Source organism: Cyprinodon tularosa, unplaced genomic scaffold (genome assembly GCF_016077235.1).
Source record: "Cyprinodon tularosa strain WSP-4 unplaced genomic scaffold, ASM1607723v1 ctg175, whole genome shotgun sequence".
NCBI lineage: Eukaryota > Metazoa > Chordata > Actinopteri > Cyprinodontiformes > Cyprinodontidae > Cyprinodon > Cyprinodon tularosa.
In genome coordinates this window covers 922,778-1,058,280 of record NW_024038574.1, presented here as the reverse complement: position 1 = coordinate 1,058,280, position 135,503 = coordinate 922,778, and the positions used below count along the sequence as shown (strand labels likewise).

The window sequence follows — 135,503 nt, the reverse complement described above, 5'->3', positions numbered from 1 at the left end:
AAAAATTTCAGGTTCTGTAAAGATTTCCCTAAAGGCCATTTGGGTACACTTTTTTTATCTGTCAAAAGAGGAAAGAGCACGTCACAACAACCATTTCTATAAGATGCTAAAAGGTCAGCTTGGACTTTAATGTAACAATGAAATCAGAATTGCAACACTGATTGCTTTGCCATATTGTGTGATTGTGTTTATAGTTTTGGGAGCCATATAGGTTCTGCAGTTAACAGGTTTTAAAGCTGGATGTCAGTCAGTCTGTCAGTCACTGAGCAATTTCCTGTAGGTGAAAACTTCTGGAAAACTACTTTCCTCTGTAAGATGAAAAAGGGAAACAAGTGGTTTCCAGTGGAGATATAAGCTGATGTTTGAAAATAAGGAATCTGTTTTAGATTAAATAACAATAAGCGCTATATAAAAATATGTTAATTAAATCTAGTTGGCCGCACATGTTGGTCTTGATTAATGATTTCCACTTTATTCCCGGAAACCGACATTATTTATTCATTATAAATCCTCCTGACATTGTTTCCAGTTCATTTTACTTTCTATAAAATGTTAAGAGCCGCTGGGATGTGCAGATGTGCAGAACATTTTGCTTGTTCTCTGACAGTTTTGTTCCGTCTCTATGCCTCAAATCGCACATAATGTTGTTTTTAGGACATTGAATATGTAAATTCTCCTTTTTGCTGCTGCACCAATTTTGAAATCTATGGATATTTTCTTTGTTTGTAAAAAGAAGGTTCTGATTCTTACAGTAGATTCACATTTTTTTAATCAACTTTGACTATAAAATACTTTTTTTCCCCAAAAATACTGCATAAACTAAAAAAATTGACTGATCTCAACAGTAAAACTTACAAAGGAAATTCAGAGAGAGGCCTCTCAAAAGAAGTCGAAAGTAATAGAGCTCTTTCTCTCTCTCTGCCCTGTACAGTAAATTCTTCACAGAGGCATGCAAAGATAAATCCAGATAACAGAGTAAAATTTCAAACCTTTGGTATCGATTCATTACATAGTTCTCCTACATGAGAGGCAGAATTTAATTGTTGATAAACAATCTTTCACTTGCTGATTTTTTAAAATTATATTTTTCCTTTAAAAACTAGAAAAATAGATGTGGGCAGTAACTGTTTTCATTCACTCAGTTACATTTAGCTGAGCGACATTTTTTTCGTGTTTATGCCTCAGATCGCACATAATGTCGTTTTTAGGACATTGAATAAGTAAATTCTCCTTTTTCCTTGCTGTACCAATTTTGTAATCTATGGATATTTTCTGGGTTTGTAAAAAAAAGAATGTTCAGATTCCTAGATTCCCATTTTTAATTAACCTTTTCCCCCCAAATTCCTCATAAACAAAAAAAATTGACTCATCCCAACAGTAACACTTATAAAGGAAAATCAGAGAGAGGCCTCTCAAAAGAATTCTGCCCTAAACTGTACAGTAAATTCTTCACAGAGGCATCCAAAGAAAAATCCAGACTAAAGAGTAAAATGTTAATCCTTTGTAATCGATTTATTACTTACTTCTTTTACAAGATAAGCAAATTTAATTGCTAATAAACAATCTTTCACTTGCTGATTATTTTTATTATTTTCCTTTAAAAACAGAAAATACATTATATAAGTATAGATGTTAGCAGTAACTGGTTTCATTCACTAAGTTACATTTAGTTGAGTGCCTTTTATTAAAAAAAAAAAAACTCTTACTTAAGTGATATTCTTGTTTGAATATCACCACTCTTACTTGGGTACATTTTCTGGTCACTCCACCCAGCAGAAGAAACAGAGATAAGGTGAAATATGGTTAGCAGTAGATAAGTTTTTTAACTTTCCTAACCTACACAGGTACTCTGCATGAAAGGATATTTTAATAAATTAGGCATAAAAAACAGAAAAAAAAGACTTTTATTCACTGCAAATTTGTAATTATGAACTCATGTAATAGAATTTTTTTATTTCATTATATAAGTTGTAATACCATAGTTTGCTAATAACTGCCGGTAAGATTCATTATTTCCAAACGTTAAATCAGATGTTATGATCCAGCAAGTACCCAGTACTTCAGGAATTTCTTAGATGACTCCTTTTTTACTTCTACTTGAGTAAACAAATGTTAAAGTAGTGCTACTCTTACTTAGGTAAGAAATGTTGGGTACCATACCCACCTATGATAAGAAGCCAAAAAGATAAGTAGCGCTGAGATACTTTTCTATCTCTGATTTATTTTTTATCCTATGAACAGATTTACTATTGCCTTACTGTGTGGGACGTGGCATCTATAAAAAGATTTTACACAAAGAATAAAAAGTTTAAGGGTTCAAACCAAATTTAGCATCCTAAATTCTTGATGGCCACAGAAAGCACAGTTACCAGCAATAACACATCACCTCTGTTGGAATTCCTTACATAATGTAGATCCTTAATATTAGATAATCCCATTTTTTTAAAGATACTGTATAGGAATCATCATGTACATCATGTTTTTTTAGCCTTCGTGTTATCTGTTAAAAGTCCTGCTCTCTCTCATCTGTAACGGCGTCAGTGACCTTCGTATATCAGCAGTGACACTCTTAAGTGAAATAATTTAAATAATTTGACATTTTATTTTCAGAAAATTATACAAAAAAACAATTTACTTTTTTTTGCAGATGATAAAGATGATAAAAGCAGCATTACTTTTATTGTTAGAACTAGTTTAATACCAGTTTTTAATTATTATGGAGCAAAGGTATGTGTTTTAGCAAATAATCCCGGAATCTCACATTTCAGCAAAGATAAATATCATAACTTGTTTAATATTGTTGTAGTTTTTGGATAAACATTATTAATATTATGTAGAACTATAATGGACTGTAGTCACTTTTTGAGTAACTGCGTAAGACCATCTAACCGGCTCTTCTGTCTTTATGTCACATAATCTCCCCCAAAGACACTCTGACCTTTTATTTTTGTTCTGAGCCTTCCTTTTCTTGTCATGAACATAAAAAAAAAACAGTTTGCTTCTTGTGACTCTGTCATGTTTAAATTATACGCTGAGAGAAGCAGAGCTACACTGCATGGCTGAAAGTGAAGCTAACTGTATACATAAACACTAGAAGCAGACATGTGTAGCAACACGTTTTAGGAGAGCACATCCCAATGATAGCAACCTATTCTCATTATGAGTGTGTATGAAATCGTACGAAAAGTTATGCACCGTAATTTCGTACGTTTTGGACGTTTTTTTCATCGTATGCGCATGCGCATCCGATGCGCCATTTACGAATCTAGAATATAAATTACAATTAGCCCTAACCCTGACCCTAACCCTAACCCTAAGATATAAAACAGCAAGCAACGTAGTTGGAGACATAAATAAGTGATGATTGCACTGTTTTTCCCAGTTTTACGTCCGTCCGCGGATCTGCTTTTTTTTTCTGTCTGCCAGCGCATGCGCACTGATCTGGTTTTTTGAAGAACGTATGAAATCGTACGAAAAGTTATGCACACTATTTCGTACGTTTTGGACGTTTTTCCTCAAAAAACCAGATCAGTGCGCATGCGCTGGCAGACAGAAAAAAAAAGCAGATCCGCGGACGGACGTAAAACTGGGAAAAACAGTGCAATCATCACTTATTCATGTCTCTAACTACATTGCTTGCTGTTTTATATCTTAGGGTTAGGGTCAGGGTCAGGGTTAATTGTAATTTATATTCTAGATTCGTAAATGGCGCGTCAGATGCGCATGCGCATACGACGAAAAAAACGTCCAAAACGTACGAAATTACGGTGCATAACTTTTCGTACGATTTCATACGCACTCATAATGACAATATTTTGATGATAGGCATGTGGGACAACTAATAGATAACATGATCCATCCTGCAGAGATGGGAAGTAACGAAGTACAAATACTTCGTTACTGTACTCAAGTAGATTTTTCTTATATTTTTACTTTACTTTACTACTTATTTTTATGGCGACTTTTTACTTCTACTCCTTACATTTTTACACAAATATCTGTACTTTCTACTCCTTACATTTTAAAAAATTGGCTCGTTACTTTAGTTTTGAATCATTTCAATGGAGTTACCGTTATTATTTTTCACGTCATCAATACCAAATTCAATCTAATTGGATGGGAATCTACGTTGCATTTGATGCACCACTACAAGATGAATCGGCAGATTCGGCGGTATTCATTGGCGGCAAATCATTGCAGCTTGGTGGCGGTGGCGTTAGCATAGTAGCATGGACGACGAGATGATTGAAAATGAACACAACAGAGATCTAGTCCTATTGGCAGACATCCATTTAAAATGTAGGCAACGGCATGAAAAAAGTGGTTTCTACTTTTACTTTTATACTTTAAGTAAATTTACAAGCCTGTACTTTGTTACTTTTACTTGAGTAAAGAAGTTTAATCAGTACTTCCACTTTTACCAGAGTATTTTTTAATACAAGTATCTGTACTTTTACTCAAGTACTGAAAGTGAGTACTTTTGCCATCTCTGTCCATCCTGAAGGCTGAGATTGTCCACTATATTTTTAATTTAGACGGCATATAAATATCTTTATTAACAAGGGCTTGAGAAAAAAACTTTCTGTCGGTGTGATTAGTGTAGACTGACCTTGAACTGGTTTTGGTGCCTGTAAGTTTTCGGCCATTCCCTAATAGCACATTGATCCCTGCCTGGTCGTCACAATGAAAATGCGCTGATAGGCCACTGGAGTAGATCGGCCAAACATTTTACACAAGTAAGAGTGCTACCCTATCATATTTCCACTTGGTTAATAGTAGAAAATACTCATCCAACAAGTCAGACAAGAGTAAAAAAGTGTTTTGCAAATTGGCTACCCAAGTACTGTGTTGGACCACAGAATCTGATTTTGTTTCTATACTTGATGTAGTCAGAGAAATGTTATGGGCAGGTATTTAAAATAGAATAGAATAGAATAGAATAGAATAGAATAGAATAGAATAGAATAGAATAGAAAAGTAAAGAAAATCCCTTCATTCACCCACAATGGAGAAAATTCATGTTTACAGCAGCTAAAAGATTATAGAAAACAATTGTCATACAAATGTGGACCTTAGAAAAATGTATAAGAATAACATAATAGTGAAGAGTTAAAAGAGAAACAATAAAATACTCAACTAACTACACTAAAATGAAGAAAAAAACCCGCACAAATATATGATATGATAATGAATAAGAAATTGATGCAGAAGAAACACTTCTGCAAATAAGATTTTCAACTTAAAACTTATTAACTCAAAATAATTAATGCAGATATGTTAGAATAGGGTAAATAACCATTTGTTATATTTTCACCTGATCTTAGAATAGCTCCATTTACTCCCAGAGGGCGAAGTAGACAGAAATGTTACCCAAGTATGAATAGTGATACTTGACAAAATTCGGCTCATTTAAAAGTAAGAAGTATATCAAAGTAAAACTACTTAAAGTACATTTTTTTTTATAAAATATTAGATTCTACCCACCTCTGGCTTCCACTGGTTTAATAATGTTTGCTGTTTTTTTCGGCTATTTTTAGGCAAAATATGTGATAAAACAGTTTTCTTCTTCCTGCAGTCAGGAAAAAACTTCACACAAACTTTTTTTGCTTTAGGGTCTACCAGGTGTGGACGGATTACCAGGAAAGCCTGGATTTCCTGGGAAAGATGTGAGTTTACATATATATTTAACATCCTGTTTTTAAAACAGAACTAATTTCAATTTCCTTACAATTTTATTTTATTTTTTTCCAACAGGGTTTGAGAGGACTGGCTGGAACACCCGGGCCAAATGGAATCAAAGGCAACAAGGTCTGCCCACCTTCCTATTCATCATGTGTGCAAGACATCTCGTTTAAATACATTTTAAATGTATAGAGGATATAATGGAGTGATTATTTTTTCCATTAGTCTTTTTAGCAAAGATAAAAAAAAAAAAAAAAAAATGCAACCAAGAAATTACACTTTGAAAAATGCCTTATTCAAAAATGTTTTCCAGTAATTTTGCTCTGTTTCCTTTTTTTTTTTTTCTTAAATTTTCCTTTTTTTTATTTCTCCAACATTTTTTGCATTTTAATTCTTGAACTTTTTTCATAATTTCTTTTGTTTTTATTCAGGTAATTACTTTACCACTTTGCAGATCACAATCTCTTTATTTCTGGGGCGGCTTTTCTCTGGAGTGTGGGGCAAAGAGACAGTTCTATTGGTCTCTATGGACATTACCAACATCATTCTTATTGGTCAATAAACACGTCATGAGCGACTGTTTATAATGGGCTCATGAAGAATAGAATGTGATCTGTTTCTTTGGAAAGAACGTAAAAAGACTTCTTATGTATCCAAGAAAGATACATTTAAAAAATAAAAAATATAAAATATAAAAAACTGTATAAAAGATTAAAAATACAGTTTAAAAAAACTTACATTTGAAAGAAAATCTAATAAAAAACCAAATGAAGTCTGAGAAAACAGCAAAAACTTTCTTTTGATTAAGAGATCAAAGTCTGCTTTCTAGATTGCATTTTTTTTTTATTTCTATTTAGTAAATGGAGAAACCTTTCAGCGCTTGCAGAGCATCAGTCTTCTTTCACCAGACATTCCTCTGTCTCCTCAGTGCACCACCAAAGTAATTTGTCTAAGGAAATAAATTGTGGAGCTCATTTGTCTGTCTGTAATTACTGACTTTGATGTATCCTTGTTATTGACACATGCTTGAAATACCAAATCCATGCTGTATGTACACGAAAGTCAAGGTTCACATAGAAACACATTCCAGGATAATTAAACTAGCAGTTTTACTTTGTTTCAGCCTGTGATGACAAAACACTTTAGCAGGAGTCATTTTATGATTTAAGGCAGGAGCCATGTTTTTAACACATTGTGTCATGGCCGTCTTTCTGAGGGTCTAGTTATTCTGATGATGTTTGTTTTTTCTGTTAACTCTGCTTCAGGGGGATCGAGGCCCTCCTGGATTACCTGGGGATATGGTAAGTGCCAGTAAAAACCCCACATTTTAACCCAAACCCCAGTATTTCAACCCTAGAACTTGCATTGAGGCATTTATTTCAGCATGTCCTATGTATTTATATATATTTTGTTTTTATTAATATAATACAACAATAAAAAACATAAAGTGGGGTCAGAAGTATTAAAAATTTTGTTAAAGTGATCCAATTCAATTAATTTCTGTTTATTTATAGCGCTATTTCTCAACACATAATCTCAGGCTACTTTACTGAGACGATTCAACCAGATCAGAAAGTTAGATTGATTCAAAGTTTTCTAAGGAAAACCAGTTGATTGCATCAACTCATTGACGCGAAGGCAATCCTTCACACAAAGCATGTTTGTAGTCACAGTGGAGAGGAAAAACTCCCTTTTAACATGAAGAATCCTTCAGCAGAACTAGGCTCAGTGTGAGCGGCCATCCTCCAAGGCCGACTCGGGTTCAAGGAGACAGAAGCAGAGATACAGAAAATGTAGAGGCAGAAAAGGCAACTGTCAACCAGCTCCACAGGCGGCCCTGTCCAGGAAACACACAGCCAGGCAGACGAGCACTGAGCCAGCTCCCATGTCAGAGGATGAAGAGAGCACATCCAGCCAGTCACAGTCAGAGAAACAGGACCACACCGAAAAAACAGACTGATCTCCAACATCTATAAACAAAGGTGTTTATAGCTGATATTTCTCTCCAGGATGGCGTCACAGCCAAACAGAAACTCTACCGAGCGTCTAAGCTCCTCACCCTTCCTCTAAGGCAGTGTCCATCCACCATGCAGAGAACTTCAACTCCTGCAGTTTAGGCAGAATCCTAAGGGGCACAGGCCTCGTTTAACCATGGCCTTGTACTTGCAGGACCTGATTCTCACCTCTTGACCAAGAGGTGAGTAGTCCAACAAAGCCCTGTTTTTGGAACAAAACTAAGAAAAACAAGGCTTTGCTGGGCTACTGTATAAAACCTCGAACTCAACGCTACTCCTGACATTTTGAATTTAAAAAGCTTCCTGGATGGGAAGCGAAACATCTTCAAACTTGGAAACAAAGTCCAGTGGATTGTTTTTCATATTTTTGGGAATGACTATGACCTGGATGACTGAGAACCTTCACCAGAATATCAGAGACACTGTTAAAAAATATTTCATCTGATCAATGAACTCCTCCTACTTAGATGCTTCTGAGAAGGACTCTCCTGCCAATAATATATACTACTGGGTTACAGTAATCTATAAAGTTAATTAATCCCTATTGGATTAATTAACTAAACTTTAACAGAATCAGAACTAAATTTTAATGAGTTGGTTATCAGGATCTTTGTCATAATAAAGTTTAAAATACCAGAGTAACCACTGATTAAAGTTACATCTCATTGATCTGCTATTTTCCTTTTTATATCAGGTCCAACTGGAAGGCCTGAGAGGTGAAAGGGTGAGTAACATGTTTGGCTGGAAGCATATTTCAACCATTCAGTACCATGGAGAGATACAGTTCATGATTATTGTGTGTTGTTTTTTTTTCACTCACATCTACTTCAATATCTATTCTTAATAATTCTTATTCTTAATTAATATTAATAGTTACATATAATATTTTCATGGGAAAATAAACAAAGGCAGTTCGTTTTAGTCAAGTTTTTGTTTATGGGAAAATAAACAAAGACATTAGAAACCGTAAGTTGTGCTATCATTTCTAGAGTGAAGTACAGTAATTCAGTAAAACCAAATGCTAATCCTGGCAGCATCCATTGATGTAGGGTGTCCTCAAAACCTGACATTTTTTAAGGTCTACCTATAATTTTCTACCACCTGTTAAAGACAATCAACTTTGTTTTGTCCTCACAGTTCTAAGTACAACGCATACTCATACATGGCCTTTTACTTGTTTCAGGGAGAACCTGGACCTCGTGGGCCACCAGGGGCAGATGGTCCCCCTGGACCTCCAGTAAGACTAAATGACTTCTGATTTTAAGGATAAAAATTAGACAATTTTGCTAAAATCTCAATTGGACTGTGGATGTTGTGACTAACTCAGTGTTTCCTAGGGTCCTATGGGGGCAAAAGGTCTGCCTGGTGAGCGTGGAGAACGAGTAAGACTTTCACATTGATTTTGAATGTGGTTGATCTGGTAATAGGTAGTGCTATACGTACGGGACATTTGCAACGGCATAAGAAAATAAATTCTGGTTGTTGTGGTCAGTGGTTTTTTTTATAACTGATACAAACAACACCAAATAAATAATATGGTTTCATTTTTATTCAGTTCATGATTTGCTCTCTTGCATCAATATATATATATATATATATATATATATATATATATATATATATATATATATATATATATATATATATATATATATATATATATATATATATATATATATATATATATATATATATATATGCATTTATATGTGTGTGTTTATATGACTTGTTGTTTATGAAATTTATTTCCTTAAGGGAAATATTTACGGGAATAAAAAAGACAAGTTTCACTCAGTATACTTATAATATCATTCAAAATATTCAAGTTTCATTGATTATATTTCAAGTCATGTCAATATAGATAATAATTTCCTAACGGACATAACAGTACTTGGAACTGTAAACATACTGGGCAGAACCCTTAAGCTCCCAGGACCCAAGCATTGAGGAAAAAGAAAGACCACCTGCGGTCGGTGAGGAGGGGTTAAATAAGAAGAAGTGGATGTTACATTTAGTTTTTTATTTATGAAAAAAATATACATATTTTCAACAATTTTGGAAACTTAGACATTGCCCTTTGTTTTGTTTAGTTTTTTTCATTTTTAGGAAAAACAACATAGGTGAGTGGAACAACTCCGCTTTTAAATAATTACATATGGACCTTTTACCTTTTATGTATTCATCTTTTAGCCAGTTGCTAAGGCAAACTCACTGGTTAACATTTTTCTGAACGCAAAGCGAACTGTTTCTGCTGAACAATATGGCCAGCAACTGAGAGGACTCGTTTGCATGGAACCGTGGGATGCAGGTGAGGGTGGTCTGACGCATGCCAAACGTAACACCTGAGGTTGAAGCTCCGACAAATGAATGATTTTTAAGACTCGAGGTGCTTCAGTGAAACCAAAAGTTCTTCTTGCAGTGTGAGCAACCCACATCTTTATTTACTGCTCCATCTTTGTTTTTTTTAATACTCGATCAGTCTGTCCAGGGGGCCAACGGGTTCTTCTCACCCCTTCATCTCTTTCTAACAGACAATTGAATTATGGGTAAAACAGCACGGTGCTAATTCCAGAAATTAATCATCTTGCGTTAACGCTTTCATTTTGACAGCCCTAATACATATATATATATATATTGTTTATTTCTAAATTAGCCTTTATTACACTTTTATTTATTTTAATTTTTTCAGTTTTATGTTATTTAAATTACTAGTGTGAATGTCTAATTCTCTTTAATGAGGTGCAATAATTTAATTGCAATAAAAGGTGAACCCTTACCCTTACTGCTCTTTTTTTAGATGAAACCATACTCCATGTTTTTATGTTACTTCTTGTGAAACTATTACATATAAGCCCCTCACACACACACACACACACACACTCTGTTCTTCTGGAAGTGTTTAACTCCTCATTAACAGGGGTCTGGAGTTATAATTTGCAGCTGTTCAGTTTGGCAGTTGCGTGAAGCCAAAGCTCTTGTGGCACAAACTGACCTACTTTGATCCCATTAAATCATCACTTCCCCAGAGCTTCTCGAGAATTTAAACTAAGACTTAATTAGGAAAAAAAGCAAACCATTGAGCATATTCCACTTTTTTATATGTGTGAAAACAGTAATATAGTGCTTTTTTATGTTTTTATTATGGGAGGCTGTGCAGGGAATAAAAAAACATTTGATCTTGTGCACTCGTAGCTGGATGCTTTAAAGTTCATCATTTGAGTTCAATTTTAACATTCTTTCTTTGTCCCAAGAGAAAATAAATGTTTGTTTATTTTATTTGGTGTTGCAGAATTGTATTAGATGTAGACAGGAACTTTCTCTTATAACAGTCTGTCTTCCAAAGGATCTAGAAAAGCCTTTGAATTAAGATGCTTTGTTGTTTAAAATCTAATGAGGAGGATGCTCACTATTTTCCATAATTTTCTTTTTATGAAGAATTCTTAATCATAACTTATTTTCAGAGGTTCTAGAGGAGACCCTAGAACAGAGCCATCCTTTATCAGCTTGTTAATCTTTCCTAAAGTCATAGGGAAATCATATTTAAATTTCAAATAATTTTGGCTTAAACATGTATATAAAAGTACTCTTTATCAGACTATATTGTCCCAAAAGTTAGAAAATTTCTATTAAAAAAAAAAATCCTGTCTTAAAATCTGTGTTTTTTTTTTTCATTATCTTATGCAGGCCAGTTAGTTATACATCAGCTTGAAAACCTAAATTCGGCCAATCATATATCAACAGTCATCTGTCAATCAAATTCTTTGATTCCAAAATTTGATTGGAATTTTTGCTGATTTCAAAGATTATCTTTCGGGACTGCTAAATTATGTTATTTTGTTCATTGACTTTGATTTGTTCTCCCTGAGCATGTGTGGGTTCTCTCTGGGTAGTCTGGCTTCCTCCCACAGTCCAAAAACATGAATGTTAGGTTAATTGGTTTCTCTAAATTCTCCTTAGGTGTGAGTGTGTGTGTGAATGGTTGTTTGTCTCTGTGTTGCCCTGCGATGGACTGCTGACCTGTCCAGGGCAGAGATGTCAAAAGTACTCACTTTCCGTACTTGAGTAAAAGTACAGATACTTGTGTTAAAAAATACTCTGGTAAAAGTGGAAGTACTGATTACACTTCTTTACTCAAGTAAAAGTAACAAAGTACAGGCTAGTAAATTTACTTAAAGTATAAAAGTAAAAGTAGAAACCACTTTTTTCATGCCGTTGCCTACATTTTAAATGGATGTCTGCCAATAGGACTAGATCTCCGTCGTGTTCATTTTCAATCATCTCGTCGTCCATGCTACTATGCTAACGCCACCGCCACCAAGCTGCAATGATTTGCCGCCAATGAATACCGCCGAATCTGTCGATTCATCTTGTAGTGGTGCGTCAAATACAACGTAGATTCCCATCCAATTAGATTGAATTTGGTATTGATGACGTGAAAAATAATAACGGTAACTCCATTGAAATGATTCAAAACTAAAGTAACGAGCCAATTTTTTAAAATGTAAGGAGTAGAAGTAAAGAGTCGCCATAAAAATAAGTAGTAAAGTAAAGTAAAAATATCAGAAAAATCTACTTGAGTACAGTAACGAAGTATTTGTACTTCGTTACTTCCCATCTCTGGTCCAGGGTGTACCCCGTCTCTCGGTAGTAGACAGCTGGAGATAGGCATCAGCACCCCTCACGACCCCACTTGGGATAGGCATGATAGAAAATGGATAGATGAATAATAATGTGGGAAAAAGTACTGAAAAAAATGTAATACTTTGCAGGAAAGCCTTTGTTGGCAATGATAGCTGCAAGATGCCTCCTGTATGGATAAATTAGTCACATGCATTGTTCAGTTATGATTTTAGCCCATTCTTCCACAGTCTTCAGTACTTGAGGGTTGAGGGTTATAGATTTTCTATTGAATTCAGGTCAGGTGATTGGCTGGGCCATTCTAGCAGTTTTATTTTCTTTCTCTGAAACCAATTGCTAGTTTCCTTGACTCTGTGTTTGGGGTCATTGTTTTGCTGAAGTGTCAACCCATGTTTCATCACCATCATCCTGGTAGATGGTAGCAGATCATAAACATCAATATTTGTACTAAAATATTATTTTTGTCATGATTTGTGGACATTAAGATCTAAAGAGAAGCGCCATCTCCTGGTCAGACCTTGTAATTCAGTGAAACGGTGGAGTCAAAGGGGAGTGGGCTGCCATTTGGCTGGGGTTTGAATGGGAAAGGCCATTTTGAATGGCTGCAACTGTATGGTGTTTTTGGGGTGATGGCACATTGATTCACATGTTCAATACTTTTTCCCTGTGACATTCCAAATTATGACACCTACCTTAATTTTTGGACATCTATGGTCTGATTTCTTTGAGTGTGTGGATTGGACTGATTGTTTCCACCATCTGGTGAAAATGTCTCAAAAGCACCTTCTCCTGTATCAGCCCAATACTACAGTCTGATGTAATGCCACATCGCCAGACAGGACACTGTTAAAAAAATATAAAGAATAGAATAGAAGAAGAATAGGAATGCAATGACTATTCAAAGTTTTTTTTACTGAGATCCACACATCTACACCATCTCCAGCACCAATACTGTTTTCTACAGCCTTGCGGTCATTGAAGGCTAAGTTTTTTATGGTAATGGAAGAAGGCAGGAGGTCTATCCATAACAATGGATAGACCTCCTCTGTATGATACTCTTTATGCTTAACACCTGGGATTTTCTTTGTGTACACTCCTCAATAATTCCCCATCTTCCTTACCGAAAGCTTTTTGTTCTAGTTTATCATTTTCTTTAGATCACTGGTGATCCAGGTTTTATTATTTGGGAACCATTTCACTGCTCTGGTAGAGAGGGTGTTATCTACCCATACCCATTGCACTGATGTCCTCTCCATGTTGATGGCACAGTGCATCCTGGTCTAAAGTTTAACAACAACCTTTCAGGGCTTCTTCAGCTTCCTGTGACCATCTTTGTACAGTTCACAAAATAAAAGCCCATTGCAGTAATTGTGCAACAAACTGTTTATAGTTTGCAAAGTGCCATGACGAAGTGCACTGTGCATTCTTCACAATGCCGGTTTTGACACATTAAGTGATCATCCAGGAATCTCTGGCAAACGCTTGTTTTTAGTGGGGCTAGTCCCTGAGAGACACATTTTTTTGTTTCTTCAAGAGCACAGCTCATGAAGCAAAAAAAAGAGAAGAGAAATCAGTCGGGATGTAGGAATGAATTTGAATATTTACAGAATGTTTAATGTAAGTTGCAATCACTTTTTGAGTGTTTCTACAACTTACTCATTGATATTTAATTTGTTTAAGGAGTGCAACAGGTTATTACAATATTTCAGGTGTAGCATGTTTTCTACAAATAAACCTTTTCGACTTTAGTAGAGCTTCAATGTTTACCAAGAGATTAGCCCTCAGAAATATTATGGAACATTTTGAGTAATTAAGCTTTCATTAAGAAGGTATTTTTTTCCATTTGGCTTTTAATGATAGATTATGTAATGTTGAGGTGTTTCACAGGGAGAAAAAGCACCCAAACACAGATCTCCCGCTGAAATGGATAGACTTTTAGGTGTTATTGCTTCATAGCTACATGTAAAACCTCTAGATTTTCTACACAAACTGTTTCATGAGAGTAAACCCCTCACTCTAGCTTACTTCAGGGGCAGTTTTCTAAATTCCCCAAAGAGAAACAGATGCATATTGTGAGGTCAGAGACTGGGCTTATCAAATGTTATGATACATGCAATGTTGTTCTTTTTTTTTTTTTTTTATAATTTATTGATAAAAATGTGTGTTTCTCAGGGAAGGAAAGGTGACAATGGACTGCCGGGAGTAGATGGCCTTCCTGGACCTCAGGTAGAAACAAAACCTTTATTTTAGTGCACACATTTCCTTCATTCTTATAACACCTGTAAAATATACAGCAAATAACAGCAAGACAATCATACTGGGATGTCATCTAAAACCCCCATCTAGCAATTTAGATTTCATCTCTTGTGTTGCTCTTCTTTTTTATGGTTATGCTAATAGATATGAAAGGAAAAACAACAAATTCATTGCTTAAACCATGAAGTTAAGGGGACTTGTTATAGGACGTGTACACTTGAATAAAAGCAGAATTAAAAAAAAAATCTAAACTTCCTTGCAAGTAATTTAAGCAGCGCCCTCTAGTGGATTATCATAGTTCATATCCAACACACAATTTTAGCTCCTGTTCCCACACATTAATGCAGTAACTTACAAAAGATAGTAAACCATGCTGCAGTACAAGGAGTGTTTGTATTGTAAGATGATAAGATGGGGTCCGTTTCATTATTACCTCCATCTCCATGGCTTTGAAACTCAACCTTCTTTTATGGTCGCTCTCTTACTGCCTTTGGACAAAGCAATCTGTTTTTTTTAATCAGCATAAACTTTATTAATGCAACAATCTTTACAGATCATTCTCAGCACGCCTGCTTATTGCATGTACCAAAAATGCATTGTTGTAAGACAATGGAAAGTGGTCAGAATCAAAACGAATTATAGTCACTTTGGTTAACAGTAACATGTTATGAATAAACCTTGAGAAAGAATCGGGCTTGTTTTGGGAAGAAGCAATATCTGGTCTACAAACTCCCTCACACAGGGGCATTATGTGGCCTTGCAGCTGAAAGAGACTGAGTTTAAACCTTTATAGTGAGTAAATAGGATAAATTAATATATGAAATAAGAAATCTAAATATTCCGACAACAATAGTTCAAAAAATGAATAACCAATATATTGTTAATAAATAAGATAATTACTTGTCCCATTAAAATAATGAAAATGCTTTAAAATGATCAGTTAAACAATTAACAATTAAACAATTGTTTAATTAATTAATTAATTAAACAATTAATTCATGGATTAATAGAATTATTTCACTTTATAAGATAGATTCATATAGTGTGAAGTAATTTTATGTATTTTTAGGGAATCTCGAGTCTGTTGCACTGTTAATTTTGGGGTCTCAGGCTTAAAAGTTTTGGAACCTCTGAGCTACAGTAGGACATACAGTACTTTTAGTTTCCCAAGTCCATATGTGGATGATTTGTTTTTAAAGTTGGAAGTAAGACAGTTTACAGTTTTTATCTTTTACTGTTGTAAACACAAAATAAACACAAATTATATACAGGATGAAACATCAATTGAAACACTGTTTATTTTAAAGGGTTCAGCAGGTCAGCCAGGCTCACCGGGGCCACCAGGACCACTCGGTCCCCCTGTAAGTTATAAATTAAAATCAAGACTTAATATTCTTTTTTTATGGGTTTGTTAAAGATGCTTATCTAAACTGTGTATGTATAAGCCTTATTTAGATAATCTCGAGTGCGCTGACATATCTTTATTACTGTTTTTTTAAGGGTCTCCCTGGTGAACGAGGGTCTCAGGGTAAACCAGGAGACACAGGGAAACCTGTGAGTTTAATTTCTAATCCCGAAAAATTATCTTCTTATACTGTGGCTCTCAAAGTGGTATTTGCAATCTGTCCTCGATGACTGTAACTATTTATTGATACAACCTTTTTTAGGGTCTTCCTGGTAAAGATGGTCTGGATGGTCTTCCTGGCGCTGATGGGAATATGGTAAGAATACGCCTCAACAAACCTTTTTTTAACAGCAACAAACAAGATTATAAAATCTGAAAAATTTCTTCCCAAAGGAAATATTTGTAGTAACTCACATGTATTTTTTTTTAACAAGTTGTAGATGTTACTAACTATAGGAACAGTCTGTCTTGCAAATCTGGAAAAGCCATTGACTAAAGAAGAGGCTCCCTTCTTACATGGCCTCTTCAGCTTACTGTTAACGTCTACTTACAGTTATCTTTACAGCAGGTTGCCTCTTAATAAGGGACCTATACTCTATACTTTTCCAGCATTTTTAAATCTGTCTACTTATTCACACACACACACACACACGTTGTGTCACAATATCCTTGTGGGGACCTTCCATTGACTTCCATTCATTTCCCACTAATTTATATGGCCTAACCGTGACCCTTGCCCTAACCCTAACCATTACCGACACATACCTAACCCTAAACCTAACCTAAACTCAATTCACACCTTAGTCCTAAACCTAACCCCCACCCCAAGAAGAGAAACTTTCCTTATGGGGACCAGTTGTTGGTCCCCACAAGTACCTATGAGTCCCCAAAATGTAGCATATTCCTAGGAAATTGTCCCCACCAGGTATTAAAGACATGGCCACACATTACACACACACACACACACACACATATATATATATATATATATATATAGAGAGAGAGAGAGAGAGAGAGAGAGAGAGAGAGAAGGATATGACTTTTTTTTAGTTTTCATTTACATTTTTATTTATGTAATTCTGTTTTCTTGGTAATTGTTTCTTTTCCATTTTGTGTCATTGCAGTTTTTCTAGTTTTTTTTTTTTTGTAAAGCTTTCTTTTACAGTACATCGATAACCATGTAATAATATGGTAGTAACATAGCAAGTCACACTAAATTTCTTGGTAACAGGAAAGACTTTACTTAGTAATTACCCCAACATTAAGGTATATATGCAGGTAATTACCTGCATGTAATAATTACAATTGCATGTTACTATGTAACAATGGAGACTTTTGGTGGGTAATTACCATCAGTTTACCAGATAACAGTTTCTATTATTGGCCACCACCTACCAACGGCTCACAAAGTAAATAATTACTTGTGATCAGGTAAATAAAGCATTATAAAATTGAACTCAAGTTATGTACTGTATAAATAAGTGTTCAATTGAGAAGATTGGCTTGCTGTCTTCTAGATTTGGTTTTCTGTTATTTGCCAAGAAATAAACTGCATTTTACTAGATAATACATTAATTTATTGCTGTTGCTGAAATGACTGAGTTTTACCTGTAATAACGGTTTGATATCTAAGAAGTCTGACTTTACCTTGTCTGCCTTAAATTTGAAGCACAGAACTTACCAGAATTTCCATAAAGTGTTACTTGTTACATTGTAATATAGTGTAACCTGCTTGTTACCATGTTATTACATGGTTACTGATCTGCTGTAAATGAAAGGGTTACTGTATTTTTCAGCAGTGTTGTGTTTTTTGTGTTCTTGAGCCAGTTTCCTTTCCCCCATCCACTAGTTGCTTCTATCCACACTTCCTTGTCAGCTCATTAGCCTAATCTTTGTTCAGTCTCCCATCTATATTCTCCCTGTGCTGTTCCTCAGTGCGGGTTTCTCTTCATTGCTTTGCTCTGTGTGTGTTTCTCTCTGGTGTCTCCTGGTTTTGGTTTCTATTTTATTTATTTCTGGATTTGTGCTCCTGCTGCCATTTGCAGCTAACTCTTCATCATCTCTGCCTCCTACTCTCTGCATTTGGATCCTCAACTAATTTCAACCAAACCTGACAATGATACTGCAGCAAATGCAGTGTTTAAAAAAAAAAACACTGCATTCCTGGTACATTCTGTCTGAGTCTTTGCAAGGGCTTGGAGTTCTTCTAATTCTTTTCCTGGAGATCTCACATTGATCCTGTTGATTGTTAGAAGAGATTTGTAATTCCCTCTCAAGTCAAAAAATCAGGAAACCAAGTCGTTCTTTAGATACTGGCTTTAATCACACAAGAAGTATGATAGTGTGCCGTGAGAACTGTTAAAACATACAGAAAGAAAAGCAAACAAACTAATTATTTCCCCGAAAGGACATCAAAGGAAAAAAGCGACCATACATACATACATACATATATGACTCAACAGATATTCTTCGCGTTAAATCTTAACGGTCAAACAAAGTAAACAGTAAATTAAACTGAAATGTACCTCATTGGCCGCTTTCCCTTGAGAGAAAATTAGAATTTTCAGTCCTTTATCCAATGTCCTTATCACTGGTGACTTAGGCAGAGGAATCAGCGCGGTGTCTGCCTGATTGTTTGTTCCAGAACCACGTTACAGATCCACAGGTACCGACCCTTAAAGGTAACACTCCATCGACCCACAGCTGCGTCCCCTTAACCCCTTAATTAGGACTCGTTCCCCCACATCAAAACAAACAATATTCAAGAAACACATGAAATTATACTTTAATATTTAACCTTTATTACTAAAAATGTATTTATGAGCTCTATATTTTTTACTTAAATATTTATTCATCTCTTATTTATTTATTTTTTTATTCTGACTTCGATGGCAGCTACAAAATTTCTTGCATTTCCTCCTTCTCTCGCTTCTCGTCTTCCCTCCTCTGCATCCATGGCACCTCATTTTCAACTTCCCTGGGACTTTGGGAAGTAGTCGAAATATTTTGTTAGCTTTTTAGATATTAACAATCTCCTCCTGGCTGGAAATATACAACTTGACATCCTTGCTATGGATACATATCATTACAAACATAAAAGATATTGGCAGAAATTCTCTCAGTTGAACAGCATCCAACACCAGAATTGGGAAAAAGAAACTTTTAGCTACAAACAAAAGTACTGAAATTCTTTAAAAAAAGAATAGCAGAATCAAGCTGGTAGACCTACTCTAACATGCAGCCACCTTAAGCACCACAATGCTAAACTTGACACTCAAACAAGCACTGAGGATGCTTTAAATATTTTGTAAAAATCTGTTAAAAGATTAATAAGTTTAAAAACGAGCTCAAATGACAGAATTCTTATAAGACAAACTGCTAATAAAGCTTTTGGGGGGGCATGATGAGATGTGGGAACCAAAGCAGAAACACAATGATGTGTGAGATTGCCGTTGCTGCGTGAAGATTTCATGCAAAACATTAAAAAACTGAAGTGAAACCACTTGAGTTGTCTGGAATATTACCACAAACGGTGAACCATGACACAGTGGAGGTTAATCCCAGGATTGGCTGGCTCTCAATAATAACTTCAAGAATGTATATCTCTTCATCCAGGTCACAAAGGAACCCAGAACCACATTTAAAGCCCTCATGTTTCCCTCTGTGTTCCCAATTCATCAATAAGAACAAGCAGGTGTTAAATTTTAATATAACCTGTTAATGACCCTTAACACAAATACTGAGGACTGATGCCACAAGTGTTAGAAATGTTGAGGAAATGTGGGTTTTGTTATATCTGGCATGTTGGTGGTAGTGCGTTGCTCTCAACTTTGAATTCTGCTCTTTATGTCATCAGCAGAGTTGGGGAATCATTATGCAGAACAAATACATGACATGGAGATGACTTGATGGATCCCCCATCTCTGGTTGTTAGGCCTTTAATCTCAACTAAATTTGTAATGATCTCAGAATATTGGACCCAGAATTCAAGGCGAGACAGGCAGTGGGAAAGTTCAAAGCGTTTATTAAACAAAACTGGTGCGCGGGGCTGCTCGTCTGCTGCAGGGCTGATCTCTGCAGAAATGGGAGAATACAGGTCAGTGACTGGATATGGAGCTTAACACGACTGGGAGCAAAGTCACCGACCTGATTCAAAGTTCAGTCCGCTCGCGGAGGTTTGTCCGCTGTTGCGGCGGGCGACGCCCCCGGAGTTCCTAGAGAGCGAGCAGCCGACGCCGAGCAGCAACAGAGTCCAGAAGGGAAATCCAAGGCCGAAGTCAGAAGACAGTTCCAGGTTCAGAAGCCGGTAGAATCCAGGACCAGATGCGACAAACAGAGCAGACAGGGGCAAGGCAAAAACTCGAGATCCTCAGGGCAGAAAACTGGTCAAAATCAGGAAAACAGGCAGACTACAGAATGGGAACGTATCACAAAAACACACAAATAACCTGCCGCTGATGGGAGGCAAACACACAACCTAAATAGTAGAGGAAGCAGGTGAAAATGATCGGCGATAATCAGCCGCAGAACCAATTAGACAGGGGAGCAAGGAGCTAAGGAAAAAACCAAACCATCAGCGCCAAGATCATGACAAAATTTGATCTTGTTGCAGGGCAATGATCCAAGGATACCAAAAAGGCCATATTTTGATGGATCAAAGAAAAGAAAAGGGCAGAATCTGGTCAAATTTCAGACTAAAATCCCTTTGAGAGGCTTTACCAGGACCATAATCAGATAGTTTACACCTTCTACTGTGGGTCGATTGAAAACTATTTAGCAAAATGGTGATCCAAAAGTCCTCCAGAGCCACTTCCAAGTCTACTGTTAGTTGGTAATCCCTTGTTGGCAGTTTGCCTCACCAAGGGTTGCAAAACTAGCTGTTAAGGATAAGGAAGATATTGGAATCTTTTTTAGATCATTTAGGTGAAATCATGATTTCAAAACTATATTCACTTCAATTCAGTTTATTTTTTTTTGTAGCACGAATTCACAAGTCATCTCAAGGAACAGAGACAATTTATCAGGTCATCCTATTATGTTGGTTCAGTGTTCTATCTAAGAAAAAAGAGCTGATTGCATCCAGTCATTGACTTTGCAGAGTTCTTTCCTCCTGAATGAACATGTAGAGATGGTAGATATTAGCTCGCATTGGGTCATTGACTCTACAGCAATCCCTTACCATGAGCATCCATCCAATTTCGAGAACAAACTTCCAGGAGTTTAAGCAGCTTTTCCAGTGGCTTACTTGGAGTTCAAGGAGTACGAAAATAGAAACACTCCTTAAATACTTTCTATGTTGAGAAAGGTAACTATAAACTTTCTCCACAGTTGGCTCTGTCTGGGAAAGAAACAGTTAAGTTTTAGTAGGTTACAGTGAAAGTTGATCCAAGATCTATGTCTAGGAGAGCAACAGGACTAAGCACTGAAGAATGGGCAAAACATGCATAATGGAAGGTGTTGATGGCAGAGGCCTAGCTAATATTGCTCTTCATGATGGTGTCACAGCCAAACACGGATCTATCAGTTGAGACTGCTATGATTAGTAAAAGCAGAGACAACATACAGTTAGATGTGGAACTAAAAAGCACTGCAGAATGCAAGAATAGAGATAGGTTGAAGCAGAATAATGAAAAGTGGTCCCTATGTCTTCCAGCAGCCCAAGCCGATAGCAGCATAGAAAAAGCTCATGATGACCTGAGCGACTCCTACAAATACAACATTAGTTTTATGATACAACACATCTAAATGTGACAGATACATGAAAAAAGAAGACACCCTAAACCAAAAAAGTGGTGCATTTCCAATCCCAAAGTCCCTTTGACATATTTTCCATCACCAAAATGTTCTTTTTGTTTAATTCGGTTGACGATCTCTTAATGATCTTGTATCCTTAAAGGGACCCAGAGGAGAAAGGGGAGCAGATGGTTTTCCTGGCAAGCCTGGACCTAAGGTACTGCTTCTTAATCCAACCCTGTAACACCCATAAACCTGGGAGATGGCTTCAATCTCTAACATTTCAATGGCTATATGTCTTATCGTTAGGGTGACGAAGGGCCTCCTGGACCACGAGGCCCTCCTGGGGAGAGAGTAAGTTCAGACCTGCATCTCCTCTTTCGGACTTATCATTCTTATAGTTAAAAGGGGAAGTAGTCCATGATGTTGTGTGAATTTCTTAAAGGGAGAAGCTGGCTCCCCTGGTCAACCAGGCGCAGATGGAGCTCGAGGAGAGAGAGGAATTCCGGTAGGAAGCAACATCAAAATAACGATTCAAATCTAAATGATTGTTTCATACACAAATACAGACCTTTTTTTCTGTACTTGGATAGATTCTCTTTTACACTGGGTGAAATATTACTTGTTATGATGCAAAAGAATAGTTATGAGGCTCCCATCAGTTAATCTGGTCACTAAAACATCAATAATAGCTTATAAGCTTAGCTTGGTAGTTTTTTTTACTTTGGACCAAAGACGTAATGAATGACAACATGCAGAAGAAAAAACAAGCCATATATAAAATCCCTTCAAGGATTTTAAACTGTTCCAATTATCTCTGACAATTGGGAAACAATCAAGTTTTTCCTCATTTATCCACATAATTTAGATCAATCTATGCGTTTGTCATCTCTGAACGTGGTTTCCCGATGACTGCTTCAGAAAAACATCCCCACTACATAATGCCATCGCAGTATGTATCATTATGGGGAGGATGTTTTTGTGGTGCAGGTTTATTTCCTGCCACACAGCCTCTCATCAGGCCAAAAAGGTAAAATTTTGGTCCAATCTGATGAAATCATCTTGTTATGAAGTTTCCGCTGTCCTACAAGGCTTGTGGCAAACTATAAATGGGACTTCTCATTGTTTTCTTCTTCGATAGCAGCTCTCTTTATGTGCTTTAATAAAAATCATTTGTGGAATTGAATACTATTAGTTATCTTGTAGACAGGTTCTCCCACCTGAGCTGTGAGTCTTTGTAGACTTTGTAGTCTCTGTCCTTCAAAGTTACCATCACTGCAAAAAATGTAAATCTAAATAAGTGCATTTGTTCATGAATAGAGAAGGTAAAAGATACATTTTGCCAATGGAACAAGACGATTTACATTTGAAATAAGAAAAAACAATTGCATTATCTTATTTCAAGTGCATATTATCTAATTATCTTATTTTAAATGCAAAAATACTAATTCCATTGGCAAACTATCTTATTTACCTGCTCAAATTAAGGGTAAATACACTTGATTTAATAAATTTTTACTTAATTTCAGATCGTTTTTGCAGTGTGGGGATTCTTAGGTGCCTGTCTGCACTGGAAAAACGATCTAGCAATAAAATGTTTTACATTAAGTGCATTTACCCTTAATAAGATGATGTGCCAATGGAATTAGTATTTTTACTCTTAAAATAAGATATTTAGATAAAATGCACTTGAAATAAGACAATGCAATTGTGTTTTCTTATTTTGAATGTAAATCGTCTTGTTCCATTGGCAAAATTTATCTTTTACCTTCTCTATTCAAGAACAAATGCACTAATTAAAAACAAAAAGACTTATCTAGACTTCGACTTTTTTTTCCCAGTGTGATGCTATTTTTGCTACATTGGAAAAACAATTGAGAAATCTGTAAAAATGTCTTAAATTAAGTGTATTTACCCTGAATTTGAGAAGGTTAATATACGGAAGAGGGTTAGGGCCACTGAAAAAAAAAAAAAGTTAACTGATTTTTAAATTTTCTTTCAGTTTAACAGTTTTCAACTCAGACTTTTTTTATTGTCAGATTTCAGTCAGAATTCTGAGAAAAAAGTCAGAATTCTGACTTTTTTCCATGTTAAAGTAAAATAAAAATTAAAAAATCAGTTAACTTTTTTTTTTTCAGTGGCCCTAATCCTCTTCCGTATTAATAAGATGATCTGCTAATGGATTGAGTATTTTTACTCTTAAAATAAGATAATTTGATAAAATGCACTTGAAATAAGACAATGCAATTGTGTTTTCTTATTTTAAATGTAAATCGTCTTGTTCCATTGGCAAAATGTGTCTTTTACCTTCTCTATTCAAGAACAAATGCACTAATAAAAAAAAAAGACTTATCTAGACTTCGACTTTTCCAGTGTGATGCTATTCTTGCTACGTTGGAAAAACAATCTAGAAATAAGTAAATTGTATTTACCCTTAATTTGAGAAGGTTAATAAGATGATCTGCCAATGGAATGAGTATTTTTACTCTTAAAATAAGATAATTCGATAAAATGCACTTGAAATAAGACAATGCAATTGTGTTTAGGTATTTTAAGTGTAAATTGTCTTGTTCCATTGGCAAAATGTATCTTTTACCTCCTAAATTCAAGAACAAATGCACTTATTTTAAAGAAAAATGACTGATCTAGATTTTGATTTTTTTTCCAGTGCAAGCCTATTGATAAATAAAGGGTTTGTAAACTGCAGCCCACCTGGCTCTTTGTAACCTCTACAATGGTCTTTATTATTGGCCTAAAATGATACACAGAGGCAGCTAATGTATTGGTCCTAAAGCTTTGCTGTGTATTTTAAATAATATTTGAATCTTTGCAACAAAGTGACAAAAATATGTTTTTTAGATCTACTTTTCTTGTCATTCGCTTGAAAATCATGTTTTTTTTAATAAATTGTTTGTTTGTATCACATAATATCCTACGAAAAAACACCCATGGTACATCTTTATGAAGTTTTCTGTGTTTTCTTAGTTTTTAAAAGCTGAATATACAAATGAATTGTTGGTTGTTGGACATGTCAGCAGATTTCCTACATCAGGTATATACATGCATAACAAAAAACAATAAGCTTTGTTTTATTGAAAGGTTATAAAATATTTGCGGCTCTAAATGCCTTTAACTCAGCCAGACTCAGGTCAAAATGACTGTCTGGATTTGAAAGATTGCAGAGCCCTGGTGTAGGTGGGCAACCATGCCTTCGTCTAACCGATAAACTGCTGTAACCGGTCAAACTATAAAAACAGCTCAGGAAATGAGTAGAAAACCTGTTTATGGCTTCTTCTTTTTTACATACAGGGAGAAAAAGGAACAGAGGGACGATTTGGGCCAAAAGGTGAAAAGGGTGACAAGGTAAATGTTGATAAACTGTTCAAAATGGCTGTGGTGGTTGCCCAGCATTGTTGGCCAAACTGAGGACATTTAAATGCAGAATCTGTGAACATGGCGTCTCTTGCCTCAGGGTGAAGTTGGACCGAGAGGACTCCCTGGGGTTTCAGGAGATGTGAGTTGAGTACCAGCTGTTTTCCATGTACACTACACCATTTACAGCCCTGTAGCAGACTGCAGTTTAATTGACCATATACTGTTGATGTGTTGTGTTGGCAGGCTGCGAACGTAATCCCTGAGCCTGGAGAACCAGTGAGTAGACCCTTTTTTTTATCAGAAAATACTTCTCTGCCTTAACTTTATGCTGCAATTTTAAGCTAGTACTATTTTTAGGTCAAAATTAAATGTTTTTCTGAATGTTTTATTGGTAATAAGGCAGTGCTTTCTAAATTATCTGCTTACCTCAGCATCTTGTCTTTATTCCTGAGCTCTTTGTCTTTTCCTGCACTTACAGGGGAAGCCAGGAGAGAAAGGAGAAAAGGGAGAACAAGGAAATCCAGGAGAGATGGTGATGCTTTTCTTAAAAGCTTTTTCAAAAAACAAAAAACAAAAACAACTAAATGCACATCTGGTAATGTGCTCAGATGACCACTAGATGTCAGCAGAGATTTTCTAAAGCAGCTATGAGACTGTCCTATAGGACCATAAAGCTATTTAGGACATCATGTTCAGTCCAGTTACTGCACTTAAATGAGAATAAAAGTCCATTTACCACTTTCATATTATCAATGTTTTTGTAATAGAGTCCTTCAAATTAATTCAGTCAAGGAAATGGATAATGCTTAGCAGATCATCTTTATTACAGCCCATGTTTCTCTTACAGGCTTCCAGGTCCTTTTAGGACTCATTCTAAAATGTTGCTATTTTTTTAAGCCTTTAATACTCTTGAGCCTCATGTACATTCAGAACCCAACTAAGACCTTAAGGTCATTTAAACAAGTCTTTTTGAAGTAACTAGACCAGAGTGAGGTACAAACACAAGGAGGATGAAAAGGTCTTCTGAGTCTGGGTCCAGGTTCTGGAACAAATTACCTCCTGACATTCAGATCACTATGCTGTTTAGACCAGATTTAAAGCATACAGGTTCAGACTGGCTTTGAACATTCAGTAGCACGGTGTAGTATTTGTTATTTTGTTATTGTTTTTTTTATATATATATATATAATGGTGATTTTCTGTACAGCACTTTGGTCAGTTTGTGTAATGTAAAGGCTATATAAATTAAAGTGGGTTAATTTATTGTTAATGCAAAGTGGATAAAGGCATACAAAGTATAAAAATATATCTATGGATTACTTATGTTTCAATTGTTTTGTAAATAATATGTTATACTTACCATAACCCATTTATTAACATAAAAAAATACCTTTTAAACAACTTGGCTCAATTTCGTTGATGTCATTTATTCATCTTTTTGAAAAGCTAAGTTGCTTGCAACACCCAGACACCATCACTACCTGACCCTGACAATTCAACCTGTTAACTGGCTACACTGAAATCACCAAGACACCTGATTGGCATAAACCCTATCAGCTGCTGTTCTTTAACCTTTGGGAGGGCCTACCTGCCACATACAGTTGAACGGTTCTAATGGTGGACAGTGGCATTATTTTGACAGTAGGAGGCTGCACAAAATTATTTCAATTAAACCTTTCTATCCACATTGTGAGCTAAATTATCCTAAAAAGCAACTCATCATGTCTTTAAATTAAATTCAAGAACAGATTAGTAAAAGGTCGTCAGCATTTTTTAGTCTCCAAAGGCTAAAAAAAGCACTAAATTTAAAATAATGGAAACTGGTAAATATAGTGCGGTAGAAAATAAATGAATGCTCCAAAATATGCACATCAATACATCAACAACAATCATTAGTTGCATCCAAAGCTTGATAGCAGTTTTGCCATCCAGGTCAAGAGGTGTTGAAGATTTTGCATTAATAAAAATGTTTCTGTGGCTTTGGGAATCCAGAACCGCTTTCTATAAGCATATTCTGGTCACCATTAGTGGCACAGGAAGCCATCTGGTGTGGGACTGATTACTTTTAGTTGTATGGCTTTATTGGTTTTGTTCTTTTTCTCTCTATAAATAAAATCATTATCCTAAAACTGCCATATAAATCAAGGTTATCTTTATGTAACATTAAAGTTTATATTGACTTTTAAATGTGACTGAGAAGAAAAAATAGAACCGAATTCTTTTCCAATGTTAATTTGAAGCCTTACGAGTTTTTGTGACCTGCTGAAATAATTTTTTAAAGGATGTTTTTGCTCAACAATAGGGCCAAAGAGGCGTACCTGGTGAACAAGGTTTCCAAGGGCCAGTAGGAGCACCTGTAAGAACACTATTACATTTCTTTATACAACTCCATCTTTTTATGTGACATTTTTCTAATCAGCTGCCTTTTTAGGGCCCAAAGGGAGATGCGGGACCCACAGGGGAGACTGGTCGTGTAGGAGACCCTGTAAGTTCCTTTGGCTGGTGAAAAGTAACCATTCTACAGCAAGAAATGAAGTACGCTGTCATTAAGCTTTGAAAGTCTTGTATGTTTTTCCTAGGGTCAACCTGGTCCAGCAGGACCTCAGGGGCTTCGTGGACCACCAGGAAATGCGGTAAAATACGTTTTAACATTAGCTGCAAATCTAATATCATCTTAATACACTTGATTAGTTCAGTTTAAATACCAACAGTTTAAATTTATTTATAGGGCATTCCAGGCATAATCGGACCTCCTGGTCCAGCAGGACAAAGAGGAGATAAGGTGAGTCTATTTGTTTTAAAAGAGATGGCTAAAAAAAGTGATCCCCTCCCTACCACTGGGTGGTGCACTCGCCCGTTCTGGTTCTATGTTTACTAGCCAAATCCATGGGTCTGTTGGATTTCAGTGGCTGTGTAAGTGACCTCAGACAGTGCTGCAGACAGGAGGCCTCTGATTGGTCAAATCAACGTCTGCTCTACACTATGCATATTTCCTGTTTGGTACCTTACCGACTTTTTTTGTTTGTATGACCGCCATTATGGAAAACGACTCGTGAAGGTGGACCAGCTAGAAGAGCGAGGTGCGCGAGAATGCTTGGACCCTTTTCTCCACCTGGATCCCCGCTCTTCTTCCCCCTCATGTCCCTCAGTTGTTGCACAAACTTGCCCCCACTTCCTCACCGCCTCGGCCGTATCTAGACCCACAGCTAGTTTGTGATTGTCCCTCTTCCGTTATGGCGTGGAATAACATAGTGCAGACCAGGCTTCAAAATTGGGCATAAATCAAAAGTATTTACGTCAAAGCTGCGACAAGCACATTGCGACACATTGCTACAGGATAATAACCTGCCCTTTAGGCTTCCAACTGTCGTATGCTCTGTTACTTGCGACAGTGACAGTTGGTACACAAAGCATGCAAAGAATGAATACCAAACTACTAACATCTGTTTTGGGTTTTAATAAAATTTTCTAGGAGCTTGAGCAGCAGTACAGTCGTCATGAATGACTGAACCTGTGCCTAAATGTCAGCCAAAGCCATTTACGCAGGGACAAATAAAAACCTTTCAATAAACTAAACCTTAGCCGCCATATATCTGAGTCAATAACCATTTACAACAACTATTTTCATTAATTTCAGACAGAACTATTCACATATTTGTATTATATTAAACTGCACTTCCAATATTCACCACTGTGTGGCACCATTGACCTTTTTCCTCTAAACACGGAGCAGCTGGCTTGCTTGGACTCGCAATGAATCATGGGATTCCCAAGGTTATACAGGATTCACTTGACCCGTCCTTCAAAACGGGCAAAAACCAGGTGTTTTGTATTGTATTGGCCTGTAGAAAAATGCACATACCAAATGGCTCACAAGAAGTGAGCATCCCCGCAGCATTGGCACGTTGCTCCACAGGTGCATGGGGAGAACCCCGACCCCGTCGGACAGCACTTCGGACAGCACTTCTGAAAAACGAGATTGGGAGATCCCAGCTCTCGCTGCAACCGTACGCTGGAATGACCCAGATGCAAAAAAGTGCAATGTTGCAAGGAGTTTGGTGATATCTGGTATTGCGTGGGTCCTCCTTGTGGCTGGCTCCAAATCCATTCGGATTTCCCCCAACAGCTCCAAAATGGCAATGCTGGATAAACTGTGTTTTGATGATCGTTTCCTCGTTCATTCCACAAATATTCACACGGAGTGAAAAAATGCGTTCTCTGCGTCTCCTTGCTTCATTTCCATGTCTCCTTCTTGCGACAATAACCGCTGCCATGTGTGCGCAATTACGCATACAGACCATTTGCACCTTCTTTTGAAACGTGTTAAATATAGAGTCAGATACTGTTAGCAAAATTGCTTTCAGGTTTAATAAATCACTTTGCGAGTGCTAAATTAATATATTTACATGTTCTCCTCCCACAAGACGCACTTTAGCGTGTAAACGCCCCATATTGCATATTCATTGCAGAAAAAGTACTAAATGGATAAGAGGCGCTATTTAGCACGTTTTAAAGACCAAATCCTTTTAGCACGCTGTTGATAGATCAGTTTGTACATTTTTTAGCGTGCGCAGTGAAATAGCTCACGTTTTTATACACACAAACCTTTGATAGATCCGGCCCAAACTATGAAAATTTTAAAAACAAGCCTATATATATGCATTTTCTCAAAATTTCCTTTTGGACCCTCCTAGCATCTAATCTTTATGAGCGCCATCACAAATGTGTCAGCCTGCTTGATGCTGGACATGTGCAAGCCAGCTTTATTCAATAAACATTCTGCATTTTAATAATAAAGTCCGTGACAAATGTAAGACTTGTATTTTGATTATATTTGTCCAATCAAACATCAGTGTCCTTTGAAACAATTGTTGCAATTTTTCCATAGATAGCACATGGTAGGCTGCTGCAGGAGCAGAAACAAACAATCCAGCACAGCTCCATGCTCTATTTGTGATTGTTTTTATTCTTTCTGATCTCACAGGTCTGCTGTGATTGGCTCAGTGTCTTAGTGATTTAGAAATGATAAACTTAACACTTTATTTTCAATATGTTTGTCATTAAAATGTATACATTTTTCTATTACACCCCTGATGTTCTGTGGATGTGTTATTTTTAGGAAAATATTTATGACAAAGAAGTCTTAACTGTGACCTTTAAAGTTATACTTTTGTTGGGTTGGATGTGTTTTTAGCAACCCATAATGCAGTGGGCTTTCTCAGAGCAGTCGGTGTCCTTGCTTGTCTTCTCTCTTCCAGTCTCTGAATTTGTTTAAATACAGATGCAGCAGTAAGGGATTTTCAGGATATCCAGAGTTTAGTCACTCTTTTTGTTTTTAAATGCCGTAATTTTGCCTCCAGCTTCTAGTGTGACATTTAAACCTGTACATCATAAACAACTATCTGGTGCGGTATATGTCATCTATGAATGTTTTAATTCTGATTTAAAGGAATTAGTTGTAAAAAGTGCAAACAATGCAGTTAAAGACAGCAGTGATGGTTCTTATTTTTATCCCATTTTTTATTTTAGGGTGAACCAGGTAAACCAGGACAATCTGGCCCCCAAGGTCCACCTGGAGAGCCTGGTTTGATTGGACCTCCTGGACCGCCTGGGAAGGGCAGAGATGGCCAAAACGTAAGGTTCTTTTCTTCTTTTTTTTTTTTTATTAATTCTTTTATTTATTTTTAAGAAACCATATTTCAGTGTAGTTTCAAAACCTTTGTGAAAAGTCTTTCCATGAATCATTCTTTGACTTTGCCTGGAGTTTCTGAGGTGGATGTCTAGGCTATTAGCACTGTGTAATTTGCATAACATAAAACTTTTTTAAAAAGGTGTTTTCTCCATCAATTTCTCTGGCATCACACAGTAAAACATTTAAATCACTGAAACCGTGACAGAAAATTTGATAGGTTTTGAAACTAACTAAATCTGTTTGCAGCCTTAGGTTTTCCATAATCTTTAGCAAAATGTAATTTCAAAACATTAAGTTAATTAAGTCCTTTTTTTGGGTTCTATGCAGAGGTTGGAATATTGCCAGTTCCTGTACAAGCTACTGTATGAGCTGTCAGATGGACTTAAATTTACTTTATAATTCTGCTGCCTTTACACTAATGATATTTTAGGTCGACATCCTCTGCAGCTCATGACTGACATTTTTATGGATCCTCCTCATCCTCATTTTTGACTCAGTTCCAGATCTCAGAGGATGTTTGCTGTATTTGAGCTGCCTCAGTTTTGCAGAGTCATCTAGCTTTTTTTTTTTATATAGTGTTTTGATGCAGACGCAAATATGGAGTAGGTAGAAGCATGCTAGTCTAGATTATGCACAAAGTAACATTTCATGAAATAAGTTGGGCTGCTCAGTGGCGCAGTGGGTAGCACTGCCGCCTTGCAGCAAGAAGGCTCCGGGTTTGATTCCTAGCCTGGGGTCTTTCTGCATGTAGTTCTCCCTGAGCATGCGTGGGTTCTCTCCGGGTACTCTAGCTTCCTCCCACAGTCCAAAAACATGACTGTTAGGTTAATTGGCTTCTCTAAATTGTCCTTAGGTGTGAGAGTGTGAATGGTTGTTTGTCTCTGCTAGAATTTGGCAGGAAAGGTTTAGAATTTCCCGCCAAATTCCGAATTTTAACCTGCCAGGTTCAAATTCTGGCAGGAAATGTTTAGAATTTAGCAAATTTGCAAGTTAAGATATTAAGTTCGCTCTTTTTTTAAAGTTAAAAGGATTATTTCCAAATGACTAACTACTTAAGGCAGCCATGACAGGGATCTAAGCTATGACTAAGTAAATTAGGGCTGTAACAACGAATCGATAAAATTCGATTTTTAAAAGCTTTGGCAACGAATTTTATCATCGATTAGTTGTGTCGCGCGATTAATGCGTCATCCGCGGCCGCCGTCATCACATCCACTTGACTGAAACGGGGGAAGAAAAAAAAATACGGCGAAGCGAGCCAGCACCGCAGGTGCAGTGTTGCCAACTCAGCGCCTTTTCAGACCCCTCCAGCGACTATTTTTCAAAAAAGCGACTAGCGACAAATCTGGCGACTTTTTACGGTGTCACTGGCGGCTTTTGGAGACTCTTACGTGAAAGCATGTATCGTTCCTACTCTGTCGTGGGGCGCCTCCCCCATCCCAACCCCGTTCTCCCGCAGGAGTCCCTCTCAGCGCTGCAGTCAGAGCCGCAGGATGTTTACCCTCAGCGTCCAGGCTGCAAATGAAGCGCGCATGCACCGGGATTGACGGCGCAAATTGATCACAATAATTAAAATAGCCTGCGCTTTGTAAAGCGAGAAAAGTCGTAACATGCAACTTTTGTAAAAACAAATGAACATGGCACGGAAGCACCATGTTTGTTTGGTTTTAAAGTGGGAAAACGTAACGTTAGTTTCTCAGGTAGCTCATCTGATGCTTTCCTCACCGTGTTACTAGGTTACAGACAGTGATAAGGTTGGCTACTTATTTTACTTTTAATTTCATTTGAATTAGCTTAAGCAGCGTTTATATTTACTTAATAAATAAATTAACTTGCAAATTATGAGGGCAAGGCTTTTAAAGTTTAAATCTTCTGGCAAAGATAAAGTAAAGAAGATCCTGCAATTTATGGAAGTAAAGCAGAATAAAATCCAGCAAGATCAGTAATATGTCAATTAATTATATGCCACATTCCTATATAAATATCTGTCTTTGGAGGATGTGTTTTTTAGCACCCCTAGTTCTCTCATTTTTATTCCAAATACAATTTATAATTTGAATCACAGGGCTATTTTTATCTCTATGGTTCAGTATTTTCTCAAGTAGCAACTTTAACTGCTATACTTTCCTGTCTTAAAAGGCAGAAATCTTCTAGTCTAAAAAAAACTAATTTGTTGAAATGGGGGGGCCTATTGTTTGAGCCCCTTAGGGGCTTTAAAAAACAAAAATGTCTTTTTTTGCACTTTATGAAACAAAGTACCCTATATTTTGTGGATGTACAGCTACATTTCTCATGTAAGTTTGCGTAGTTTTAACACAAACATTTATTTTTCATATAGCACCAGTACAGTTAATGAGCAACCTGTACTTGTGTGCTTGTTTGTTCTGTCTAAAATGTTTATTTTGGAATAAAGAGGTTAATATAAAAAATATATTTTGTCCGATTCATCGATTAATCGAAAAAATAATCGGCCGATTCATCGATTGTTAAAATAATCGTTAGTTGCAGCCCTAAAGTAAATTAAATACCTGAACATCAATCATTTGTCAATTAAGCCAAAATGTCAATGGGCAATATTCCCTGCTGGTTTTCTGAACCGTTCATATTCCACGTCTTTTCTCCCAGTAAGCAACAGTGAGCTTGTTGAGCCACACAGTAACACAAACATCTGTCTGTGAAGAAAAATAGCCTGCCTTGCAGATTTTGTTAAACACCTAAACATGTTTGTTCATCATCTTTCCCCAGCAGACATGTGTCTGCCCTGCTGACAATGCAGGCGCAAACAGGAAAGACATTGTTTAGACATATCACATTAAAGCAGCACACGAGCACAGCAAATGCTTCTACCAGCAGTTCTGGTGTTTTACAGTAACCAGGTGCCACCAGGAGGAATGCAGGGCAAAAATTAATTAATGATTTAAAAGAGTTTCACTTTGTGTTCAAATAGTTTGATTGTTTTTCTTTGTGACCTTGCAGGGAGAGCCAGGACCACCAGGGATTCAAGGAATACCCGGAACAAAGGTATATGGATTTAATAGCTTACTCTTAGTTATTATTTTCTACTCTTGTCAGTTTGATTTAGTTTATTTATGAAGTTCTAAATTCCAATAATTTGTCATTCCAAAACACTTTGGAGTCAATTGATATAGATTTCAGGAATTTAAATATCAGGCTCTTGGGAAAAAGCCATCAGGTCTTAGGTGTCAAAAAACTTCTCAGGTCTCAGAAAAATTATTCAACAAATCATGAGGGATTTTGTTTTTTGAGACCTGAGCACTTCTTTCATGAGACCTGAGAACGGGTTAATCCCCGAGACCTCATAATTCTCACTCTAAGACCTGACAGCTTTCTACTCACCCCCATGCTGAACAACACTCTGGAGTACTTTTTTGATATCTCAAATGCATCTGGAGATCTGGGAGGCTTCTTGCTGTCTGCTGACATTCAAATAATGGAGGTCTATGGCGCCCGAGGCAGAAAGGTCCATAAAAGTCCACAAAAAACGTGTCAATATTCCTCCATACTGCTCGTCCAATGTATTCCAAGTGTCCTGAGGGGGTAGCATCCAGAATTTACTCGAAACGAAGTCATTTAGAATGTTTTTAGAGCATAAACAGTAGTGTATAGGATTTCCTGAAAGCGCGTGCCCGCACGTTCACGACGCTTCGGAAGCCGGCACACCAACCAGATGAAAGTGCGCATTCAGCGTCTGCTCTGCCGATAATGCAAGTGTAGAAGAAGAAATGTGCTGTTTACCTGTGCAAAGAAAGAAACAACGAAAGAAAAATGTCTGAGGACTTCAGTGTTGAGGAAGAGCATGAGTTCTTTGCTGAGCTGAATGCGCACTTTCATCTGGTTTGGTCTGCCGCGGTTTCCGTAGACTCGTGAACGCGCGGGCACGCGCTTTCAGGAAATCCTATACACTACTGTTTATGCTCTAAAAACATTCTAAATGACTTTGTTTCGAGTAAATTATGGACGCTACCCACTCAGGACACTTGGAATACATTGGACGAGCAGTATGGAGGAATATTGACACGTTTTTTTGTGGACTTTTATGGACCTTTCTGCCTCGGGCGCCATGGACCTCCATTATTTGAATGTCAGCAGACAGCAAGAAGCCTCCCAGATCTCCAGATGCATTTGAGATATCAAAAAAGTACTCCAGAGTGTTGTTCAGCATGGGGGTGAGTAGAAAATGAAGGCTAATCATGTTTTGGGTGTACTATTCCTTTAACAACTTTCTGCCTGACACCTGGGAACTGGTCTAAATCTGTTTTAAGCCCCTGCCCCACCTTGGCGATTTAGACAATGTATGCCTGACGTACAAAAAATTTGGCAAAAAAGCTGGCATACCTTGGATAAGTTATGGGTATATTTTGTATAAGTTATGAGCACGCTGAAACACACTGGCAGACATTGACATACGGCAAATACGTAAGCTGATGTATGCCAGCGTATGCTCATATGTGGGCCATAAGTTCCAGGTAAGTTATCTGATTGTTGACATACGTTAAATGTAAGTTACTAATAAGTTGTGGCGTCTAGGTTGTCCAAAACCTATGAGCAACTTATGCGTAACTTATCTCCAATGCACATCGACACATCTGACGCATTCCAGACGACCGCTGAACATGTTTCTAACTTCCAGCTACTGTTTAAAAGCATATTAGCAGTGTTTTTGGTATAAATGGGGTTCACAGGAGGGAACTGTCTCTCCTCCAGACTTCATGCCCATCATAGGGTGAGCCAGAAGGTGAGTGTGATGGACACTCCCTGGTTGACGCCCACGACCAACAAACTTCTAAGCACACATGACGCTGAGTCTGCTGCAGCTGCCAAAACTTTCTTTTTTTTCTTTTTATTTATTTTTTTATTTTTTGCCAGATGTATAAACATCAGCTAGGCTAATACCACGACCAAAGGAATCCTTTTATGCAGGCCAAACTCCTCTGGGCGATTTGCTGCTCCGCGATGCAACTGAGGGGAGCAGCTTTAACTGATGCTTCGTAACGCCCATGAAATGATGCTTGTACATCATTTCATGGGCGTTAGGCTGCCAGGCGTTATACATAAGTTTGGCTGCCTTTGGACATAAGTTCTGGACTCGTTATGAATACTCTATGTATACGCCCAAAATTGAAATTAATACATAGAAAGTTCAGCGTCAGAAGATTGTAGGAATTTGGGCATATGCTGGCTAAATCAGCCAGGTGTGACAAGGGCCCGTAGCCCTGGCGCTAGATGTCATATTGATTCCCAAGTAAATTAGGCCATGTAAACATCTAACTTGCATGTCTCTTGATAGAGACAGTCTGGCAAATATCTCAGTGCATTTCTTAAAAAACTTTAAATTAATGTCTAAACAGCAATAATATGCTAGCCTCGTGAGACCATCCTGATCTCGCGAGCTATCAAGGTTTCACTCGCAGATCAGTCTGGGGACTCTCCGTTGAAGAAAATTTGGAGCCGTTCACCAAACGAACGTCCAATCAGCGTTGGCTTTGAGGCGGGTTGAGGTGTGACGCAAAGAGAAGCGCGACAGTTCAGTCTAAAGAACATGGCGGCTTCAGCCGATGAAACTAGCGTTAGCGTGGCTATCGAGCAAGTTTTATCGGAATTACAGAGTATTTCTTCACTGAAAGAAGAGCAAAACACTGCTCTGGAGGCTTTTCTCAGAGGAAAATATGTTTTTGCTCTTCTCCCGACTGGTTTCGGCAAGAGTTCCATCTATCAATTGGCTCCTCTTCGTCGTCGCTCTGTTACGTCATATGCTTCGTTGATCTGATTGGTTTAATTGGCCCGTCTATCACCAACATAGGCCAATCAGCTAACCAGTATTTTCGCCCCTTCCCAAAATTTTTTCTACGGAAGGTTTCCAGATGGATATGCGGAGCAAATCCATCTGGCGGAGTCAGGTTAATAATATGTGGGAGTACAATGCTTTTTGACCTCTGTGTTGATTCTGACAGTGAGGACTTGATGGTTTTGTCATGAGTAACAGGTCGAATGTACAATGTTTAGCTTTAATCATCGCTAACCAAACATCACTTTTTTCCCCCCAGGGCTCACCAGGGCCACGTGGACAGCCAGGGTTACCCGGGGACAGGGGCCCCCAAGGGGAGGGAAAAGAGGGACCTCCAGTGAGAACCGACATTTGAGCCAAACTAATCCAGTTTCACTTCATTGGACTGCAGATATCTAAATGTTACTGTTTGTTTCTTCAGGGGCCTCCAGGAAAAAATGGGGAGCCAGGACCTGCGGTATTCATATACACAATGGTTTAGATAATATGTCTGGTTTTTTGTCCTCTTTCTTCAGTTTGTGTGTATCTGAATTTCAGGGACTGAGAGGTCTTCCGGGGGTTGCAGGTCCCCAAGGCCCAGCAGGCCACAACGTAAGTTTAATTCCAAATAGTGACTCAGAAAGTTTACTTTCATTCCAAAAATGTCACCTTTCATTTGAAAATAATATGTCCAATTTTTACAACGTTATTCTATTAAATTCGGTGGATGGTTTGTGTTTAACACACAAATAAAATTCAGACTGTGTTGGTTCTGCTCCAAACTTAGGGTTTACCAGGAAGGCCAGGAGAAAAAGGATCACAAGGAGAGCCTGTAAGTATGCATGTTTATCCCCTTTTTTCTGCATGAACCCAATAGTTCTTTGTTAGTTAAAAGTATCTTTTAGATTTGTCCTTGCAAAGGGTATATATTCCTATGATCAGGGTAAGAAAAGCAAATTTAATTTTCCCATATCTTAACTTAATTTTTTTCTTGCAAAAGAGGGTTACTTCTGGATTAGAACTCTTTAAAGTGGATTAACAACTAAATGGCTTCCAAAAAGCACAGGATTTAGTTAGAAATAGTATACTTAACTTACTTTGTTAGGTTCCCATTTTCTATGAACTGGACCCAAATGCTAAAACACTTTCAGAGTTCAAAGAAGGTCTGTCGCTCTCAAACATTATTTACAGAGCTTTTTAAAGTTAGCACATTTCCTTTGCCAAGAAAATGCTTCCACCTCTCAGGTATGGTGTGTCACTTTGCTGATTAGACAGCATGATTATTGCAGAGGTGTGCTGTAGGCTAGAAACAAAACCTAGAGTTAGACATGCAGTTGGACTTGATTAAAGGGGTGGCCAAGTGATGGTAAGATGGAGCCTCTCAAATTCCTGAGGATCTCCATCCAATTGCTCGACGCTAAAGTCTTGGCATCAGGACGGTTCATTTGCCCTATGCTGCAACCAAGTAGACAAAAGATAAAGCTGACCAGGAGATGCTGCTTCTCTTTAGATCTTATTGGCCACAAACTATGACAGAAACAATATTTTAGTACAAAGAGTGATGTTTCAAAAAGGAATTGTAGGGGACCAGTTAAGGACCAGCCAAGGGGAAATTTTAAATGGCGACTACTGTAAAAAGGAAGACAAGCATGGAGTTTCTGAGACAGTTTCTGCTAAATTTCTTGAGTTAACCTGTGTGAGCGGCTGTCAGGAGGAAAAATATGTTTGGCACGAGATCATGGTCTTGTTTTGTTACCCAATGGCTGCTTTTAGACTGCTTTCAAACACAACCCAAATCCAACTTGTTGCCCATTTGTGACTCGTATCAGAATTGTCCATCAGAAAGCCCCAGTTCCGATATGTTTCACTTGTAATTGTGTTGCTTTCATATATAGCATAAAATCAGACATGTATCTGATAGTTTTAAAAGGGTCTGAGGTCTGAAAGCTCTCTTAGGTTATCATCCAGACTCTCCCTCATGCAGACTCCTCTCTAGCCCAGCAGTCACTGCTCCACTAAAACACATTGTAAATATTTCGGCACTCTCTTTCTTATCCAAGCCTTATTATTGTTTGTTTATAATATTTTCAGCTCCTATTGTTCAACAACTTAAAATAACTGTAAGATTCAAATATTCACCATACTTGTATCTCTGCTTCTGTCTCCTTGAACCCCAGTCAGCCTCAGCAGATGGCCGCTCACACTGAGCCTGGTTCTGCTGGAGGTTTCTTCCTGTTAAAAGGGAGTTTTTTCTCTCCACTGTCGCTACAAGCATGCTTAGTGTGAGGGATTGCCTTTGAGTCAATGATTCGACGCAATCAACTGGTTTACCTTAGATAGAAAACTTTGAATCAATCTGACTGTATGATCTGGTGAACTATAAAGTGCCTTGAGATGACATGTTATGTAAATTAGCGCTAAAGAAATAAACTGAATTGAAGTGAATTTAATTAAAGGTTGGATGACCGACACCTATATTCCTGAGATCTGCTCTTATTACTTGTTTAAGCTGATGAAGATTCTCAGTCATCCAGGTCATAGTCATTCCGTAAAAGTTTAAAAAACAATCCACTGGACTTGGTTTCCAAGATATGAAGACGTTTCTCCACCTCTCCATGTTAGGATCCTCAGGCTTGCCCTCCAGAGGGCGCCGAGGATCCTCTTCTTCTCTGTGTTTTTCCCTTAGGGTTGAGTTACTGTGGGGATCTGGAGACTACCCTCTGCCTCCAGCAGAGTGCGCCGTGGGTCTTCTGGAGCTGGAACCTTCCTGCACACCTGTTGCTAATCCTGTCATCAGAAGACCTCTCCTATATAAGCTGACTTCAGACCTTGATTCCAGGCCGCAGTGTTCTGTCATGATGGGGTTTCTAGAGTAAAGCCCAAGATGCAGAACACACACAGAGGCACTGGTAAAAGTCCAAAGGGTTTATTTAAAGACAAAGCACATGGATAATACTGGAACAATACAGGCAGGGGGCTGGTTCCCTGGGGTCTGTGCAGGGAAAGGGAGATGGCTGGTAGCTGAGTTCATGTGAGGCTAAGCATTAGCTTCAGGCTTAGCCTGGCAGTCCTGGATTTGAGCTTCCAGCTCACAGCAGAGAACATCAGGGGAAACACGAAGGATTTCTCAGGCTGAGCTTCCAGCTCTAGCAGGGAACAACAGGGGAAAATCCACGTGGGAACCTCTAGGGAAACTCCACATAGAAGCCGTCAGGTTTCAACCACGTAGGAATCTTCAGGTTGGCTCACCAGGGCAGTTTAGCAGGTTAGCTCTCCTTGAGCTTCAGGCTAGAGACAGGTTGCCAGAGAGACAGCCCTTCCAGAGTTTCACGAAGAGACAGGAGGTTAAGCTCATCCAGAGCTTTCACGAAGAAACAGGATTCCTGTGAGGCAGAAACAAGGAAGAGTTAGAAACTGATCTCACACTAGAGATAACAAAGATTCTTCTGTCAAAGAGGCTCAGGAAGCTAACCAACTAAGATCAACACTGCGGCGTGGAATCCAGGTCTGAAGTCAGCTTATATAGGAGAGGTCTTCTGATGAGAGGATTAGCAACAGGTGTGCAGGAAGGTTCCAGCTCCAGAAGACCCACGGCGCACTCTGCTGGAGACAGAGGGTAGTCTCCAGATCCCCACAGTAACTCAACCCTAAGGGAAAAACACAGAGCAGAAGAGGATCCTCGGCGCCCTCTGGAGGGCAAGCCTGAGGTTCTTAACACTCCAGGAAGCTTTCTCAATTTAAATGTCTGGATCCGCAGTGAGTTTGAGTCTTTAAATAGACAAGGCCTTGTATTGTTTGGAAACATGCAAATGGTGACCAAAGAGAGGGTCTTACTGCGGATCCAGACATTTTAATTGAGAAAGCTTCCTGTAGACGTAGCGAAACGTCTTCAAATCTTGGAAACCAAGTCCAGTGGATTGTTTTTTAAACTTTTACAGAATTACTTGTTTAACAAAGTCCAACAAATAAAGTACAAGTTCCTCAGTAGCTCACCAGAAGGAGCTTAAGCTGAACTAGATAAGTGTTTTTTTTTTCTTTCCTTCTTTCTGGGTTCCTGATCATGTGGTTCAATGCAAATACCTTTTTTCTGTAATACAGTGGTGTCTGTTCCCAGTCCCCCCCACAGATATACAACACTGAGTAGATCAGTATATAGAGGATGCCTGGTGATCTTCTTTATTTAAATTGGAGGCAACATGCTTATTTGACATCAGACATTCGACATCCTGTTAACATGTGGAATATAACAGGTCTATAAGATATTGCTTTAATGATTACAGGTTTTAAAATTCTTAATGTTTCTGCAACAGTAAAACAAAAATGCTGAGATCTGTGAAGACTTTCATTGTGATGCTGTGTGGCAGACCCATGCAATAATCATGTTGACCGATCAGCATCTTGATAGGCTCCTCCTGTGTGGCAGGTGGATTATCTCAGCCGAAACACTAACAAAGAAAAAATGACCTGTTTGCACAGATCATCTCATGGGAAATGAGAGGAGGTATTGCCTTCATACGTTTGCTCAGGGCTTTATAGGGATATAAAAAGAAAACAGTTAGGTCAGAGGTCACAGATTAGCGGACCGGGGACCGGATCCGGACCCACCTGCTGGCTAATCCAGACCCAACCTGATTTAAAACATTTATAAATTAGTTGTCTGATGACAGTGTCTAACTTCATCTGCGCCGCTTCTCCTGTTAATACGGTAAACTCATGGATGTCACTCCATGAAGTGATGTCAGTAACTGTTTCCCTTCTGTCCCAGGTTGTTTCTGTTGTTGTTTTCCATGTTTTTTAATCATCCCTGCCCTTAATCAATAACATTCTTACTTAAAAACTAAATTTTTATATATGTATAAGTCTTCTTTAATACATTTGCTTGATCATCTCAAACATTGAAAGGTGACAAAACAAAATTAAAAGTAAAAGCCTTTTGTATTTGAACACATTTTGACAACACTGAAGCTGTCGGTTTGATTTTACCTGCTTCTCTGTCGTAATTTCTCCTCACTTGGTTGGTGCTAAACACAGGTATCAAAAGTATTCAAATGTATTACTCCAGTAGAAGCAGAAATCCTACTGTTTCAAAACACTTTTCTAGATGTTAGAGTATTAATTTAAGCTTTTTACTCCAATAAAAGTGTAAAAGAACCATTTTTAAAACTACTTTAGGTAATGCAGGTAAAATGTCAAGGAAAGATGCTTTAAACTTTACTGCACTACTTTAATAAAGGAACATTTTACCACAATTCTGGATGATAACTTCCTTAGAATTAGTTTTCTTAGTTTTATAATTAAAGGCAACAGTAAGACGGAGTATAAGGGCCAGGCTAGAGATTTTTTTATATTTTATTTGAGAATAAAGTCATAATATTACAAGAATAAAGTTGTAATATTACAAGAATGAAGTCATCATACAACAACCAGTTTCGGAAAGAAAGCTTTACGCTCCGACCAGCAGATGACGGCGGACCAGCTCCACCAATCAGCAACCTCAGTCCACTTTGACATTTTACCCAATTTGATGCTGGTGCTAAATTATTTCTTTACTTGTTAAAGCAGAGCCAAAGTATAACTTCACATAATGCTCAACATTTATCTTTTTAGGGAAGTAAGTGCTTCTTGTAGGAGTTGTCATAAAGTACAACTTTATGTTATAATTTCATTATTTTTAGGACTTTATTCTTTTAATATTACGACTTTATTCTCGTAATTTTATTACTTTATTATAAAAACTCTAGCCTTGTCTTAATACTCCTTCGTAAAACAGTCATCTTGAAAAACATTTATTTTGGTATGTGGTGCCTTACTGAGACTGGATGAAACTAATTACTTTAATGGTTTTTATTTTTATTAAATACCATCAGGCCATAACGAAAATGAGCTTCAATGAAACAAAACTAACAGTTCTATTTTTAGAATGTAAAGAGAAGAAAGTAGAGATAATTGCAACAATAAAACAATAAATAAGGAATAGAAGAAAACGTTTGGTTCAAAAATAATTACTCCAGTAAAATATAGATTTATAAATTTCTAAGTAGGGTAACGAAGTATTTGTACTTTGTTACTCCTCTGGTCTTGAACCAGCTGACTGACTGTTATCAATAAATCTACAATTTTTCTCCTTTTATAAGAAATATTTAATGATCTTCCAGAGAATAAAGTTTAAATATTCCCACTTAACTCAGCCTCTAATCTTGTTTAAGTGATGCTTTTCTTCTGCTTTCTTCCAGGGAAAAGCAGCAGACCTTTCTGACCTGAACCTGAAGGTAGGAAGACTTTCCGCCACAGTAGAGAGAGAAGAATTCAAACAGCTGAGCACTTCATAACGAAGCTATTTGCACCATGTTTAGGATATTTGCTCAGACTGCCCTGCAGGTCCTCCTGGACCACCTGGACTGCCAGGACTCCCTGGAGATAAAGGACACCAAGGACCTGCTGGGAAAAATGGCCAAGACGGATATCCAGTAAGACAAATCTATTATCATAGTCTCCCAGTTCTAAAGACCTCTGCAGTTTTTTAGTCAATTATAGCAGCTTTTGACCAGTGATAGTACCTTTGCACGTCTTTAAGAGAGTGTTATAAAGTGCGTCTTCACTAAATTCGGCCTTTGTGACAAATGAGGTCGGAGCTCCGGCATCATCAGTCACACAAGCAGTGATGGATGGTGAGGTTCTGTTTGCATCATTAGCTGCGCCTCTCATGGGGGCAATAGAAAACTATTAGGACCCAAGTGGTGCTCTGCTCTGTCTGTCTCGGCAGAGACTGATGGTTTGCTTTGCCATTACAGGGACCGCCTGGACCATCCGGACCTCAAGGGCCTCCTGGAGCTGATGGAACAAAGGTATGTTTAAACGGGGACTTTAGTTGCAGGGCTCCAGTGGGAGCATCTAATCAGTTTGTCCTGTTTATTTTAAATGTATGGAGGAAATTTTGTGACATTGTTGTTTCAAGCAAAGAACATGTTCTGTTGAAGTATGCATTTCAGAAATGAAAGAATAAAAAACTTCCAAATAAGAAAAAAAAAGATTATGAGGTGAACTTTGCTGTTTTCTCAGATTTAATTTTTAAATTTTTCTTATATTCTCTTTTTCATCATATTTTTTCAAATTTCATATTTCAAAATTTGTCTTTCTCAAACTGCGTTTTCCAGATCACTTTCTCTTCTCTTCTGAGGGCGGGCTTTTGCTTTGGAGTGAGGAATGAAAGACGCGTTGCTATTGGTCTGAGTGAACATTAGCAACAGCCTTTCTATTGGTCGAGAGCCAGCTTTTATATCGAGCTTGAAGTGAAGAAAAAGTGATCGATGAAATGCTTCTACCCAATGCTGCTCAGTGTGGCGCGCCTGCAGCCCGGACACCTTATGGCATCAGTTACAATTCCCAAAAATATCTGTAAAAGAGATATAAAAAAAATAATAATAAAATGTTAAACAATAGTATCCGTAAATAAGGTAAAAACAAAGTTTAATAACTTAACATCAAATCTGAGAAAACAGCAAAGTTACTTTCAAAAGTATTTATTAAGATGTTTATTAAAGCATCATTTCTGGATTGCATTTCTTTCAAATTTTCCTTTACGAAAAGTTCTTTGCAACAATAATAGGAACAAAGTTCACCCCATAGAAAGGCTGAATTTAGAAACATATAATTGGATGACATGCTATAAAGATACAGATCAAAGCTTAACTTAGAAACCGATTCTTTTTCAGAGATTTCAACTTTAAGAAGGATCCATTGTGTATTTTTCTGTTTCTCTACAGGGTGTAAAAGGGGATCAAGGACCTCCTGGAGGTCCTGGAGATAAAGGAGACAAGGTAAATTTGTCACTAATTTTCTTTTTCTTATGTTCAGAAGTAAACAATTTAATATTCGTCTAACCCCTCTGCTTTTATACCATAACCCAAAGTACAGTTTATTGGGCTTTTAAGGGGTTAAACAATCACAAGTGGCATATATTTGTAAAGTGGAAGAAATGTGTTCTTTTGCTTTTAAAAAGTTTGGAGCCTTTGTGTTTACTACTGTATGCTCAGTTCACACTACAGCTAAATACACTTTTACAGCAAGTAAAGGTAAATGTGTTTTTTAATATGGCTAATCCTGTGGGGTTTCTCTTATTGATAACCTGCTGTGAAAGAAACACAATTATGTTGAGCTAACTGCACTTTTAGATGGATTTATGGATGCTTGTTATCTGAGCAGAGAGTAAAAACCAGTTTGTGTATCAAGCCCACACGTATTGGAAACACAAGATATGATTAGTGAATGATATCAATTAGCAACAGTAGAGAGCAGATTGGCTGTTAAAACTGCAGATAGTTCTAATAAGAAGGACAAGAAACTTTCCAAAGCTTTACTGAGTCTAAACTTTCCAAAAGTCTAAATGAAGCAATGCATTTTCCCATCAGAGAGAATATGAATAAATATTGATAGTTTCTATCACTTTCGCACAGCTAGAGATCGGATGGAGAGAATCTTGCCACAGAGCTCATGAACATTTTGATTATGATCTTTGGATGAACCTTTTTTACACATTGATTTGTACTTATCTGGTTCTGTTGAGAGTTTCTGTTCAGTTGGAAGCAAATTGGGTAATGCCTAGTTCTAGTTACTTGAGTACTTGAGTAATTTTGACAAAAATATAATTTAGAAGTAGTTTTATTGCACAACACTTAAATTTTTTTCTTGATGAATATCTTAATAAAATATCCCTACTGTTACTTTAGTAAACGCTGGGTTAGCATTGACGATGTTATCAGTGGGACGGAAATCAGGAAAGTAAACAATGTAGAGCTAAATGGAAGGGAGCCAGGGCAGTCAGTGGTCAGCCATGTTTATCGAATGTAAGCAAAGTTGATTTGGCTTTTTATGTCATCGTTGTGACGTACGTTCGTTGCGTTCTATCAGAGCCGAGCCATTTGAAGGCCATTTTCACCCGCGCCGAGTCGTTTAAGCTGTGACTGAGCTGTTCCCACTGCGACTTAAAGCCGGTTTTTCTTTGGTTTAAACAGTTTTTTTTGCCAGTGGGAAAGGGGTATGAATAACAAACAAGTGTGTTTTAAATAAAGTGCGTGGGGCTCGACAAAGGGTCTTAGTGGCCCAAGATCCTTTGCAATCTTTTGGCCGCTTAATGGTTGGTTAAATCATGCCGGCTGTATATAAAACAAAATATTGGCTCATATTGTTTTCTTACTCCCTTGAAGAATTTTAAATGATCCAATATATATATATATATATATATATATATATATATATATATATATATATATATATATATATATATATATATATATATATATATATATATATATATATATATATATATATATATATATATATATACTGTATACTGCTGTACAAATATTCCAGGTTAAGTAAGATTTGATGAATAATTCAAAATGAAAATGCACAGACATACATATCTTTGCAATTAATTCATATATCACCAATATACAGTAATAAATTCCTTTTCACCATTTATTCATAACCTTTGTTGGTGTTACGATAATGAACATTACCAGGGATTTGTGTGATTATTTTGTTAGCTATAATCAGGCTGATGGAGCAGCTACAGAATTCTCTTTTAAAAAGATATGAGAAAGATTAGCAGATATTTTAACTCTTCATTAACAGAAACTAAAACAATGGTTGTAGTAGTTTCACCCATGATTGCACATTTTTGTAAATCCCTTCATACAGCGTTGATAATAAAAGAATCCTGTATAATAATGAAAATCCCAAAATTTGCTTTGGATTTTAGGAAAGGAAAGGAAAGAAAAAAAGGAAAGGAAAATCCAAAACTTTTCTGTTTAGGATTTTAATCGGATTTTCCGTTCTCTGATCGGGTTTTAATCGCAAAGCAAGCTGTGCTCTGGAGAATTTGTAAGAGAATTAATGTGTACCAGCCATACAGTGAGCGAGCGAGTATGAGATTTAAGTTTCGCTCAGTTTGGTAACTGTTGATCGCACAGAATATCAGGTGCTGTGGAAAAGTTTTGAAAAATTTTGTCACGGCACTGGAACCTGTGCTAATAACTGCTGCTGTCATCTTAGGGCCACCCTGGACCCCCTGGTCATCCGGGTCCTGCAGGATTAATGGGTTCTCCTGTAAGTGTTTTTTATAGTATACCAAATTTGTTTGCTTCTACATTTGGTGTCGATATTTCTGTTGAGCTTTATTGACTCTAAATCTTTGTTCTTAAGGGTAACGATGGGCAACCCGGCCAGGTTGGCCCCCCAGGACCCCCTGGAGAAAAGGTCAGCCTGCACTTGTTGTGCCTTCCCCCTATGAAACAGTTATTTCCCATTTGCCATTTTGTACAGACCTTTTGCCTCTAGAAAGTAGGTCAGCCACCATGAGCTGTAATAGCAGCCATTAATCATTTCCTGTTTTTTCTCTGGTGGCCCTGTTTATGTTCTCCAGGGCAAAGAGGGTCTCAAAGGAATCCAAGGACCACCGGGTCTTCCTGGCATGATAGTAAAGACAACCTTTTTTGATGGTGTTTTATTGAGAAAAAAGGCATGATGCTTTGCTGAGGATACTAAATCAGCATTTTTGTAAATGTTCAGGGTCTAACTGGAAAAACAGGAAAAGATGGCAGACCAGGTGAACCAGGAGAACCTGTAAGTAGGCAACACTAATCCATTAACATTTGGTGTAGCACCACCTATAAAACTCAGTCTGTATTATGCACAGAGACATCTAGCTGTTCTGTAGCTATTTCTATCATTTATTTCTTTACAGGGGAAGCAAGGTGAACCTGGACCTCCAGGAAACCCAGGACTCCGGGGACTCCCTGTAAGTGAGCAACGCTAATTGGATTTGATCATTCCCACGGTACAAAAAGACAAACACTCTGCTTCCCTTTATCACAGGGCTTCAAGGGCCACAGAGGAGAGCCAGGACTTCCAGGGTCAAAGGTAAAAGTTATTTTTTTAGATGCTGGTATTAACATTTTTATCCAATTCTAGATGGAAGATTACAAGAGGGGAAGTTAACTGTTGCAACCGTTTAATGAGTCATGCATATTATGATATTTTAACGAATTATTAAACCGACTATTTGGCAGGTTTGTCTCTAATACAGTAGCAGCCATTCAAAATGGCCCTTCCCAGTCAAACGCCAGCCAAATGGTAGCAGATTCCTCTGCAACTCCAAGCAAATTCCCCTGCAACTTCCAGCCTCTGTGGTGACCCCTTCCTTGTCCTGGGCGTGCATATTTTTCACTCTACTCCACCCTTTCACATGAACTACAGGATCTGACCAGGAGATGGCGCTTCACTTTAGATATTAATGTCCACAAATCATGTCAAAGATAATATTTTAGTACAAAGATAAGAAATTGAAGGGGACCAGCCAAGGACCCATAAAGGAAAGTGGGGATATTTTGGATGGTTACTACTGTAATGAATCTATTTTAAAGTTTCTCTCACCTTTAAAGGCTAAACATGTCCATAGAGGGAAGACATTAGATAAAAAACAAAAAAACTAAAGAAAAATGCAAAAGCAGCTCATGTTTTATCCACAGCTTCATCTTTACTATTTCAGCATCTTTCTGTCTGTTGTTCCATGAGCTCGATGCTTCTGTTTTGATCCTGACCCATTTTGGATCAACATTTGTGGTATTTGTCGTTTGGGAACAGCCAATTTTGTCTAAGTTTTGAATATAACATGGAGTCGTTGGTTAAAAGTGAGGATGAAGAATTTGAAATTAGCCTTTGTAGCTTCATTATAGCTTATGTGTCAATGGCTGATTGATTAAATGTGTAAAACCCTGTAATCCAGGGCTTGATAAAACACTGCAGAATTAAAGGCCTTTTGTCAATATAAACTGGAGCGTTTGGGGTTTATAATGGTGTTACTTATCCTTTGCAATATATTTTCATCTGGATGAGATGGATCAGAAGAGATGGTCTATAGGTTTTTTATTTATCTCTGGGTTAAGGCCAGTTTATACTCAGAAACCAGGTCGTCTGTGTGTGTGTCGCAATTAACGCAGATATGCCCCGCCCCTTCTGCAGACACTATGCTGCAGCTCTCCAAAGCTGTAGGTTTAGTTTAGTTTAGTTTATTTAGGATCCCCATTAGCTGTAGCAAGCTACAGCTATTCTTCCTGGGGTCCAACAACAAAACATGAAATAAAAAAATTACAAATGAAATAAAATTATGTGGACATTAAAACAACATCTCCCATAATCTATACATATACATATATACATACACACATATACACATACATATATACATATACATATATACCCATATACATAAACAGAAACAATCCAAACTAATCAAAACAAACTACAAAGCACAGCAAGTGAAGAAGACAGTCCTAATCGTGTTTTACCTCTATATTTAATAAATGTTCTTTCAATGATTTGTTAAATTTCCTTAAATCAGTTATCAGTTTAATATAATTCGGCAGTAAATTCCATGCTTTCATACCTCTATACATAACAGTTCTTTTTAAGGCATTTGACTTTACTTTAGGCAAACTAAAGTTTTCTTCAGTTGCATGCCTAATCATGTATTCGTGATTTTCTGAACTAAAAGTAAGGTTTGTAAATAACGACGGCAGACAGGAGGCCTCTGATTGGTCAGATCTACATTAGCTCTACACTATGCATATTTCCTGTTTGGTACCTTAACACCTTGTTTTGTTTATATGACCGCCATTGTGGAAAACGACTCATGAAGTTGGACCAACTAGAAGAGCGAGGTGCGATGGAACGCCGGGACACTTTTTCCACCTGGATCCCCGCTCTTTTTCGCCCTCATGTCCCTCCATTGTCGCACAAACTTGCCCCAACTTCCTCACCAGCTCTGCCATATCTAGACCCACAGCTAGTTTGCGATTGTCCCTCTTGCTTTGTGGCGTGGAATAACATAGAGCAGACCACGCTTCAAAATTGGGAATAAATCAAAATTATCTGCCACAAGTTCACTGCGACACACTGCTGCAGGAGTATAACCAGCCTTTTAGGCTTCAAGGTGTTTAAAAAATGGTGAAAAAAAAACTTAGACTACAGTGCATATTAGATTAGTTGAAACTAAATTGCTTATAGTAGTTAAGATCTGACTTGGTGCAAATATGGGTTGTGTTCAGTCAATTCAAGTGCGCCTATTAAGTACCTTCAGTCTACTATTCCCTATTCTAAAGGGCCAACATGCACATTTTGGCTGGATTTGTGAGACTAAAACCAATGATGTGAGTTAGAGAAGATCAATAATAGCAAGTGGTGGGACTCAATCAAAGTGTTTAATTTGGTTAATTACAGTGTCTGTAATGAATTAATCTACAGTTGTGTTTTAATTTTTATATGAAAATAAAGGTGATACTTTCAGTCGTTTACAGATAGGAACACAGATTTAATCTGCGGAAAGTTATTTTGGACCTACCTAAAAAGAAGAGTTTAATGTGTTACCGCTGTTTTTATTAGTTTAAGTATGTTATAATTCTCATTTGATCTAAAAACGATAATTTTCATTTAAAATACACCAAAAAGTAAGAAATATTCCTGAATTATTGGTGCATATTGACATATTATTCCAAAGAACAGTTTTGTTTGATCTTTTAATTTAACATCAATGAATTTTATACTTTTGTAAATCCATATATTTTTCTTTAGTAGTGTTGCACTGATACCAGTATCGGGCAGTGCCCTGGTACTGCTCTAAAATGGTATCGCTATTGCCGAGTACCAACAAACAGGGCACTGACCATTTTGAGAGCCAAAAGTTTATTCAACTATTGTCACCCATTCCAGGAAGGCAATAAAAAGTTCCACTGGATTCACTTTGTATAAGTCTTTTTCCTGCTTCAAAAAGGTAGACAGCAGCTTGACAAACCATGATGGCGATTATTATACATCCTAGTAGAATGCAGTTCTTCATATATATATACACACATCAATTTCAAACAGATGGTATCGGTATCGGCCAATACTGCACAGCCAGGTATTGGGTATCGGTATCGGGGCCAAAACATGGCATCGGCACAACACTACTCTTTAGTTTAACTTTCTTTATTGGCCATAGAGATATAACATAATTTAAGACTTCTATAGAAATGTCTTTGTAGTTAATGCAAATAAAATCCACATATGTTTTATAATTAGCTCGTTTTGATTTAGCTTTGCATAAATTAAAACTGTTATTTTTGTAACAGCAGCTTTGCTTATGGTGCTGCATGATGCCAATAATAAAATGATCACATCACATGCAGTCATGCATCACCTTGATATTTTTTAAACAAATAATTTCAGGCCTGGAATAAAAATTTCTAATTGAAACAACTAAAAATGTTATTAAAACTAACTGAAATGGAAGTTTTACTTTTAATCACTGAAGAGCTGGAAGTACAGTAGTTTTTTTTATTATTATTATTCTCCAATTATTATTATTATTGTAAATGTTAATCCTTTTCCCTGTTTTCTGAAGTAACACTGCGATGTCAGACTGGACTCGTCCCACATCCATTTCTTTTTATTCTCCCAACACACGCCTCCTTTAGCAGAACCAACACACCTGCTGCTTTGCCTCTAATGCAGCTCAGCTCACAGCAGCACAAACGGAGCCACAGAGATGTGAACAATGGCATGGCTCATTACAGACAGCTTCTGAGGGTGCCGCAGCGCGGCCGCCAGCCTGTGGGCTCTGCAGCAGCTGTCGCCAGTCTGCAGTGCAGCCATCTTATTAGAGAAATGTAAATCGTTGCTATAGACCCTGAGCCTCAGCTCACACTGCTTATAGTTGCTGACATTAACTGTCACCCAGGTGATATCTCTGCACACTGTTATCCTGAAGGCGGAGTTTAAAAGTCATATTTGGGAGAGTTTTCTTGGCAGTTTCCAGTTAAACTGCAGTTTATTTTTAAAGTCACTGTCCCACATGGTTAGAAACTGTTTTGTATGTATTTATCCACTCTGTGTATTTTTTAATTTGCATCACAGGGAGAGGATGGGAAGCCTGGGTCAGCAGGACGTGACGGCAAACCTGGAAAGGAGGTATGTAAAACCTATTAGAGTAGTTTGTATTTTTAACTTTATTCGGATACAATAGGGATCATTTTTACTGTATGCTAGTGATACGAAACTAACATTTTTATGAAACTAAATCAAGTGCAACCAAGTACTTTTAAACGTGGTTATGGCACAGAATTTGGAATCCTGGAAGACTGCTACTCTGGCTTTCTCGGCAGGACCCTTAAAGTCGTAGGGAAATCATATTTAAATGTCAAATCATTCTGGCTTAAACATGTACATAAAAGTACTCTTTATGAGACTATATTGTCCCAAAATTTAGAAAAATTCTATTTTAAAAAATCTTAAAATCTGTGGATTTTTTTCCTTTATCTTATTAAGTTATACATCAGCCTGAACACCTAAATTCGGCCAATCATATATCAACGGTCATCTGTGAATCAAATTTTTTCGGTCGTAGCATCTTTATGTCCAACAGTTGAAATAAGAAATCAGAATCGTTTCCTTTCCCATTGAGTTCCGTCCCAGTGTTCACGGGGATGGACGTCTGTGTCTTCAGCAGGTGTAGAGCTAACAGAACTGGCAGCGTTGTGAGGCAAGGGCTCAAACATGTACGGCTGTAAGCCTTCTACACCAAACCAAGCTTCTGCCGCCCTGGCGTCCTCTTCCACAACATCTCCATCCCCGCTTTCCTCCTTTAAATAAAACATGTATGATGGAGGAGACTCATCCACGACCTCCGACACTAAACTCTCCTCCTCTTGCATGTTTCCTCTGTCCATAGCGTTCCTTGACAGTGTCGTTTCTAAGTCACCAATTTAGTGCTACTTGGTCCCAATGGAATTTCCCATTGGGAACCTACTAGCATTAAGTGGCTAACTGGTTAGCAAGATGCTTCTAACAAACCGACCACAACCAAAGGTGCTTGTGAACCTTCCGCCACAACAATCCCAGGTCATTGATAAGCGACCAATCACATTCACTTTATTCACTCGTGTAAAGTCGGGCACCATTCGGTAGAATGTGGAAATGCAACGGTTGGAACAGCCGCTTCTCTACGACTTTAACCCCACACTGCTCCCCAGGCGCCACACAATGGCAGCCCACTTTTCCCAAAGGGGGATGGGTTAAATGAAGAGGTAAATATCTCCAATGTGAGATCAAAAAAGTTCAGTTGTTATTAAACAACATGAGATATTTCTAGAGAAGAGGGAAGAAATACGAGAAATGTTCGGCGTAGGGTACAGTTATAACAAAAAAAACACAGGACAGGTCTGCCCATCATCCAACAATCTGAAGAGCAACTCACAGTAAATCTAGTAAGACATACAGTAACAGTTTACCTGAAACAGCAACCGGGACATGGAGATCAATGAGCAGAGAATCAGTCTCTGATCATTGATTTATTGCAGCACCACTTTTAGCCGTGTAGGCCAGACCTCTGGAGTACACAGCAGAAAACAGCAAACGCTTCCCAGCTCTTCCTGTCTCACAATTCATTATTACAGACAAACACAGACAAGTATAGAATACACACAACATTCAGCATCACATCAAGTACCTATGGAATATTTAGTCACTTTTTGTACTTTAACACAAACAAGCTCCAGATGGGACATTCCTACCACCTTGTTATCTACTTAAAGAGAAGACAAGATTTCCTGTATTATGCATTTGGTGACTCAGAGGCTCAAGTCCTCCAACTTTGATAAACTGTTCAGGTTTCCTCAAGAATCCTTAAGCAGCTAAATCCAAGCAGCACATTCTGCTGCTGTTTAATGCTGCAGGCAGCGTTTCTACCATTCATCAAGTGACAAACTGATGCAGCCACATTTAAAGACTGCAGTGGCCACATTTAACTCTAACAGGCTGCACAGCATCTCTTCTAAAAGCCTTATTTTTTTATTTATTTTTAAAATCATTGTCAGGCTTTTGGCTTGAGACATCTGATTCTTTTCGTCTTGTATATATGGAGAGAATTTTGTTCTGTTATTGTTGCAAAAATAAAATAAATTCAGAAAGGAAACTTTGAAAATGTTGGTGAAGATTCTCAGTCGTCCAGGTCATAGTCATTCTAAAAAAAGGTTTTTTTTTAAAGTTCAAAAACAAACCACTGGACTTTGTTTTCCAAGTTTCTTTTCCAGTAAGCAGACATTTTGAACTGAAAAAGCTTCCTGGATGGATATTTATGCATAATACAAATAGTAAAACGTTTTTTGGAATGAAAGTGCTTTTTTCCAAATGTTATATTTTCATAAAAGTGTTTTACAAGTTTTGTTTGATTTTTTTATTTTATTTAACATTTGATTTTTGTTCATTTTAAATTCTCTTCATATTTTCAGTTTTTTCAAATTTCTGGTTGTCGGATTTTTAGGAATTGCCTTCTTTTGAAGCTGCATTTTACAGATCACTCTCTCTTTTCTTTCTTGCTTTCCTCTGGAGTGAGGAGCAAAGATGCATTTCTATTGGTCTGCATTGATGTTAGAAACAAGCACAAGTGTTTTTGGATTGGGTTTGAGGTGAACAGAATGTGATCAGTGAACCTCCTCTCCCTAAAAAACAAATATCGAAAAAAGGAAAAATTAAATATATAAATCTGAGAAACCAGCAAACTCACTCTCTAAGCCATTTTTTGGTTAAAATGTTTTTCATCTTTTTTTTGTCATATAAAACATTTTATTCGCTTGCAACAATAATGGAACAAATTTCACTCCGTACAATTAAAAACTGTTGGGGTTTCACAGGGTCCCAAAGGACCTCCTGGCCCAGAAGGACTTCTAGGACCAAGAGGGGAGCCGGTAAGTTTGTGAAAGAGAAGCTAAGCTGTAGATCACGGACATAACAGTTGACATTGGTCATTTCAGCTCTTCTGCTCCATCAGTCTGATTAATATTCTTATTCCAGGGCAAGCCAGGAGATCCAGGACCATCTGGAAAATCTGGACTTCCTGGAACACCAGTAAGCTTCTGCCTTTCAACTGCTCTGAAACTTTAAAGAAAGATATTCAAACCTTTTGAATCTGTGGTCTGGTTTTGCTCTTTAGCTTCATACAAATTTTAGAAGGCAATAATCCAGTGAAAAGGTCAGCAGCCTCCAAAAGGTCCCCAGCAACAAGTCAAAGTGCAGAGGTTGTTGTTGTTGTGTGAGAGGAGAATTAGCTCTGCAAGATTTTACTATTTTAGCAAAATAAAAGGCAAATTTTTCTGGATTTAACATTTGAAGCTGTCCTTATTATCCCATGTTAGTGATTTAGAAAAACAATGTTAGCATCCTAAATGTAGAAAGCTGTCTTAATGCTTATTATGTTTATCTAAGTGATGGGACCGGATGATCATTTTAAATCTAATTAACATCAAGTGAATAATCACTTAAAAAAATATATATATATATATTAAAAAATCAAAATAAGCAACCATTTCAATTAAAAACACTTTTTGCTCCTACAAGGGCGTAGGTTTGATTTTGACTTTGGTAGGGACACTATTGGTCCTAAGTCTAACTAATATTACCTAATGCACCTAATGCAGAAATTTGCATGCTTTTTTATGCTTGACATGAGCATCAGGGTGTATTTCGTTTAAAGAGAAAAGCAGCATTTCTTGCTACATTTATACAAATTTTATAAGCACTACACACACTAGATGCTGTTTATCAATGTTTGAAGCATCACCGGCTCTGATGAATGAGAAATTAGGACTTTTTTCCACTTTGAAAAGGTTTGCATTTAAAACTACCAGTGACTAAGAAAGTAGGTAAATATGTGCCAACTTAACCAAATATAGTCTAAATATGCCCGTTATATGTGGGTGGATTTATCCTGTATTTTCTTTTGAAGATATATAATTGTGCAAAGTTAAACAGGTGAAACTATTCAGCTATTTATAGCTGAACTGCCTCAAAGGGTCGTCATAAAAGAAAACAGTAATTGCAATGAAGTATTGTTAAAAGGGAAACCCTCACATTTTCTTTTTCAGTTTACTGTGGCTAAGAATCACCAATCAGCAGCTTTCACCCGTTTTAGTGTAGATAGAATTATTTAATTTTTTTAACTTGGACTAGCTTTGTAGCCTAATATTAATTGAAGAAACTAGCGTTAATAAAATTCTTATTTCGTGCTCCAAGCATGCATACACGCATACGGACCAGAAAACAGCCAATCAGGAAGAGAGAAGGCAGAACTTGAGGCAGAACAACCATTGAGAGGGAAGCTAGGCTGTACAGTTACTGACTTTAAGGGACAGGAAAGACCGGGCAGCAAGATGGAGCGGCAGCAGCAGCTACGGAGCTGTGGAGCTGCGAGAGAAAAATAATCCACCACCCTGAACTGTAATATAAACATGTTATTCAAATCAAATTATTGGTAGGGACAAATAGGTCGGTCCAAAATTTTGGTAGGGATATGTCCCTACACTGGAAAAACGATCTAGAAATAGGCAAAAAATGTCTTAAATTAAGTGTATTTTTCCTAAATTTGAGAAGGTAAATGAAATAGTTTGCCAATGGAATGTTTTTTTTTCTCTTAAAATAAGATCATTAGATAATATGCACTTGAAATAAGACAATGCAATAGTGTTTTCTTATTTCAAATGTAAATTGTCTTGTTCCAATGGCAAAATGTATCTTTGACCTCCTCAATCTAAGAACAAACGCACTTATTTTAAGAATTTTTTCCAGTCTATGCAAACCTACGCCCATGTGCTCCTAAATGATTAATAAATAAACATATGAGCACCGCAACACAAATACTTATTGTTTTTAATCTATTATTTATTTTATTTCTCTCATTAGATTAGATAAAAGTTATGATCATGTAGACCCTATTATTTTATAAAACTGTTTTGAACAACTACTTCTTTGGAAGTGTGAAAAGTATATGGCAAATTAATTATAACACAATTATTGTGTCAATTTCCACTGAATAGATTTAAAAATGTTTTAGATTAATTTGCACTTTTGGCAGAATCCTGACTTCATGGTGAAATAAAGATATTTTAAAACCCATCTTTAAATTGAAATGACATTCAAGCCTGCAGTTGGTTTAGGTCATGATTTAATTGGGATTTTATGTCAATGTTTGAATTTTGATTTTGTGCAACAGAAGGAAAAAGAGTTGGACAAAGGACCATCCACTTAATTCTGCTCTCTTAAAGGAATAGTACACCCAAAACATGATTAGCCTTCATTTTCTACTAACCCCCATGCTGAACAACACTCTGGAGTACTTTTTTGATATCTCAAATGCATCTGGAGATCTGGGAGGCTTCTTGCTGTCTGCTGACATTCAAATAATGGAGGTCTATGGCGCCCGAGGCAGAAAGGTCCATAAAAGTCCACAAAAAAACGTGTCAATATTCCTCCATACTGCTCGTCCAATGTATTCCAAGTGTCCTGAGTGGGTAGCGTCCAGAATTTACTCGAAACGAAGTCATTTAAAACGTTTTAGAGCCTAAACAGTAGTGTATAGGATTTCCTGAAAGCGCGCGCCGGCGCGTTCACAACGCTACGGAAGCCGGCAGACCAAACCAGATGAAAGTGCGCATTCAGCGTCTGCTCTGCCTATAATGCAAGCGTAGAAGAAGAAATGTGCTGTTTACCTGTGCAAAGAAAGAAACAACGAAAGAAAAATGTCTGAGGACTTCAGTGTTGAGGAAGAGCATGAGTTCTTTGCCGAGCTGAATGCGCTGGTTTGGTCTGCCGGCTTCCGTAGCGTCGGGAGCGCGCATGTGCATGCTTTCAGGAAATCCTATACACTACTGTTTATGCTCTAAAAACATTCTAAATGACTTCGTTTCGAGTAAATTCTGGATGCTACCCTCTCAGGACACTTGGAATACATTGGACGAGCAGTATGGAGGAATATTGACACGTTTTTTGTGGACTTTTATGGACCTTTCTGTCTCGGGCGCCATAGACCTCCATTATTTGAATGTCAGCAGACAGCAAGAAGCCTCCCAGATCTCCAGATGCATTTGAGATATCAAAAAAGTACTCCAGAGTGTTGTTCAGCATGGGGGTGAGTAGAAAATGAAGGCTAATCATGTTTTGGGTGTACTATTCCTTTAACAGAATTAAATTGTGGCTATAAGTGGAGAGCGAACCAGTTATCAGAGCAGAGAGAAAAAGATCATATCAGTCAGCAGAGGGAGGAAACAATCCCCAGCTCCCTAAAGGAAGGAGGAGGGGCATGATTCATGATTTAGAAAGGTTAATAAATGATAAGGAGATAGACTGCTGTGTCCGGAAATAATGAATTTTGATATTTTGGAGGCTGGCCTTGTCCAGTCGAAGGATTTTCCCCCGAGGTTTGTATCCAGATAGCTTAATGTAGCTGAATGGTAAACTTGTTGAGTCCACAGTTATGGAGGGGCTTTTCAGATGCAGTTACAGGTACTTATGTGGTGAAGAGCCGTGTTTCCATTGTCCAACAGGGCCTTAGAGGAGACAAAGGAGAACCAGGAAACCCTGGAATACCAGGCTTCAGTGGGCCCAAGGGACCTGCGGTGAGGACTTGGTTCATAATATTACTTTACATTGGTCAAAAACAAACTGACCCAGCTGTAATTAATCAAACCTTTTATTTTACAGGGTCCACCTGGTCCAACGGGCCCTGAAGGGAAACAGGTTAACATTTAAAACTACCTCTAACAAGCTATTTAGAAGAAAAATAAAAAGCACACAGAATACCTAATGTGCACTATTACCTTTCTGTTGTGTTTTACAGGGAATACCCGGTCGAGTTGGAGATCGTGGCCTAAGAGGAGATAAGGTAAGAAGCACCTCAGGTGGAAAGAAAAATAAGGACCCAGCTGTAATCTACACAACCATGGGAATCAGGAAAAAATGGCAAACTATTAGGAGTTTTTAACCTGACACACTTCTGAAATCAGTTGCAGATCTGTGTGAGAACAACCCATTTTTAGAGTGGACAAAGACATTTTTTCCAATGCATGGTGATGAATCAGTCCAAGATGTTGACTCTTTGTCAACTTGAAAATTCTGACTCAGCCGTGGCCCAATTTTAGAACAATGCACTGTGAAAAACAGTGAAAAAGGCAGAAAAAGTCAACTCCTCAACAGTATCAAACAGATCAGTTACTGATGAACAGCAGGAAGGTTTTAACCTGGCAAGACAATGATTTGTACTAGATGTTGTGTGTTATGTATTCCTGCCTAAACATTTATAGGGTTCTTAATGAAATAAATAAGACTTAATAACCTTTAAATTTAATTCATTTCAGTTTATTTATATAGCACCAATTTAGATTTCAACTGAAGGCAATTTACAGATACAATACAGTGAAGTTGGTTAGGAAAACCAGTTGATTCCTTCCATTCATTGATTTGCAAGACATGATCCTCTTAGATGAGCTTGCGGCAACAACCTTCATTAAAATTTTTTCGTTGACCCTTCAGCAATCCCTCACACCCGAGCATTCATGTAGCGACAGCGAAAATGAAAAATCCCTCTTAATAGAAATAAACCTCCAGCAGAACCAGACTTAGGCCCCGTCCACACGAAGCCGAACCCTGGCCTAAATTCACAAATTTTTCACCAAACCAGCCTCTCATCCATACCAAGCCGGCGTTTCGGGGGTCTGTAAACGATCTTTTTTTTATTCAGCCTTCAGAGTGGGAAGATTTTGAAACGCCGTTTTCGCGTTTCCATCTTTAAGCTCTAACCGCATTTTTTTTTTTACACGCATGCGTCATAGCGTCGCCTCTAAACACGCATGCGCAACACAGTATAACAACAACAATGGCGCCGTACTGTGTTGAATGGTTGCTGCTCATGCTACTCACCCTGCTGTCGGGCTTACAACAGAATCTTCTTCTTCTGGAATATCTCCAGGAAGAACAGAGCAATATCGACGACATAGTTCAGCACCTGAATTTGACTGAACCACGAAAATGGACCCGCAGGGCAACCATGTATAAATATTAGTGCACATGCCCAACATTTCGTCGCCTATTTTTGCTCTGGCACCACAGCGCCACTTACAGGCCTGGCATACATTTTGCAGCGTTTTCATGCATTCGTGTGGACGATGACATTTATTTTACGTCTCCGTCTTTACGACAAATGTTCTGGAAAATATTAGCGTTTCGTGTTCGTTTTGACTTTGTGTGGACGGGGCCTTAGTCTGAGCGACCTTCTGCTGAGGCTGACTAGGGTTCAAGGAGACAGAAGCAGACATACATAAAGAGGCAGAGATACAAAGGGCTGCAACTGTTCTTAGCTCCAGAGGGGGACCCGTCCAGGAAAGACACAGCCACACAGATGAGCTCTGAACCAATTCTGCTAGTCACAGTAAAAGAAACAGGACCACACCGGACAAAAAAGACCAAGTTCCATCATCTATAAACAGAGATGTCGATGGCAGCGGCATAGCTGATATTTCTCTCCAGGATTGCCGAACAGCAACAGACCAGATGAAGCTACTATGATTAATAAAAAAGAACATAAACTCATGGGTGGAATTTGAAAAAATACTGCAGAATGGGAGAATAAAGATAGAATGAAGCATAATGAGGAAAGATAGCATATAGCAGCACAAATACAGAATATAGCTTAGGAAAACATTACTATTTAGGATGAGGTATGAGAAAGGTAGGGCCGCGGTAGTGCCAAGGAGAAACATCTGTTCCTGCCTCTCTACTCACCTACAGTAGCGACTAAGCAAATACTGTATCACTCTGTTTTTAACTTTAAGCTTTATCAAAAAGGAACGTTTTAAACCTAGCCTTAAAAGTACTGTAGACAGGGTGTCTGCGTCATGGACTAATACTGGTAGCTGGTTCAACAGGAGAGGAGCCTGATAACTAAAAGATCCACCATCAGCCAATCAAAGCATTCGTTCCAAATATTTTATCCATAAAAAAAAAACTGCCCAAGAGGAGTATATGCAGCATCCCTGGGCACAAGTTTAAAAAAATAAAAAGGTAAGATTTTGTTACATTTAAAATAAGATGTAATAAACTCCTGACTTATACCCTTAGAAACGGTTGGCCATATGTAAACGTCCTGTTCTTATATAGCGCTTTTGCAAGTAAAGGACTTGACCAAAGCGCTCTACTCTTCTTCCAGTTATTCACTCACACACTGATGGTTGCAAGCTACATTGTAGCCACAGCTGCCCTGCTGCTCACTGGTAGAAGCCAGGCTGCAGTACATCTGCGCCACCAGTCCCTCCAACCAACATCAGTAGGCAATGCAGAGAAAGTGTCTTGCCCAAGGACACTGAAAGCCTTGAAAGGTCAACACTTGGGTTGCAGGGCAGAGTCCTTATTCCGAACCTACTGTCGTTATACCTCATTCTAAAAAGCCACAAATTCAAAACAATTCAGGTTAAAGGTTTAGGATCTAGCTAACCCTGAAATAGAACTAATGAAATAATTCTTTATGCCTTGCGTAAAATATTTTCATTTTGTTGGTTCTCATATTGATAATCTAGACTACTTCAACGCTCCCCTATTCTATCACATATTTCATTTCTCTCTCTGCTGTGATATTTGTTGATTTAAGACACTGTTAGGTTTTAATATTTATACATTATGTGCATTGTTATTCTGTTAGCCAGATTAGACAGAGTAGAAGGCCTTCCTTCACATTGTGGATGTCACTGTGTGTAAGGAGGTCATCTAATCAGGACAGCCTTCGTGTCTTAAAGAATACACAGGATATGGGCACATCTTGGAGCCGGTCTGATAGAGGAGAGCTATCTGTAACCCTGAGGCATAGAAGCAAGCTGCATATGGGTCAGGGCATTGATGGCGTGTCAGTTTCTGATACGGACAGCTAAGCTTCCACCTGATGCAACACATAGACTCATAAGGTATGAGAAGCAGGAGATGACCTTGTTCGGGACTCAATATTTGCAGGACGCTCGCGGACGTGATTTTTGAGCCCACAGCTGTGCAAGCTCAAAGCATTTTTCTCTTTCCTGTAAGGACCTGATCTGGAATAAACTCTGTTACTTTTTACTCCTGTTTTATAGTCCTTTTTATATGTTTTACCCAGTTTGAGTTAAGAGTAGTAAATAACTTGCTCCCAGGAAAAGGGAGGAAGCCCCCCGAGGCGCAACGCCTTTTTTAGGGGACATAACTTCCTCATTTTAACAACACTTAAAAAAAATTAAACTGTTTACTAATAATAACTGTTATTATATAACTCAGGGAGACCCGGGCACAAAGGGAGAAAAAGGACAGAGTGGAGATCCTGGCATGCCTGGAAATCCTGGTCCCCCAGGCAGAAAGGGTCATACAGGGATGATGGGTATGTCGGGACCACCAGGTGAAATCGGAGCCCCAGGGCCTCAGGGACCTTCAGGAAATCCTGGGCTCCCAGGACCCAGGGTGAGTCGTGTCTGTGCAAAGGCAATAAAAGCGGAAAGCATAAACAGCATCGATTGCTGAGTCACTGATTAACATTTGTGTCTCTTTAGGGGGAGTCAGTGTCACTGGAGCAGATGAGAAGGCTTGTCCAGGAGGAGCTGGCCAAGCAATTAGATGGTGAGGAAACAGTTATTTTGTCTTTATGTCTATGAAAAACCTTTATTTTTCTTCTTGGAAAATGTAGCATAACTGTGTTTGAGGTTTTTAAGAACTGCTAACTTTTTTTTCTTCCTCTTCAGCCAAAATAGCTTACCTCATGGCTCAGATCCAGCCTGCCCATGTAAAGAGTACAGCGGGTCGTCCTGGACCACCAGGCCCTCCAGGTAAAGAAGGCAGCCCCGGGCGACAAGGCCCACCCGGAGAACCGGGTATGCCTGGACAAAATGGAGGCGAAGGCCCGAGGGGACCCATGGGCCCTAAGGGTAAGACCAATACTTTAGGTTTTCCCTACAGACATACTCTGGTTTTGGAATAAGAAAAAATGGCTGTTCTAATCTGCTAATGGATTCAAATTCCTTATTATAACGATACATATTTAAAACGCCTATGGTAGTTTCTCAAATAAGAAATAATAGTTTTAAATTTTTATCTAAAGTTTTCACTTTCTTAATTTATTTGAGGTGTTACATTAAGCAGGGCCTCATCAAGGATATTTAGAGATTTAAACAGACAACCAGATAGTTATCTGAAGAGCTTATTGTGTTTATTCTCAGCATCAATTTCTTAAATGGTGAAACAATACAAATTAAGCACATTACACACAATCTCCTCTCTATACAGGACCTAAAATCTACCTTCAATGCAAAACCAAGACTTTCACTGAGTTTTTTGAAGACATCTGAACAGCTATCCAGAAGGCTCATACAGTTCATCGGCCCCCATGGGAGCAATCTATAGTTTGAGTGATGATGTCTTGTAGTTGGAGTTTTTAAGTTTCCGGAGGTCCATCCTACCAGATACATTCAAATCAAACTCCCAGGCAGATACAAATCAAAGACCCACCCGTCGTCCAGTTGTTGGAGTCTTTTGTTGTGTATGGGTTATGTGTTTGGACATTTACCCAATGATGAGTGTGTTTGTGTGATTTTACTTAAACAGGTAAACACATAACCCATACTCAAAAAAAAATTTCAACGGGTTGGACTTAATTTGTATCTGACTTGTAAGGAAAATAAACTTCCTGCTGCTTCAATTCCGGATTGCTTTAGAGCAGAGGTCACAGATTAGAATCCTGACCCACCTGCTGGCTAAATCGGACCCAACCTGAATTAAAACATTTATAAATGACTGCATGTTGTTCTTCGGCAGTGTGTAATTTCACTTGCGCCGCTTTTCCTGTTAATATGGTAAAGCCTTTCAGAGCATCCGGCACCAGGCTACACATGATGCAAATTATCCAATGAGCTGCTGTCAGTCTGGGTTGCTGCTGCTGCTACTTTTAGACTCAGCAGGCAAACCTGTGGCAAGCCGGGCGATGGGAAAGAAGGAGAAGATGATGAGAAAAAGAGAGCAGAGAAAGTGTGGACTGCTGGAAGAACTGTGGTGAACTGGTGAAAGAAAAGTGAAATGGTGCTCAAAGATGACCCTGCACATTTAGAGGATGTTTGACTCAACCTGCTGCTGTGAAGCAGGATTCTCCACCATGAAAATAATCATAAATAAGTATGGATCCATGCTTAAAATGAGCACCTTGATATTTTTTTGAGAATGGCTTTGTCTCCATTCAAACCCAGGTTTAAAGCCTTGCAGGGCAGCATAAAGCCCACGGTTCTCATTAAGCCATATAAAGTCAGTTCAGATGCTTTATAAAATATGTGAATCAGGAAATTGTCTATATACCATATAGGGCGACAGTGGCGTTGGATGTGGGAGTTTGCCCTGAAATCGAAGGGTTAACGGTTCAAGCCCCGACTCCGACTTGTCGTTGTGTCCTTGGGCAAGACACTTCACCTGCATTGTCTACTGATGGTGGTCAGAGGGCCCGGTGGCGCCAGTGTACGGCAGCCCCGCTTCTGTCAGTGAGCCCCAGGGCAGCTGTGGCTACAACGTAGCTCGCCACCATCAGTGTGTGCGTGAATGCGTGAATGAATGTAGTGTCAAATCTCCTGATTTGAATACAGGCGCTATATAAGTACATGCCATTTACCATTTTACCAATCTGAACAGTTTGTTCTCTACTTCAAAACAGACTTTAGATTTTAAAATGGAAACATTTTCTATTTTTTAAATATATTTTTTATTTAAAAACGTAATGTATAACATGGATGCATAAAAACCTCATTTTATTTCAGTGTGAAATTCTGTTTTAAGCAACAGATTATAATTAAAAATTTCTCCGAACCTTTTCTTGTTGTTGATTTTCTTTATTTGGACCCTGCTGATTTTTATTGGTGACCTCTGCTTTAGAGTGAGCTAACAGAATTGACAAAGACTCCTGGAAAAAGTGTGTGAAAGTCCTATTGTCTCCAACTTGAGCCTGTTTCTCTGGATTACTACGACCCTGATGACTGAGAATTTACACATTGTCTATAAAACAGCAATCATTTGATGACATCCTACTAGTTTGTTCAGAAACTTTGTGCCAATGGGTGTGTTATTTTCCTCTTTAAGGTGATAAAGGAGCAAGGGGAGAGAAAGGAGAACCTGGTGTCGGTGAGAGAGGAGAGCAGGGACCAGTTGGTCCAATGGGTAAGTTCTAAATTCCTGTTCACCGTAATTATCAAGAATTCTGCTATAGTTTAGTGCATGATTCCTTTTTTTCCCGCCTCAGGTCCAGCTGGTATGCCCGGATATGGCAAAGACGGAAGCCCGGGACAGGTTGGAGCCCAGGGAGAGCCAGGAAACCCCGGGCCGCATGGTCAACCTGGACCTCCAGGTCCTCCTGGGCAGTGCGACCCCAGCCAATGTGCTTACTATGCCAGTCTGGCTCAAAGACCCCACACTAAAAACATAAAGGGGTAATAGGAAACAGGAGACTCACAGAGCTGGAAGTTTGGCTGTATTTATGAACTTTGTTGAGTCATATGAAATCAAGAACATTTTTTTTTCTTTTAAATCAACCTTGCTACAGGGGTTCTGACGCAACAGGTGCTGCCGGTCAGGTTTTTCATTTACTGCTATCAAGCTTGGGTTTGGGTTGTCATAGGGGACGGAGCAACGTGGAGCACTTCCGATCAGGGGCATAGAGGGCAGCTAAAGTTGTTTTTTTACTTGCATACTGTCTGTAACAAATATAGGATCATAAATGTAATGTTTCCGCTTATTTCAAGGTTTATCTTCCTGCTTCCCTTCAGTTATCCATCACATCCCACACTACACCACGTCACTCACCGTTTGCTAAATAAATCTCTTGCCATGGGTCTTCCACCCATCAGATGGTGGTTACTCAGACATGGATGTTCTTTCTTTTTCTGTCGCTGAGGGTGGAAGCAGACATTTGAAGCAAACAACAGAAGCTATTGCGTGTGGGAGGAGGTTCCAAACAGCTTCTTATCTCCATGCCAGAGTTTTTCAGTCACCTCGTTGCATATAGTCTAAAAAAAAAAAACTCCCAAGCAGCCGTTTTGCACAGCCTTTACAAGAAAAAAAACGTTCAAAAGACAAAAACAGACGCAGGAAGGAAATGTTTTGTTTATTTTTGCTTATAATGTCCCCAAAGTATCCGTTGACCTGTATTGAAAGAAAATTTATGGAGGGGCTTTCTTAAAAAAAAAAAAATAATAATTGACTTGCTTTACTGTCTTTGTCTTTACTGTATTGCTTGCCGTCTATGTGTTTGGTGAAACGTAATGGTTGTTTAAGCTTGTTGCTTTGGTAATTAAAAATGGCGGACCTCCATCTCTTTTTAAAGTCTTGGTAAAACTAATCATTTCCTTCCAGCTTTGCTCAAGTATTTTCTTTTTCACCATATGCCCTTTATTGAATGGAGAACCATTTAAAAATTGCTAACTAATCTTTGCAAAAAGACTCATTATGCATCAAAACTTTGAAAATATGGATCTTCTGTTAGAGATTTAAAACTACAGGATCAGAGACTTAAGAATGTAAAGTTGCGACTGTGAAACACCTGGTAAGACAAAACATGGCCGTGTTGCATTCAGACTGGCGTTACATCCTTTCTTGTCGATGGCAGCAAAAACACTATTGTACATTTCTGTTTCCCACTCAACTAAATAATGATTCATGAACAGAATTATTGAATAAAACCTGAGAAAATTTTTAATTTACCCCATTATTATTGGGTTTTGTATCAAATTTTAGCCACTGGAAAGTAGCCACAGGTAGCATTTCTAATAACGACATTAGAAATGCTACCTGGGTGGCATGGCAACTCAGACATCAAACCAAGCCTCAGATGTTGGTGGTAGAAGGTAGACTGAAGAACATATTTTTAGCTAGACTGTTTGTGTTGCTTATTGGGAATTCAAAGCCAGCTGAACAGCAGTGCTCTACAGTATTATATAAACAACTGAAGAAAAATTAGATTCCTCTAGCATCTTAGCTAAACACCTTTACACCAAATGAGCAATTAGCATGATGAGAAAAACTCCTGATACTTTTATCCTGCTTCTGCTTAAAGAAGACTGGATCTGCTCTGGTTTTTCAACTAAGCTTGAAATTATTAGCTTTAGTGAACTGAAGGAAACTATTCATACACATGAAGGAATGAGCTACATTTGATCTGTAGACTAGAGGTGTTAAGTAAGAAAGTACAAATACTTTTTTACTTTACTTAAATAGAAATTTTGGCTATCTATAGTTTACTGGATAGATAACGTTTTACTTCTACTACTTACATTTTAAAAATGGACTCGTTTAATAAAATAATTTCTTTAATTCAGACATGTTATTTCTTTGTGGTTGGACCCGGTGCTGCCCCAACTTGTTGTTCAACACAAACTCAAATCAATCGTTTTAAAAGAAGATGCAAAGATGCATTTGACACTGTTACCATTTGTTATAAAACTAACTAAAAAATTAAGTATAAGGAAGTTATCATCCTGAATTGTAGAAAAATGTTCCTTTAAATAGACTAGTGCAGTAAAGCATCTGCATTACTTTTACTTTTATACTTTAAATATTTTTTTAAAAATGTACTTTTGAACTTTTACTTGAGTAAAAAGCTCAAGTTGATACTCTAGCTTCTGTTTCTAAACAGTAGGATTTATACTTCTACTTGACTAATAAACATAAATACTTTTGACACCTCTGCTGTAGAGATTAGCCTTCTTTAGATTAAAGCAATGTCGTATTTCACATTGACAATAAAGATTTTAATCAATTGTTATCAGACCTAAATCTCAATCCTTTTTTAAAGTGTTCCTTATTGTGTAATTTCCTGGGTTCTCTTTAAAATCTGTAAAATTGTCTTTTTACATTTAATTAATAGCTGAAAGAAGCTATTTTAAGAGCTTGAAAGGTGGCTTAGTATTTTACTGAATATGGTTTATTTTTCAATGTAGGCGAATCAGAAGCCAGAACCCCAACTGCAAAATAAAGTCCAACAAAAATGGATGCAACGCCAGTGGCTCCAATCATTTGTTAGTGAAGATTCTCAGTCATCCAGGTCATAGTCCTTCCAAAAAAAGAAAGTTAAAAACAATGCACTGTACTTTGTTTCTAAGTTTGAAGACGTTTCGCTTCCAATCCAGGAAGCTTTTTCAATTTAGAATGTCAGGAATAGCGTTGAGTTCGAGGTTTTATACAGTAGTCTATCAAAACAGCTCTCATCGCAACCCCAGCTGTACAGGAGAGCAGAAGACCTCGCCTATTCAGCCAGACAACCATTCCCTTTAACGACCCCCATTTCAGAGACATAGACAGGTTTTGGGTATTACAGGATAACAAAAGAAGCCAAATTCAAAAGGGTTGGACCCCTCGGGTCTGTTTCAGTTTGCATGTTTTAAAAACAAAAACAAGGCTTTGTTTGGCTACTGAATAAAACCTCAAACTCAACGCTATTCCTGACATTTTGAATTGAAAAAGCTTCTTGGATAAAAAGCGAAATGTCTTCAAACTTTGAAACAAACTCCAGTGGATTGTTTTTACTCTCTTTATTTGGAGCTCCAATCATTTATCCACATTGAGTTTTGTTTTGGTACCCCAAATCAGACTGGATAGGTTTCTGCAGCATGTTAGGAGTTCAGCTTGCTTACATTGTTGGCATAAAACGGTGTGCTTTAGTAGCTGGTCTAGCTTGGTTAAACAATCTAGGGAACCAAACTCCATGATTTCCTTTTACATTTTAAATGTTAACTTCATTTTACATTAAACAAAGAAAAGGATGGATTTTTTTTATCTTTTCTTTAATAAATCAGATTTTTCTACCTATAAAGGAGTTAATGGAAAGCAGATTACAATAATAGCTGCTTTAAAGTTCTGTTATAGTCTGCTATAAAGAGGATTTAAATGCAAGATTACTCCAATACTCCAGTACATTTAGTGCTGATTAACATCTTATTTCTGTTAGTTCTAAGCAGCTGCTTCTCTACATACTGTTGAACAATCAGTGTTAAAACTTTGTGGTTCTCTAGATGCTCATTATGGCATCAAGATGGGATAAAGATCTGCAACTCTCAAAGCAAAACATAAGTTATACTAGTAAATTATTCACAATTTGAAATATTTTATATGTATTTGTGTTTTATTCCATTACAGTTTCCTATTTCTTTGTCAGTTTTGCCTTAATAATTGGTGCTAACATATTTTGAAATAGTAGCTCAGTGTAAGTATCGGGGGGCGGCTGTATTGTACTGTACTGTAGTGTATAATAAAGATTGGAACAAATTCATTTTCTAACACAAGCTTTGTGTCTTTTTTTTTAGTTGTTCTCTTTATTTTACTGTATATTATCAAAAGATAAGTTTTGTTTTATCTGTTGTTAGTACACTGCAAAAACAATCTAGAAATATGTAGAAATGTCTTAAATTAAGTGTATTTACCCTTAATTTGAGTAGGTAAATAAGATCTGCCAATGGAATGAGAATTTTTACTTTTAAAATAAGATAATTAGATAATATAGACTTGAAATAAGACTATGTAATTGTTTTTTTGTTTTTTAAATGTAAATTGACTTGTTCCATTGGCAAAGTGTCTCACTTACCTGCTCAATTCAAGAAAAAATGCATTAAATTAAAGAAAAATTAAATTATCTGGATTTGGATTTTTTCCAGTGTGTATATCTGTTTTTTTTTCTAATGAATTATCATGTCTACATGTACCTTGGTTATGCAAATCAAGCAGCAGTTTTTGCTAAATCTGATTGTATAAATGCCCATCACTCTTTCCATTCATAGCAGACATTTTAAATGTATTGTAGCTGAGTCATGATGTGATCTATCAAATTAAAAGGATGTCCTTGGGTTGGCTGCCAAGCTCGCTCCTTTCCAGCGCATTGCTTAAAGGTCATATTTGAACAGTAAATGTATTGGTCATTGGCAAACAGAGGGGAGAGAGAATGATATCAGCTCTCCTTTGTAACCAGGCAACTATTTAACACTATATCCAGAGAACAACCCTTGTTTTTTGTTTGATTGTTTTACAGAAAACCACTTTAATGTAGAGGCAGTGGATTGTCACAGATCATGTTTAAACCATCCTGAATAGGTCATAGTCGGCTCCCTCTATAAATGCATGATCCCACAAACATAAGGGTAGGGTGTTTAAATTTGTTACTGAGTAAATTTCTCAAAACTAACCACTTTATTGCAATGTTTCATAAAACAGACAACTGGCCAAAAAAAACAAAAAACAAAAAAAAAATCACTGGAGCCACATAGTTGACGAACATCCGTAAACATTTGAATGGGGCAAAGTAAATTAATTAGTGGAAATCATAGATTTTTATATAAGTTGACCAGTCTTTACTCAATGGCCTAGTGGCAGGGATATTATTTCTTATCAGGTTATGGGGGCTTAAGGACCAGAGGCTGCGCAGCAACAAGTGTTTTCTCCCCAATGGGGAAATTCCCTCTAAAAACTCTAAAGTTAAAATGTCTTTACAGTTTTGTGCAGTTGTTTCCCATCTGTGTTTCTCACTAAGTGTCTTTGATTTGTGGTGCCGATGGGGACTCCTCCAAAAAAAACACCATGTTCGGGTTAATGAAGAGCCCTGAAACATGGTGACGCTGGGTGGATGAGGTCTGGCGAATGTCATTGACCTTTGGATGTCTCATGGGTTTTTGTACGAGGAGGATTTCTTTCCACTGACCATATAGAGGTGAGGAAGTCTGTTTATACAAGTAGATGGGTCACAGAGACCAGGTGGTCCAGAGGGTCCTCTTTGACCAGCAGGTCCTGGAATGCCTGGACTTCCTGTTTCACCGCGCTCTCCATTTTTGCCATCTCTGCCGACACCAGGAAGACCTGGAGCACCTAGATTGGATAAGTACATGAAAATAAAGAAAATAAATATTTCCATAGTATTTTAATATGCCCACATGCTTCACAAAGGCATTAAACTTTTTCATTCATTGTCTCACCAAGAACTCTTATGGCGGACTGGGGTCCGGATTCGGACCCACATGCTTGCTAATCCGGACAAAACCTGATTTAAAACATTTATAAATAATGTCCAATGACAGTATTTTATTTCACTTGCGCCTCTTCTCCTGTTAATACGGTAAAGCCTTCCGGAGCCTCCGGCACCAGGCTACATGTGATACAAATTAGCCAATGAGCTGCTGTCAGTCTGGGTTGCTGCTACTTTTAGACTCAGCAGGCAAACCTGTGGTCATGAAACTAAATCATGAAATAAAACAGCATGATTGGCTGTAAGGAGTGCGGAGACAGGGGACACAAGAAAACCTGCTACTGACCGAGGTAGCTAAGGTGAGAATATTACTACGGCGACTGAAACAGAGGTTGAATAAACTCTCCTTGTGAGAAGGAAAAGTTAGAGTTCCCCTCTTCAGAGTTTTCAGAAAACCTGCTTCGCGAAAGGGACCCTTGATTACTCTAAAACTGAATGTCGGCAACTATGAAAGATGCGTCATTTGTGTTTCAACAACGAGAGTTATTGATCCCGGAAGTCCAAATCTGTGAATATCTTTCTAAATTTACCGAAGTCGCCTCGAGCCGTCATCTTAACTGACGAGCTGTCAGTCAAATGCTTCCTGACACTTCTTCCTGTGAGATCGTGTCTGCAAGGTCCAATCAGGAGGAGGCTTCCAGTTGTCTCCGCCCAACCTGTCAAAACCACTGTTCCTCCGCGCGAGGAGAAAATCTGTCCGAGGGCAGAGACGCTTTCAAGAGGGCAGCCGTCTTCGAGCGTGGCCGCTGGATAGAAAATTGTGCACGCAGGGAGATCCCGCGCGCACGTGGGAGGGGCTGGCGCGCGCGGAGAGCTTCCGAGCTCGCGTAGAGGAGCTGGCGCGCGCGGAGAGAGATTTTCTCCTCTTGAAGCAGTAGTTTCTCGCACGGCGGTAGATAAACCATGCGCAGAAGTAGTCTAACATACATGCAAGTATGTTTATTTTGCTCACGTTGGTTATGACATAAATGTAACGCTATAGGCACAATTATTTTCTGAGGTACAGATATAACTTGGATGTATCCAAGAGAGCAATGAACTAAATTGACCGACAAAGGACACACCAACAGTAGCCACCTGGCTAGGCTAACCAGCACAGAGCCAACCAAGAACACAGCCTGGGCCAAACGGAACTTTCCTGAACATTAGAAATGTCCAAACTCCTCAATATGAATGTTGGTTCTCAAATATTAAATTCATGCCGAACTGTGACTTAATTCTAATATTTATTGATAATGGTTTTCAACCTTTCTTGTTTGTAGTTCTTTGTGTGTGTTCATAGTACTTCAGTACTAGTTTATACTAGTGCTTACTACTTGGTGTGATTGAGTTTCATTAGCTTAATTCAGGGATTTTAACTGAAATATGAAATATGATGTGGAGTTGAATGATTTTTACTTATTTATTCTCATACTTTGGATGCAAGTTGTTGTGAAGTTATTCTAGTGTGTTTAGAGTTACCTGTTGTCCATGATTTGAGCTGAAATCAGGCTTTCATTAATTGTCCTAACATACAGCTAGTTGGGTCTGTGTTTACAGAACAATATATAACAGTTATTGGATTAAACCGCATAGAGTCACAACAGTGATTAAAGGTGCTGTAGGAGATCGTAGAAAAACAGTTCCCGCAAGCTATATTTTTGAACATACACAACCATGCCTCTCCCTTCATTAACTTAAAGGAATAGTACACCCAAAACATGATTAGCCTTCATTTTCTACTCACCCCCATGCTGAACAACACTCTGGAGTACTTTTTTGATATCTCAAATGCATCTGGAGATCTGGGAGGCTTCTTGCTGTCTGCTGACATTCAAATAATGGAGGTCTATGGCGCCCGAGACAGAAAGGTCCATAAAAGTCCACAAAAAACGTGTCAATATTCCTCCATACTGCTCGTCCAATGTATTCCAAGTGTCCTGAGTGGGTAGCATCCAGAATTTACTCGAAACAAAGTCATTTAGAATGTTTTTAGAGCAGAAACAGTAGTGTATAGGATTTCCTGAAAGCGCGCGCCAGCGCGTTCAGGACGCTACGGAAGCCGGCAGACCAAACCAGATGAAAGTGCGCATTCAGCGTCTGCTCTGCCAATAATGCAAGCGTAGAAGGAGAAATGTGCTGTTTACCTGTGCAAAGAAAGAAACAACGAAAGAAAAATGTCTAAAAACATTCTAAATGACTTTGTTTCGAGTAAATTCTGGATGCTACCCACTCAGGACACTTGGAGTACATTGGACGAGCAGTATGGAGGAATATTGACACGTTTTTTGTGGACTTTTATGGACCTTTCTGTCTCGGTCACCATAGACCTCCATTATTTGAATGTCAGCAGACAGCAAGAAGCCTCCCAGATCTCCAGATGCATTTGAGATATCAAAAAAGTACTCCAGAGTGTTGTTCAGCATGGGGGTGAGTAGAAAATGAAGGCTAATCATGTTTTGGGTGTACTATTCCTTTAAAATGCCGAAATCTGCCGGCAAAACATCTTCGCTTTTATTATCCTGGTGCCTGCAGTTTGGATTACGTAGATGAAAAACACCCCCAGCCGCCGCGGCAAACCGCCAGAAGGCGACCAGGCCAAAGGCTGCTGTTGAATGGGATTCCTAGTGACAGCACATCGCCGGATTACGGGGGTCTGAGCGGCTCCAACAGAAATAATATTTGAAGGCAGGATGGTAATCTGGATGAACTGACTGCACTGATGATGTTAATATTCTTATACTTTGGATGGAAGTTGCTTTGAATGTATTCTAGTAAGTTTAGAGTTAACTGTTGTGCATGATTCGAGCTGAAATCAGACTTTCATTTATTGTCCTGACATACAGCTAGTTGGGTCTGTGTTTACAGAACAATATATGGAAGTTATTGGATTAAACGCATAGAGTCACAGCAGTGATTAATTGCAGAGCGTCTATTGGTGATGGTCTAGTACAAGCTTGCCACAGGGGACAGGCAAGGACATTTCAGGGTCCTAATGGAAATCTTATCAAACATGGATTGAATGTGAAGCAAGGATCCTTATTCCTTTTAGACATTTTCAATAATCTGTTAGCTTCAAATCATAGCAACTGCAGGATCCGGTTGCCATGGAGAGGAGTTGGAGTAGAGTTGCTGTTGTTAGTGCGTTAAAAAAAAAGGTGGAGTAGATTATCATTTATCCACACAGAACTATTAATCTTGTCTTTGATTCTACAAATAGGTTTTTGCTTCATCTACAATAGTTTCACTTGAAAACGTGCTTGTAAGATTGAAAATCTTGATTATGTTTTTTAGCAGCACAAATGAAAAGAGAGAAGAAGAATCACAGCTGTATATTTTGAATACGCTAAGAATATTGTGATGCATTTCCTACTGGTTGTAACTGGCCTTTATTACATGCATAAAGGTAGCAGTGTTTTTGTCATTTCAGGCGAGAAGTAACTTCTATTGTATAATTTGAATGACAAAAGTATGCTACAAACTGAAGGCCAAAATAAAGAAATGAACGATGGATACTTTAATGTGTGACAAACACAAAATCCATGCTCTTTTGTTAGAAATTTTGTGTATTAGAGAGAACAAAGTAAAGTAAGTAGTTCATCAAAAAGTATTTGATTTAATGATAAAATATCAGAGATTTATTCCTCAAGGAATTTAATATGTATAATGTGTAAATTATTAGTGATGACTATTATGTAACTAATATATAATAATTTTTTAAATTTTTATTAACACAAAAAATCTAATCCATCTTCAGATAATTATTTTTGAAAACACTGGTGTTTTCTGAGAAAGCAAACAGTTTTAGACTATTCCCCCTTATAAACTTTTCTGCCTCAGATGCTAATTCTTATATAAATATGGGTTTTATAAAGGGATATCAGGGAAATGGGTCGAAAACAAGCCCACATCATATTTTTTCAGATTATTCACCTAAAAGCTGGTACAGTAGTAGCCATTCAAAATTTCCCCACTTTCCTTGATGGGTGCTTGGCTAGTCCCCCACAATTTTTTTTTAAAGATCAAAAATATTCTTTCTGTCATGTTTGTGGACATTAAGATCTAAAGAGAAGCGTTATCTCCTGGTCAGACCCTGTGATTCAGTGAATGGGTGGAGTCAGAGTGAACAAAAAGATATAGGCAGAAATCCAGTACGACTGAGTATAAGGATCAGGTAAGAGATTTTATTAAATTTTTATTTTGAGCATAAAGTCGTAACATTAGAGAATAAAGTTGTAATATTATGAGAATGAGGTCATTATACCACAACCCATTTCAGAAAGAAACGGGTTGACCAGCTCCACCAATCAGCAACCTGAGACCACTTTGACAATTTGCCCATTTTGATGCTGGTGTGTTAAATAATTTTCCTTTTTTGTCAAACCAGAGCCAAAGTATAACTTTGCATAATGCTCGACATTCCTCATTTTGGTGAAGAAACTACTTCTCGTAAGAGTTGTCATAAAACAACAACTTCTTTCTCATAATTTTATGACTTTGTTCTCTTAATATTATGACTTTATTCTCGTAATTTTATGACTATTTTCATTGCGACTTTATTGTCATACTTTTTATGGGTTTATTCTCTTAATGTTACGACTTTATTCTCGATATCGAAGAAAAAAATCTCTAGCCTGGCCCGAATGCTCCATCGTAGGCCAGTGGCTGGAAGTTGGAGTGGATTTTACTGCCATTCGGCTGGCTTTTGACAGGGAAGGGCCACGTTGAATGGCTACTACTACTGTACCACTTATCCTTTCTTCATCACTTACTGCTGGTCTGTTTTTTCTTTTTGATGTGGTAAAATCCAATTCAATAATTTGTAAGAGTGCGTTGCATATTGCTTTGTAACCCACTGCTTTGTGGTTCTTTTAAAGTTAGGGTCTAACGTATAATTTTTTCCACAAATCTTGTCCTCCATAAGTAACTCAGCAGTAGTTTTTCATGGAGTCCCACACAAACCTGACAGTCTTCTGATACGAAAGTAGTCTCACCTGGTACACCTGGTGCCCCTGGACTTCCTTTGGTCCCTACACCATCCTCTCCCTTGTCTCCTTTGTCTCCCTTTTGCCCGGCTTCACCTGGACAATGAAGCAACACAGAGTACAAAGACACGAATGCTTAGGTGATTTAAAGACGCCAACAGCTTGTTGCTGTTCATGACTGGCAATGTATACATTTGCAGAGGCCTCTCCTTCTATATGCAGTTTATTGAAAAGCAAAAGAGAATAAGAATCAGTACATTCTGAGATCGTCACCACGTTATTTTCCAATAAAGTGCAGCCTGAGTCAGTAGCTTGTTTCATTTGCAAGGCAGTTTATTGGAAGTAAAGAGGTTATGAATTAATGCTTACCTTTTTGTCCAGGTGCACCTGGAAGCCCATAAAAGCCTGGGTGGCCTTTGGGACCCATTGGACCTGGAATGCCCACTGCTCCTGTTTCTCCAGCTGGTCCAGGAGGTCCTGGAGGTCCTGCTGGTCCGGGTGTACCAGGAGCACCTATGGCTGCTGGTCTCTTCAAGAATTCTTTCATAAATTCCTCCAATTGTTCTACATGGACAAGGAACAAAATATCACAGCTAAACATGGTATATCTTCTTTCTATGCTAGGAGTGAGGATATACAAGTGGAGGTAATTTTAAATCAAATTAATCTAACCTTCAACAACCGCGGAGCACATTTCTCGAAGCTTTTCATCATTCACTTTTGGGCCCTGTGAAAGAGTGTTAATAAAGACATAGCAATAAGTTTTACAAAGAGTTCTAATAGCATTTCTGTTGCAGAAAAGTAATTTTTCTAAGTCAAGTTTAAAGTCTTTGAGGGATGAAAGTATTTAAGAGTTAAGTAGAAGTCAGGTCTTTAGTCTTTGGCCCCAGTTCTTTAAGAGTAAGCCTAATTTTACTATGTTGCCTCAAAACCAAGCCGGTTTGTCTCTGCCCCTGCCTCTATCCCAGGGGTCTGCATTAATCACTTTGCGTATTTCTTGGCACTTAAAAGTCTAAAAGCACAATTGACTCAATTGTTTTGCTGGATATTTTCTACATGTAAATTTGGGATTCAAACTTTAAGTTCAAAACACAAGTTGTAAAAGACTAACAGGATCCACAAAAAGGTAATAAATCCAGACCTCTGGATTATCATTAATCTTGTTGTAGCAGTTAAAAATTAGGCCAGATACAGATGCTGGTCATAAAATTAGAATATCATGAAAAAGTAGATTGATTTCAGTAATTCCATTTAAAAAGTGAAACTTGTATATTATATTCATACATTACATACAAACTCATATATTTTCAGATGTTTATTTTGTTTAATTTTGATGATTACAAATGACAACAAATGAAAATCTCAAATTCATCATATCAGAAAATTAGAATATTACTGAAGACCAATAAAAACAAAGGATTTATAGAAATGTTGGCCAACTGAAAAGTATGAACATGAAAAGTATGAGCATGTACAGCACTCAGTATTTAGTTGGGCCTCCTTTGGCCTGTATTACTGCAGCAATGCGGCGTGGCATGGAGTCGATCAGTCTGTGGCACTGCTCAGGTGTTATGATAGCCCAGGTTGCTCTAATAGTGGCTTTTAGCTCTTCTGAATTGTTGGGTCTGGTGTATTGCATCTTCTTCTTCACAATACCCCATAGATTTTCTATGGGGTTAAGGTCAGGAGAGTTTGCTGGCCAATTAAGAACAGGGATACCATGGTCCTTCAACCAGGTACTGGTAGCTTTGGCACTGTGTGCAGGTGCCAAGTCCTGTTGGAAAATGAAATCTGCATCTCCAAAAAGTTGGTCAGCTGCAGGAAGCATGAAGTGCTCTAAAACTTCCTGGTATGTGGCTGCGTTGACCCTGGACCTCAGAAAACACAATGGACCAACACCAGCAGATGACATGGCACCCCAAACCATCACTGACTGTGGAAACTTTACACTGGACTTCAAGCAACGTGGATGAAGTGCCTCTCTTCTTTTCCTCCAGACTCTGGGACCTTGATTTCCAAAGGAAATGCAAAATTTACTTTCATCAGAGAACATGACTTTGGACCACTCACCAGCAGTCCAGTCCTGTTTCTCTTTAGCCCAGGCAAGACGCTTCTGACGCTGTCTGTGGTTCAAGAGTGGCTTGACACAAGGAATGCGACAGCAGAAACCCATGTCTTTCATACGTCTGTGTGTGGTGGTTCTTGAAGCACTCACTCCAGCTGCAGTCCACTCTTTGTGAATCTCCCCCACATTTTTGAATGGGTTTTGTTTCACAATCCTCTCCAGGGTGCGGTTATCTCTCTTGCTTGTACACTTTTTTCGACCACATCTTTTCCTTCCCTTCGCCTCTCTATTAATGTGCTTGGACACTGAGCTCTGTGAACAGCCAGCCTCTTTAGCGATGACCTTTTGTGTCTTGCCCTCCTTGTGCAAGGTGTCGATGGTCGTCTTTTGGACAACTGTCAAGTCAGCAGTCTTCCCCATGATTGTGTAGCCTATAGAACTAGACTGAAAGACCATTTAAAGGCTTTTGCAGGTGGTTTGAGTTAATTAGCTGATTAGAGTGTGGCACCAGGGGCCATCAATTTTGAACCTTTTCACAATATTCTAATTTTCTGATATGATGAATTTGAGATTTTCATTTGTTGTCATTTGTAATCATCAAAATTAAACAAAATAAACATCTGAAATATATGAGTTTGTATGTAATGTATGAATATAATATACAAGTTTCACTTTTTAAATGGAATTACTGAAATCAATCTACTTTTTCATGATATTCTAATTTTATGACCAGCACCTGTATTTACCCTTGATGAATTGCTGAGGAGATCATGGGAGGTTTGTTGTTCTGTTAAACCCCTATAACCAGCTTTGGAGCATTTTTAAGGTGGTGCAGTTGTACAGTAAGAAACACCAGGTTTGCTTTTGGGGGCTAGAGTATTAAATCCTTGAAAAAAGCTACAACTTCTTGGTATTCTGTTTCTGTTAGGTGTTGGAATCTACCATGACACCAATCCTGTTTAAGGTCTTCTTCAAAAGGATCTCAGAGCATATTAAGAGGAAGGAAGATGCAGGTGTGAAGCATGTGATCCTGATGCCCGCTTTTTTCCCCCTGGTGTTTTATTTTATTTATTTTATTGTCATTATACTGTCACAAGTACAGAGCAACGAAATTAATTCTCTGCATTAAACCCATCCCCTTTGGGATGCAGTGGGCTGCCATAGTGCAGCGCCTGGGAAGCAGTACTCAGAGACCCAGAGTGGCAGTCCGTGGGAGTGGGGTTCGAACTCAGAACCTCAGGATTCCCCAAAGCAGGCATTAGCGTGAAGGGTGTTAGAGTTACAATTATAAAATGAATGTGTGGGCATATGAAACATTGAAGAAATAAGATGCTACATTTCTGTCCTGTGATTCAATCAGGAGGGTCATAAACTTTTATGACCTGCATCCAGTAGGTCATGAGGCAGAGTCACACTGTTGTGTGACCTGCATCCAGCCAGATGGTCATTACAGGGTTTTCTGTTTAAGACCTGCCCTATTATGTTGTAAACTGTTAATAAAAGGCTTTGCTGTGAAGGGAACTGGGAGAAAAGGTGCTGGTTGTGAGCCAGCAGTTCTTCTCCCCTGTGCAGAGGCTGACGTTGCAAAATCCCTGTCTGTGTTTGATCATTTCGTCCTCTTAAACTCACATTTCTCTGGATTTAAACCCAACAAAGGGTCTTGCCCAAGGACTCACACTCATGGGATACTAACCCAGGCTTCCTGTTTTGCGGGACGGTTGACTTCCACTTGAGCTAGCCAGATTGGCTACCTGCTACCATGACCGATCATGGGTGAGTGGTAGACAATTAATAATGCAAAAGAGAGCAGCTAACACAATGGCTTTCCTGACTATTTTTTTCCCTTTCCAATTTCTAAAGCAAATCATTACATCTTATTTTAAATTAAAAGAATGAAACTTGGGCACAAAAAGAAGAAAAAGTAAAACTACAGCCATTTTATTTAGGAAAATACCAACCCTTGTTTTTTGGTATATTTACAAAGGGCAGAGAGAGTTTATCCTATTTTGATAACCTGTCAAGTAAAGCCATCTGTGACTCACAGGTAGACCTCTAGGACCCGGTGGTCCAGGGATGCCTGGATCTCCCTCCAACCCTCGTGCTCCCATGGGACCCGTTGCTCCTGCGTGTCCTGGCTGACCTGGTCTCCCTTCAGCTCCTGTAGATCCTCTTTGACCTTTTTCTCCACGCTGGCATGGAAACATAAATCGTTAAAGTACGTTTTTCCCTTGATTAAAAACCAGAATGTGTTTGGTGGACTATTTAGCTTCAGCAGAATACTCTTCTAGACTCTTCTACTGTTAAACATTTAAGTTATTGTGGTAACTTAATTAATTCATACCTCTCCTTTGATGCCAGACACACCAGGAGGGCCCTGGAAGACATCGGGACAATCTATTAGATCCAAAGAGGGATGAATGTCTATTAAAAAAATATAAAGATAATACCTGATCTCCTTTGACACCAGGGTCTCCTGTCAGGCCTGGATCTCCCTGTTTTCAAAAGGTGACATGATGAATGTGTAATTATTAAACCACATGGTGGAAATTATTCTATCATCATAATGACTCTTACCTGACTTCCTTTTGGTCCTACAGGGCCAGTTGGTCCCTAAACTCCGGAATCAAAATGATAATGATGTGCCGTTGGATTCCCATAGCGCTCAGTACTTTAGCAAAACTAAACTAAGAACAGCTATTCTCCCACCTGATCGCCTTTATGGCCTGTATGACCTTTCAATCCTTTGGGCCCAGTAGCTCCTTTATCTCCTTTGTCACCCTGATAATCGAAAATTCAGAATAAGTATAGCGGACACATACAGAAAAAGATTAACAATAATGTCCATGTAGAATACCGTCTGCTTTCCAAACATTTAAAAGTGTGAGTAAATAAGCTACATTACCAGCATTCCACACTGTACACTCTTATTCAATATGTTAGAAAAGTTCTATAAAGTTTGTTTAAAAAGTAGGTTAATGGCTTACAGATTTCTGTTTTAAAGCTTTATTTCAGTTAGCGAACTATATACTATGGAGGCCTAAAGAGGACAAAATGAAATAAATAAATGTACCATGAAATAAATAAATATGACAGGAAATAAATGTAAATTGAAATAATGAAATATCTTAAATATTTATCAGTTTGTTTAATTAATAAATTATTGATTAACTAAATATTTCATTCAATAAACCCCTTTGAAATTGATATTAGGGGATGCAGTAAGCTCAAAGTGTTAATCTTTTTAAAGCTATTTAGCAGTAATTTTAAAGGAAAATTCCGGTTTTTAACATTTTTAGCCCATTTTCTGTAGTGTCCAGGATGCATTCGAATGATCGACACCAAAATTTTGACGATTGGTCCTGTCTCTGCTATTTGGCTCATGCAGAATCCCCCCTGGCTGCTTCAGAATGGCTTCCATTGTGCATGTCCGATAATGTCCTTAAAACAACCTTAAACGTTCTTTTTTTAAAATATGCTACTCACCGGGTCGTCAGCGCTGTTCAATGACGTTCCAAAAAAAGTTTCGTGAAGAAAAACCGTTCCTGTCTTGTTTTATTTAGCATTTTGTAAATCCCAGAACTATTTTTTCCCGATACATCACAACCGCTTATAAACTTCCGCTTCCCGTTCGAATCTGAAGCGTTGCACACTCCAGACCACTACTTGGCGACAATGTCTCTATATACTCCTCCTCAGTATATTCCAGTTCAAAACGGTATCCTCTACCGTCAAACTCAAAGTCCAATATGTCCTCCTCAAGAATCCACCTTTCGTATTCCATTTTCAGAGTTTTTTAAAGTGTTTAACAGAGACGTTAGCACCTCGACGTCGGAGTACACAGAGTGAAGCGAAAAGACTACAACTGTGTAAACAGGCCCCATTTCCGTTTCCGGTGGCAGCGGAATATTGACTATTCCAACAGAACTCAATGGGATTTACAAAATGCTAAATAAAACACTACAGGAACGTTTTTTCTTTACGAAACTTTTTTTGGAACGTCATTGAACAGCGCTGACGACCCGGTGAGTAGCATATTTTAAAAAAAGAACGTTTAAGGTTGTTTTAAGGACATTATCGGACATGCACAATGGAAGCCATTCTGAAGCAGCCAGGGGGTGATTCTAAATGAGCCAAAAAGCAGAGACAGGACCAATTGTCAAAATTTTGGTGTCGATCATTCGATTTCATCCTGGACACTACAGAAAATGGGCTTAAAGTGTTAAAAACCGGAATTTTCCTTTAAGCTAAATATTATTGCAACATTTTATTTAGCAAAGAAAAGTGTGGTAAGGCTAATTTTTTTTTGTTAGTTCTTGCAACAAAAACACATTTCTACCTAGAGACGAGATTTTAAACTACATATATCTCACCTGGATTCCCTTTGGACCAACAGGCCCCATTGGTCCTTGTTTTCCTGTTGCACCCTGCATTAATGAAATACAAAAATCACATCATTATTTGTAAGAAAATAGAAAATGACAAACATATGGAAAAGAATAAATCAGTTTCATCTAACAGAGTAAAATAAATGTTTTATGGATCACAAATATAAGGTATCTCTTAATTTGAACAGTTTATTAAAGGTAGCAATTTGGACCCATTTTTGGAAGCAAAAACCAAATTATCAGAAAAAAGAAAAGAAAATTTAAGCAAACCCACAGTGGATCCTTTTTCTCCCGGTTTTCCATCCTCCCCATCATTTCCAGGCTGCCCCTGCATGAAAACAAAGATAAGTTTGTAAATAATACACTTGCAGGATAGATAAATAAATAAGCTACATATTTAGTCTGTGGCTTCTCACAGTTTTTCCAGGAAGCCCAACCGGTCCCATTGGTCCTTCTGAACCAGTCTCACCCTAAATCCATATAAAGAATAACACTGAGTTTTCAGAAATAATCGTTTGTTTGCATAAATGTTAAAGAAAGAGAAGTTTGCTTAGTAGGTGTCAAATTCTGGTCTTGATATCATCAAAAGATGATTAATATGATTACCTTTTCCCCAGGAGGACCAGCTACTCCCTGCTTTCCTGGCAGACCCTAAGAACAAAACATATTATTTGTATATAAAAAAAAATATACATTGGTTTAGTTTGCATAGGTTCCAATAACATTGAAGTCATTCAGATTCATCAAGATTTTAGATGTTGAAAAATAACTGCTAATAACTATTACTTTGCCTAGTAACTAGTTACTTTGATTTATCAGTAACTGGATAACAGTCTCAATAACTCTTTGGGAGAAGTAGCTGGTAATTATACCCAGATACTTTATGTAAGTAATGTTCCCAACCCTGAGTAGAAGTTATTAAATTTTGACTGTGACACTTGTATTCCTGCATTATATGGTGCCTGTGCACATAGAATGACAGCTAAAGAAACATCTATCTAACACACTGGTACAGTAATATTTGCTGTAGAGCAGGGGTCACCAACGGGGTGCCCGTGGGCACCAAGGGGCCCTCAAGGACAACATGGGGTGCCCTCAGCATCTTTTGAAAACAGAACAATTCAACAGTGGACTAAATCTGAAATGTTATTTTTTACTGAAGCTCTTGTTTTGAAGCATTTATGAAGCATTTTATCATATCAATAAATTAGAATAATTGAGGATTTATATGGATTTCATAATGAGAATATCTAAAAGCAAATTAAAAATTAAAAGAAACAATAGAAATATGTTTATTATCTATGAAGTTCAGGTGAACGCCGCTTCCTCTAGTTCATAGGTCAGTATTGGTAGCCGTTCCTATGACTCAGTACCCATAAAGTAGCCCTCAGCCTTAAAAAAGTTGGTCACCCCTGCTGTAGAGTATAAGCAGAGATGGCAAAAGTACTCACTTTCCGTACTTGAGTAAAAGTACAGATACTTGTGTTAAAAATTACTCTGGTAAAAGTGGAAGTACTGATTAAACTTCTTTACTCAAGTAAAAGTAACAAAGTACAGGCTTGTAAATTTACTTTAAGTATAAAAGTAAAAGTAGAAACCACTTTTTTCATGCCATTGCCTACATTTTAAATGGATGTCTGCCAATAGGACTAGATCTCCGTTGTGTTCATTTTCAATCATCTCGTCGTCCATGCTACTATGCTAACGCCACCGCCACCAAGCTGCAATGATTTGCCGCCAATGAATACCGCCAAATCTGTCGATTCATCTTGTAGTGGTGCGTCAAATGCAACGTAGATTCCCATCCAATTACGGTAGATTGAATTTGGTATTGATGATGTGAAAAATAATAATGGTAACTCCATTGAAATGATTCAAAACTAAAGTAACGAGACAATTTTTTAAAATGTAAGGAGTAGAAAGTACAGATATTTGTGTAGAAGTAAAAAGTCGCCATAAAAATAAGTAGTAAAGTAAAGTAAAAATATCAGAAAAATCTACTTGAGTACAGTAACGAAGTATTTGTACTTCGTTACTTCCCATCTCTGAGTATAAGCTTTAATTGTAAGGTACACCCTAAATATTCTGTTCTATAACCTTAAAAAGTAACACCTTAAAAATGGGATTAAATTGAATAAATGACAGATGAAAGAACATAAATGAATGCACTTACTGGAATACCAACTATCCCTCTAACTCCAACAGCGCCTGCTGCACCAGGCTCCCCCTGATGAAGAAATCCACAGTTAGTACAAATAAATATATGTGCTTTTCATTTTAGATGCAAGTGGTTATATCAACATTACCTTTATCACAATTGTTAAATCATGGTAGTTCATTTTAATGATTGGAACAATACTTCAAACTTTACTTTTGAAAAAGCTATTAGTCAGAGTGGTTCAAGTTATCCCGAGCTATCTCTATAGTTATGCTGCTATAGGCTTAAGCTGCTGGAGGACATGGGGTCCACTTTTCTTCATTGCTATTTTCCTATTCTTCAGTATTTACAAATTAAATCCCTAACTTTATGTTCTCTCTGTGTATCATTTCATAGTAGCTTCATCTGACCTGATCCTATTTGGCTGTAACACCATTGTGGTGAAAAATATGAGCTGAGCTGCTGCCATCTACACCTTGGATTATATGTAATATAGTTGGCCCTGTTTTTTTAGTGCTCAGTCTTTTATTTCTCTGAGACATACTGTAGCTATAGCCTTAGTTTTACTGTAACCAACTTGGTGTGCAGTAGTAACACTAAAGAGTTTTACGCTTCAGGAAAGCTTAAAGTGCAGGAAAACTATTGTTTGTTGTTGATTCAGAAAAATATAAATTTTTTTTTGCACAGGTCAAACGTTGTTGAGGAGAAGTTTAGCTAGCATAAATTACAGTTTTATTTCTGTGAGAAAAACAAGGTATGGGAATTTAGAGATACCTTGATACCATCAGATCCAGGAAGCCCATCCAGTCCATCCTTGCCAGGCTCACCCTTCAGCGCCACAATAGACAGTAGAATATTTTAGAAAAACTGAAGATGCTAGACAAAATATATCTGAATATCAACACACTTACGACTTCTCCTTTTTCTCCTTTAACACCCGGCTTTCCTTGTGGTCCCATAGCTCCCTTTATAAAACATTTATATAGTAAATATTATTTGTGCTTTTTTTAAAAATACATTTTTAAATCCCACACAAACATCAACCTTTCAGAACTCACATCATCGCCCTTCTCCCCTGGCAACCCCTCGCGTCCTCTGGCTCCCTCCACACCCTGAGAACAGTGATTTATCAATAACATCCTTCCTGTCTTAAAACAGCTAACAAGAGAGGCAACCGAATTGATCAGAACCAAATCAGAGTGCTTACAGGAGCTCCAGGTGGACCAGTTGGACCTGGGACGCCGTTGTAACCAGGAGCGCCCTGTAAAAACATAGAAGTCAGATTTCTCCATGGAAACAAATCACTATGTTATCAGCATAAAACTTACTCTGTCTCCTTTCTCTCCTGGGGTCCCTGGAAATCCGATTGGTCCTCTTTGCCCCTAAAACAAAGTTATATATTTGATCTGTATATTGTATTGTATTGTATTGTGTTGTATTATATAAATAAAAGAAATCCCCCTACATCGTCCCCCATGCGACCTGGTGGACCCTGAGGACCTGTCTCGCCAACTTCCCCCTTAGACAAAAACAAAAAGCATTGACATAAATTCACTGTTCAAACAGACAGAACTGGTTTTTCAACTTAAATAAAGTTCAAAAGATTTATTCTTTGCAAACCTTTTCTCCAGGCTCTCCATCTTTTCCAGGCTCTCCAGGCAATCCTTTGTGACCCTAATGGCAACAAATCAAAACGTATGTATGTATGGTAATAGTCATAACAATCACTCCCTTAGTGAAGCATGTTCAAGTTTGCTGTTATGATGCACCAAAGGAGGAATAATTTAAGAGCTAATATAAGGCCAAACATTTTTACTCTAATTTACGAAATATAATGCATCGGCTTGTTGATGCCTGTTTCTATAGATTTCGACCATTGGTAACTCTTTGATATCAAAGCTCTAAACGGACAAAAACAGAAAGTTTGACAGTTTACTGTCTTAAAGCTACAGTGTGTAATTTTCAGCGACATCTAGCGGTCAGACTGCAGACCGCAGCAACATGAACATCTCCCCCCCACCACTTCTCCCCCCCAACAGTACGGCGAGCGTTACGGGACAAAATGTCTTCCACCACGTCCGCATCACCTACCTTCTCAAGTGATGAGGTTTGTTTACATAGATAATTTTACAGATAGTATTTCATTAGTCTCTCTGTTCAGTACCGTCTCAGTTAATCTCTCTCAACTTGCCGTAGTTACTTTCGAGCGTAATGGGCGATCTCGCAATCGCTAGTTTGTTGGCTATGCGCTGCCGTAGCGCAAAGATGTCTGCCTCCATGGCTGCGAGACCCGCTCCTATGTAATTATAAATAACGAATTCTAAGGCAAGGCAAATATTAAGGTTAAGAGGCTGAGCTCGTAGATGATGATAAATAACATAGTTATGTATAATATATTACATTTCTGACTGTATATCCCTGTAATTATTACACACTGCAGCTTTAAGTTTTTTCGTCTTTGCTAAGAGTGCAGTGTGATATATTTTTTGGGAAACCTTAATCAAGAAATTGCCAATGGCAGATCAACCAAAAAAAAACAAAAAAAAACCCACCCAGATTTTATGGATTTATCGCCTATGAATGTCAGAGGAAGGTTTAATCAACTCATTAAGTAGAAGACAACAAATGCTGGATCTCACTGGAATTATTTATATGGACAAGGTCCAACAAGCTTATTCTACAAATATTTAACATGAAATTGAAGTCTTTCACATCCTTAGTAAAATATACCGTAAGTTACCAATATACAGACAAGGTCAGAAATCTACCCATCTTTATCTGTTTTTAATGTAAGTGGTAAAGACGTTTGTGTAGAGGTCGGGTCTGTTAGACTCACATTTCAAAGAATTAGGACAGAGATTAGCAGCTAGATGCTACTAATAAAATGCATTTATTACTGATTAGCCAGTGTGAGCAAGAAAAAAAGATTTAAAAAAGGTTTTTGTTGATTTTCAGTTTAGAGTAGAGAAAACAATTAAATGCGGAATATTCAAATTGGTTCTTATTTGCATCAACATTGACTATGCCTGACCCTATGCATTAGAACCATCTATTTTTTTTTGTTGTGTTCTTGGGCAAGACGCTTCCACCTGCAATGGCTACTAATGGTGTTCAGAAGGACTCTTGGCCTCGCTTTTTCAGTGAGCCCAGGGCAGCTGTGGCTACCATGTAGTTTGCCATCATCAGTGTCTAGGTGAATGACTGATTATAGTGTGAAGCGCTTTGGTCAAGTCCTCTCACTTCAAAAAGAGAAATATAATTACTGGCCATTTAACATTTTTCAGTATGGCACCTTGCAGAAGCATTAGTCATAAGAATAAATAAACTGAAATGAACTGGGTAAAATGGAATTATATTAAATTGAATTTTGGAGAAATTGGATTGGATTGGTATCTTTATTTCAAACACGCAAGAGAAAAAAAAAACAATAAGTGTTTAAAAACATTGGAGAGAAAAACAACAAGGTACCCTTCTTTCCTGAGTTAATTGACCTCTATTACATGAGCGAAAAGGAGTTGGAAGGAGTAAAACTTATGTGCTCCTACCCCTTTAATTCTTGTATTTCTTTAATTTACAATATTTATAATTATGTTGGTATATATATCCATATAAATACATACCTACCTACACATATACATACATAAATATGTATACACATATACCCTCATACATATATACAAATAAACAAAACAAAAAACACAAACAAAACTTTCTACAAATCTTCTCTATACCTTTTGAAAATAAGTTCTTTGTACATTTTTTGAAAAAGGAATATGTTTGGACATTGCTTTAGGATCTCATTTACTTTGTTCCACAATTTAACTCTGCAAATTGATAAACATAATCTTTTCCTTTCTGTTTTACATCTATCGGTCTTAAAATTTCCCCTTCCCCTTAAATCGTACCCTCCCTCCCTTTCAGAGAACATCTTTTGGATATTCCCAGGCAATAGGCTACAGTATGTCTTACTTTGAACATGAATACTGCAATTTGGTATTCTGTTAAATCCTGGTATTTTAGCAATTTAGATTTTAGAAATAATGAGTTTGTATAAACCCGAAGTCTGGCGTTGTGAATGATTTTTATTGCTCTTTTTTGCATTATGACTAGTGGCTGTAGTGAGTGTTGATAAGTGTTTCCCCAAACCTCTAGACAGTAAATCAAATAAGGTAACAGTAGTGGGCAGTACATGATATGAAGTGATTTGAGATCCAGAATGTTCCATTTTACTTGACAAATATCTTTATCTATTGAGAACATTAACAGATATCTGAGGAGGAAACTCATTTAAACGCTTTTTCACATTCCTCACCTTCATCCCTGGCAGCCCATGCAGTCCCTGAGGTCCAGCAGGACAGGCGGCAGGACACTGCAAACACACAGAGACATGCTTCACTTTAACGGCAGTGGATCTCTCTGATGGAAGTTATCCTGCCACCACTGTAAATGTCATGCATCCAGGAAAAAGTAGGCTGTGTGTTAGACAGTAAAACACTCACAGATTCCCCACTTCCTTCAGTGTTGGCACCAGGCGGTCCCTAAAAGACAGCAGAGTGACACCTAAAGTAGCCCGAGTGGGAATGGATCTAATAAAGACACCACAGCTTGAAAACTCTTGGTGAATGGGGGAAAAGGAAATGCTGCATGCAACATTATCAAAAACAAAAATCACCAAACACTTTTACTGGAACCGCATATTCACACCCTTAAAGTAGATCATCTCTATATGTTTAGTGATGCAAAGTATGAGGTAAGAGCTCTGCCAAAAGTACGCATGATAATAAATACTCATATGAGCCGTTCTATCTTAAACAGATATGTATAAACTACTCTCCATTCATTGAACTTTTTATACGTGCACATTCAATACCATGAGTCTTCCAATATATCACACCCTGTCAAGTGGACCTGTTTACTTTCTGTGAGATGAAATATTTGAGTGTGTCTTTTCTCAGCCTAATAAGAGTAGAGAAATCTTGTACCAGTCTCTATGCTGGAACATTATGCAGGGAGTTAAAGTGGGGGTTACAGCGAGCAGTTGCCTCCTCACTCTAGACAAGGGTGAAATATAGATATTATGCCCTTTAAGGTGCTTAAGACTAGCCTGGGTGCCATTCCGAACTTAGTCCCGCCCACAACGTTTGAGGTCAGGAAGTTCGGTCTGGCATTGTTCAGTAGTAGCGCGAGTATATGCTCACACAATATCTGGTGGGCCAATCAAATTGTCAGGGCGGGCTTTATACGATGATGGACAGATGATCAACAGTAACGTAATCAACCACGTGACCAAAGTGCGCATGGGTGACAACAACAATGGCTGCCGCTGGAGAGTTTAGGTGAATAGATTCTGCTATTAGGTCTGTTCTAGAAGATATCGACAGCAAATTAATTTTAAAAGAGGAACAGAGAAACGCGATCAGGGCTCATCTTCTTATTCTAGGCGTGCAACTGCACGCTTTGATTTTTGTTGACAACAACTATACGTCGCTTAACATACGTCACGCACTCCGTTGCTCTTATTGGTTGTAGGTCTATCCAATTGAGTGCAGAGGCATTTTTTTTCCTGGTTCGTTCGAAACACGCCCCATGATCCCAGCTCTATGGAGCAGTATCAGACTCATATTCTGACTAGAATTGAGTAGGACTACGTCAGGCTAGCTTAAGACTCCCTCATGCCGAGAACGGAAGACAGCTGTTGTGAAATGTTCATCAGGCTAGTGAAACATTTATGTCCTTGATAAACTGAAGTTGTTTTTCTCTGAATGTTTGTGTGTGAGAAAGTTCTTTATATGCAGGGGTGGGTTGGTTTCCCATGGGGGTGTGTCTGTTAGGATGTGTAACTGTGTGTGCTGGACTTCCCCCAGTCAGAGCTTTTTCTCTGTACGTCTGCAGACGTAAAAATAAATTTAAGCCTCCCTTGAAAGAATTGCCTGAAGTCTCAGTTTCCCTACAACCTCACATTTCTCAGGTTGAAATAAGCACACTGGGTAAAGTTGAAATAAGCCCACAGAAACAGGTCAATAATAGGAGACTCTACGGCGCATTAAAAAGCAAGAGCGGGAAAGAAGGAGCATTGATTCATGGTTGAGCTATACTGGATAATCTGCATGCAATAAATATTCAAACATGGTAGAGTAGCTTAGCTGCCTGTGGTTTAAAGAATCTGCTTTTATCAGTATTTATTATGCATAAAGACTTTTGGCAGAGTTCAAAACATCAAACAAAGCCTCAGTTAAAGGTATGCTGTTGGTCAACATTGGCATTAAAAAGGTACATTTTAGATTTGATCTTTTAAGCAAAAATTCGGGCTGCAACTTTGCTAGAATCAAAAAAATTTCACACCAGTTAAAATTTAGCATCTGTAACTCTTTGTTTGCAATTGCCCAATTTACAGCAGGACAAGTTCTGTTTCCAACTGAGCATAAGCGAGTGTTGACAAGCAGCATTTGTAATCCCAGTGTATTAGTAAAGAAAATTTGAAGCGCAATGATACAGAAGAAATGTGAAATATGTGAGCACATAATCATTTCACACAAAGCCAGATAAGTACTTACCACAGGTCCTGGTGGACCTGGTGGGCCAGGAGGCCCTGGAACACCAACCCCCCCTCTAGGTCCAGGTGGACCCTGCAGGTTCCAAAGAAACGCATGTAGAGAAACTCAAAACACATGTCAGACATTTAATATAGTAATGGAACTCTTTGACGATGAAACATATTCTATAGCCTTAATACTTCAATAGGTCTAAAAATGTCTATTTTTTAAAATACCACTGTTAAGTTATTGATACACTCTGCGAAGGTGTGGGTTATAAAACTGAGTTTACCTGCAATCCTCAAACTAAGGTGTTAAACTAAGGACTAAGGAAACTCTGGAGAACCCGTCCAAAGAGCTTAACATTTTACATTTTTTAATACTGTTTCGTTGAAATAAATTCTGGTCAGAAGTTAAGCTGCCAGGCTAAAAAAAAAAAAAAAAGAAAAATGGTCAAGAATCGCACTTTGACCCAAAATGGCCGACTTCCTGTGGGTTTTAGGGCATACCTCCAAGAGACTTTTTTTTCATGATTCGAGGAGATCTACCTATGTGCCAAATTTCAAATCTCTGTGACTTACAGTTTCCCCCAACTCACGTTAGGGGGCGCTGTGGCGTAATTTGGGGGCGGCCATTTTGGATTCCATTAAAGACTGGCTATTTCACGCGGGGGACAATTTACTGCCACATTTTTGTGAGTTTTTGAATATGCGAAGTCCCCGTAAAATGCTTTCAAAGTGCTACAAGAATAATAATAATAAGAAACTTTCTAAATACAATAGGCCTTCGCAGCGCTTTGCTGCTAGAAAAAAAACAGTTTAAAACTATTTTATATTTGGTTAAGAGATGAGAGCAGAAAATACTCATAATGAATTTTATTGAGAAATTACAGTTAAAATGTAAGCTAAGACTTTATTCCTAAAATTGTCTTTATTCTTTTTTTATATCTAGTCCAGTAAACTTCATGTGAATTGCCAAATAAAATTTCTTAGCTATTTGAGAAAAGGAGAAAACTGAGCTATTTGCCAAAAGATGTAACATGTTGTAGCACAGAGAGAGGGGCTCCATGCTAGCCTAGCAAGTAGCACTGTTTTCTTGAAGCTATAAGGTCCCAGGTTTGATCCAAATACATCATCCCGTTCCTAGCTCCTATCCCTTCACCTTTCACAGGGTCAACAGTAAGAACACTATCCAGGGTAGGAAAGGAGGTCCAGACTGCTGTGCTATATTTAGACACCATTCAGCTTTACAGACGTCATTACGAGCCGGACAGGCTCATAAATAAAGCTGGTCAGATTAGGCCTGCAGCCTTCAGGAAAAGAACTACCAGAATAAAAAATCCAAAATAAAATGAACAGCTGAATCTCTTTTATAAAACCTAAACATATAAAGTTGTGTTTATAAGTATCCAGGGGCGGAGTTACCATTAGGCAAGACTAGGTGACTGCCAAGGACCCCAAGTTCCTGTGGGCCCCATAAAATTTATCATAGATATATGATAATTTGTGGTTTTGCTCAAAATCCTTTTGATATCCTTTCCTTTGAAAAGTGTCTCTGCGGTCTCCACTCAGAGTAGAGGAGAGAAAAGAAAAAAAGATGAAAAGAAGCTAGCATAGCGGTGGTGAAAGAAGAAGGTTGCAGAACAATTGCATCTAAAGTTACCAAAAAAAACTAGCTTCCTCACTGTGCCAGTGGCAAGCACTCAGCAGCAGAAACAACTGTTAGAGTTCAGATTTAAGAATAAGATTTAAGTAAAGGAATGTCAGAAGGTCCCTGTCTCCTAGCTCCATCTAACTGCAAACACTATTCAGATAGCGCCTATTATGGCGGCCATGACCTATGTGTCATTACTGATTTGAGGAATTTGGATCAAGCATTGGCCTGGGTTCTCTTTGTTTGAAGCTTGCAGATTTACTAGGTGCTCAGCTTCCTAAAGCTTCCACTGCTAAAGCTAGTTGTTAAGCTGTCTGGTGTCTCTAAATTGTCCTGCAATGGTGGCCAATCAAGGATGTACCCTTCCTTTCACCCAAATACTGTCCAAAGAAAGGCTCTAAGCCCCCATGACTGGTTGGCAGAAGATAGATGAAAAGATGTACAGAAAGAGAGATTTGTTTTTATTTATATGTTAAGTTTTACTTTCATTTTCTGGATGTGATTGGTCAGAGACCTAGAATATTTTGGGAAAATCTTTGATTATTAGCACTCGTTCGCCAGACATATTCCACAGATGTTACTGCAAGTTTAAGAGTGGTTGTTTTCGCTTCTTCCAGATATGTACATTTTTTTTTATGATTTTTTTTTTATTTAAGGTATCAGACATCTTTTTGTTAAATTGTGAGATCAAATAACATTGCAGTGATTTCATGAAAACGATTAAAACTAAACAAAGTGCCATAATGGTGGTTGATACTTAGTTTATCCACAAAATGTGCTAATTGGATTCCAAATCTGACCTCAGGTCCGATGTTTCCTTCGTCCCCTGGCGTTCCTGGCTTCCCTGGAGGACCCTGTGAAAATGTTGGTTAAAGCCAACGTGCATCTAGTGTTAAACTAGGCTTAGTGAGAGGACTAAAATAGGAAAACCAATACATACAGCAGGTCCTTCACTTGCTGGACCCTGTAAAAAGAGAAAAAAATAGACAAGCAATTATAGTTAACATTTAAAATAGTAAATTCTGTAGACTTGTGGATGTTGTATACTTACAGGGGGGCCTGGGGGTCCAGGAAAGCCAGGCAGACCCTGTAAACAAAACCAGCAGAAATCAGTAACATCCCGCTTGTTTGCATTAGATACTGGAACGTTATTTAATTAAATTACTCACTCTTTCACCCACAGGTCCTCTGGGACCCATAGGACCAATGGGACCCTGCAGAAGCCAAACATAGTCGATTCATTATTGCTGTTGCTTACACTGCACTATCACACAATATACAAACCACATTCTGTGCAATTCATTCAGAGCTTTGGTTGGATGTGATCTGAGACCTAAAACAAACTACTTTACAGAGGATTTCCTTTTCTTTTCTTCAAAGTAATCCAGTCAGTTTTACAAAATGGGTACCAGAAGTTGTGAATCTTACAGAAGATCCTGGAAGACCAGGGAGGCCTCTCTGTCCAGGAAGACCAATCTCCCCCTTCTCCCCTTTGCTGCCCTAGAAAACAGAAACAGCAACAATACAACAGCTTTATCTGCTTCTTGCATTCTCCAATAGTGTTGCTATGATACTCATAGGCAGAGTTAGGAAACAGTCAAAGATGGGCTGTGGGGGAAACATTAACAATCTTTTTTTTGTTGTTTTTTTAAAACCATTTGGGTTTAAATGAAGGCGAAAAACTAATTCCTTGGGACAGCGGAACCTCATGTGCAGCGTCACGTCAAAAGACACAACTTAAAAAGAAAAGTTAATGTGACATGAAAGCTGCCTCATGAGATCAGGGTTGGAGTTAATGTAGAAGGCAGACATTTCTCCTCATATTGAACAATAAAGTCCTTTTTTATAGTACTTTGTAAAAATATTTACCACATATCCTTTAAACATCTTCAGAAAGACGTGCACAACAAAAAGCATAGGGTGAATTATGCCTTTTGCCCTCCAGCTCCCAGCAAAATCCCCTCCAAAACCAGCCACTGTATGACCCCCCTCTTTATCCTGGGCATGCATATTTTTTTACTCTGACTCCATCCTTTTACTAAATTACAGGGTCTGACCAGGAGACAGCAATTCTCAAATCTTTCCACAAATGATGACAGAAAGAATATTTTAGTACAAAGATTGATGTTTTAAAAGGAATTGTAAGGGACCAGCCAAGGGCCCATCAAGGAAAGCAGGGGAATTTTGAAAGGCTACTGCTGTATTTATGCTTTTAGAAGTGATCCAATTAATACTGAGTCCATCTGTTTGTAAATAAATAAATTTAAAATGGAAACTATATTGATCTTTGTCTTATTAAGAATGCTCTATGAATAATCAAAGAAATTTACCTCTGAGAATATAAAAGATAAGTAAGAGACAAACAGCTAACAACAGCTCCACACAACCCCTACTTGAAAAATCTGAATTTTCCCTCTTTCCTGAGTCTGTCCGTACTTGTCTAATAGTAGACTTGAGATCTCTCATTACTGCTGTTGTTTACAAAGCAGAGGTTACTGGAGTTAACATAGTCAGTCTTTACCAGTAAATGCATTTTTTTCATGTTTCCAGCCTGAAAAGGGAGAGGGCCCTGCTAAATAATGTCCCTTCTGGATTCAGGAATTTAGATTTGAATTTGAATTTAGATACCAAACCTTTTGTCAGAGATATGATCAGTAGATTTTAAATTGGAATATAGTTCAACTGAACTATTGTTTATCTGGTTGAAGTCCCAAGACAGAACCTTACAGAAAAAGAACCTTAAGAAGGTTGAGAAGAATTGAAGTGTGGATCTGATTGAAGATATACAACAACACACAAATGCAACATTTTTTGCACTTAAAAAAAACAACAACTATTTCTTGATTTCTTTATATAAGGCATGTACTAGCTGGAGCACCAAACTACCCGACCATTAGGAACCATACTTAACTGCAGTTTAGAGTCAGCAGTGTTATTCTGATTGTTAAAACCTGCAAAAGTCCTTGAACCCCTTTTGTTGTGCAAAGTCTCAAAGTTTTGTCAAAGAGAATTTGGAAATAAGTTGCTGTTTGTATCTCTTTTTCTGTCTCCTTGAACCCCAGTTGGCCTCAGCAGATGGCCGCTCACACTGAGTTTGGTTCTGCTGGAGGTTTCTTCCTGTTAAAAGAGAGTTTTTCCTCTCCACTGTCGCTACAGGCATGCTTAGTGTGAGGGATTGCAATCGAGACCATTAGTCAATGCAATCAACTGGTTTTCCTTAAATAGAAAACTTTAAATCAGTTTGACTGTATGATCTGGTGAACTGTAAAGGGCCTTGAGATGTCATGCGTTGTGAATTGGCGCCATATAAATAAAATAATTGAAATTTAATTAAACAAACCGTATAATGTAAATCAAAGAACACAGCAGACAGGACAGGAATTAATTTCTAAATATAAACAAAACTCACTTTTAACATTTCACATAGCTAGAGAACTAATATGAATTTATATCAGCTTGAAATGCTTTGCTAACATTTCTAGCTGCAGCTAGGAAGAAAATGGTAATGTGTTAAGTTAAGGTATAGAATCTGTATGAGAAAAAATAAAAAATTCGTATGAAGAGCAATTTACGCATGTGTTTTAAAACCTCTTCTTTTTGGCAGAACTTCATACAAAAAAAAACTTCTTTCCTCATGTCTTCTATCTTTGCATTTAAATATAGAGAAGCTGGTTGTCTGCCTGAGTGAAGATGCCTGCCCCCCAACTTATTCATATAAAAATAAATGGTGTCAAACATTTGTGGTATGTTTGTGAAGGACAAATTTTGGATTGTGACACTATTATTTAAACTTCTTTAAATAATGAAACCTTCTAGAGGTCTCCATAGGTCAACCCCACCATTAATCTGCAAATACAGAAAAGGTGTCAATGAATTCAGCTACATTTGTTGTGTTTGAGATGCTTTTATTTTAAAGTTATCAAACAAAGGTCAAAAGGTCAACCAGTCCTACCAACATTAACCTATTAAAACTAAACAGTGAATCTATGCTACATTGGTGCTACAAAATTTTTTGTTGGTGCTGCTTTTGTTTTAAAGCGGTTGACGAAAGTTTAAACCTCCTGCTTTAATCTTTTAAAACTTAGTTTTGTCCTATGTCTTTATTCAGAGCTACAAGGTTATGTACTTGCAGATTTATGTTCTAAAAACCACAAAAAGTTCAACATGGGAATAAATATTCTTCCAATGATACTGAATAGGAAGTGAAACCGGGGGCGTGAAGTTTACCATTTAAACTATGAATCACGTGGAAAAGTCCATGTATATGAGTGTTATTGTTAAAATAACATGTGAAATATATGTACCACATTGGAAATCAACATGTTGTACAAATGTGAAAAAGTATACGTATATGGGTTTCAGGCGAGTGGAATTTTGTAGAGGACCCAAATTCAGAGACAGATGCACAAATGGTTGCTTGGAGGTTTAATGATGTCGGTGGCAATAGAAGCATAAATCCAGAAATGAAAAAACAGGGGGAACAGAGGGTAAACCAACGTCAGGAGGAATTGAAGAGAATCCAGCAAAGAGTAACTGCAGAGGAGCGGTTTATACAGTATGGCAAACAGAACAATGAATGGAGTAATAAACTGATTGGGAGCAGGTGTGGAGAGAAGTAGCTAGAAGGGAGTTAGAGGGGAAGGAGAGTGGCAGTGGAGGGTATGACGGTGTATTAGGGCCAGGCTAGAGATTTACTTTTAAGAATAAAGTCATAATATCATGAGAATAAAGTCACCATATTATGAGAATACAGTCGCAACAAGAATAAAGTCATATCATTAAGAGAAGGAGCCATAAAATTGTGACAATAAAATCATAAAACTACAAGAATAAAGTCTTAAAATTACGAGAATATAGTCATAAAATTACAATAATGATGTTGCAACATGATGAGATAAAAGTAATATTATGAGAATAAAGTTTTATTTTATGACAACTCTTGAAAGAAAGACTTTCTTCACTAAAATGAGGAATGTCGAGCATCATGTGAGGCTTTACTTTTGCATAAGTTTGACAAATAAGGAAATCTTTTAACACACCGGCATCAAATTGGGCAGCATGTCAAAGCGGACTCAGGTTGCTGTTTGGTGGTGCTGGTCGGCCGTCAATGATAGTCTGAGCTCAAAGTTTTCTTTCTTAAACGGATTGTGGTATGATGACTTCATTCTCGTAATTTTTCATGTTTATTCTTGTAATCTTTTGACTTTTTCTCATAATTTTATTACTTTATCATCATAAATGTATGACTTTATTCTTGTAATACTCCAACATGTTATGACTTTATTCCTGTAATAAAGTAAAAAAAAAAATCTAGCCTGGCCTTAATACTCTGTCGTAGGGGGGAATAGCCTAGCCTCGTGAGACCATCCTGATTTCGCGAGTTTTCAAGGTTTCACTCACTAATCAGTCTGGAGAATCTTCGTTAAAGAAAATTTGTAGCCGTTCACCAAACAAACGTCCAATCAGCGTTGGCTTTGAGGCGGGTTGAGGTGTGACGCAACGAGAAGCGGGACAGTTCAGTCCAAAGAACATGGCGGCTTCAGCTGGAGAAACTAGCATTAGTGTGCCTATCGAGCAAGTTTTATCGGCTTTACAGAGTATTTCTTCACTGAAAGAAGAGCAAAACACTGCTCTGGAGGCTTTTCTCAGAGGAAAAGATGTTTTTGCTCTTCTCCCGACTGGTTTCGGCAAGAGTAGCCTGGCTGTTAGTACGTCATATGCTTCGTTGATCGGAATGGTGTATTTGGCCCGTCTATCACCAACATAGGCCAATCAGCTAACCAGTATTTTCGCCCCTTCCCAAAATTACTTCAATGGAAGGTTTCCAGATGGATATGCGGAGCAAATCCATCTGGCAGAGTCAGGTTATGAATCGCCAGTAAGAAGGGAATAAAACAGGGCTAATATATATCTAGAAAGGAACTTAAATGTAGTGATGGTGAGATGAAGCTTCACGAGGCATTGAACCATCTGTGCAAATTCCTTTAACGCACCCCACAGTTCATGAAGCTTCTTGTTAACATGTCACCACCTACAGGTGGAGTGCATAACTACAGTTAGTAATATAATCTGTGATTTTTTTTGTTTTGCAAAGCTCAGGCAGACAGTGAAAGTGTTTGTGCAAATTTTACCAATGATGAGCAAAAGGAAAGTTGTTAGTGAATTGTATTCAAAAATAGTAGTTTTTCAACAGTGTTTGGTTTTAATTTGGTTAGAAATTGTGTCCAATGAATCTTTTTTTTTTACCAAAACACTGGTCATGCAGTAAAGCAACTTTCAAAAGCTTAAACCAGGTCTTGGACCAACAACCATTGCAATAGAAGGCAAAGTTTTACAGCAGATGCCACTTGCAATAGAAACTCTTCTTTACAAAGCATTAGTACTAAATACTAATAATTCAACTGAAACCAGTGGCTCTGATGCTATGTTGTTTATTCTAACCAAAGTATTTTTAACCAACTAGAATGGTTATTTTTCCAACCAGTCTATTCTTAGAACATATCCAAACTCCCACATCTTCACTGAATACTGAGGCAGTTTAAATGCCTGTTGAAGTTCGCAGGCAAGCTGAACCACTTCGCGAAATGCCCAAGTACTATGGTGATAGCGAGGCTCTGGACGTCATTGATTTTGGCCCCACCCCTAAATGGCACTAAAGGCTAATCAAACTATGACTTGAAAAAACAGAATGGCATAAAACAAAGTGTAACTGAAAACACAAAGTAAGAACTTGAACACAACCAGAAATCCAGATCACCAGATCTGTGGATTTTGAACATTTCACGTTAAAAACACATGTGAAACGTATGTACCACACGTGAAATCAACATATATATGTGTGAAAAAGCATATGTATATGTGTGGATTTAGAACGTTTCATGTGAAACATACATGTAAAACACTTGTTCCTAATGTAGAATTAGCATATGGTTCACATGTGAATTACATATAAAAGCACATGTGTACGTTTGGATTTAAAACATGTTACATTAAAAGCACATGTGAACGTTTGGATTTGAAACATGTTACATTAAAAGCACATGTGAACGTTTGGATTTGAAACATGTTACATTAAAAGCACATGTGAACGTTTGGATTTGAAACATGTTACATTAAAAGCACATGTGAACGTTTGGATTTGAAGCATGTTACATTAAAAGCACATGTGAACGTTTGGATTTGAAACATGTTACATTAAAAGCACATGTGAACGTTTGGATTTGAAACATGTTACATTAAAAGCACATGTGAACGTTTGGATTTGAAACATGTTACATTAAAAGCACATGTGAACGTTTGGATTTGAAACATGTTACATTAAAAGCACATGTGATTTGTCTTTTTCCACGTGTTTCCCATGTGAGACACACAGGTATCGCACATGTAAAACATGCAAATCACTTTTTAGAACAATGTATCAAAATTTATTTTCATTCCTCATCCATAAGTATGTTTTTACCTTTGCTTTTAGTACAAATGGAACTATGTGTTAACTACACATTCATTTCACATGTAATTTCACAAAGTCCAGGTCAGAGTTATTTTAGAAAATCTGTGGCAAACCTTCAGTTTCATTTCTGCTGGTGTTTACATATCTAATAATTCTCATTTTACATCTCCAAGAGACTTGGGTCAAAAATACCCATATCAGAGTAGTGTTTTAGCTTTAAACAAACAGAAAAAAATAAATAAATCGTTTTCTGCATTTAATAGAAATTGCTTCTTGACAAGTATTTTGTTTAAACTCTCTTACTGCTTTCCAAAAATATGTTATATAAATTATCTTTATGAGGTATATTCGCAAACAAACAGAGAGAACCATCAATACTCTTCAAGAAAACAGTTTTGTCAAGAAACGATTTAAAAATCTGAACTTACAGGAGCACCTGGAATCCCTGGAGTTCCTGGAAAACCCTGAAAGGGAAAGAAAATTAAAGACCAGTTTAGGATCAGGGGTATATGATTTTCAAAAATGGTTTAAGATCAAATTAGTGCAGGAGGACATGCTTACATCTCTTCCATCTCTGCCACTTTCTCCTGGTACGCCTCGAGGGCCCTCAGGGCCAGGGGGACCTGGGGGACCTTGAAGAGATTTGTCAGGCTGAGAAAGGAGAAAACGGTCAGTTTGTGGCAGACACTAGAAAAATAATCAAGAATTGAGTTCAGATATATAAATTCAGTGCTATTCTGACCAAATAATGAGGTAACTAAACATAATGTATTCGATAGCATTATATCCATTTAATGCATTTGAAGGACATAAGAACATTTAAGGATTTTTACTAATTCAAGCCAAAAAAACTAGATACCTACATCCATACAGATTACTTATAGACTGTATTTCACGTTATAGCTTATATCTAATGAAAAACCAGAATGTAGTTTTATTTAAAAAGGGAATATTATATAATATCAATAAAAGATAAATTTGGAACCAGAAATGCAGGCTGATAAAAATCTGTAGTCTATTTGTAGGGTTCATGTGTCAGTGCTCAGATGGGACTCCTTTGCATAAATTCACTGTGGCTCCGGTTCTCCTAATTGTGGAGGTGTAGTTTAGTAGTTTAAACTTAAATTACTGTTACAAACTCATCTATTTTCCCTGATATTTGCTTATTTTTGGGTCTGAGATGCCAGAAAAAAACTTCTTTTTTTTTTTTAGAAATATGAACTCTTCTGTGTTTTATAGATTTTTGTACTCTGTTTTTTTTATATAATTGTGTGTAATTCTGTCATACATATCATAATTTGTCATTATGTTCTCCCTTATTTCTTAACTTCCACTCACCTTTCCAGGTATATACTTTCATATAGCAGTCAATGACAGTAAGCATCATTTTAGTCTGTAAAACTCTTAAGTCAGCATTGAACCCATTATGATGCAGGCCTCAACATTTCTCTAAAAAAAAAAACATTACTATGCTTCCTATGTAATATTCAGATTATCTAAGAAAATTGTGTTTATTTTTTTTTCCCATGGCCAAATTTATCAAATCTGAAAAATAAAAAAAATAACAATGTTAAAAATAATATTTTTCTCTGTAATGAATAGATTTAAGGTTGATTTCTAAATAAAAAAGACGTTTTTTTAAAGCAGGTGTCTCTGAGATATTTTTCATTTATTTGCCAAATGTGCCAGGTACCATTATTGTTTACCAAGGTTAAGATATTGTTAATGCCTGCTATGACTACTGGGTTAACAACTTTTTTATTAGATCTAGTAAGGAACTACTTTGTTAGTTTCGGAAAGGTTTTAGTAAGATCTAAAGTTCAGTGTTAAAAAACAAGAATCCAGCATGTTTTATGATAATCTATTGCTAAATGTATTTGGTAAGTTTCACCAACTGTTAGTCAAATTGAAAACTGGTTAGGGAGGCTGCTGGGAAGTCAACTGTAACACCTCAGGAGCTGCAGGTTTTATTTTTAAGTATTTATTGGCTGTTTTGCATGTTAGCAATCTCCTGTATCTCTAATGGTCTGGAGTAGAGAGTAGGGTTTCCAGACAGCAGCCTTCCATTAAAACCCCATTCATTTGTTCATTAATCACATGTGAAATGAATGGGACATGTGGAATTTTTCATGCTAAAACCACATGTGATTCACACGTTTCCACATATGACGCAAATGTTCCTCATATGTAAATCACACAGAGTTCAAAGGGCAAAATCACATGTGAAAATGTGTGTCTCATGTGATTTATGTGTTTTACATGGGAATCTCAAAATAATGACTGAATTCCAAATCATGACTTTGAATCTCATAATTATGACTTTAGTTATTATAATTGTGAGGTTATTCCTTATAATTGTGACAATTTACCTCATAATTAGGAATTTTAATCTGCTGATTATAATTTTGTATCATATATATGACTTTATATCTTAAAGGAATAGTACACCCAAAACATGATTAGCCTTCATTTTCTACTCACCCCCATGCTGAACAACACTCTGGAGTACTTTTTTGATATCTCAAATGCATCTGGAGATCTGGGAGGCTTCTTGCTGTCTGCTGGCATTCAAATAATGGAGGTCTATGGCGCCCGAGGCAGAAAGGTCCATAAAAGTCCACAAAAAACGTGTCAATATTCCTCCATACTGCTCGTCCAATGTATTCCAAGTGTCCTGAGTGGGTAGCGTCCATAATTTACTCGAAATGAAGTCATTTAGAATGTTTTTAGAGCATAAACAGTAGTGTATAGGATTTCCTAAAAGCGCGCGCCTGCGAGTTCACGAGACCAAACCGTTTGTTTGGCAGACCAAACCTGATGAAAGTGCGCATTCAGCTCAGCAAAGAACTCATGCTCTTCCTCAACACTGAAGTCCTCAGACATTTTTCTTTCGTTGTTTCTTTCTTTGCACAGGTAAACAGCACATTTCTTCTTCTACGCTTGCATTATCGTCAGAGCAGACGCTGAATGCGCACTTTCATCTGGTTAGGTCTGCCGCGGTTTCCGTAGGCTCGTGAACTCGCAGGCGCGCGCTTTTAGGAAATCCTATACACTACTGTTTATGCTCTAAAAACATTCTAAATGACTTCATTTCGAGTAAATTATGGACGCTACCCACTCAGGACACTTGGAATACATTGGACGAGCAGTATGGAGGAATATTGACACGTTTTTTGTGGACTTTTATGGACCTTTCTGCCTCGGACACCATAGACCTCCATTATTTGAATGTCAGCAGACAGCAAGAAGCCTCCCAGATCTCCAGATGCATTTGAGATATCAAAAAAGTACTCCAGAGTGTTGTTCAGCATGGGGGTGAGTAGAAAATGAAAGCTAATCATGTTTTGGGTGTACTATTCCTTTAATATTATGACTTTGTGTCTCATTATTAGAAGCTTATGCAGTAGTAGCAGATTAAAAGTTCCCGTTCAGGACGAAAGTCAAATGGCCTCCAGTTTCCAGACAGCTTCCCTCCAAATTCCAGCCTCTAGAGTGGCCCAATCTTTCTGCTGGGAGTGTCAGGGTTTACTGGAACTCCACCCATAGGTGATGAAGCTGGTTTATACTCTGACACCTTAAGCCAGGCTTACACTTTGCGATTTTTTTGCACTCTTCAGGGCAACTTTCCAGTCGTGCAAGAATTTTACAGGGGGTTACGAGGGGCGATCAGCCTCTCACGACGACCTCCCGATCAGGAATCGTGAAGTCAGGAGAAAATCAAACATGTTTGATTTTCGTTCGACCATCGTGGGCAAATCGCTCAGAGCGCAAACAAGGATTCCTCTTCTTCCTCTCAGATGAAAACACAGAGGGTGAAAGTGGAATGCAGTTCTTTCTGCAAAATTGACAGACCGTAGTAGCCACGTTTGCTCAGCCAACGAAGCCAACCAGTGAGCTTCATATTCCTCTTCCACTCATTTGGCTTCCAGATAGACAAGTCGAAATAGCACCATCTCACTGCGGAGCTGAGTCCGACGTGGTTTTTAGATGTACAGTGTGAGCAGGTAGATCGCATCAGATCGTCGGACTGCACAGACATCGTGAGCTGTGAACTCACACCGTACGAAGAAACCGCAGAGTTTCACCTTACAGTGTGAGCTGTAGCTGCGCACAATGATTGAAAAAATTGCACAGTGTATGCCCGACTTTAGGGGTTTGGCCTTACCAACAACGTCATTGTGGGGGATTAGGTTACGCCCACACCACTGTTGGTTACCAGCGAAGAATCTGCTAAGGAGCTATCGTAGCACAGCACTTTTAAAAAGCTACCACTGTTCCTCAAAATTTGTACTATATTTTGGTTAGACTAAATAATAAATGTGTATATATGATAATTATTAATTTAAATCTCATAATTATGACAAAGCATGCTTAATTTCTTTTACTTTCACAAGGCGGAAAGGGGCCTTCATACACTAAGCATTTTGGCTCTACAAGTAATGAGATTATCAGACTATATTAAGAGTGAGTAATGCCTGAATACAGAGCAACCAAAGCCACCATTATTAAAAGAACAAGTTGATTAGGCAACCATAGCACCAAAAACAGAAAGACAAGAAGGGTAGAAAAATAAATACCTCAGCATTGGCAAACATCTGCAGAAGCAAGAGAAATCAGATAAAAGGAAAGTTAGTTGAAGAAGTCCACCATCACCTTCACCGAAGTGTCAGCAGAAGCGCATATATTCGTGTTCATAGCTGTAAGTAATGATTATCATGCTTTCATTGAAAACCTCAAAAATAAAACTGTATTTACAATTCTCCCATGTTAGCCTAAAAAGCTAGCAGAGTGCTGGCCAGGTTGTTTCAGTCTATTAAGGGCTTCAATCATTTATATTTCATTATGTGTTATAGAATCAAATTAATTTATGGTCATCCTGATTCATTATACCACAGACGCAACAGAGGATGAAATGTGAGACAGCAGAGTGACATTTTCATTGCGAGCTACGTCAGCGTCTCAGAGGCGGACATCTTAATAACTTCGCTTCATCCACAGAGAAATAAAAGATGTCATTACTAAATCATAAATGTCATAAACGTTATATGGCTTTGCGTGGGTGTGTGGATTCTGTATGTGTGTGTGTTTGTGCCATTTCAGGATAATACTGACATAGGAAATTAAATTCTCAAATCCCATCATGCATATTTGATACCACTTTTAAGAGGACGTTAACAGTCATCTATAGTCAGAATGATGGACCCCCCTCCCTCAACTTTTGCATTTCTTAATCATACATTTCCAACTTTGTCCTTTCCTCGGTTTGATACCCGAGGCACGATCATATTTGAGCTGAAAAGCAGGAAACTCAACGATATTGTTGTATTCAAATCTGAAATTGGTATTTGAAAGTTCCATGTTCCAAATTGAAAAAAAGATTAGATCCACCGTGAGAGATGGAGCAGTTTTTTTTTTTTTTTCTTTTTTTTTTTTTTTTAATGAACCTTACATTTTAAATGCTTTTGGATAACAAAGAGTTTGCTTTTGGTAAAGTATGTGTTATGCTCTTTATCAAAAATGTATTAATTTTGTATTAATATTTTTAACTCTGGAGGTTCAAATTAATACACTACAAAAAAAAAATAAAGGAACACTTTGTACGTAGAGTATAGCATCAAGTTAAATAAACTTGTGGGATATTGATTTGGTGTGGTTGTCAGGAATCCAGTTTGTGTGGTCTGTTTTGTGTCTGTCTCTCCCTCCATCACCAGGTGGCGACCTGTCATTGTTGGTCCTCTCTGCTTACCTGTGGCTCTTTGGATCATTATCTGGAGGAGCACTTAAGCGGTGGACTGTCACTCCCTCAACGCCAGAGTGTTTGCCAGTTTTGGGTACTCTAGCCATGCTTAGATTAGCAGAGTCTAACCTGAGTCTTTATTTCGCTGAGTCAAACTGAGTCTTTGTCTCTCTGAGTCTAAACTTGTTTTTTTGTCTTTGCCTTTGGCAGGCAGTCCTCCTGCATACTGGATGTTTGGCCTTCTTCCCCTGGAAGGATTGTTTACTGAGTTCACACTGAGCAGGGGAGAAACCTCCACATGCGCTGTTGGATTGTTTACTGAGTTCACACTGAGCAGGGGAGAAACCTCCACATGTGCCGTTCAAGTCCCTCACGGAAATCCAAGTGACAGTCCGCTCCAGGGCTCCTCCGGGTCCAAATAATTTCTACCTGTCCACTCTTCAACATGTTCCCTCTTAATTTGGCTAGCGTCACTGTCACTACTGTTAGCATGAGATGCTACCTGGACCCTACAGAGGTTGCACGGGCAGTCCAACTCCTCCAGGATGGCACATCAAAACGTGCCATTGCCAGAAGGCTTGCTGTATCTCCCAGCACAATCTCAAGAGCATGGAGGAGATTCAAGGAGACAGGCAGTTACTCCAGGAGAGCTGGACAGGGCCGTAGAAGGTCTACAATCCATCAGCAGGACCGGTATCTGCTCCTTTGCGCAAGGAGGAGCAGGAGGAGCACTGCCAGAGCCCTACGAAGTGTTCCTTTACATTTTTTTGAGCATTGGATATGGTTATCATAGACTGTCCCATTGTAATATAAAGAGATGCAGCTCTTTTTGTAGCGATCAAGATCCTACTGGAAAAACTCCAAAAAAGTTAAAAACAATCCACTGGACTTAGTTTTCAAGTTTGAAGACCATTCACTACCCAACCAAGAGGCTTTCTTCATTCAACATGTCAGGAATAGCGTTGAGTTTGAGGTTTCATACACGGGTCCACCCCTTTGGAATGGGGGTTGTTTCACTTCTTTTGTTAGCCTGCACAGCCCCAAACCTGTCTATGTCTCTGAAAGGGAGTCGTTAAGGGGAATTGTTGGCCTAGCTTAATAGAAGCCAAAAAGAAGCCAAAAGAACCCCATTCCGAAGGGGTGGACCCGTTTGTCCGTTTCAATTCATGTTTTCTAAGCCAAAACAAGGCCTTGTTGGGCTACTGTCAATGCTATTTCTGACATTTTTAATTGAAAAAGCTTCCTGGATGGGAAGCGAAATGTCTTCAAACTTGGAAACTAAGTCCAGTGGATTGTTTTTTAAATTTTTTGGAATGACTATGATCTGGATGACTGAAAATCTTCCCCAGCATAATGGTATTATTCTTGCGGGGAGTTATTTTTTTCTTCTTTGTAAAATGTGTAGAACTGATTTAAATTGTTTGGTTTCCTGCCAAATAAAAACATTCCTTAAGTTCAATACTAACCTACAGTATATTTGTTTGGAATGACTGTCTTGTTGCAACACTCAGCTGTTCTACTTAAGACATAATTCTCTTCTGTGTGACGAAACAATCATTGTCACCCATAAACCTTTCTCTAGAGGACATTTAATATGTGCTAATTGGATGATGTCAAATTTCAATCAAAGGGTTGATTTTGAAGCAGGTGCACCTCTTTTTTATGGATTCACAATTAGTTGTAACAATAAACTTTATTTGAACCTTTGGTATAGTGTTTAGTTTTAATAGATTTAAATAAAATATTTTGACTGGTTAAAAATATATGCTAGGACCTGTAGGGAAGCTATGCCAGCAAAAAGCAGCAACAAATGGTGTTACATCAAATGAGAATATAGAAATCAAGAGGTAATAAGGAGGGACATTGCACACGTTATTTAATCTAGTATTGCTCCAACTTTAACTCTTGACTGACCCAAAACCTGTGGGCCAATCAGATTGCATTATTATGGATAAGGTGGGACATATAGCTGACAAAAGTAAGAGCTACCAACCTTACAGCTACGCCAAAAAAAAAACATGGGAGGACACATAGCTGCTCCTGTTACATTGGTTTAGTCAGAATCCACAATTTCATCTTGGAAAAATGTAATGAGAATGTAAAAGCGTAAGTTTTTAGAGTTTCTCGTGGTGTCTGCTGACATTTTCCTTTGTAACTGTAATTGGCTAAAACAAAAATCTGCAAGGCACGCCAAATGGTTCTGCAGAATGTCTGTCCTGTCCCTGAATATATCTGATCATGAGTAGAACTAAACCTGAGTGCTTAACATTATCACTCTGGCTCTCCAGGTCAGTGGTGCCTAGGTTCCTTCAACAATTTCTCTTAAAAGATGAGAGCGTTTTAGACGGATGAGTTAAAGGAATTTAAATTGGTTTTGATTAAGCTCAAATGTCTCTGTGCTCAAAGTCATTGAACATTTATGGCACAAAGAAAGAAATGTGAGCCTTTACTGATTAGAAACCGATTTATATAAGTTCTATTTCTTTATCAAGAGTAGTCAAATATCCAATTAAAGGGGATATACGTCAGTCATACCATAGATTCAGATTTAGACTTTGTAGTCAAATGGAAACCAGAATAGCCCCAGTTGCTGAAAATAGTGGGACAACCAGCTCAGTTGTCCAACGTGTCAATCTACCGGTATAAGTGTTTTTTCAATCTTTTGTTTTGTTTGTATTTAATTAAACATTTAAAAAATGCATAAGCTTGATATTTAGGTTAAATAAAATCCTCTATTATCATTATTTCCTTCCAATCTACCCTTGCAGTATTGGGGAAAAACTATAGCCCCACCCGTTCTAAAGTGCAGCAGGCTCTCAGTGCTACAGGTACAGACAAGAAAATATGGAGCCAGAATTTCCTTCTATGCCCTGAAAGATATACAGACGCTCACCTGACTCACTTTTATCTGCAAATAGCCTTCTCTCTGTGTAGACTGTCAGCAGTGTTTCTTAGTATTTTCATGGTGCTCTGTTCATGGTGATCTGCTGTTTATATTTTGCAAGATGAAGGTATAATTGGCACCAGTCCAACATGTGTGGTTAAAAGCCTCGCACGTTTAAAATTGATATAATTTGGTCAAGACTGACCTGAGGCAGATCAACCACAGAATCTACGAAAAATAAAAATAAGATCCTGCTACAGAACCTGAACCACTGAGAGAAAGGTTTTGAGTTTAAAACTGTAAAAATATGATTAATTGTAGCTGCAGAAGGTGTGGAAAGCCAATTACGCTGCTAATTTTTTTACACATACATTATAAAAGGGCAATTTTCTATTTTAAATGGGAAAATGTCAATGTGATTTGAAAATTTATAAAAACCATCTCTATCCTAAATGGATATTTTTGTCATTTGAATTATTGTTACTATTAAATACAATTTTTTACTTAATGGCTATATGCTGAAGACATTTATCTCACCCTTTACAAATGGAAACCATTGTTGCTACAAGAAATTCAATTACAGTGTCTCTGATTTGTAAAGTGATCTGCAGCTGACTTTAATTATGAGCTGTAGCACAGGAAGCCAAAAAGGCACAACTTTAACAAATATTTGGTTAAAAATTTTATTCATTGCCAAATATATGAATGCAATAGCCAAGCTTTTCAGCTTGTATGAGCATAATACTAGTACGTATGTTACAGCTAATGTTGACATTGAGACTAAAGCTTAATATATTTTTTGCAGATCAGCGGAATATAATACTTAAAAGCTAATCTTATGCAGCTTTATTTTATTGGCCTCTTGTTTTATCCTGCAGAAGAGTTGGACTTTACAGGTAGATTGTAGCACAAGTCTCAACAGGATAATCTTCAGTCTCTGCATCTAGTAAAAGTCAGACTTAATGATCCTGCTGTTGTTGCTATTCTGTATCTCTGCATGACTTTCGCTGGTGCTGTGTGTGTGTGAGGATAGAGCTGAATTTTTGTTACTGTACCTCGGTGGCAGGAAGCTCATTGCAGCTCTCTCTCTGGGCTCTCTTTGGATCGCAGTGAATTAACATCCACTGGAGCTCAAACTACAAAAGAGATAGTAATGTTAGAAAATATTCATAACTTATAGGCTCATTTTGTAATGAGATCCTTAGTAATGATACAGTTATTGCTTTTCAGTTTAGAGTTGATGCTCTCTGTGGGAGTTTCTGAGCTTGATTTTCTGCTCTTGCATTTTTCTGCAGGGATTACATTTTTTTTCCACTTACCCTAAGAACCCAGCTGAGCATTTCTGCTTTACAGCAGCACTTTTATAATTACAGCAAGCACAAAAAGAAGAATGCATTTGCTAACAAACAGAGAGTACAATTTCAGGGGGACTGCCGAGAAGGAGAGCAGGTGTCCATTTGGACTTACCACCACAGAGGCATCGGGATCGGCATCCAGCCTGCCGATGAGGGTGTCTCCTTGTGTGTTGATTGGCCCTTTCCCCTTAATCGGCTTCTGATCTACAGGCTGGCAGTCCACGTACAAAGTGACCTGGTCACGCTCCACGCCGATCATCACCTTGTGCCACTTGGTGTTGAAGAGCACAGATAGTCCAGGGAAGGTGACGGTCTGGAGGTTTCCATCTGCACCCATTAGGAAATACTCCAGAGCCTGCTGGTCGCCATTCAGCCTGAGTCCAGCCTGCTTGTAGCCGTCTTCATCCACTATTTGCCACACGTTCCAAACCTTGCCCACCGTGTTTTTGATCATACGAAAGGTTGTCATGAAGGAGTACTCATCTGGGAAGCCCCGAGGAAAGTTAAGCCTTTGGGGGGTTGGGAGTGAAGAGCAGAATTTAATTGAATACTACTTAACGCCAATTGGTTCTGTTATAACTCAAAAAACATCTGTTATGTCAGAATGAATTCATGATTGCAAAAAAAGCACATTTCAGCATAACTTTGAAGGAGAATACTTTGATGCTAATAACTTAGAGCCTTGTAATCTGTCTTTGGAATTTCAAAGTAAAGCCAAAAGAGGAGCTGTCTCTGTGCATAAATCAGAGCATGCAGGCCAGGGTAATGGTTGGGGACTGTCTGTGGGGTTTTTGTTGTTCTTTTTTTTTTTTTACAACTCCCCAGGAGGTGGTGGATTCATTGATGGCCACTGCCCCAAAAACTTTTACCATGTTGTAAATGATCAAGGTGAGGCAATAACCAAAGGGGTTTCCTGGAGCCTAATAAAATAAAAGAAGACTCCTCCTCCAAATGTTGCCTTTAGGACAGAAAGTCTAAAGCATGTGGCACTTTTTTTGCCCCTTAGTTGATGAGAGAAGCAGAACAGCTGAAGCTGAAGGGGGAGTTCAAAGCATTGCCTGCACCTCCAGACTAGCGGGGGAATAACAATGAGGTATTTGCATTCAGGCCACCAGGCCTGAGTGGCATTGATGAGGGGGTGCCAGTGACTTACATAACAGCCTCTAAATAAAGCTGGCATACAGAAAATACCATTAGCACAAAGCGAGTGGAACAGGAAAACTGAAAAATGTATATTTACTTGAACCAAACTGAATTTTTAACACAGACCTGTTTTACTGTATATGCATTAGCAACATCTCTAAACCGTCCTCTGTCTAGAAACCAGACATGTTACAATCACAGACTTCAAGCTATATTTTGGTTTAATACCTGACAGTGTATTCTGTGCTGTACTGATTTAAATGAGAACAAAATGGATCCATGGTTTTCTTATTTTTGAAAGAAAATGTGGCCTGGATTTGTTTTCCTTGGCTCTCTACTAGCTTTACACATCTTGAGTCTTACCAAGTTTATTTTTTCACTTTTTGCTTATTCCGTAGAATAGCAGAGGATCAGTCAAATTGGATGGGGATGAGAATCTATAGTAGACTCTCCACCTTTAGTGTCACCTGAAAGGATTAACAATCAAATGCAAATGGGATTGTTTTATATAGCTTTCTTTAAGCTTTATGGCTTAATGAATATAATAATCTTATAAGGCTTTTATATTATAAAGGCATTTTCTTTGTTTGTGGAAGTAAAAATTCAAAGTCCTCTTTTTCCTTTATAAAGCTATAAAAAACCCAAATAATTAGAGACCTGATGAAAGGCAAATTTTTAGTTATAAGGCTCCTTTCCCATCGAACAAACACCCATTTTAAGTCATTGAGCCAGACTTCCTGTCTTCTTATAAGCCAAGGCTTAAAACTTTCCTTTTTGATAAAGCTTATTGTTAAAGTGGCTCAGGTTATCCTGATTTACAGTATCTCTATAGTTATGCAGCTATAGACTTAGAGTGCTGGGGGACATAGGGGCCACTTTTCATCACTCCGCATCTCTATTCTCAGTTTTTTTAGTTCAAACTATAACTTTATGCTCTCTTTGCTTTTTCACATCACAGTAGCTTCATCTGGTCTGTTTCTGTTTGGCTTTGTTACCACCCTGGAGAAAAATATCCGCTGGGCTGCTGTCACCAATACCCTCATCTTAAGATGATAGAGTTGAGCTGTTTGTCGGTGTTTAGTCCTGTTTCTCTCCTAGAAAGCTAAATGCTCAGCTTTTACTGTGACCAACTCTATGTGCTCTCTTTAATCCCTTTTGATGTGAAAACTTGCTCATAGCTCACAAGCTTAACCACTTCTTTCCTAGATAGAGCTACCCGTTTTCTGACATAGAAAATATTTATAGATCAGTGCTTTTATGTTCTTTTTGCATGTCTGCTTTTGTCTCATTGAATCCCCAGGTAGGCTTGGATGAAGGCTGCTCACTCTGAGGCTGGCTATGCTGGAGGTTTCTTCTCTCTGCTGCCTTCATACTCATTGTGAAGAATGTTTGCAAAGTGGATGCGAATGTCTTCTTTTGCGCTACGCATACCTAGTAGGAGAGAATCCTGCAAAATCAATGTCTGAGGCAATCAGCTGGTTTTCCTTAGAAAACTCTGAACCAATCTGACTGTATGATCTGGTTGAATTGTCTCTGTAAAGTGCATGCGATGACATGTGTTGTTGGCCCTATATAAAAGAACTGATGTGAGATAAACTGTCCTACTGCTACATACAAATGTAACCAGTAGTCTAGTCGTGAAAAAAAAAAGAAGCGCGATGGTGGATTTTTATTCAATTTATTATTTTTTTTGGAAGCATACATAGCCTAATTAATATAGTCTATTGACCTAAAGCATAGTCTATTAACCAGTCATTGACCTTGACCAAGACACCTTCCAGTAGAACTGCAGTCAGTCTCTGGACTGGCATGGCTATCACTGCTCCTACATAGTTAGCATGGCTATCACTGCCCCTACATAGTTATCATGGCGATCACTGCCCCTACATAGTTAGCATGGCTATCACTGCCCCTACATAGTTAGCATGGCTATCACTGCTCCTACATAGTTAGCATGGCTCTCACTGCCCCTACATAGTTATCATGGCGATCACTGCCCCTACATAGTTATCATGGCGATCACTGCCCCTACATAGTTAGCATGGCTATCACTGCCCCTACATAGTTAGCATGGCTATCACTGCTTCTACATAGTTAGCATGGCTCTCACTGCCCCTACATAGTTAGCATGGCGATCACTGCCCCTACATAGTTAGCATGGCTATCACTGCCTCTACATAGTTAGCATGGCTATCACTGCCCCTACATAGTTAGCATGGCTATCACTGCCCCTACATAGTTAGCATGGCTATCACTGCCCCTACACAGTTAGCATGGCTATCACTGCCCCTACACAGTTAACATGGCTATCCCTGCCCCTACACAGTTAACATGTCCATCACTGCCCCTACACAGTTGGCATGGCTATCTCTGCCCCTACACAGTTAGCATGGCTATCGCTGCCCCTACACAGTTGGCATGGCTATCTCTGCCCCTACACAGTTAGCATGGCTATCGCTGCCCCTACACAGTTAGCATGGCTATCACTGCCCCTACATAATTAGCATGGCTATCACTGCCCCTACATAGTTATCATGGCTATCACTGCCCCTACATAGTTAGCATGCTATCACTGCTCCTACATAGTTAGCATGGCTATCACTGCCCCTACATAGTTAGCATGGCTATCACTGCCCCTACATAGTTAGCATGGCTATCACTGCCCCTACATGTAAGCATGGCGATCACTGCCCCTACATAGTTAGCATGGCTATCACTGCTCCTACATAGTTAGCATGGCTATCACTGCTCCTACATAGTTAGCATGGCGATCACTGCCCCTACATAGTTAGCATGGCGATCACTGCCCCTACATAGTTAGCATCGCTATCACTGCCCCTACATAGTTAGCATGGCTATCACTTCCCCTACATAGTTATCATGGCTATCACTGCCCCTACATAGTTAGCATGCTATCACTGCTCCTACATAGTTAGCATGGCTATCACTGTCCCTACATAGTTAGAATAGCTATCACTGCCCCTACATAGTAAGCATGGCTATTACTGCCCCTACATAGTCAGCATGGCTATCACTTAGGGTGGCCATTTCTATAGCACCAAAAAGGAGGACATTGTGTGGCATATCAATAAATTACTAAGGTGTACATAAGAATCGGGTAAAGTCACATTTATAGCACAATTCTTAGTAGTTTAAAGAGGATGCTTGTGTAGCTGAATAGAACAAAATATTAAAGAAATGTAAAAAAGAATTGGTTCCCAGCATTTGTATTTATTTAATACATTGTGGTGTTTAAAAAGTGACCATTTTTTAACACAATTAATTTGCGCAGAACTGCTGCAATTGATCATAAAGCAGTTGTTTGGAAAAGAAGCTCGAGAAAGAGCTAGAGAATAGGACGATGCAAACTGCAAAAAGTGGCTGGAAAAGAGGAATTCATGACATGGCTGCAGCCTGTCGAGAGTAAAGATGATTTCACCATGTTCTCTATCTATCCATATCTATCTATATATCTATCTATCCATATCTATCTATATATCTATCTATCTATCTATCTATCTATCTATCTATCTATCTATCTATCTATATATATATATATATAAACTTGAGTCATGGAACTGTGCTTACAGCTCCTTATTTCATGTAAACTAATAACTTGTGTACATGATACTTGTTGATGGCATTAAAATTATTTCTAATAGCATTAAAAGAGCATTAAATTAGAGTTCCTCATTCCTGTATAAAACCTGTGAACGCTTAATTTAATATGACATATTAAAAAAATCCCCATCATCATCCAGCAGATGTTCAGTTTCTGCCAAATATTTTCTTTCTGTTGTGGATTTTTGTAACAGGGATAACTAGGATCATACATAGTTTGTATGAACTCTGTTTATTCTCTGCTTCCAAACTCATCATCTCTTCATCCATTCCTGCAATAAGAATTTTCTTTTAAAGTTGTGAGATTCACTCTAGAATCTCACAACTTCTTCCTGGTCTGTTGAAGCACCAATAGTCTGCATCCAATTATTTAATTAATGGCTCTTAGTTTTTGGGAATATATACAAACTATGCTCTAATTTCTAGATACCGATCTGTTTTTACTATAATTTAATTTGACAAACCGGGTCTTCTCTACATTCTTTTTTCTGTTTGTTGCGATTGCAATAGCGGGTCTTGATCTGGACGGACCGGAGGGGAGCAAAAAATAGCTCAGCTCCGTATTTTGACGGGGAAGGACGGAGAAGACGTACGTGGGCGGTGACGAGCGGAGGATGTGGAACAGCTCTCATTGATTTACATGACAGACAAGTACTCCGTACGTGAGCGGGGCGGAGCGCTGACGGAGTATGTGGAACTGGGGGTAAAGGAGGACAAATACACGTCCGGCTGGGTGTAGCGCCGGACGCCGGACAGTGCAATGAAAATCCGGACTGTCCGCCCTAAATCCGGACATCTGGCCACCCTACTATCACTGCTCCTACATAGTTAGCATGGCTATCACTGCCCCTACATAGTTAGCATGGCTATCACTGCCCCTACATAGTTAGCATGGCTATCACTGCCCCTACATAGTTAGCATGGCTATCACTGTCCCTACATAGTTAGAATAGCTATCACTGCCCCTACATAGTTAGCATGGCGATCACTGCCCCTACATAGTTAGCATGGCTATCACTGCCCCTACATATTTAGCATGGCGATCACTGCCCCTACATAGTTAGCATGGCTATCACTGCCCCTACATAGTTATCATGGCTATCACTGCCCCTACATAGTAAGCATGGCTATTACTGCTCCTAGATAGTGAGCATGGCTATCACTGCCCCTACAGTTAGCATGGCTATCACTGCCCCTACATAGTTAGCATGGCTATCACTGCTCCTACATAGTTAGCATGGCTATCACTGCTCCTACAGTTAGCATGGCTATCACTGCCCCAACATAGTTAGCATGGCTATCACTGCCCCTGCATAGTTAGCATGGCTATCACTGCCCCTACATAGTTATCATGGCTATCACTGCCCCTACATAGTTAGCATGGCTATCACTGCTCCTACATAGTTAGCATGGCTATCACTGCCCCTACATAGTTATCATGGCTATCACTGCCCCTACATAGTAAGCATGGCGATCACTGCCCCTACATAGTTAGCATGGCTATCACTGCCCGTACATAGTTAGCATGGCTATCACTGTCCCTACATAGTTAGCATGGCTATCCCTGCCCCTACATAGTTAGCATGGCTATCACTGCTCCTACATAGTTAGCATGGCTATCACTGCCCCTACATAGTTAGCATGGCGATCACTGCCCCTACATAGTTAGCATGGCTATCACTGCCCCTACATAGTTAGCATGGCTATCACTGCTCCTACATAGTTAGCATGGCTATCACTGCCCCTACATAGTTAGCATGGCTATCACTGCCCTTACATAGTTAGCATGGCTATCACTGTCCCTACATAGTTAGCATGGCTATCACTGCCCCTACATAGTTAGCATGGCTATCACTGCTCCTACATAGTTAGCATGGCTATCACTGCTCCTACATAATTAGCATGGCTATCACTGCCCCTACATAGTTAGCATGGCTATCACTGCTCCTACATAGTTAGCATGGCTATCACTGCTCCTACATAGTTATCATGGCTATCACTGCTCCTACATAATTAGCATGGCTATCACTGCCCCTACATAGTTAGCATGGCTATCACTGCTCCTACATAGTTAGCATGGCTATCACTGCCCCTACATAATTAGCATGGCTATCACTGCCCCTACATAGTTAGCATGGCTATCACTGCCCCTACATAGTTAGGGTCTAATACAGAGGATAAATTCCCCACTGTGATCAGCTTGTCACGGTTGGCTACTTCTTTGATGTTATTTATTTTGCTCAGGCTACTCGTAAGCCCACAGCCCGCCAAATTTTGAAAGGGCAATATTATTGCCATTACTGTTAATATATAGTAAAACGTTTACACATTCAGTAATATAATGTCACTGGGGATGGTTTGGGGTGGGACGGTCATTTAAGCAGGGGTATGCCATCCTTCAACTTGAGTACTGCATGTAACCCTCCAAAATGCTCTTACCTGCAATTTCCCTACTAATCTATATTGTAAATCACTATAAAAGGGCAATGTGACTACAAAATCCTTTTACAGATTTTATCCATTTGCCATTTTCTAATAAATATTAATATTATAGTTTCCTTAAACTTCCACCTGAGTTACGGATCTGTGGTTAAGTGGGCGTATTATCTGTGTAATTCTTTTCCTGTCCAACTAGAACTATCTTTATAGGTTTCAGGGTTGTCTTCCCATTTCCAGATGATGAGGTGCTCTTTAAGAATTTATTTTATTACCTAACCTCAATTTAAACCTTTGGACAGCTTTCTCTCTGCTCTATTTCTTGGTCTTCACTAAGATGTTATGCAATGATGTTATCTTCCAACCCTCCGAAGAAAAGCAGAAAAATCACATCACTTGCGAGCCAATTCATTGCATTTATTTGATTTTGTGTTATCAGATTGAAAGAGCGGAAATACGCAAGGATGTAAACAAAAAAGTAAATTAAAGGATCAATTATTCTTACATGGATAATACAGTAAAATGTTTAAAGGTTATCTAAGTTCATAAAAAGGAAATTAAAATGTATTATTCACCTTCTTTTTAACGTTATGTACAAAATGTGAATAATGTATTTTCTTAATTACAGCTTGTTCTTTCAGTTTAGCCCCAGGGGACCCGGGCAGGCTTACTTTCTGTAGTTATAAAGTATATCTTTTAACAAAATCTGCAAAGGAAACCAGTAATTTCATCATTGCTCTAACCAATTCATTGAGACCCTTAGGCTAATTTATTACTGCATAGGCAAAGAGATTTTTTTTCTTACACTGTTGTTAGTTAAACAAGGAAAAACACCCAAATTCTGCTCTGCTGTGTTATGTTAGTAATACCAAGAAAGAAAAAAAAACGTCTGGACATGTTTTTTCTTTTCCTCCACCAATTACACGCTACTCAGCCCACTGTAACATCTGTGCCTGTAATAATGTAACACCTGCACCAGAAGAGTCGCTCCACATTTAGTGTGTTTTCATGTTTGCCCACAAAGCCTGCCGTACTGTACTTACATGGTTGGAATTTGAAAGTTGGCCTCCCTGTCGAGACGGTAGGCCACCTGGAGGGGCGTGGAGCCATCCACCTTCCTCACTCCTTTCAGGGGAACCACGTCCAGCTGGAACTGGGTGATCAGATCGAAACCTGTTGGAGGAGAGCGTGCTGGAATTAGAGATACCTTAACCGCTAGCGGTAGGGGAATTATCACACTCAACACATTTTGTGGGTTTACTTCAGAAGTGGATATTCTATATGAGAAACAGATGATGTTTCCTATCATATCCAGAAAGAATGCAATAAAAACCTTCCTTAATGAAACCACAAAGCAGTTTCGTCCATGTGTTGGAAAAAATCATTACTGCTGCAGTACAGTGAGCAATTACAGTCTTGCTGAGCTGTTCCAAATAAAATTCTTACAACTCAAGTAGAAAGTTTACTAGATAGATAGATAGATAGATAGATAGATAGATAGATAGATAGATAGATAGATACTGTATTAATACAGTTTTTTCCTTTCTTTATTATTTGCTAGGAAACTTCTCATTTTAAATGACTGCACTTTTCATTTTAAATTTACCTGGAAGGTCATCTTGTCCGTTTCTTATTGGTGGGCAGACGGTGTCCCCGTCGAGTCGACTCAGGTCTAATTCTGATGGCAAAAAGAAAAGACGGGGATTATGTTCCACTGGTGGATTGAATTTGACAACTTTAGGTTTGATTTCTGGAGGGAACAAGAAATTAAAAGCAAAGTCCATCATGTTTAGTGGGGTTACGGTTAAAATGCACAGTTAACGCACAGCTCTATTGTAAATCTACATTGGCATTAAAAAACATAGCCATTGCTTTCAACTGCAGATTTAACGACAGGAAACACGGCATTATGTTTGTCACTTCATATATTGTGCGATTTTTTTTATTGCTGTTGCAATGCACGTCTTATGAACTCAAACTGTTTGAAGTTCTCTCCCTCTGATTGCAAAAACAATTCAGCTCAGGTTATTTATATATAGCAATGGGTTTTCTTTCTTACATGTTCCCTCTGGTATTGAATGGAATGATGGAGAACATCAGGTACATGTATGGCGGAGCTAACTGGTAATACTGGGCTCATTAAAAATCTCTCTGCTTTACAATAATTATGGAAGGAAGTGGTGGTAGCATTTCACCAGCAAACAATTAAAAATCTCTGATGCCTCGACCTGAGCATATGTTTCTAGTTTCTTTTTATAATTCTAGTCTGCTGTGGTTTTCTTCACAAACCACGTCTGTGTTTTTCAATGTTTCTAAAAACCTATGCTGTTCTCACATACATTTAATTCATACATTTTGCGGCAGCTATATAAAAATTCAAGCAAACATTTTTAAAGTCGTAGGGAAACGGCTTTTCCAATTTCCGAATTCCACCGAATGGTGCCCAACTTTACACAAGTGTATAAAGTGAATGTGATTGGTCGACTATCAAGGGGGCGGATTGTTGTGGCGGAAGGTTCGCAAGCAAGTTTGGTTGTGACCGGTGTCTCGGAAGCTTCTTGCTAACCAGTTAGCAACTTAGTGCTAGTAGGTTCCCAATGGGAAATTCCATTGGGACCAATTAGCACTAAATTGTTGACTTAGAAACGACACTGTCAAGGAACGCTATGGACAGAGGAAACATGCAAGAGGAGGAGAGTTTAGTGTCGGAGGTCATTGATGAGTCTCCTCTGCGACCTCCTAGAAGGCTTACATGTTTGAGCCCTCGCAACGCTGCCAGTTCTGCTAGCTCTACGCCTGCAGAAGACACGTCCATCCCCGTGAACACTGGGACGGAACTCAATGGGAAAGGAAATTATTCTTATTTCAACCGTTGCGTATATTAGCTGCGACATATGAATCAAGATGCTATGACCGAAAAAATTACGTATAACTAACTGACCTGCATAAGATATAGAAAAAAAAAACCCACAAATTTTAAGTCAGGATTTTTTTTAAATAGAAATTTTATAAATTATGGGGCAATGTCATCTGATAAAGAGTACATTTATATACATGCTTAAGCCAGAATGTTTTAACATTTAAATACGATTTCCCTACGACTTTAAAGGAGGAATAGAATTAGAACTACAAAGTATTGTTTAGCATACGCCTTTTCTGATGTCAGTTAATTTATATCAGGGTGCCAAATTATACTTTCAACAAACAAGCAATTTTTTATATAAATACATAAAATTGATATTAAATCAAATCACATTGTTATGATTTATAGGCAACAAACTATATTTAAACTGGATTTAATCAAGATTAACTTTAAGGTAGCCTTTGCACTAACAATTTACAAGTACAGGAATTGGATCTCTTAGAAAAGAACTATATCTTTAAAACCTTAAAGGCAAGATTTTTTAGATCGAAGGCCTATTGAAAAACAATATAACCTGAGGATGGCAGCAGCCAGAGGGGGCTCATAATTCAACTCTCTGAGTCAGCTCATTAACAACAATCAGCATCAAAACAACACATCTGGAAGCTCTTCCTACATCCCACATAAACTGCTGCGAAATGAGATAAAGCGGTGAGACGGTATTTATAATCCCACATTTAACCACCGCAAAACACTTAAAACTGACTGTGCATGTTAGCCTCAAGTTGTTAAAGTTACTGCCTGATGCGACTGTGTACTCAGAAAAGCAGCCGTTAATGCAATGAGGTGGGGATGAACTGCAGCTTAGACACATGCGTCTCCATGTGTATGCCGTGATAATGAGGCAAATCCCACTGAGTGGCGCACAAGCTTCATGTGGAGCACAAAGCGCGTCCATGTTGGATTTGTAAAGCCCCCAGAATGAGAGCAGAGAAAGGGAATGTCGTGATTATCGGAGAGGAGGTTTAATCTGATTTGATGCTATGACAAAGAGCAGCACACTGTCTATGCTATTTCTGGCCTTGCATCCTCTAATAATGAGATGCTGTATGTAGGTGTGGCCATAACCTTTCTTTGTTTGTTTTTTTTTTTTTCTAGGAGAAATTGACATTACGAGTGACATTTGCATGATGTGCTCTAACCTAATTTCTAACAGAAATGATGTACTTACGTCCGAGAGCTGCTGCAAAGAGATGGGAAAGAAGAGCCACGCATAGGAGAGAGCGTGCCGACGCTGATGGATGGCATTGTTTCTCTCTGTTAAGGAACGATAGAGAAAATCAGTATTCAGTCATATGTCTCAGTCTTTTTGACATTTTCCCTTTTATCTCAATCAATAAAACGCTGCAGGAATGTCACGCAGCACTTAGTAACCTTGGTGCTCAGACTTGGCAGCATTAAAGATTTCAAACCATTGCTTGATTGTGTTTACTTTAACACTAAGAAAGGGAAAGCTAACAAATAACTGCTATGGAAGATTGAAAAAAAGGTACATGAATATTACCTCAAAATTTGGAGAAAGTTCAATCAAAGATCAAACTATTTATCTGCTGTATAGGGACAAATTATATATATCTTTAATGGCATTTTGCTTTAGCTCTTTGAACTCTATAAAAGCTGCTGAAACCAGAATTTCCTTGAAGGAGAACTCCCAAGGGATAAATAAATTTGTGTCCAAGTCTAATTCTGATTATATATAAATATTGAAAATGTCAGGTATTTGTTTGTAAGGCTCTCATTTTAAACAAAGTGCAACAACTGTAGCCCAAGAAAGAAAGAAAGAAAAATCTTGTGTAAATCACTTAAATGATAGTCATTATATCCCAATAGATATTGTGCAATAGAACATACTACTTGAATAGAATTTAGAATAATTTTCCCTTGAGTTTTCCATCAGTGTGCATCTGTGGACAAAATTATTGATACCCTCTGTTTAATGAAAGGAAAAACCAACAAACGTTACAGAAATGAATTTAACCTGACATAAGTAATATTAGATAAAATGTATATGAAAATAAACAAAAACATTTCAGACCTTTACATTAAAACAAGCCTGAAAAAAATGTATGGTCCCTTTAAATGAATGTTTTGTTGCTCAACATTTAAAGTCAATCATTGCCTCATTTTTCCATCTGTGAGTATACAATATAACTATTGTGCCTTTGCAAAAAAAGTAATTTTACTTTTATTGCAAAGAATAAAAGTAAGTAATTTTCTTCCTCATCTGTCCATAGGAGATGCTCCCAGAAGCTTTTCTGCTTGTCAACATGCAGTTTGGAGAATTTTACTCCAGATTTTTTTATTATTTGTTTTCAACAATGGTTTCCTCTTTGGTTCTCTCACACTAAGTCCACTTTTGCTCAGATGACGATGGATGGTGAAATTATGAGTTTATCTTAAATCTCCTCAAGTTTTTCTGGGCTTTTTTTGTTATCAGCTCTTTGATTTGTCATGAAATTCCTCCTGCAGCTACATCTAGAGAGTTTGGTAACACTCCCATGGATCTTACATTTCTGAAGAATTCCCCAAAAGTTTGAAGACTTTTTGCTTCCCATCCAGGAAGCTTTTTTAATTCAAAAATTCCAATTTATTTTTTTTGTTGTTTTTGGAATGGCTATGCCTGGTAATCTTAACCAGCATTTCTGAATAATATGTGCAATGTACTGGTGAAAATTCTCAGTCAGTGAGGTCATCGTCATTTCAAAAATGTGAAGAAGAAAAAAACAATCCACTGGTCTTTGTTTCCAAGTTTTAGATGTTTAGCATCTCATCAAGGAAGCTTTCTCAATTCAAAATAAAAGAAATATGTGCAACTGTTGTCACAGGCTTCTACTTTTAACATCCTTGTCTATATTTATCTTTCTAAACTCCAGAGACAACTTTTTCCTTCACTTATCTGGTCCATGTTGAGTGCGGTACACACCATGTCATCAAACAGCACAGAGACTACCTGTAACCCTATATGTCTGACTTTACTTTGTTCATTTTCACTTTTTTGGATTATTCCTTTTTAGGAGTTATTTCTGAGACCATTGCGGATTTTTCTTTCAATAAACGAAGGGCACCAACAAGTTTGTCTTTACATGTCTGTAAATGTCTGATCACACCACCATGCAACTATTTTTTTTATATTTAATCTATGTAATAGAAATAACATTATGAAACAACGAAGACTTAAATCCATAATACTGTTGTCGATGGGGTGCTTGTGCATGTAACAGTCCCAACAACCAGAACATATACCGTATGCCTAGTGAAAGGGCAACCTTCATACAGCGTGGCCTTTTCAGAAATTGAATGTGTGCAAATGAAACACAGGGTTTCGGCGGACTCTAATAAATTCGATCTAACCCCCTTTACACACTGCCTTGTCATAAGAAAAAAATACATATAAATATTGTTCCAAGCACATCAGAGTTGTAGATATTTGTTAACTTTATTTGTATATTTTAATTGCATTTGCATATTTGTGTCCTGAAAGAATAAAAAAAAAAATGTGAGAGAAAACCATTTAACAAAAACAGTCAAAAATCATGATTAATCCTTTCAATGGCAGCCGGGTAAAGACTAAATCCAATGTTGACGATACTGGTGATCTTGTTACCGAATACCTCTTGGGTTGCATTTATTAAAGCAGAATTAATGGCAATTCAAGGAAAGTTCTGTGCTAAATTCCTGCATAACCTGACTTTTCTGTTTCAGAATGCTAGAAAATCATTATCCAGAGTAAAATTGAGACCAGAATTTACCGTGTGAAACAACACTGCCCACTAGCAGAGTTCTTTGGAGTAACCCTACAGTAAGAATGTCCTACATTTTATCTGAGACTTTCTGAGGTACCTTGTAAGGTTGGAGAGCAAATACTGTGAAGAAATCTCAGTTGAGATAAGGTGGTTGAAGCGCAGGTAGATGTTTAATCTTTTAAACTGGTAGGTTTTTCTAAATTAACCCTAATTTGTGTGTGCTGGGGGAGCAGCACATCCAAGAAGGAAACATCCAACCTGGACAAACTGGTGAGGCGAGCCGGCTCTGTGATTGGCAAGAATCTGAACCCTCTGGAGTAGAGACAGGGACACTTAACAAACTGGACATTATGAACAATGCCAGACACCCTCTGTACAATGTCTTCACCACTCAGAGGAGCCTGATCAGTGGGAGATTGCTCCTCCCCAAATCCAGGATGAACTTCTTTGTTCCCCAAGCTATCAAGCAGTACATCTCCTCACTTGGGTAAAGGAGGAGGTGATAGGAAGAGGTAAAAGGGTCAGTACCCCCCTCCTTGGACATCTTACGGAACACTTTACCTATTGTCACATGTTTGCAATATCCTTCTCTCTCCCTGTGCCATAACCCAAGCCTAACTACTGTGTAGCCTGTATAATGTTTTTTACTTATTTATAAGGTCAGTACATCTCTGCAGTACAAGTACAATATCCCACTTTAGCTCTCTACTGTGCAGATATATAAGGGAAACATATTCCAGAACATTACAACTGTTTTCTTTAATTATGCTTTTTTGTATTATATACACTCTTTTTATATTTTCTGTCATATTTTTTAAATCTTTTATGGCATCAGGCTTTTGCTGTATATAAGCTACTGGAACCAGAATTTCCCTAAAGGAGTAAGCCCCAATGGATAAATAAAGTTGAGTCTAAGTGTAAGTCTAAATGTTCTTGTGCCAATGATGTCATTCATTTTGTGATGGTAGACAATATGAAAATAAAATATGTTTTGAGAGGGGCAATTAATAATTGGCTGTAGGTTTTAAAGTCGCACGACTTCTTACCAATAATGGCAAGGTGGTATAAATTAGAATTTATAAGCTTTTTAATCAAAATAAAGATACTGATTTTCAAAGATCTTAAAATCTAGGTGATACATAAAAAGACACAAAATAAATCTTAGAGAAAACTCTTATTGCTTTTCAGTTCTAGCTGTTCATAGGCAACCAACCCAGCCAAGCATGTCCCAAGGGCATGAGCTTTCAAAAAAGACCGCTTTATGGAACCAGAGATGGAGAGTAGAAACTCAACAATCATTGGCACATAAAAGGAAAAACGAATCTCTGTCATATGGCGATTTTTCTGTTTTGTTCAATTTAAAATATTACTATCATTGAATAAAATTCCCACTGGTCGTTTGTTTTGTTTTTCTTTCTTTTTTATAGCTTAATGAGAGAAGTGGGCTTTAGACTGACCTGTAAGGCTTTAAAACCTAAGATTAAAACCTTTCTCAAGCACATATAAAGGTTTGTGAGCCTGGATCCATATTTATTTTTCATTCTGTTCATGGTGGAGAATCCTGCTTCACAGCAGCAGGTTGAGTCAAACATGCTCTAAATGTGCAGGGTCATCTTTGAGCACCATTTCACTTTTCTTTCATCAGTTCACCACAGTTCTTCCAGCAGTCCACACTTTCTCTGCTTTCTTTTCTCATTATCTTCTCCTTCTTTCCCATCGCCTGGCTTGCCACAGGTTTGCCTGCTGTGTCTAAAAGTAGCAGCAGCAGCAACCCAGACTGACGGCAGCTCATTGGCTCATTGATATCACCTGTAGCCTGGTCCTGGTGCTCCAGACGGCTTTACCATATTACCAGGAGAAGTGGTGCAAGTGAAGTTAGACACTGTCGTCGGACAACATGTAGTAATTTATAAATGTTTTAACTCAGGTTGGGTCTGGATTAGGCAGCAGATGGGTCCAGATCCGGACCGTGGTCTGCTAATCCGTGACCTCTGCTCTAGGCGGTTTAACATTACTTGGTTGGAAATAATCATTGTTCAGAAATAATCACCATCTTGGGGTTTGTTGCTTTGCAATAATTGGCCAGACATTGTTTCATTATGTAGTCAAACAGGAACAACATCCAACAATGGCTTAAAAGGTCATCCATCTTTTTAAAATATAATTTTAAAAACATATTCTTTTCCCCAAGTCAAAAAATCAAGTCCTTTCCATTGTTCCTTTGCTGCAACGCATTGCTTCTAGTATATCTGGGATCTGGCACTATTTGTTGAATTTATTACTTGTATAAATAAGTTTTGCTGCTGGTGGAGAAACAATACCTTCCAATACAAATGTCATACAATATCTTAAATACTGTTAGTTAAAAATATTTCCAATCAAGCAAAAGAATATTCTGCTTCCAAGCTGAAAACAATTCTACACAAGTGAGTTAATAAAAAGAAAAGGGTGAATGATAAACAGCAGTAATAGTCATATGGCTTTCCGGTATAATCTATCATCACCCTTACACTGTCTTCCTTTAGCTTCCTTTCAGTGGGTTTGGATTTTTGATAGCTTTGAACACCCTTCTAAACCCATCATTAGGAAGACTGACTTTGATAGCGACAGCGCTTTTCCAAAGTATGAAATTGCAGCTTGTCAGTGTGAGAAATAGATAATGTAGGGGAGGTGTTAGGTGTGTAACCCGTCTCCACACTGTGAACCCATGTGTTACTGTGTGTTTGCTCATGAATGACAGGTATATGCATGGTGTGTGAGTGAAGCCTCAGACTAATAGGGTGAGTCACGGAGATCTCTTCAGAGGTGGAGTTGGTCTCTTTGGTTTGTTTTAAACCTTAGAAGAGTATCTTTGGAAACCCAGTGGGAGGTTCCGTCTGCCTTCAATGTCAATCTGTCTTCAAGGCAGACCATATGTATAATAATAATGGACTGGGTCTTCAAGAGCTAATGTGCATATTTTAGATAGTTTCTTGCTTCTGTCCTGCTTTTTAAATTAAAACGGATGTTTAGCAGGATCTGCCTCTGAAGATCCTGGGGACAGGCTAAGGGAATAATTAAATTAACACAAACCCAAACAGGAACACATCTAAAGCTTGAAAGACAGTAAACCTTAGATACTGTAGTGACCCTCCTCTGATTTTTGCTGTAAAATATCAAACAAGGTAATCTTGTATTGATATAACCACAAGCTTTTTTGCCAATAATTGCGTTTACTTAAAAATATGTATGCTCATACGTGGGGCATAAGTTCCAGGTAAGTTATCTGATCGTTGACATACTTTAAAGCTACAGTGTGTAATTTTCAGCGACATCTAACGTCCAGACTGCAGACCGCAGCAACATGAACATCTCCCCCCAACCGCTTATCCCCCCCAACAGTACGGCGAGCGTTACGGGACAAAATGTCTTCCACGACGTCCGCATCACCTACCTTCTCAAGTGATGAGGTTTGTTTACATAGATAATTTTACAGATAGTATTTCATTAGTCTGTGTAGGGTATAAATTTCATGTAGACTTAATATAATAAATATGCGTGTAATGGGCGATCTCGCAATCGCTAGTTTGTTGGCTCTGCGCTGCCGTAGCGCAAAGATGTCTGCCTCAATGGCTGCGAGACCCGCTCCTATGTAATTATAAATAACGAATTCTAAGGCAACGCAAATATTAAGGTTAAGAGGCTGAGCTCGTAGATGATGATAAATAACATAGTTATGTATAATATATTACATTTCTGACTGTATATCCCTGTAATTATTACACACTGTAGCTTTAAAAGGCTGATTCATACTCAGAAACCAGGTCGTCTGCATATGACGCAGTGAACGCAAATAAGACCATGCCCCTTCCCCAGACATTCTGCTGCACCTCTCCAAAATTGTAGGTGACCGCAGAACAGAGGCCTCTGATTGGTCAAATCTACATCCGCGCAACCTTATGCATATTCCTGTTTGGTACCTTACCGGCTTGTTTTCTTTGTATGACCGCCATTATGGAAAACGACTCATAAAGATGGATCCGCAGGAAGTGCGTGAGAACGCTGGGACCCTTTTTCCACCTGGATCATTGCTCTTTTTAACCATCATGTCCCTCTGTTGTCGCACAAACTTGCCCCCACTGCCTCTGCCATCTACACCCACAGCTAGTTTGTGATTGTCCCTCTAACGTTGTGGGGGGGATTGGACCACGCTTCAATACTGGGTATATATCAAAAATATCTCCGACAAGCTCACTGCGACACACTGCTGTGAGAGTATAACCAGCCCCTAAGTCTAAGTTACTCATAAGTCGTGGCGTCTAGCTTATCCAAAACCTATCAGTGAGTTGTGCATAACTTATGAAGAACTTATCTCCAATGCATATCAACGTATTTGACGGGTTCTAGATGACTTCTGAATGTTTTTTTAATGAACAGCTACTGTTTGTATAAAAGGGGGTTCACTGGAGGAAACTGTCAGTTCCTTTCAAGATTTCATCCCCATGATAGGGTGAGCGAGAAAGTGAGTGTGATGGATCCTTCCTGCGTTCATGCCCACGACTTACAAACTTCCTAGGAGACATGATGCTGAATCTGCATTGACTGCAAACCCTCTTTCTTTTTCTTTATTTATTTATTCCTCATTTTGCCGTTTGGACATAAATCATGTAGTCTTTTTAATGTCTTTACAACCAATTTCTACTTGGTGGTACCTGACCAGCTGCAGCAACCCTAGTGTAGTGAAATAAGCCTTGATAATAACTTGGACATTGGGGACTAAAGCCCATGTTTCTGTTTATAACCTGTAAAGCCCACAGACCCCATTAGCAAAACATTATCTCAGAGACACTTAACAGGGATATTTGATGACACCCTGCTATGGTTAGTATATACGGCATTGCATCCCCACACTCATTCAATTTGCAGTGGTAGTTCTGCAGGAGTACCACAATGGGGAGATCTCCTGAATGGCAGGCCAAGAACCAGAACCTTCTAACTGCTCAAGGGCTAAATAGAGTTAATATTAGAATCACATTAATGCAAACAGACTTTCTGCAAACTTTTAATTTAAAGGTTACAAGAGTAACTTTGTCCCAGAGGACACTACCAACCCCAGCTAGGCCATCCAGTCACAGGGACATGTTAAGCTCGTTTGGACAATGGAGGCATCTCAGCCTTTCAAACAGTACAGAAATAATCCAATATGATGCTCAAAACTATTTGCTTTGTTAAATCCAGGTGATGATCTTTAATAAAACAATTTTTTTTTATCTTGTTTTTGTTGAGGCAGTGATGAGTAGTACTTTTGAACTCTAATGTTGCCTGGTAAAGTTAATCCTTACTAGTGGTAAAGTGGAAATTATCAGCGCATCGTGTTCAAGTGCTTTTGTTGTGGTAGAGAAGAGAAATGTGTGATCTAAATATTATCCTGACCTGATACTTAAGCAAATCAGTTGGACTTCCTAATTCCTCTGCAACAGGAAGAAGAGGATTCAGCAAATGCAAGAACTGACTGCTAGCAAGAATTTGATGAGAGACCTCGAGTTTCAGTGGTGATATATATATTTTTTTAAGGTATGTCCCTGTACGGCGTAGGCTACAAACATAACGGTAGAGGCCATTTAACAAAGCAGAGTTGACTATACAAAATTATTTGCTGCTCTTCACCATGTTGATAGGTCAAAGTTTATCTCATCTGAGCAATTTGGGTATTGTAGTATTTTGCCAGTGGAAATTACTACATGATTGGGTGTTCATGTGCAATCTTCATGTCCTGTTTTGGTATTTACCATAATTATGATGCCGCATAAGGCACCATGAATCATGTAAAGTTAGTCATGTGACGGGTGAATTTCTATCTCTCCCTGTCAATATTCTTGTTCAAACGTTGCAAAGACATTCTATTATTTCCATGTTCACTGTTAGGCATGTTACATCATAGTGGAAATAAGCCTTCCAGAACGATCTGTTGCAGCCCATCTGCCTTCATCGTAAGTATTATTCCATGCTCCTAAGGTTCCTTACGAACTCTCACTTGTTGTCATGGTTGCAGGTTCTGGGGCGTGGCCATTGGGAGGACAAGGGTTCGGAAAGCCAAAACAGATTTTCCAGAAAAGGACCTGAATAAGAAGATTTTTGGTAAAGGCAGTATACTCTGCTCTGGGTGCCTCATTGTAAATATTTTTTTATTTTCAAAGGTAGCATAATCTGGGACCACTAAATTATACAGAATTATTCACTGGCAAAAATCTAAAGTACCATCTATCTAAAGAACAGCTTTCAAAAGTAAAACTAGTACGTTTATAAGTAAATTTTTATCGTGAGATACATGAGTGAAAGTTTTTTAGTGACTATAAGTATTCTCCATGGCAGTTTACATTTTGAAGGTTGGTTTAATTGAACACTGGTTCTGGGTGAAATGACTCTCTAAGAAGTTTGTAATGATTACAAGATCAAGCCAAGAGGTTTTAGAACAGTGACCAAGGGTACCAGAACCTCTTTATGCGGGCGAGTCAAGGTTAGAGGAACAGGGGGCCAGCATCCCGCTTTGAACTCACCATCCTGAGAAAAACCAAGATAATTCAACTCTGAATTATCTTGGTCTTTTGCTCTGAAGTGATAGAAGGATAGGATTCGTCAATCTACTGTGCTGACTAAAAAACTGAGCCAAAAACCGAAGCTTTCAATCTATATTCCAATGCTCAACAATGTTAATATGATTAAAATCTTGTCCGAAAGAAAGAAATCCTGAATACATATAAGCAGCTGATTTGATCTTTATTTGAACATAAAGATAGGGTGAGAAAATTCATTGCCCAATGGAGATTCAAATTCATAGACGGTTCTAGACAGCGGCCAACGGGGGCCAGAGCCCCTGTAGAACATGTCCTGGCCCCAGTTATGGGCCCTGGACTGCAGACATAATACTCAAAGAGATTCTAATGATGATATGCGCTGGAACAGATATGGTTACTGAAAGGGCATTTGGATCTATTTCATGTTTTTTTTCTTTACAAATTCAGTTTTAATAATTATTCAAAAACAATAAGGGGATAGTTTTAGTGGTTCTGAGATAGGATCCCAGTTTTCATCTGCAAATTTTTTTTTCAAAACAAATTTTTAAAAATACTCATATTTTTACAGCTGAATTAATAATTTTCTTGAGTTCTAATTTAGATTTTATTGAAAAAAGTTATTTTAACTTAAGTCAAAATATGTAAAATTCCTAAATTCTGAATGTATATTAACCTAATAAGACATAGAATTTTAATTTAACCTAATTGAATAGAAATTTCACTTCATGCATCACCCTTTATATATTTGAATCCCTTGCCCTGTTTTTTATTTCATAGCTTTCTGTGCCCCAATGAGAACACGCTGGCCCCCTCCTGGCCCCCTGGTACCTACTGTAGAACTGCCACTGTTCAAATTACAACAACTAATCCTTACTGAATTAAGAAGTACCATAGTACACCCCTCATGGAGGTTATCGAAGAACAGACCTAGAAATGTCTGTAAGGACGCTTCTGACCAAATAAATCTTTTGGTTAACCTGGAATGGGCCAGTTTTTTTGTTTTGTTTTTTATTTTTTAGGGTTTTTTTTTTTTTTGGGGGGGGGGGTTTCTTGGGTTTGTTGAATGGGCATTTACATCAGGCTATGGTGATGACTTTGGTATGGAGCAAAGAATTATCACCTGACCTCAGGTTGACACGGCACTCAGTCATCAATGACAGGAAACTCTCCTAATGTCCCAAAGAAATGATATATAACCCAATTGGCAAGGTTTTAACAAAACAGCTTTTGTGAAATATAAATGTTTAAAGGTGTTCATGCAAATTATTGATTTTTTGGACTTTATGTGATTTTCCCTTTAACGGTATAACTGATATTGAGTGTTACAACTTTTTAAAGAAACAGCAACCAATCAGCTTCACTGAAAGATAAACTCATCATAAAATATTCAATTTAGACTTCAGATTCTGTTGAGTAATTCTTTTTGTTCTAAATAAATTCAGACAAAAAATTGTATCACAGTGAAACAGAAAGATTTAGAAAAATCAGCTTATTGTGAAGAAGAAAGGAAGGACATCTGTATTCCTTTACTCAACACCTAAATGCTAATAAAAGAGTTAGTTTTACCCTATGTTTAGTTATTTTAGCATTACATTATGAGCATTAAGAACTTTCCATTGTCCTAATATTATTTACCCACTCTCCTGTCTGTGTCTAAGTTCATTCAAAAACTGGTAACCTTGACCTTTTGGGCTTTTGTTTATAGTTCATAGGGAATAGTTATTTGATAGAATAGAATAGAAAAGAATAGAGTAGAAATGCCCTTTATTTTTCCTTACTGCAAAATTTAAAGTGTGTAATTTGCAAAGCAAATGGCACACACTGGAAAAACGATCTAGAAATAAGTAAAAATTTCTTAAATTAAGTGTATTTACCCTTAATTTGAGTAGTTAGGTTTGCCAATGGAATGAGTATTTATACTCTTAAAATAAGATAATTAACACTTGAAGTAAGACAATGCAATTGTGTTTTCTTAATTTAAATGTAAATTGTTTTGTTGTATTGGCAAAATGTTTCTTTTACCTCCTCAATCCAAGAACAAAATGCACTTATTTTGAGAAAAAATTACTTACTGTATCTAGATTTCACATTTTTCCAGTGTATGAAATCATTAAGTAACACAAAACCAAAAAACCTAAAAGTAAAAAAAGACTTTAAAACTAAAGGAAAAAAACACATTCCAAAAAGGAAAGCCATTTTAACCTGGCTTTATTTAAAAAAAAAAAAGCAAACTGTGCAAATTAAGTCAGTGGTCGGTATAAAGTTAAACCTATTGGACCTGTTGGAAGCAGTAAAGTGTAACATAAGTGAAAAGGAAGGATCTGTGATAGTGCTCCATTGTGCACCTAGGGTAGCAGTGTTTAAATGAAACAATGGCGACAAGCCCACTAACCGCTCAGAATAGCAAAACGTTAGCTGTTGGCAATGAGCATGGACTGCATGTGATCAAACATTTACAGGCTAACATATACTGATCAAGTCTAAACCTCACATTCACCGGCTGAACTTTGTCTCTACACTCTAAAACACATTTAAACAAATTTATTGCAATCAGGATGGGTGTAGAAAAACTGAATAATTTGCATATAATTTACTCAAAACTTCTACCAAACACTGGTTGCATCTTCTTTAGTTTCTGATTTGTGAAATTTAAAAATGTGAACATTGTGACTATACATTGCTCCTTAGTTGCAATAATGTCACATCTAAAGCAGGAGAAATGTACGGTACTTTCCACCCACTGGTAACACCCTGCATTCCCTCTTTGGTGCTGCTTTAAATTTGAAAGCAACCCGGCGCTCTAAGTGTGATTATTGTTTTAGTTTAATCAATGCCTGCCAGTTTGTTAGTGAAGGATTAAAAAGCGTTGAGAATTAATATAAATCAGAGGTGTTCAACTCAGACCAGGCTTATAGAAATAAAGAGTTGAAAAGAATCAGGCCTTGTAACATCTGCTTTATTGCTTACAATGGAAAATCCCTCTTTACTTAATAACCTTTATGGTACCAAAAGTTTGCATTTAGACCTGATAAGGAAATTGTTTCTAAAACTCCTGTGCCCAACAGGTTAAATAACAGGGTAAATCATCCTTGTCAGCACCTTAACTCTCCATCTGATGTTAATAGCTGTGTCAGCAGCCCTCAACAGCTCGTTAAAAACTTCAACACCAAACCCCTCCACCTCAAACCCCTACGTGTGCACATGGCAAAGCCGCCCGTCTACATTGATGGAGGATCCCAAACATTTAAAGTTAAAGATGTCTGCTCTAAACGAACTGTTTGACATTTTAGAATAATTGTTTCTTTTATTATTAAGGAAAGTAAAAGTGAAAATAAGGAGGTGCAGGTGAAGTTCTAGGTGAAATATTTACCTCCTCAGACCAGAGCAGCGGAAAGCCATGCTTCTGTCCACGCTGTGATGAGAAAGGATTGCAGAGAGGTCAAAGTCGCCAAAGAGACACTCACAAGTAAGGCACGAGAAACAGAAGGAGCTGCGGATGTAGAAAGGTTCCCCTCCCCGAAGTCGGTCCTACCTGCGCATGATGAGGACTGACTGAGAGAGGTGGTGCAGGAGATGCTCAAGCATTTTCAGAAGACACATAAAAGTTTGTTCGATGGATTCCCATTGGCCAGGAGCTCTTAGGGAGGTGGTGACTTTTGTTTTATTACCAACACGTAAAAAGTTACAGAAGACCCAAAGACCTTTATAGGAACACCATTAACAGTTTTTTGTTTTTTTTTAAGTTGCTCCTAATGGCATGTTCCCTTCATGCATAGTTATCCTGTTAATCATCACCTCCATATGGAAGAAGCCCATTTTATAAACCTGTGTGCTCCAGCATTGAAACAGAAGAATGCATGTTAGCTGGTGGTGTTGACACAAGCCTTGTCATTATCTGAAGATGCCTGCAGGAGACAAGGCATGCTGTTCCTGTATGCTGCAGGTTATGTAATTGATCCTGCACCGTTTGATCTGCTTTCTAGAAGATCTGAGAACCTCCAGTGACGACCACAGGCGGGCTACTAGGAGGAGCATCGCAGAAGTACAAAGAGAAAACCTGTGAAATATCTCAACGCTTAAAGCTTTCGTAGTCATTCTGACATTTATCACAAGAAGAAATTTGTTTCTTAAACTGCTTGTCAGCTACATACAGTAGTAACCACATTTAGACATTGATTTCTCTGAGGTTGTTTTCCCTATGAAAGCATGAAGTTCATTCTAAAGAGAGTCAAATTTGCAATTTAATAACCTCAAAGATAACTAAAAAAAGACGGTAAAACATGTTTGCATAAAACATTTAACTGTTTGTAAAGCGACACTTCAATGTTTCTACAGCTTCAAAGGGAAGCTGATACAGTGAGAGGGGGAGGCTCATGTTTCTAGCCCTGATAATTGAAACTGCATGCTCCTACTGAAACAGGGACCAAACCGTTTGGGATTATTCCCTCATAAGGCGCACCTCATGACCAGAACACTTGTGACCTGTATGGTCAGTCCTCCAGGCGAAGTGTAACGGCTGTGGAAATGTGTTACAGCCTCAAAGCTGCAACCCAAATGTTTGAGAGGGTATTATGTACATTCAGGAGCCTACAATGAAAGGTTCAGACTATGTTTAACATTAAAAAATAAAAATAACTTTAAGGTCAGGTCTGCTCATGTTGTGTGGGGTGCGAAAATAAGTGAATCATTAAAAAAATACAATTACATTTAACTTTAAATATTAAAATATATAATATAAATTAATAAAGGGGTCATAGAATGCAAAACCGAGTTTCCATTGTCATAGATGAATAACAATAGTTCAGTCGGTGAAATGGACGTACAGAGAAGTTCAAACCCTCCTTTCTCTGCAAAGCTCACAATTCTAAACTTCCACCATGAAACGGGCGAATCCAAACAAAGCACCGAGTTGACGTTATCTCAGGGATGGTGCCATATTTGGTTCTGGCCTGTACGTTTGTGACGCCCTGAAATTGACATACAGACCAGCCCACTGGTTCACTGGCCCAAGAGAGGGGGGTGGGGAGTATGAAGTGTCGACCGTTGGGCCGCTGAATGGACCGGACCTCAGCAGAGAGCCATGAGCCGCCCATCCTCAGCTGGAGGAGGGGGGCTGGGGGCCAGTAAGGCAGGTGGGGGGAAAGCACTGAGCCGCCGGTGTCCAGGCTACCGTCACTGGGTCGGGTTCGGTCGCTCCGTCCCCCGCTGGCTCTCTGCCACCATCCACCGGGGTTCCAAGACCAGACGAGTGCCCGGTGTGTTTCGACTCTAGTCGACCAAAATCCTGGACGATTTTAAAATTTCCCCCGGACATTTTTTTACGTATGAAAAGTATGAAAAAGGGGACGTCTGGTCACCCTACCATATCAACAATGTTGGTGTTTCTGTGAGTGAGTGCTTGTTGCTATGATGCG

The 135,503-nt window shown here is 38.2% G+C and overlaps 3 protein-coding genes across 4 annotated transcripts; 2 read left to right on the top strand and 1 right to left on the bottom strand.

Annotated features, from left to right (window-relative positions):
* Positions 1-5,538: 5,538 nt before the first annotated feature.
* On the top strand, positions 5,539-25,275 carry LOC119781325 (collagen alpha-1(XXII) chain-like). Its single transcript, XM_038281749.1, has 15 exons — positions 5,539-5,666; positions 5,755-5,808; positions 6,948-6,983; positions 8,392-8,421; positions 8,881-8,934; positions 9,035-9,079; positions 14,508-14,561; positions 15,899-15,952; positions 16,092-16,145; positions 16,259-16,312; positions 21,893-21,946; positions 22,039-22,083; positions 22,175-22,237; positions 25,039-25,092; positions 25,202-25,275. Exons 3-15 carry the CDS (start codon positions 6,981-6,983, stop codon positions 25,250-25,252), a joined length of 615 nt encoding a protein of 204 aa, XP_038137677.1. The 5' UTR covers positions 5,539-5,666; positions 5,755-5,808; positions 6,948-6,980; the 3' UTR covers positions 25,253-25,275.
* Positions 25,276-25,302: 27 nt separating this feature from the next.
* Positions 25,303-65,804, top strand: LOC119781324 (collagen alpha-1(XXII) chain-like). 2 transcript variants are annotated; one of them, XM_038281748.1, is made up of 33 exons: positions 25,303-25,380; positions 25,583-25,636; positions 27,407-27,460; positions 27,536-27,589; positions 27,684-27,737; positions 27,833-27,886; positions 30,634-30,738; positions 33,773-33,817; positions 36,862-36,939; positions 37,024-37,059; positions 37,140-37,193; positions 37,369-37,413; positions 42,815-42,850; positions 42,935-43,048; positions 43,373-43,426; positions 44,345-44,398; positions 46,635-46,688; positions 46,785-46,838; positions 47,005-47,058; positions 47,151-47,204; positions 47,326-47,379; positions 47,457-47,501; positions 51,534-51,587; positions 54,308-54,361; positions 54,468-54,521; positions 57,992-58,063; positions 58,149-58,184; positions 58,285-58,329; positions 61,737-61,916; positions 62,006-62,072; positions 62,204-62,377; positions 64,566-64,643; positions 64,726-65,804. In XM_038281748.1, the coding sequence occupies exons 2-33, from the start codon at positions 25,634-25,636 to the stop codon at positions 64,914-64,916; spliced, it is 2,160 nt and encodes a 719-aa protein (XP_038137676.1). In that variant the 5' UTR covers positions 25,303-25,380; positions 25,583-25,633; the 3' UTR covers positions 64,917-65,804. The 2 variants fall into 2 exon arrangements, with proteins under 2 accessions (XP_038137676.1, XP_038137675.1); XM_038281747.1 differs by having other exon boundaries at positions 25,305-25,380; positions 62,195-62,377.
* Positions 65,805-69,475: 3,671 nt separating this feature from the next.
* On the bottom strand, positions 69,476-133,668 carry LOC119781328 (collagen alpha-1(IX) chain-like). The gene is made up of 38 exons (XM_038281750.1): positions 133,460-133,668; positions 120,964-121,049; positions 118,476-118,547; positions 117,913-118,042; positions 109,782-110,178; positions 109,370-109,450; positions 104,271-104,288; positions 100,255-100,344; positions 100,122-100,157; positions 93,672-93,743; positions 93,413-93,457; positions 93,295-93,330; positions 93,184-93,207; positions 93,044-93,097; positions 90,612-90,683; positions 88,557-88,595; positions 88,370-88,426; positions 85,678-85,731; positions 85,523-85,576; positions 85,386-85,439; positions 85,265-85,318; positions 85,116-85,169; positions 84,969-85,022; positions 84,832-84,885; positions 84,073-84,126; positions 82,506-82,550; positions 82,316-82,369; positions 82,174-82,227; positions 81,885-81,938; positions 80,221-80,292; positions 80,089-80,124; positions 79,962-80,006; positions 79,856-79,888; positions 79,557-79,703; positions 76,122-76,176; positions 75,819-76,013; positions 75,459-75,545; positions 69,476-70,328 (listed from the first exon to the last, which is right to left on the bottom strand). The coding sequence occupies exons 1-38, from the start codon at positions 133,486-133,488 to the stop codon at positions 70,126-70,128; spliced, it is 2,850 nt and encodes a 949-aa protein (XP_038137678.1). The 5' UTR covers positions 133,489-133,668; the 3' UTR covers positions 69,476-70,125.
* Between the last annotated feature and the right edge of the window lie 1,835 nt (positions 133,669-135,503).

Excerpts from the sequence above, each read along its gene's own strand:
- LOC119781325 (XM_038281749.1), top strand. Across the intron at positions 16,313-21,892 it reads CTGGCGCTGATGGGAATATG|GGACCCAGAGGAGAAAGGGG; the intron begins GTAAGAATACGC and ends GTATCCTTAAAG. Across the intron at positions 22,238-25,038 it reads GAGGAGAGAGAGGAATTCCG|GGAGAAAAAGGAACAGAGGG; the intron begins GTAGGAAGCAAC and ends TTTTACATACAG.
- LOC119781324 (XM_038281747.1), top strand. Across the intron at positions 27,461-27,535 it reads AAGGGCCAGTAGGAGCACCT|GGCCCAAAGGGAGATGCGGG; the intron begins GTAAGAACACTA and ends CTGCCTTTTTAG. Across the intron at positions 37,194-37,368 it reads AAGGCCCAGCAGGCCACAAC|GGTTTACCAGGAAGGCCAGG; the intron begins GTAAGTTTAATT and ends CTCCAAACTTAG.
- LOC119781328 (XM_038281750.1), bottom strand. The coding sequence starts at position 133,488 with ATGGCTTTCCGCTGCTCTGGTCTGAGGAG. Across the intron at positions 110,179-117,912 it reads AACTTTCAAATTCCAACCAT|GCTTAACTTTCCTCGGGGCT; the intron begins GTAAGTACAGTA and ends AACCCCCCAAAG. Across the intron at positions 93,458-93,671 it reads CTGGTCTTCCAGGATCTTCT|GGTCCCATTGGTCCTATGGG; the intron begins GTAAGATTCACA and ends TGGCTTCTGCAG.